The sequence below is a fragment of the Magnolia sinica genome, chromosome 14 (assembly GCF_029962835.1).
Source record: "Magnolia sinica isolate HGM2019 chromosome 14, MsV1, whole genome shotgun sequence".
In the NCBI taxonomy this organism is placed as follows: Eukaryota; Viridiplantae; Streptophyta; class Magnoliopsida; order Magnoliales; family Magnoliaceae; genus Magnolia; species Magnolia sinica.
Genome location: NC_080586.1, coordinates 22,482,275 through 22,626,453, shown reverse-complemented (window position 1 = coordinate 22,626,453; position 144,179 = coordinate 22,482,275). Strand labels below are relative to the sequence as shown.

Below are 144,179 nucleotides of genomic sequence, written 5' to 3'. Positions count from 1 at the left end.
AATCTTTAGGGTGATATATGTATCATGTATATGTCCAATACTTTAAGAAGAAGTTAACTTTCAATGTCAAATGCATGGTCAGCCAGGAAATTTGCTATGGCCAGTCCCTTTAGTACTCTTTAAGGCACATACTTAAGATTAAACTCAAACAATGTTAACACCCATTTGCCGATTCGGCCATTCAAAATCGACTGATTTAATATATATTTAATCTAATGAGTAATTGCAATTACATTATTTGATTCGACCAATAAATAATGTCGTAACTTAGTGACTGCAAAGTATAATGATAAACACACTTTTCTATTATATAATACTGTCTCTCGACATCCAACAACGTTCGATTGAGATAATAAACAATTCGTTCCTTCAAATAGTTATCGTCAAATATACTCTATAGGGGCTACAATATACAACTTGAGCAGTCGACCTTTTACTGATGACATTAATATAGGTGGCTTCATCAAGTACTCATTGATCTGGTCGAAAGCCGACTGATGTTCTGCTTTTTATTTGAATTCATCCCATTCTTTTAGCTTTACCAATGGAGAAAATAAGTTAATTTTCCATTCACAGTTAGAAATGAACATATGCATAAAATTAACCTGATCAAGAAAATGTTATAATTTTGTTTTGTTTCTCGATGGTTGAGCATCTATAATTGTTCGAGCCTTATTCTAGTCCATTTCAATTCCTCGTTGATGTATCAGGAATCCTAATAATTTTTCAATCGATATGCCAAAAACACATTTGAGGAGGTTCATCTTTAACTTGTGGACCCTCATTCATTCAAATGATTTGCTTAAGTGAGGGAAATATTCTGCTACATTAGCTGATTTGACTACTACATCATCGATGTATAATTTCATGAAATGGTCAATCATATCATGAAAAATTGTATCCATTGCTCTTTGTCAAATAGCCCTTGCATTTTTAATCCTAAATGTCATCACTAACCAACAGAAAGTCCCCAAAGGTCCAAGACATCTAAAAGTTGTCTTTGGTATATCCTTAAGTGCAATGCTTATTTGGTTATACCTTGAATATCCATCTAAAAAAAAAATCATTTGATATTCAGCTGCTCGGTCGATTAATTGATCAACCATAAGCATTGGATATTCATCCCTAGGTGTGGCTTGATTTAAATTCATGAAGTTGATATCGAATCGGTGCTTACCATTTTTCTTAATGATCGGAACCATGTTGGAGATCCATTTAGCATATTTGATGGGTGTAATAAATCCTACCTTCAATGACCATTCGATTTCTTCTTTTATTTTATGAGTATCTTCGGCCGTTATTCATCTAAGCGGTTGCTTATGTGGGCGTTACCCTTCTTTTATGAGTAACCTGTGCTTGACTATATTTTGGTCTAATCTGAGCATTTCACAGCAATCCCATGAAAAGAATCAGTAAATTTTTGAGCAAATCAATGAGTTTAACCTGGACTTGTGGCTCCAATAAACCACTAATAAAAGTAGGCATATGGTTTTGTTCTGTTCATAAGGTTACTTTAACTAGAGGATCTTGGACTTGGGCCTGAGAGTCATCTAACTTTTTTATGGCCCGTTTGAGATCCTTCGATTCTATGCTATCCTCAGCTACCTCATCGGTCAGTATTACAATTTTGGCCATGTCGATGAAGCATCCACCACCATACTTCTTTAAGCTCTCCTTGAGTTATATTATTCTGACCATAAACTTGGTCGTTCTTCCATTGACTAATAAGGGACTCATCATGAGACTTCTTTATAGTGCAACCCGAAACTGTCTGATAAGGCACTATAGCCTTTGACATATTATTATTTAAGTGTAGTATAGTAGCAATATCTCGCATTATGTTATTTGGATTGATTGTGGTGTCTACACCAATTGGGTGTCCATATTTATCCCTTCCAGCAAAATGTATCGATCTGAACTCGTTTCCATAGAAATAAGCTTCGACCACATTGGATATGGCTAAAAATAGTTTGTTATCAGCCAACACCAATTTGACATTGTCTTGATTCCAAAAGATGATGAACTAGTGCAAGGACGATGGGATGCACGAGAAAGAATGTATCTAATCTCTTCCCAATAAGACATTGCAATTTGACGAAGTGTCAACTGTGAAGAAAGCAGCCAAACCTTCTTGGTTCCCACAATCAATTTGATAGGAAAGACACCATGTGTTTGTATTACCCCTTCAACAAAATTGTTGACTGTAACTTCAGTCGGAATTAGATCATTTGATATTTTTCCCAATTTTGTCATCATTTTAGCTGGGAGGATATTCACAGTCATGTCATTGTCGACCAGAACCCTAGTGATTGGATATCCCTCCAAATGGACAGAAATGTATAGCGGTTTCAGAACCCCGTCTCAACAGTGACAGTCGATACACTCTTGACTTTTTTTAAAATGATAGGAACCATGTTGTATAATTATAGGATAACTAAGTTCCCTGACATATCCCTCCATCTTGCTAGGCTGAGATGGTTTAGCCTAAAAACTCAATGGTAGGGTGAGTACCATATTACAGTCTATTACAGTTGATGGAAGAGACTCAAACTGTATCATATGATTTAGACATTGCCCCCTAGATATTTTCGAATTCATCATGCATCAATGTCTTTCGTTGTTAGAACTATTCTCTTTTCATCAGAATTAGGTAAAGTTTTCTCCACCGATTTTGCTTTTGTCAGGAGTTCCTCAATCAACAGATCATCACCCAAAAAGCATTCATCGCTAAGGTATTCAGCCGATCCTTCAAGGTCAGCACATTCTTTGTTAGATTGTTGGTTATTCGCAGTTGAATTATGCAGATCAGGGTCTACAGTTAAATCTACTATGTTTATAATGATCCGTTCATCCCCTGGTTGTGGAATTGTGTGCATCGGCCGTAGTAGTATAACCATTTTATGAGATCAATTCTTTGTAGCAGTTAGTTGTCTACGCTTAGCAGCTTGTTTTACCAACGCCACTTCTAAGTGCAGGCCATTCCTTCAGGCATGACGAAAAAACTTAGGTTAACTAACTCTTCTCTATACTTCTTCCTAGATAGGAAAAGATTTGACCATCCTACGTTGCAGCATTGGAGTTGGTCGAAAATGGTCATTGTGTTGGTGACAAAAGTCATTTTCATCTTCTGCATGAATCATGGTTTTATTTGACTATTCGGTCGAGTAAACTGCCTAATCGGTTGAATTAGCCTTGCGCATTGCTCGCACAAATGTGGCGTATGGTCAATGGAAGATGTTACTTTCGACCATACTATTACGTCTATATCCACTTGCGAAAGCATCCTAGATCTTTTGATAGGTTATTATACCCCAAATTGGTTATCCCAAGGCCTAAGGTTAAATTTTTATCGCAATTGAACCAACTTTTGAGGATTAATCGTGGCCATGTTAATATCCATGTTAAGTAGGAATGGATCAGTGTCGATCTGTGTTGCTTCTTTTTCATTCGTATAGAATTTCAACAATCCTCAATCAATGTTGTCTTTGATGACATTCCTAAAAATGACACATTTATTAGTCGAATGGGAACAAGTTTCATGCCATTTGCAATACTCTATCTTTTTTAATTTTTCGACCGTAGGTATTTTATAGTTGATAGAAATTGTAATAAAATGTACGGCCAACATTATATAAAAGATCTCATCAACCCAGGTAATATCAAACATATATATCATTTGAGTTTTATACGTGTCCGGTGTGGTTGCTTCTGCTTTAACTAGCGTTAAACAAATGAATGGATGCTTGGTCATTACTTCGGCCACTACCACATCGTAATTAGGATCATAGTATGTCTCAGTTAACAAGTTCTTTTGCCTTGTTCCCTCTTGAAGGAAAGCTTCATATCAGGATATATTTCTAGTTAAATCATATAAATCTGCAAACTCTATTTTGAAAAACTTTTTATGGAGTTTATACTCCAAACTATCCTGGGTGATTGTACAAATTCAACCTTAGTCATGACTACTTTGCGCTGGCTTTTTGCTCTTTTAAACCGAGCAATATAATTTTCTCATAATTCACCAAGTAACTGCTAGAAATGTACAAGATCGATCATAAAAATTTCTCTATCCTTTATAAAAGAATTGGGCATGAAATTTCTCATCCATTTATTGCCATATTTGGATGGAGTTCGACAACAAATTAGAGTACCAAAAGAAAGCCACTACGGTCAAAGAATGGCAAAATAATTACAATTTCTAATAATCATTATTGGCCAGTTTTACACACTGCATAGTAAATCGACATATGTGCTCTATGGTTGATTGACTGGTGTCACCTGTGAATAATGAAAAATCAAGTCAATAATTTCTCGACAATAGATATTGTTGATTGATCCATTCAGGATAGAGTTTGTAATAAATGGGAGTGTTAGTTTGGCCAAGAACTTGGCCTACCATTTCTTGAATTAGTTATAAAACTTAGTCGCGGTCTAAATGGCAAGGTTCGTCCATTAAAGGTGGCTAAGGACCTATCAGGTGTTGTTCCCCATTGTGGGGGATATTCCTAGGGAAAGGCTGCTCCTATGTATTCCTTGATTTTCGGCATTATAAATGAAATACCTATTCTCCCGTTCACATTTGAATTAAAAAGATGGAGGAACATTATGCACTTCTTGTACTGGAACAATATGTGTTCGGTTCTAAAAGATGCGCTGGTGGTACTAGCGCAAGATTTCCGACTGAACTAGTCTCAATAGTTTGTTGAGGCATGATATGTGTTCTTTCAGCAAAAATAATCATCATCCTATTCAAATTGTTGGTCTGACTGGCTATCCATCTGTTGAAAGTTTCATCTTGAATTCATGAGTGCTCGGACCGAGCTCGTGACTGCTCTGCAATATGTTAAATCCCCATCTGCATATCGTGTAACTCAACCAACATTATCTTAAGAGGATCAGTCCGAGATGAAGATGCCCTATATTGATTTGGAAGATTGGACACTATGTTTGGTTGTGGATTTAACAACTCAGATGCTGACTGTACTTGAATTTCCTCCTCTGATGCAGGAGGTTCATTAGCCACAAAAACATTACGAGTATTTGTTCAGCTCATATTTTACTATTTGCACCAATATATGTTTACACAAAATTTGGAGTCTCACCGGCCACACTAAAAATTGTTAGCATTCAGTTTGTTTTGGTCACATGTGGTGTGTGCAGGCATGTTAGAACTAATTGTACAGCTCGATTAAAACTGAACAATTTGACCCCAAGCACCATGATATGCAAATATGTTGAATGCGATCGTATATGACCGAAACTTGAGAAGATCAATTGGCTATTCAACAAGATATTTATAAGAAAATCATGTGATTATCAAAGGGTAGGGTTTTTCTCCAAAGATGGTTATACCTAGCTTTCATACTAAATGACTTTTATAAACAAAAACAGTCAAACAAGAAGAAAATACTTATGGTCGATCACAAAAAGCAACTGTAAGATGTCTTTTTTAAATATTAAATGCTTGTACTGATATCAATAGTAGTCCAATGCAAAAGGATAGGTTTGAATTATATCTAAAGATTATTGCTACTGGATTATCGCTACTCTTATCATAGAGCTAAGCTGTAACAAAGAAAAATATTTTAATTGGTTTTATATTTTTATCTCGAAAAATGTCAAAAATTAAGGTATAATAGTGTCCCATGCAGATTTTGTTTCGATGTGATATTTTAGATGTACAGTTAGTAAAGATAGTGAGAAGAGATGTATGAAGTGGATGCCATATGAATAACAGCCTTGGCTCGACAAAGCTTGAGTGTTGTACGCAGTGTGTACGAATGGAGCTTGGGTGTTATAGGTAGTGTGTACTAATGGTGTTACAGACAATCCTGGGCCCTCAAGCCATGAGAAGAATCGATACATGTATTGTGGCACTGCAAATGTAGACTTACAGAGGGTTGTCATCAGTCATCCCTTTTCTAACGGTCCATCTTACTCATGAATGAATATTGGTCAAGATAACGCATGGTGGGTCCCCCCTTAATGAATGGGCAGGCTGTCAAACTTGCTAGCCATGTTTACCACGAGCTTCAATCAGTATCTCCTTGAAACTATAACCTGGGTGAAAAGTAAATTAGCAAATATCAATTGGAGGGCTCCTATAACAGACGTGGACCAGCAAGTGGCATGTCCATGTGTCAGGCATTGTGGGCCAACGTGATGTATGTGATCTATATCCACATCATCCATCCGTTTTATCCCTCATTTTAGGGTATGAATATGAAATGAAACAAATTTGAATCTCAGGTGGATGGCAATTTTAAATGCCCATTATTAAAAAATTCCCAAGGGCTACAAAAGTTTTGAATAAGGTTGATATTTATGTTTTCCCTTTATCCAGGTCAGAGTAACTTTACATACAAGTTAAATGATAAATAAATATCACCAGGTTTGTAGAAAGGTTTCAAATGTTGGTATCATTATCCTCACTATTTCTTGAGGTGTGGTCCATTTAACCTTTAAATCTGCTTTACTTTTTGGTTCATGCCCTAAAATGAGCTGAAAAAATGAACAAACGTTGTTCATATAAAACATATAAATCATGTTAGCCCCACGGCAGCCAACACATCACCACTAGGAGTGTTGGCAGCACCACCTAATCAGCATCCATTAAAATTGATTGGTGCATTTCAAAATCTCGGCCGGTTTGTGTGGATGCTGTAAATTAGCGCCCTTGCTGATTTATGTTTGTGTTTGGGCATGATGTGTAGGTTGATTTGGATTGTTGATGTAATAGACTTGGAGTCGCCACTAGCCACTTAACTTAAAATTCCGCAGTCGACTAGAATCTGCAGAATATGTAAAGATTAGAGAATCCGGAGACTCTCTTACTTTAAGTTGACTACTGATAAGTGATTTAGGATTCTGAGTAAGGGACCTCGGTTATAAAGAGAGAAGGTGTTAGGCACCCTCTTTGCTCGTACGGGTGTATGATATTTACTTCGTGTGGTAAGCTAATCTTAAGATGTAAATAATAAGATTCAAAGTATTAAAATGAGATTAGGCATATTCAAATTTCTGATGTGATAGGGTCCAAAATTTCGACAAGTCACAGAGCATACATCCAGAAAATGTCTAGAAATGGAATTTAAGAAGAGATATGATGATGCTAGAATGACATATAAGAGGATTAGACTACCATGAGTTTCTAATATAACAAGATCCAGAGTTCTGATAAGTCACAGAGCATACATTCAATGGCAAGCTAGAGAAGCGGGGGGGTTTAAGAATGGAAGTAATGATGCGATTAATGAAATATGAATGCTAGTGATGATTGTGTGATCTTTAGCTTTCACTTGAAATGGCTTGGATGTTTGGGTGCACCATGGTTAGGAATGATTGTCCTAAGTAGGACTAAGAGGCTAAGAGATGGCTGAATGAGGCTAAAGAGGGCTAAAAAGATGGAAGCTTGAGAACTCAAGCACACCCTCTCACTCTTACTCACTTCACTCTTGGTTTCTTGGTGGCTCTTCTTGGTAATGGGTTGTTGTTGAAATGAAGAGAGGAGGGGGTATTTATAGCCCCTTGGGATGGCTTTTATGTAATTTGAGGGTTTATCAAGGGCAAATGATGATGTGGCAATTTTGAATTGGTAAAGAGAAGAGAGATGCCACGTGACAGTTCTTTATAGGATAAAGGGCTTGGTAATATGGTACATAGTAAGAATTCTGGGGTTAAATAGGTCATAAGAGAGTTGACTTTTGAGGGAGCAACAACTGTAGCTCTAGGAACATTTGTCAAGAGGAGGTGGTAATCGGATTATTGCCTACTGTAATCGAATTACCACCTATGACTATTTTGGTCTGAAACTCAGTCAGTTGGCTCCGTGCACATTTTTCAAGAGGGGGCAGTAATCTGATTATCACCCTCGTACGGTTACTCCTGCAGTTTGGCCAGTGGGCCTATTTCGGGCCCTGGATTCAGCCCAAAGCCTGTTTTGGATATTTGGCTCGAAAATAGTTGAAACTGGCTCAACTATAACCCGAAAATGGCTCGAAAAATGGGTTGATTTTGGGTGAAGGTTTAGGCATGCTTTGGCTTGGGTGATGACTCGAGTTAAGTTAGGGTTTGGGGTAATGGAATGACTCATGTTCGGCTAGGGTTTGGATCAGGTTTGGAAAGTAGCCACAGATTTATGTAAGGTACGGGGTTTAGGTTCAGTTTCTAAGAATCATCCATGCCTTATCAAATTATTAGCTTGGGTGGGGTGTCTATAGTTTGATAATTCGAAACTATAAGTTTGATTAATAAAAGAACCATGGTTTTATATATATATATATATATATATATATATATATATATATATAGAGAGAGAGAGAGAGAGAGAGAGAGGGAGGAATGTTCACCTATGCACCAGTATTCACGAGAAAGAACTTATGAGAACTTTTCAAGAACTCATCACCCGTGGTATGAATGCAAAATTTGAACGGTCCATGTGATGCAGCACCCCATGAAACCCCTAGGGCTCAACATTTACCATGTACTAAAACTCAATTGACTATGAAGCAAAAACAAATTTCTCCATAGATTTGCCTTTCTTTTTTCATGGCCCATCTAAAGTTTTGAATTAATATAAAAAGTTAGGCCATAGGGGTTTCATGAGGTTCTGCATCATCAGGTGGACAGTTCAAATTTTAGGCTTATATCATAGGAGATAGTTGAGTTCTCACGAGAACTAGTGGGTCGGTCATATATATATATATATATATATATATATATATATATATATATATATATATATATATATATATATATATATATATGCTCACTTGTGCACCTACGCAAATGCACACCTTTGCAGACGTGTTATCGGCGTCTAATCTGAATGGTCCATGTGATGCAGAATCCCATGAAACTCCAAGGGACAAATTTTCACCCTGATCTAAAATTCTGGTGGGCCATAGCAAAGAGAAATGTAAATCAAGGGAGGAATCTATTTTCATTTTTCATGGCTCACCAAAGTTTCAGATCAAAGTAAAAATTAGGGTCAGGTTGTTTCATGAGGTGTTACTTCATGTGGACCGTTCAGATTTTGGAGTCGAATCACGTATGATAGGTTCTCAAAACAATTCATGAGTTCCGTGCAAACTAGTGCGTCGGTCAGCATTCGACTACATATGTGTGTGAGAAATGGTACTATGAGGTCGAATTCATGGGAACCAAGCTATGCAGGCTCCACCATGGTGTCTGTTGAACATTAACACCATGCATTTGATGGGTACCCTTTATTATATATTTTATGGGATATCTAAAAAATCAGCCCCATACAGTACTCATGTGGGCCATACCATCTAAAACAATGTGAAGACATGACTAAAACATATAAAAGCACTTGGTGGGGCCCATTTAATTAGTTACATACTCTCGTTGAGTGAAGGGTGTATTTTATGTGGACCATTAAGATGGTCTGATCAAAGAAAGTTTTGGCCAGTAACCAACTGACGGAAGAGGAAGCAGGATCCGTGGTTCCGATCATGAAACACACATGCCTCACGTATTGTGCTCAATATGGAGGCACCGAAGCTCCTGTGCCTCCCTAAGCAGTGATTTAAATCATTGCCATTTTTATTCAAGAAATTTGTGACTGTAGACCCCACCTTTTATCCAGCAGTTTTTATGGAACAATACAAACTTTCTTTTGGAACTTACACCTGCACGTGTGAAGACGAATTCCAAGATGGAAATACCCCTCCTTTTCACTATTGTGGCTTTTCCTCTCCCTTTCAACTGTTTGCTTTTCCTCTCCCTTTCCACTGCTGCTTCACTGCCGTTGCTTTCACCCCCTTTCCTCACCCCGTTAGAAAGACCAAAAAAACCCTTTTTGTGGGCCCCCCTTATCAGCATTTCATCTTCTCCTGAAAATGGTCGGTCCAGTGAAGAAAGCACGCACCATAGGTATATTTTAAACTCAATTGGGCCCACATTGAATGTATGTAGTATAGGAAACAAATTGGCTGCTCCCCGTGGCACCACCCCTGTGGCTGGTGGTTGGTGCTCTGTAAGCCCCACCATGATGTACGTGGTTGGTGGTCGGTGCTCTGTGGGCCCCACCATGATGTATGTGTTTCATCCATTCCGTTCATCCATTTTTAAAGTTCATTTTAGGGCTTTATCCTAAAAATAAAAGGGATATAAATCTTAGATGTACCACACTACAGGAAAACAATAGTGATTGGATATCCATCATTTAAATCCTCTTGAGGCCCACTGTACTGTTTATCTGAAATCCAATCTGTTTATTAGGTCATAAAGACCTGGCCAGATGAAGGTTAAAAACAAAGATCATCTTGATCCAATACTTTTATGGCCACCAAAAAGTTTTTAATGGTCGATGTTCATTAAACACATTTTCTGTAATGTGGTCTAATTGAGATCAGGATATACCTCATTTTTTGTATAATATCATAAAATAATCTATAAAAATAGATGGACGACATGGTTGAAACACATACATCATGATGGGGCCCACAGAGCACCGAACACCAGCCATTGGCTGGTGACAGGGGGGTAGCCAATCGTTTCCTATAGTATATCCACACCGTCCATCCGTTTTTCTATCTAATTTAAGGGGTTGAGCCCCAAATTAAAGCATATCAAAATATCAAGTGGATCATACCACGGGAAACAGTGGGCATAATGATTTTCTAGTTTGCCCCGCTGATTTTCTAGTTTGCCCCACTGATTTCATGTTTCCCCTGCTTAATTTCATGTTTGACCCACTGATTTTCTAGTTTGCCCCACTCAATTTCATGTTTGCCCCGCTGATTTTTTAGTTTGCCCCGCTGAATTTCATGTTTCCCCCGCCGAAGTTCATATTTGCCCCACTCATTTTTCAATTTTTCGTGCTGAATTTTTTGTTTCTCCCGCTGAATTTCATGTTTGCCCCGTTGAATTCCTAGTTTGCCCCACTGAATTCCTAGTTTGCCCTGCTGAATTTCATGTTTGCCCCGCTCATTTTTCAGTTTTTCCCGCTGAATTTTCTGTTTCCCTTACTGAATTTCATGTTCATCCCGTTCAATTTGCAGTTTTTCCTGCTGAATTTCATGTTTCACCTGTTGAATTTCATGATTTGCCCCGCTGAATTTCATGTTTCCCTCGCTGAAATCAAGTTTGTCCCGATCAATTTCATGTTTTCCCCGCTGAATTTAATGTTTTCCTCGCTGAATTTCATGCTTGCCCCATTCAACTTCATGCTTGCTTCGTTCAATGTTAAGGTTCCCTCTCTCACTGTCTAGGTTCCCTCCCACATATGGGGTTTTGTTGTACAAAATCCGATGAAAACGGAGGGGTACTACATAATTCGATGAACATGATGTATTACAAATAAAACATCATTGTGGGGCGTAGCAAGCGTAATCGGATTGCGTACTGAGTTAGTCAGTACGCTCCCATTATACTAAGTAAACTCAGACGGACCCACATTGAATGTATGTAGTATATCCACACCGTCCATGCGTTCTTCCATCTAATTTTAGTGGTTTAGCCCCAAATTGAAGCATATCAAAAGATCAAGTGGATCATACCACGGGAAACAGTGGACATAATGATTTCCACCGTTGAAACCATAGTGGGCCCAAAGTGATATTTGTTTGTTATCACATCTTACTTTTTTAAGAATTATGTGAATGAACCGTTTCAAACATAGAATAAGTAGCCTAACGTACTTTTTTATTATCTATATAAATTGACCCACCTAATCACTATTTGTGAACAAAAAAAGAGATATATTCTTTAGCACACGTAAAAATATCATGATCAAGTATACCTTTCAAATGATGCAAAATCTTTTTCCTTACTTGTAGATGAATCTAACTTAGAAATTTCATGTGGTAGTTAAGTAATTCCACAATATACAAGATGTTTAGGCTAGTATGAGTCAAGTATTTAAAACTTCTAATCGATAACTTGAACCCTTTTAGGATCCATTAGATTGTTTTTCTTGTCCTTGCTCAATTTCAACTTAATTTCCATGAGTATGCACACTAATTTAGAAATTTTCATCTCAAAGATTTTTAGAGTTTCATGAAAATACGTGTTCTCAAATATAAAAATCACATCATCTATTTAATTTATCCTGATTCAAGATAATATCCCTTAAGACCCATATTTGTCATTTTAAATTTACGAATTAGCCTTTATAAACTCGTCAATCATAACACTATCATTGTCTGTGAAGATTAGATCACCAATCTATAAGGATGTCAATAATACATCACCATGGTCATTGTGTTAACATGGATAACATGCTCATTGGGATAACTTGTTTGTTTATTATCAAACTTATTCATAAGATCATATAGACATGGATTAATAGAAAACATAATTGTAAGCTTGATCTAAAACTTCTGTGGCCCCTAAGAAATGATGAACATGAGAAGTTCAATTCAAAATTTTCATGTGTTGTGGTCTATTTGAACATTGGATACGTTTAGATATTTGGGCTCAAGCCATGAAATTATCTGTTAAGTTTGCCCCGCTGAATTTCATGTTTCCCCCGCTCAATTTCATGTTTGCCTCACCAATTTTCTAATTTGTCCCACTGATTTTCTAGTTTTCCCCACTCAATTTCATGTTTGCCCTGGTCAATTTCATGTTTGCCTCACTGATTTTCTTATTTGCCTCGTTGATTTTCTAGTTTCCCCCGCTCAATTTCATGTTTGCCCTACTGATTTTTCAGTTTGCCCTGCTGAATTTCTAGTTTGCCCCGCTGATTTTCTAGTTTTCCCCGCTTAATTTCTTGCTTGCCCCACTGATTTTCTAGTTTGCCCCATTGAATTTCTAGTTTGTCCTGCTCAATTTCTTGTTTCCCTTGCTGAAATTCAAGTTTGCCCCTCAATTTCATGTTTTCCCACTGAATTTCATGTTCTCCCTCTGAATTTCACGTTTTCCACGCTTAATTGCATGTTTCCCCTGCTAAATTTCATGTTTCCCTCGATCAAGCTCAATGCTTTCTCAAAGCGATCATTTTTTATATATCGCAATCGACAAATCCACCGTTTATAGTTGAAAAGAAGAGTTACAAGAGGTTTTTCAATCCAGAAGAAGTTTTTATCCTCTTTAAGTATTTCCAACTTCCAATTTTCTTGAAACCCTTGATTCCCATATAGTTTGTCTGGATCTTTATTTTCTTCCAAACAAATGGAAGGGTCTTTTTTTATGGATGCCTCTTGTTCCTATTTAGTCCCCATCGTTTCGGAAGTTGTTTCTGGTAGTTTGCTCTAATGAATATCTAGCTTGTCCTGCTCAATATCTAGCTTGCCCTGCTCAATATCTAGTTTGTCTCGCTCAATATCTAGCTTGCCCCGCTCATTTTAATCAATGAAAAAGCATTACCTGATGGTTAAGATGTTTTCAACAATGCAACACTGATTCCAAAGCTCAAAATTTCTAATTTTTGGGTGTTGGGTATAAAAGAGATTTTAGGAATCAGTACTCTTAACTGACTGATATCATACATCAAAGAAATATGTATGCACTTCAGTAATGCAGATTGGGTGGTCTAGAAGCCACTCAACTGCATTAAAAGAAAAAACAATCTTGATAATTGATCGATTCAATTGTGTTGTGTCTATGTGAATCATGGCCATAAATGGGATGATTCTACCACAACTCTTGAGGTTTTGTGGGAACCTTTGGATGACCACTATGGCATCGAAACGAATGTTCTCTTTAAATCCATAGAGTTATGGCATCTTGCGGAGAATAGCTATACCAATGTAATTGTAGCTGAGACACAGGCATTCAAAGGCCTTCCAAACAAGGGAAGAGAAACTTGTTGTATTAGGTGCAACCATGCAGGTGCTTGGATTTAAACTAATCACCCTCTCAATCAACAAAGTAGCAATGATTAAAATAGAGACAACAGAGAAGAAAATAACAAATCTAACATCTCTTATTCACTTTTAAAACCAAGATGCATATATCACGTTTAACACCAACTAATACTCATATTATTAACATAATCTGGATTCATGTAAGTTTCTAAGTTGTAACTTGCAAGTGATTTTCAATTGTAAGTCACTTATAGGGAAGTGAGTGACTTCTCAATTTTATTTTATTTTTTTTAAATTTTTTATAGGTGTGTGCTTAGCAAAACTCTATATTATATGATGCATTCTGATATCTTGAACTTTGGATGATATTTCTGATCTTGTATGTGCATGGGTGGATGTGCGTCTGGTGAATGATGTTGAGTCTACTTCGTCCTCTACAGTGGGGCCTAGTGTATCAATAATCTTGATTGCTAGAAATGGGCCCACTATATTAATAGTCTTTGCAGGCACTAACATCGCAATCTCAGTGTGACTTAACTTGTTGCAGGAGCTGTTCGCCGATATAACTTTAGAGGTTGATGTTCGAACTAGGGGTAAGGAGCCAATGCATTCTTTGTTTTTCTTTGGACTTGAAAGGTTCTCAATTTCATGTTCACCCCACTCAATTTCCACTTTGCCCCGCTGAATTCCTAGTTTGCCCTGCTCAAATTCCAGTTTGCCCCACTTAATTTTTAGGTTGCCCCGCTCAATTTCCTGTTTGCCCCGCTCAATTTCATATTTGTCCCACTGAATTCCTAGTTTGCCCGGCTGAATTCCTAGTTTGCCCTGCTGAATTCCTAGTTTGCTCCGCTGATTTTTTTTGTTTACCCCGCTGAATTTCATGTTTCCCCCGTTGAATTTCATGTTTGCCCCGCTCAATTTCATGCTTGCCCCACTCAATTTCATGTTTGCCTTGCTCAATTTCCAGTGTGCCCCGCTCAATTTCATGTTTACCCCGCTCCTTTATGTTAGCCGAGATCTTGTCTTAATTCTTGTGAAAATCCTTTCAAAAAAAAAGATTCCTAAATAATACATTCGAGAAAAGAACAATTGGGCATTTTTTAACCAAGACATATAAGGAAACTTAATATTTTACTAATATAGTGAGGAACTCATGTACTTGTTAATGAAATAACATGTTCATGTCCACCAATTAATTGACATGAAAAAATCAAGTGCCAAAACCAATGATATTGAGAAAGACTTGTGCGAACATATGTTACTTAATAAACTAATAGGGAATGGTTACAAACCTTTGGATTTCTTGACACCCAGTATATGTCCCCATCAAAATCACTATTCGCCATCTCATCTGCCAATGATTGCAGCCCTTCGGTTGGAAAGAAAATAGTTTGCCCACTGAATTCCATGCTTGTCCCACTCAATTTGCAGTTTGCCCTGCTCAAATTCTAGTTTGTCTCGCTTATGTTGATAGTTTGTCTCACACAATTTTCGATATTTTCTCGCTCAATTTCTATCTCTATTTCATATGAAGCGGGGCAAGCATAAAATTGAGCGGGGCAAACATGAAATTTAATGGGCAAACTGAAAATTGAGTGGGGCAAGCATGAAATTCAGCGGGGCAAACATGAAATTCAATGGGGTAAGCACAAAATTCAGTGGGGCAAACATGAAATTGAGCGGGGCAAATATGAAATGGTCGGTCCACTGAAGAAAGGACACACCACAGGTATATTTTCATATATTGCCTATTGGATGAAGCTTGCATCTGGGCCTTTGGTTCATATATGCATACATCATCTGATGAACATGATGGATTATAAATAAAACATCATTGTGGGGCATAACAAGCGAATTGGGTTTTGGGCTCAAACCCTTAATATAGATAGAAAAATGGAAGAATGTCGTGGATAGTCTACATACATTCAAGTCGAATCTTAGGCCTAATTCAGTTAACTCAACACGATAAAAGCATACTAATCAAAATAATTTCAAATTTCGAGAGTTCTTGGTCTATTTGACCTACTTCTCGGTAGTATGCTTGAGTTGTCGCCGACATTCACGGTTCATGATTTGTTGAATTCCCCGAGTAATGACTTTAGAATTTGACGTTTGGCTACTTCAATCGCATTTCAAGTTCATTGAAATTCATGTTAGGCTAGTTCAATTGTATTTCAATTATTTGTTAGGCTAGTTCAATTGCATTTCAAGTTCATTGAAATTAATGTTACCCTCGCTGAATTTTCAGTTTGCCCCACTAAATTTCTAATTTGCCTCGCTCAATTTCATGTTTGCCTCGCTCAATTTTCAGTTTGCCCTGCTCAATTTCATGTTTTCCCGCTCAATTTTCAGTTTCCCCGCTCAATTTCATGTTTGCCCTGCTAAATTTCTAGTTTGCCCCGCTCATTTTCCAGTTCGCCCCGCTGAATTTCATGTTTGTCCCACTCATTTTCCAATTTGCGCTGCTGAATTTCATGTTTGAGCCGCTGAATTTCACGTTCGCCCCGCTGAAATTCAAGGTTGCCCTGCTCAATTTCATGTTTGCCCCACTCAATTTCCTGTTTACCCCACTGAATTTCTAGTTTGCCCCGCTGAGTAACAAGCGTAATCGGATTGCGTACTGAGTTAGTCAGTACGCTCCCATCGTACTGAGTAAACTCAATTGGGCCCACATTAAATGTACGTAGTATATCCACGTCGTCCATTCGTTTTTCCATCTAATTTAAAGGGTTGAGCCCCAAATTGAAGCATATCGAAAGATCAAGTGGACCATACCATGGGAAACAATGGGCATAATGATTTCCACTGTTGAAACCATATTAAGCCCAACAGTGATGTTTGTTTGTTATCAAACATGTTCATAAAATGATTTAAACGTTGAGTCCCTATTAAATTCAAAAGCAATTAATCAAATAACAAGCCTTTCTTGTTGCATGGTAATATGGAGGAATGTTACTGAAAATTCAAAATAACTTAAAAGAGTTATGGTGTAATATGCATACTTTGACATGTGACATCTCAACTTGATAGGTATCATTTTTGCATTGATTAGTGGATATTGTTAATACTTCTCAACTTGATTCGAAATTTTTTAAAAGAATTTTGCAATGAAATTGGATGGAATGTCCCTACGAAAATGGTCCCCCCATCTAAGAAGCTTCGAACGGCAGGTATATTCAAATCCCTCACTTTTTGTGGACCCCACTATATATTATACTATATATGTGCACGATCATTTCCATGCATTTCACGGTCATTCCCGGCGATTCTGTGTTGATTCATGGTCATTTCCACGCATTTCACGGTTAATTCCCTTCACTTCACGGTCATTTCCACGCATTTCACGGTCAATTCGCTTCACTTCACAGTCATTTCTATGCATTTCACGGTCATTCCCGGCGATTCCGTGTTGATTCACGGTCATTTCCACGCATTTCACGGTCAATTCCATTCTCTTCACAGTCATTTCCATGCATTTCATGGTTATTCTCGCCGATTCCATGTTGATTCACCACATGATTTTGGGGTAGGAGAAGCTACTTTAGCCAACCACCCTGGTTATTTTCCACTGTTTTCCATCAAGTCGATGGTCGAAAATCCATTTCATTCACTTCATGGTCAATTTCAATCAATTCGTGGTCAACTCAATTAATTTCACAGTCAATTCCCTTCACTTCACGATGAATTCCATGCATTTGACGATCAATTCCCTTCACTTCACAGTCAATCTCATGCATTTTATGATGAATTCCCTTCACTTCACGGTTAATTTCATGGTCAATTTTGGCAATTTCCCTTCACTTCATGGTCAATTCCCTTCACTTTATGGTCAATTCCATGCATTTCACGGCCAATTACGGCGATTCCCCTTCACTTCATGGTCATTTCCATGCATTTCACTGTCAATTCCCTTCCCTTCACGGTCAATTCCATGCATTTCGTGGTCAATTCCGGAGATTTCATTTTATTTCACGGTCATTTTCATGCATTTCATATAAATATGTGTTAGAGAAAAATGTAGGTAGAATAAACTTCTTTATACACTTATATATACAAATTTATATAAATATGTGTTAGAGAAAAATGTAGGTAGAATAAAATTCTCCATGTAAAAAAAAAAGAAGAAAAAAAGAAGAAGAAGAGTGCATAGGGATACAGTTATAGCTACGGTTATAACCCGTAGCCATAGATCTGGGGGTGGAATCACGGAATCCGCAATTGATCGCTGATCGGGACAGCGATCGCTGAATTACAGTTATCTATGACTACATATTATAACCATAGCTATAGCCATAGCCAAATTACACAGGCGGCAGTTTGTTTTTTATTTTTTCCTATGTTGCTTTTGTGGGTCCCATCATGAGGTCTGTGTTATATCCAAACTGTCCATCTATTTGGTGAGCTCATATAAAGCCTTGAGACAAAAAATAAGATTGATCTAACTATCAAGTGGATCACACTGTAAAAGGCAGTGCGGAATTGAAAGTCTACCATTGAAACCCTTTCAGGGGTTAAGGAAGTTTTGGATCATTATGAAATTTGTTTTTCCTCTTCACCCAGGTCTTTGTGACCCTATGAATGAACTTAGATGGGGAGGATGGCCCCCTAAAGGTTTCTAATGGTTGACGCTCATTCAACACTGTTTCCTGTAATGTGGTACACTTGAGATTTGGATATACCTAATTTTTTGTATCATATCATAAAATAATGTGGAAAAATATATAGACGGCATGGATGAAAAGCATACATCATGGTGGGGCCCACAGACCACGACCATCCGCCATTGGCTGGTGGCAGGGGAGTACCCAATCAGTTTCTGTGAAAGGAGAGGTATTTTCGTCCTCAAATTTGCTGTCTACACGAGCAGGTCTAAGTTTCTAAACAAAGTTTGTATGGTTTCATAAAAACAGCTTGATAAAAGGTGGGGTCCACAGTCCCAATTTTCTCTTTCTATTCTCACCATCTATTAAAGTAGAATTAATGGACCTCCAAAATCTCCCAACTACTGTGGCTTTTCAAATATCGCCCATTCGTTATATGTCATACGACATGCACGGTCCTGATCAATCACAGTCTTTCCATGTGTAAAGTATAAGGTTATATGTCCTACGACATGCACGATCAATCACAGTCCTTCCATGTGTACAGTATAAGGTGTGTCTCACTGTAGCTCGGCAGAGGTCCGGACACGTACCCCATTCACAAGGCGGACTGGACTGCCTACGGCCCGGACCGCACGAAGCTCCTACAATGGGAACCTAGGCGGGCACACCGTAATGTTTGTGAGAAATCCACCCGCACCATCCATTTTGTCAGATTATGGTAGGGCATGATTGTTGATCCAAAACTCAAGTCCACTTGGCAGGAAAAAGTGGGGAGGGAAATATGAAACCTTTTCAGATCCAACCGGATGTTTATATGCCATCTAGACCGTTTATAAGATCATTTCCATTGGGATGAGCCGAAAATTCAGATATTTAGCTCAATTCAAAACTTTTATAGCCTCACAAATGCTTCAACGCGTGGCATTCAATTCTCGCGGTTACTGCCGTGTGGCCTACACAAGTTTTAGATATTTATTATTTGTGCTCTCATTTTTTCAAAAACGTGTGTTGGCAGAATGGATGAGTGGGACATGTCTCATAAACATCATGGTAAGTCCCACTTATGTTTCAACTGCAGGAACTTGTTGTTGTCAGGTTGTGAAGAATCCACGTCCCACTTAGATGTGATGAGGATTACCTTCGACTCTAAGGGCTTGTTTGGTTTTGAGGGAATAGGGAAATACCCTTGAAAAAGGTCATTATTATCTTCTCCCAATTTGAAATTTCAGATACATTTTCTTTTCAAAAATTGGTCCAAAAAACCTGACTCACATTTGTGAACCCCACTTTGATGTGCATGACATATCCACACCGTCCATCTGTTTTATTATAAGATTTTAGGGCTTAAGTCCAAAATTAAGATAAATGCAATGCTCAAGTGGCCCATATCACAGGAAACAATGGCCTTAAACGTCTGTCATTAAAAATTATTTTGTTTATTAGGCCCACATTAATGTTTATTTGTCATCTAACCTGTTCACGAGGTCATAAAAACATTGATAAGGGATAAACACAAATATTAGCTTCAGCCAAAACTTCTACGGACCACATAAATTTTTATACGGCAAGCATTCAATTTCTACTATTTCCTGTGGTGTGGTCCACTGGAGCTTTGAATCTACCTCATTTTTGGATTCATAGCCTAAACCAGGCTGATGTATAGGATGAACGGTGTTGATACATCACAGTGGGCCCTATATTCATTTGGCAGCCATCCTCGATTTTAATGCCAAAAAGCTAAGCCATCAACATAGGTGCAGGAAACGATGGGGTAATTCCTTAATAAGTAATTATTACTTATTTACTAGGTAATTACCATTTACTTCAAAAATCAAACAAGCCTACCCATTAATGATTATTGCAGTCCAAACCAAGATAGGGGCCACCATAATTTTTGTGAGGAATCCATCCTATCTATTCATTTTGCTTGTTCATATTAAGGCATGAGCCAAAAAAAAATGAGGCACATTTAAAACTCAAGTGAGCGACACAATATTAGGGATTTCATGTCCACCGTTAAAACATTTGTGTAGCAACAAAAGTTTTAGATCATGTTAGGAATTTTGTGCTTTTAGTTCATCTTACTCGAAATGTCCCCATGGAATGGTTTGAATGACATATAAACATCACCGTAGACTCTTGATGGTCTGAACAGTGGTCATTTTACACCTCACTTTTTCTTATGGTGGGACTTACTAGAGTTTTGAAATTTCCTCATTGTTTGAGAGATAGACATGTGGATTTCTCACAGACATCACACTGGCTCTACATTGGTTCCAAGCGTAGGAGCTTTTTGAGGTCCGGTAGTATGGCAATGCTATGCCTGGTTGCATTCAGCGCACACAGGCTTTTCCTTTTCCTTTTTTTTTTTTTTTTAATCCTTTCTGAAATTGAATCACTCTTGCTCAATATCAACTCAAGAAAATGAAAAACACGTGTAACTGAAATACCAGACAAGGAGTTAACACTAGCAGAAAACAGTCCATGCGTCCTTATATTATTGGCTTACAAGGCACGGCGAAACTAGCATGATCCCAACCGGATCTGCTGTGCGGGGCCATCATAATATACATGTGATATTTACCCTATTCGTGTACATGTCAAGTAGTTTTGGAAGAGCTTGATAAGAAAGAGATCCAAAGCTTAGTGGAGGTGGAATTAGGTGGTATAGAATTGCATTTTGTCCAACGTAAATCCTATTAACATTTGGAATTGATTGAAATGATAGGATTAATTTAAAATTTTGACTTTCTAGTCCCCACATAACAAGATTTCTAGTGAAATTTAAAATCCATTCCATTTTTTGGGCCCTAGTTGATGTATATATTTGATCTCTATTACCTATTCATATGCAACCTTTACATGTGATGCTTGAGTTGCATATGAATACAAGTGACGACATCTGTTGTGAAAATCGATCCATTGATTACAATTCAAGCATCCATTAAACATTGGTTTAAATGTAAAATGATGTTTTTTTTTCAACAAAACAATTTGATTCTGAACGTGATTAGATTGTCAAAATACCACTAGACATGTAATAATTGTGTAATAATGGTGTTAATTCCATTTATTGTGTAATAATGGTGTTAATTCCATCTAATGCAATTCAATACCATCTAAATATTTTGAAAGTTCAGTCTCATGTATTGAATTAAATTTTCAATTAAAAAAGCCATGGTATTAAGTGAAACCAGAGTTTGGTAGACCATGAAATTTTAATCAATGAACCAAATTTCACAATTGCTACCGGTCACCTATATGCATATTCAACTCAAATGTCACATGTACAAGATGCATATAAATAAGCTAAGGGCGTGTTTGGATTTCGGGCCCACGTGGTAGTGTAATGTAAAGTGGTGTAAATAGTACGTTTCAGGTGTTTGATTTCGAATGAAAAAGGAGGCATACACGACTGACCCGAGTACCACGCTGAACCAGAAAATCGCTTCCACGCGTTACTGCTGTTAGTGTATGGTGCGTCGGTAAGAGCAACGAAGTTATTGCATTGCACCGCCATTTCAAAGGGAAAAAAAAGAAGAAATTTCTACTTTGTTATTCCTGCGGACCATCATTCTCAGGTGATCTCTCCATCACCCTACCTCTCCATCCTCAGGATCCATGCTTGAGAAGTTCGCATGGATACCTAAAGATCGGAGATTGGAAGGGATTGCGGTAGTGCATTTTCTTTGCATGTCATAGTCATCGAAGCGTCTATGCATAGTAGCATCAGCGACTCGCCATTAACACTTCTGTCATTCCACATCCGGTCGGTTTTACAGCAGCGTCGTAAGCTCAGGTTCCCACTGCGTCCAGGTATAGTGCATCGTAGGTTTCTTAGGATGGGTTTGGATTAAACACTACCTTTGCCTCTTTGGGAAAGATAGGTTCCTTCCCGTTCATTGGGGGATCTTATCGATTACATTTTCTTCCTCGAAATCATGAAAATATTATACGAATCACTCATTTTTGCTTTTGGTTTTTTCCTTGCATGCACATCTGATAGGGGAGTACACAATATATTTCCTCTCCCTTCTATGATGCCCACAGCCCATGCCATACTTTTGAAATTATCTATCCCTCCTGCTGTGCCATTGACTCATTACTGTGTGTCTACAAAAAAATTTAGTAGATGGATTCCCCTCCAGTAACCTGTGACATGACTTATGCTTGTCAAATGGATTGGGAGTTCTGATCGCTTCTGTACTCAGAACCATATCGAGAATGGATATATAAGACAAACTTCATTGACGGTGATGCACCATTAGCCCATTCCTTCTGAAATATTATTGAGTGTCTTGTGAGTCCCATCTGCTGAACTTCAGTTGAGGTAATATTCTTATCTTAAATTTACAGAGATGTGTTATGGATCATCTTGTTCTGGAGAAAAAATGTTTCATATGTGGCAATGATGAAGGCATTGTTAGCACATATGAAGGAAAATTTTGCGATAAATGTGTGTTATTATTAAGAAGAAATCTGCGGTTTTACGAAGTTTGTAATTTAATATTGTTTTTTCAGTGAAATACCCCATCTTCCTACCACATACAATACGATCATGTTCAACCCAGCTTACTGAACCATCATTTTTCTATTAAACATAGTCTAATTGTAGCTCTTTCCTGCATTCCAGTATCGCAGGTGTGTGAAACCATCAAAGTTATCTCTGCTTTTCAACTTAAAAACTGTTAACAGATGCGTATGAAACTGGTCATTGTGGTATCTTCTACCAATCTGCTTTTCGTTTCCGGTATTTAAAAATACTTATGTTAATTGATCGATTACTGTCTCCGATTATGTATGTGGTAACATCGACTCTATCATGTGTTATGCCTGAATAAGAATGATTACACTATGCTTGAATGATTAGATGTATCTGAAATAGCTAAACTTACCTGCATGGTACCTGTAATGTGATATCTGCTTTGCCGTTATTTTCTCCTATAACGATTGTTTCGATGTTATCGAATGATACATATTTCTTAACAAATCTGAAATAATGTGCTACTAGGAAATGTTTGAATGGTAGCATATCTCTGTACCATCCTTTTTTGTCTTGTTATTACACCTCGATAAGCAAGGTAACATGAAATAGAAACAGGTGACTAAACCATTTTCAACGATGGGGTCTGACAGTGGTGACTCTAGCTACGAGGGGTCTTCCAATAGTGATTGGAACGAAACTGAAATAGCGGTTGCATTAACTGCAATTGCAGCCTCTGTCAATGTTATGGGAGCTGCTGAATACTATCTTCGTTATTGTATGAAATCATTGCCTCGAGAGTGTGAAATATATAAAAATAGATTTATTAATGGAATCATAAAGAAGAGCGACGTAGACTGTCTTGAACAGCTACGAATGGGCCGTGATAAGTTTTTCGAGTTGTGTTCTTTGTTAAGAGATAAAAATTTGCTGTCTGATACAAGAAGATGCAGTTTAGAGGAACACGTCGTCATGTTCTTGCATACTGTAGGCCACAATGTTCGAAACCGTGTTATTGAAAATCGGTTTTCACGTTCTGGAGAAACCGTGAGTCGACAATTCAATAGAGTTTTTGATGCAGTAATTGGACTCTATCCGAAATATGTCAAGTTCCCCAGGTTACATACCCCGAAAGAGATATCTGATAATCTAATGTGGAGCCCATATTTTCAGGTAATATAATACCGAATTTTACAATTACTGAATGATGATAATGTTGCCGCATGAATATCAACCTAAAAGTCAAAACTATGTGGCTTGTAGGACTGCATTGGGGCACTCGATGGCACCCACATAGCGGCATATTTGCCCAAGGAAGTAAGTTCAACTTTTTAAAATCAAAAAGGTTACCTGTCCCAGAATGTAATGGCTGCCTGTACATTCGACATGAAATTCGTATATGTGCTAACGGGTTGGGATGGGTCTGCCTCTGACGCTTGTGTCTTGCAAAATGCTTTAACTCGTCGACCTGATTGTTTTCTTGTGCTTCAAGGTAAAGAATGATTGTTGACAGTCTAATATAGATATGTATGATGCGATTTATAGTTGCTTAATAATTACATATTACTTTGTGTAGGAAAATATTACATTGTCGATGCCGGATATGCCCATACTCCTGGATTTATGGTACCTTATCGGGGTGTTCGTTATCATTTGAATGAATTTCGTACAGGAATGAGGCTTAGTAATAAGAAATAACTCTTCAACTATTGTCATGACCAACTGTGAAATGTAATTGAATGATGTTTTGGTCTTCTAAAAGGCCGATTTTCTATACTCCGTATAGCACTACGGTTCAAATTTAAGACCCAAGTGCAAAATTGTTATTGTATGCTGTGTTTTGCATAACTTCATCCATGTTAGTAGTGAAGATGGGTTTGTTGAAGCAGTTGAGGATATTGCCGATAGTGGTGAGAAAATTTTGCCATCACCTATAGACGTCACTACTGCCGAAGAAGAGCATGCATGCTCTATTGTGACGGAGCGCGCGAGAGAGCAATGGGCAAAAAAGAGGGATGACATTGCGGACCGAATGTGGAATGACAGCCTTCCTCGAACCTGGCAACGAAGTTGATTTTGTTGTAATTTCAGTGACTGTTTTGTGCTGTTCATGTAACAGCAATATTGTAAACTTGGATATTGTTTGGTTTGAATTGTTGGTCAGTTTGGATTGTTTGTTACCTTTATTTGGATAGTTTACATGGATTTCATTATATGTCAGTACTTATCATGTTTTATATGTTAGGTCTCATTGATTTCATCCCCCCTGTTGTTGTCTGGACCTTTAATTTATGACTTTAGTTGGATCATGATATTATCGACCCATTGACTGTTATGAGCATATGTAGGTAACATGAATTTCCTACAGAGCTCAAACAAGATGGAGAAAGATAAGAAACAAGCTGCCACCCTCTCAAAATGTACATCCTCTCCCAAGAAGAGTGTGGCATCACCAAGCAGTATCTTCGGTACACCGGCCAAAAGAAGCTTGTCAACGATACAAACAGCTCCATCCCTAGTCAGTCTGAATACCCGCACTGTAAGGAGTAGACAAAGTAATAAATCAGTGCACATTCAATGGAGCGAACCGATGGATAATGCATTGGTAGATGCATTAGTAAACCAGATAACATTGGGTCGAAAAAGTGACATGGGCTTTAAACCAGAAGCCTATAGGGCTACCATCATTGAAATGTTCAATAGATATGGTGTAGAGTTAGAGAATAAACATATCTCTAACCATCTCCGTACATTGAAGAGATTTTACTGGGTAGTAAAGGATATGGTGGAAGCAACTGGTTTTGGCAGAGATGTCGACCAGAAAATGGTGATTGTTGCGGATGATGTCTGGACCGTCTACATTGAGGTATAAAGTAACAATTATAATACAGTCGTCAATGATCACCCATTTAATGCTATATTGGTCAATTATTACTATGTGCTTAGTTGTTGTTATATTGATAGGGTCCTGATATACTGATATGGCCTCGCAGTCTCACCCGTATGCCGAGAGAGTGCGCGGTAAACACATCAAGAGATACAATGATTTGTAGATCATGTTTGGAAATAACCGTGCTCATGGCTCTTATGCAAGCACAACATACTCATCTCCTCTTGCTGGCCGACGTCGCGGTAGAGCTGACCTTGATTCTGATGATGATTCTGATGATAATGGGACTGAAACTGTTCGTCTATCTTCGGATGAAGATGGTGACGACGATTGTGGTCCGGCAATTCGTCCCAATGACAGAACACATCAGTGGTCAAAAAGGGTCAACACAAGTTCTATGGAGACCTCACGTGGGTCTATAAACAGTCAAAGCACCGCAACTGGCATGACCCGTGGCCGAAGGGGTAAACCAAGCGAGCACATTAGTGACAAAGTGGGTGAACTGACTGAGGCCGTTAGGTCCCTTACCATAACGATGGCACAGGGCAAAACTATGACCCAACTACAGAAGTTGTTGGGTATATTAGAGAAAGTTGAAGGCCTCAGCTATGAGGATCAGGTCCGTGCTACGTGTCACGCCCCAAACCCAGAGATCGGACTCACAAGAACCCCGATCATCGAATCCGGTGCCGACAGCCTCCGTAGTACCCCATTCTCGGCTCCCAGTGCTTATGCGCCAAATTTCGATCCTGGGATCCTACAAGGAGGATTTTTCAGTGTACATTTATCTCGTAATAAGCATAACCATAAGTATACCCAAATCATAAAGGCGACATTATCATCACATATCCACTAATATAAACAGTTGAATACAGTGCTGAAAGGGAAATACATATGCCAAAAATTAAAGCTCCATAAGTCCGCTGCACTCTCTAAGCTCAATGTTACTACAACCTAATGCCACCTGCACGCATCTATCGTGCATAAGCTTATAGAAAGCTTAGTGGGTGGTGAAAGTGTGTGCACAAGGTAAGTGTCAAGTAAGTAATATCCGAGTAATCAGAGTAAGCAGAAATACTGACAAGCCCATTAATCATACAACATCATAATTAATGTGAAGATACTGATAAGACATGAATCATACGATATCAGAGTAAGCGAAAATATACTGGTAAGTCCATGAATGCTATCAGTCGTACCAAGGCTATATGATGCAAAACATAATAAGACAATAACAGATGTTGAGGATGCAATGCAATATGCAAATCCTGACGAGTCACGAACATCATCAACCTTATGCAAAAACATAGTAACCCAAAATGCTAAGTACTGCGGATGTAATATAATATGCGGTGCGAATGAAATGGCCATGCTGGAATGTGAAGTCGAGGTGATAGTATGTAGTATCGCGGGCTACGGGGTTCACCACAAGGGACTTCTATCCAAACCAGTCCCATACCTAAATTTGGATAGTCTGACTCAATGTGGTAAACTCCTGATCTCAGGTTAGTCGCGCGCCCAATCGAAATCCTGGCCATACGAAGGTACACGTGATAAATAGTTACGCACCCCTAGTCCGAGTGGATAGTGAATGAATGAATGAATGGATATGCAATTCCTGCTTAATAAGTCCACATATCAGTACGATTGCTCTCTGAGAAAATCACCGGGGTCTATTATACTCCAAACCAGATTGTCGCCCCATCGCGCACAACGAGGTGAGTGGAAGAGAACTCACTATCTGCCTGCCAATATGGGGCCCAGCTCGTCGATAGCGGACTCATTCCTCGAGCTGGTCAGACTTAGCCTAGCATTGCCCCCTCCTCTCGGGCAGGTAAGGCCACACCCCCTTCCAATCGACCACGACACAGTGAGAGACGCGGCCTAACGGTATACAGCCCTCATGCGCTTATGCATCCACTCGGTCTAGACGTTGGAGCAACCTCTGGAACAAGAGGGTTTAGGGACTTTCACCCAGGGATATCTATAGCACCCCATGTAGAATAGATTTTCAGTGTCCCATCTGGCCATCCACGAAATACCTGTGGAGGCTATAACCTTGATGTCGCTAGGGCGTACGGTGATCATGTCACATAAATGCGAGATGCATGAGTCACACAGTCCAATTATGCACATACCGTGCGCTCAGGTGAGACAATCTCTGCCTATCAGGGAGTCTCATAACAACCTGCCCAATGACATATGCAATGGTCAATCACATCTCATAACAAACATGCAGATGATGCGTATGGGCATGTGTCATGATGCTATACGGTCACATACTCATAATCGATATCAATATCGACATCGACAATCGACCTTGACAATGTAGACATTTAACCAACATTGCCCCCGAGGAATGGCTCACATAGAGTCTAACGTATAGTGGACTCATGGCCTCACACAAGGGCCAAATATACAATATTATAGGCCTCACTCAAGAGCTTAATACACATCATAATGGGCCTTTCACATGGGCCTAACATACATCATAATGGGCTCCATCGCCTAGCCCTCAAATGCATCACAATGGGCCTTAATAGTAGGAATCGGCGATTGGAATCAGCCTCGATGATTGACCTCGATAATCAGCTATAACAATCGGAATCGATCAATAATCGGCCTCGATGATTGGAATCGGCAATCGGCCATAACAATCGGAATTGATCGATAATTGGAATCGGTAAATCGGTCACGAGAATCGGATCGATCGATAATTAAAGTCGGTAAATCGGTCACGACAATCGGATCGATCGATAATCAGAGTCGGCAAATCGGTCACGAGAATCAGATCGATCGATAATCAGAGTCTGCAAATCAGTCACGAGAATCGGATCGATCGATAATCAGAGTCGGCAAATCGGTCACGAGAATCGGAATCGGAATGGGCCTAACAAGGCCAAAGGGAAGGTCACAATGTGAACATCCAACCATCATTACCTATCAATGTGGACGTCAAACCAACATTGCTCCCAAAGGGGGTGGCCTACATACGGCTCAACATATAATGGGCCCATGGCCTCACGTACAATCATGATGGGCCTCATTTACTTCACATGGGCCAAAAAATACAACAGGTGGGCCGCATCAATGGGCCGCACCAATGGGCCATCATATACATCAAGTGGGCAGCACCAATGGGCCCTTACCCCATTTAGAGGTCAATCTAGCGCATTTTTAAAGGAATGAATCGTATTGAAAGATCATCTGGACCAAAACACAAATAGTAGTGGAGATAATGGTTTTCACCGTTATAAAAATTCCAGGGCCCACCATCAAGTTCATTTCCCATCCAGTCTGCTAGTAAGGTCACAAAGACCTGGTTGGGAGGAAAAACAAATCAATTTAGTCCAAGACTGTCGTGGTCTAAAAGGACTTCAATGGTAGGCGTTCATCTCTCCACTGTTTTCTATGGTGTGGTCCACCTGATAAATCTACCTCATTTATAGTCTTAAGCCTAAGACGGCTTGCCAATAGGATGGACGGTGTGGATCACCCAAAAGATGGACGGTTTGGATAGAACACAACCATCGGGTGGGGCCGTAAATGGCACCGTCCAAATGGGCGATGCAGATGAAATACATACACTGTGGTGGGTCCCACTAGACTTGCTGACATCAACTTCACAGCAGCGAGCTGTGTGAAGTACGCCAACCAAACCATTCATCAGGAGGGTCCCACGTACATGGCCCACCATATAGTATTATTAGTATAATAAATATTAGATAATATAATATTATATATTATATACTGCATAATGGCAGAAGGCTACCCGAGCAAATAATGTATATAAATTAAAGGTGGGTCCCACGTGGATGTGGCCCACCATTCATTTATAATATAACATATTATATTATAAAATAATTATATATCATACATGTATAATCGCACACGTGTGTGCAAGGGAGGGTGAAAGTGATAGCATCCACATGGACGGCTGGATTTGAATACATCCAGCAAGGTGGGCCCACCCCACACGTGCAGGTTGGGTCCCTGAAATGCCATAAAACGATCTCTTCAAGTGGCTGGACTGTATGGATGTAAGGTTGGTCCCATGTGCATAGAACACGTACACATGAGGTGGGTCCACATGTGTGGACCCACAGCTTTGGAGGACGTTGATATTTGTGGTTTCCCATGTCCAGCAGCGGTGCGTGTACAGCACCAGAAAATGGTGGGGCCCACCTCAATGGATGGCTTGGGTACACATACACATCACGTGGGACCCACAGGACCTGCTACGTCAATTGGCAGGTGGGTCCCACCATCAAAACGGATGGTCAGCATGGTGAAACACATTAACCAGTGGGGGACCCACAGAAATTGCTGATGTCTATTATAGTGGCAACATAGCTGGCGTGTGGCGTACAACAGCCAATCCTTTTCCAATCTAGGTGGGTCTCAAGTGGGGCCCACCATAACATTTATATGTCATCCAACAGTTGATAAGGTCACACGGACCTGGATGAAGAGGTAAAACAAATATCATTTGATTCAAAACTTCTCCTACCCAAGAGGGTTGCAATGGCAGACATTCAATACACTGTTCCCTGTGACGTGGGCCACCTGAGTCACGTACACAGCTAAGTTTTGGAGGGACCCACTATTTAAAAGGGGCCCATCAAGTGCCCGGTGTCGATGTTCAACTCACATCATGGTGGGGCCTGAGGTGGGGCCCACTGACCCTGTGCCAATCCAAGCTGTGGACGTTGCTTGCTACAGCGTCCTCTGGACGCTGATAGCAGTAGTGTCTACTATTAATATATATATATATATATATATATATATATATATATATATATATATATATATATTGCTAATTGGAGATTTTTATAGGTGGGGCCCACACCAAGGGAATCTAGTCCGTTGGCTGGATTCCTTAGCTCAAGACGGGTCTGACAAGCCGGATATTGGGTAAGTTTGATGTATAGAAACATTGCAGTGGGCCTATCAATTTCTCACTATTAAAATAATTATTTAGATGGTGTGGTCTACTAGAGTATCGGATTAGTCTCATTTTTTGGCTCAACGCCTAAAATGGGCTGAGAAACAAGGTGGACATGGATTTAATCGATACATCACGGTGGGGCCAGCATGAGCAGCCCACACATCACTGTTAGCCACACCATATCAGTTCTCACTTCACTATGAGGCCACGTCCAGCGTCCTTAGACGCTAGACAGTTTGGATACCATGCAACATCATGGTGGGTCCCACATGTACGTGGCCCACCTGATGGTATAATATACATGTAATATATTTATTATATGATATTTAAAAGGAAGAAAAAGTGGGTGGCTGGGTGGTATACACTCCACCGTCAGATCTCACTTCTCAATTGGCTACACCCCACTGTCAGTTAATACTACACTATTAGCCACCACCACTGACGGACGGTGTGGCATATGCCTTATCAAGGTGGGTCCCACATGGACATGGCCCACCTGATTTGGATCAATCTGATATTTTTTGTTTTCCACCACCATGAGGTAGGGTCCACATGACTTGGACGATTGGATTAAACATACATCAAGGTGGGGTCCATCCGAGTGGGCCACACATCACACAAAAAAATGAGAGAGAGAGAGAAGCACCCACCTTTAATGTCTTCTTCCTTCTTCCGTCAATGTGATCTAGAGTTCCAAGTGGATGATTTCAACAGTCAAGATGATCATTGGATGGTGGAGATGGGAGGTGGGAAAGTGGGCCACACAAACTCTCTCCCATGGAAGCTTGGACATGAGTTGCTCTCATGGAGCTTGAGAGAAATGAGAGAGAGAGAGAGGTGATAGGTGAGAGATGTGAGTGATGGATAGGTGTACTTGATGGGTGGAGAGAGGGAGAGTGTTGACTTTAGGGGTTGCTTGGGGATGGGTGTTTGTACTTAACATGATGGGATGGGGTACTTAACACTTGATGCGATTGATGAGACATTCTCTTGGGATTGCAACATGCGGCGTTTCCCTCGAACTAAATGCGGGCCCACATCTCCTAGCCAGGGTATCGCCTCGGCACGCGAGACACGGCATCGAAACCGCGGTGACAGCGCGATCGCACTGGTACAAGTCTCGGGTTGAGCCGACTCTGATATATGGGACATAACTCAGGATCGCGCGCAAATGCCGATTATATGTCGTGGGTCGCCGAAATTCGACAGAGAGGATCGCGAGAAATCTACGGAATAGTACGGACTATGATACGAGTCTTACACTGCGCGGTTGTTATAGGAAGATATACTTAATGCTGGGTTTTTCGTCAAAATGGGTCATGAAAGGAGGAGGGAGTGGGTGCAGAGACTCCTCGACTGCAATCCTCCTGAGTGAAAAATGTTCTGGGTTTGGTGCATTGGGCATCTGAAACAACTAAACTTTTATTTTATTCTGTGGTGTGTATATTTTAGTGTGGTTTTTGGTTGAAAATTTTGGTTACTCAATGAGTACATAACTGACTGCAATATGGGTGAACTTTAAACATATCTAACTGATGGTGACACCATCTTTCATATTTCATGCTTGATATTCTGTGTTCTTAGTTATCTGACTAAAATGAGGTTACATTTGAGGTTCATATGTTCAGGTACATCAGAGCCTCTGATTTGGCGTATATGAATAGTCGACTGTTAGGAGTAGAGGTGGGCATTTTGAATACGATCCGGTGGATCCGACCCGATCCGACCCGACTCGGTACCGTTCCGAACAGAACCGACGGCTTAGATCAGCCTGATCGAGTCTGTCAACCCAGATCCGATAGTATTTCGGGTCGGGTTCGGATAGAGGTTGATCCGGACAGATCCGACCCGGATACCCGAACCGAAAGGATCCGGCCCGAACCGACCAGACCCGACCCAAAGCCTAAAAATAGTAGATCGTAACCTTGACTTTGACTCAGATGATGATCAGGCCCATCTGCTTGCATCTGCTTGCATACACGTGCCCGATTGGCATGTGCGAATTCGAGTAGCATTTACCGTTTTTCCCGCTGAAACCCATCCTTTCATCGGACGTAAACCACGTCGTCCGTATTACCACACGCCAACTACACTAGCCTCAAGCTAGGTGGCTAGTTCGTGCAGGGACGGATTGGTTGCTCCCTAGTCGGTGCTTTGTGGGCCCCACCATGATGTATGTGTTTCATCCATTCCGTTCATACATTTTTACAGAACATTTTATGGATTCATAAAAAAAATGATAGGTATGTAAATCATAGGTGGACCACATGACAAGAAAACAATAATAATTGGATATCTACCATTAAAAATTTAAAATCCTTCTAAGGTCCACTGTACTGTTTATTTGACATCCAATCTGTTGATTAGGTCATAAAGACCCAGATGGATGGAAAAAATAAATATCAGCTAGATCCAAAACTTTTAAGCCCAAAACGTTTTTAATGGTCAACGTTTATTCAACCGTGTTTCCTTTAATGTGATCCACTTGAGATTTAGATATATCTCAATTTTTTTTTCATATTGTAAAATGATCTATAAAAATAGATGGAAGGCATGGATGAAACACATACATCATGGTGGGGCCCACAGAGCACCGACCAACAGCCAATGCTGGTGGCACCGTGGCAGGGGGAGTAGCCAATCCGTTTCTGTGCAAGGACGAGACTGACGCTCCTCGAGCTCCGAGTTGTACGAACGGTTCAAAGGAGATTAAAGGTATATGGGCCTCACAGTGATGTATTTATTATATCTACACCATTCATATATTTTTAGCGATCATCTTAGGGTATTATCTAAAAAATTATTAATATCCAAAGATCATGTGGACCACACCACAAGTAGCAGCATCGAATGATTTTCACCATTAAATATTTCATGTGGTCCACTTGATAGTTAGATCTATCTTATTTTTCATCGTAAGCCTTATGACGAGCTTACCAAATAGATGAACGGTTTAGATATAACACATAACCTATGATAAGACCCACATAACTTGCTAAGTTCATTACAGCAAGTCCCACTCACTGTATATATATAAAAAAAGAAGTCAGAGTGCTTTTGTGCAGTGCACGTTATTATACATGTTCGGTAAAAACATAAACACAGTAACAGATAGTTTTTGTATAGCCATGTGCGGCCCACCTTGATGTATATGTTTTATCTAAACTGTTTATCCATTTTGACATATCAATTAAGGCATTGAGAAAAAAAAAACATATGTTAAAGGTTGAAGTGGGCCACATTATATGAAAAATTAAATTAAATTCATACGAATCCGAATCGTACCCAACTCGATCAAACTCGGTTTCTTTGACCGAGTTGGACCCTGTTCGGGTCAGACAAACTATGTATCGGATCTGTTTGGGTCAAGTGACCCGGATTTGATTCCGGATTTGATCGAGTTCGGGTCAAACCATGGCCATTTCGGATTTGATCGGGTTGAACCCAATCCGCTCCGATCCGGACCGATGCCCACCTCTAGTTAGGAGAGTCTGATTGTCATGGTTATTTCATTGGTCTACAAGTGCTCAGAATTTGGTGATGATATGTTAGTTTGTTTCACGGTGAACAGGGTGAAATGTGATGCTTCCCCGTTCTGTTTTCTGATATATGAATTCAAATAAATATATTTTTCTGTGGATTTGTATGAAGCTTGTATCCGTAACAGTGATTGTATTAATCTTTGACACAACAAAAAATTTCAGATTCATGAATCTGAGGAGGTCAGACTATTCAGCTAATCATGTCAAGGAGGAAATCCATTTACTCTTCACAGAACTAATAACTAATTCAGTGATTCATTCAACAAATTTGTCTTTACTGTCCTGTTTAAATAGCTATACAAAATCCACATTAGAGAGGTCTGATAGAGCTTTTTTATTTTGTCAGGAAGGTATGAAAAAGTTTTATGTCGTCTTTGTGGGAAGAGTTCCAGGGTTGTATGACAGATGAGAAGATGCACATGCGCAGGTTGATCGATACCCAGGATGCAGATACCAGTTGTACAAATCATACGATGAGGCTAGAAGGGCTTGGGAAAATTTTCAAGTACATTATAGGCTGTTTCCTAGCCAAGGCAAGTAACGGCCTGGGAGGTTGTTATTCAATGAAGTCTAATATAACTCATACCAATAATCCTGTCTTTTGATTTATATTTCAGTTTGTAATGATTACTGTAGTCCAATTGGCAGAATGATTGTGATCAACAAATTTTCAGGAGATTCAAGCCGCAAGCTCGACGTGATCATGAATTAGCGATAATTGAGGAAGATATTATAGGGCTGCAGGTTTCGGATGCGGGAATGCCGACCTGAACAGGGACTACAATTTGTTTGCTGATGGTTCTGCTATATGGAAAGTGGTGATAAGAGTCTTGTTTATATATGTGGTAGTTGTTTGGATTGTTGCAAACATATCATAGGGGAGGAGTAATAGGTCACGACAGCTGATCTAAGATAATAGTAGAGCATGGAGATGATAGTCCGTACTTCATGTGTTCTCTATCTGGGCTTTGAAATATGTATAGAACTTATGTTTGATCTGTTTTGAATGCCTGAATTGAAGTTAACAGTGTTAGCAACATTTTATTTTAATTACAATCAGTATCGTTCATTTCGTAGGAATCTATGGTGTATTCTGTGATGGTGGGTCCCACTGGTTCCATATTATCACATTTTCAATGCTGCCATGAAATCGGATTGAGTTGATGACCTTGTCACTGGCCTGGTGTCAACGAGTTCGATGCTCTGCGGGCCAATCCATGGAGTATTCATTTCATCCATTCCGTTCATCCATGTTTTGCAGATCATCTTATTGCTTGTTGCCAAAAATTGGAAGGGATATAAATATCTTGTGGACTAGACAATACGAAAACAATTGTGATTGGATATCTCTCGTTCAAATCCTCGTAAGACCCACAGAACTGTTTATTTCATATCCGAGTGTGATCATTAGGTCATGCCGGTCCTGGTGACGGGAAAAATAAAAAAATAACTTCATCCACACCTTGGCCCGGAAAGTGTTTTTAATGGTCCACAGTGAGTCAAAACTGATTCCTGTAATGTGATCTAGCTGACGGAGGGTTGGGAAATTGCTTTATTTCCGTATAGTGCCGTACAATGATCTCTAAAGATAAATGGACGACATAGATGAAACTACTACAGTTGATGGTGGGGCCCACAGAGGACCGACGACCAGCCATTGGCTAGTGTCAAGGGTAGTCATTTATCCATGTATTGTAACAATTTGTCGTACACTATAATCACACATGTACGATAGCAGAACCAAGAGTTTGTTCCCAAACGTGGGCACTGATATCCACAACGTATACATGGACTTAATAAATCATAACCAAACACCATGGTTGTTGACCATCATTTCAATGTGTACCATGCTACAGTGACTGACATACTGTGACCGTACAGTTACATGATGCAACACAATACTATACATGAATCTGAACATGCCCTAAGTGAATAAAACACATACATCAATGTGGGGCCCATATATATCGTAGATTTCAAAATCCATTAGAGATCTCATTGTATGTACTATTGGGACTGAATGATATAATACATGGATTAATCCAATCCTCTTAGTTCTCCAAGTGTGAGATGAAAATTGCATGGGACCAAATGCAATTCTATACCACCTGGTCCATCTAATACGACGTACGACACAGGCTCAATGCAGTAACCGTGGGAATAAAGACACCACGGTGCAGACTTTGATAAGGGTCTGCTATTAATGTTCCACGCCATTCAACATGAGCAGCGAAAACACAGATATTAGCCTGATTCAAAATTTCTATGACCCTGAAAGGTTTTCAGCAGGTGTTGAATCCCACAGTTTCCTAGCGTGGCCCACTTGATCTTTGTAAATGGGCTCATGTCTCAAAATCAGCCAAGGAAAGAGACAAAAATAGTAATTATAACACATACCTCAGGGTGGGCCCCACCGAGTCAGGGCTGCATGAATAGCCAGCGGCCCGGCACCAGGCAATTGTAGGAATCCCGGGTCACTCCCTTTTGGGCCTGTTTGGCCGGGCAGATTGGATGGTATTTACAGTAGATTGCATGGATTCCAAAATAATAATAGCTGCGTCAGTGAATTAGTTCAAGATACACGGGATTACTGTATCCCCAGATTGCTATATGAGTCTGTTTGGCACGCCCAGCCAATAGTGGGATTAAACCTTTCAATCCCTTTCAATCCCTCGAACCAAACACCTCCCAGGAAATTTTGGAGGAATCAGGGTGGATTGGATGAGATTTAATGGTAATGATGGAGAGGTCAGTGGATTGTCTTAAGATACATGGGATTGCTATATCCCATGACTAGGATCCCGTGTTTGTTTAGCATGCCTGGCCAATCTCGAGGTCTATCTTCCAATCCCATCCAAACTGCCCGGCCAAACAGGCCCTTAACAGCCCTTCTCCATTCCGCCGAACTCATGTGCCAAATCAGTACACATGTACGAGATCCAGGCCTTTCATGTTATAAGGCTCACTGCAGAGGTACTCTTGATTAAAAACTCAGGTAGCTCATCTCATCGGGATTGCTACAAATATAAGATATATAAACCATCCCAACCATTTGGACCGTCCCGTGGCCCATCAGATACCTGCAGATACTATTTTCATCTTGCTGGAAGATAAGCGGATTCAAATGTTCACACATGCGAAGTTCCGGCACGTGTGACAGCAAGTACCTGGTAAGTTCACTCGAGCTAGTACATTTGAGTAAGGGTCGAGCACAGCAACGTCGGACAAGAGCCAAAATCTGTATGCTGAGTCGGTTTGACTTACAAGAACGCTCGGAATTCCTGCCCCCACTATTTAAATACTTGCATCGCTCGTTGATCCCATTTTCTGAGAACATCTCTCAACAAATCCTTTAAATAATAATAATAAAAAAAACCCATTTTCCCTCTGCAGCTTCAATGGCAGATCGCCAAAACTAGAAAAGAAAATTCATTTCCATTGCCTTCTTCGGCTGACTGCATATCGTTGCTTCTCAAGCACAAACTACTAGGGTTTTCAATATAGAGGATTGCCGAATTCAGTGCAGTGAATTTTCTAGGGTTTTTCTCGAAGATCGGGCTGGCGTGTATCGGAAGAGGATTTCTAGGGTTTCGTTTTTTCTTCTTCGTTTTAAGATTACGATGCGTTGAGAGATGAGGTTTGGATGCATGAGAGATGGGCTGCGTGTTTGGGAGAGAGGCTCCGTCGGGAACTGGTTCGGAATTGAGGGAGAAAGAGAGGAATTTTGTGTCGTCTGGTAGGAAGTCTCAGGTGACTGTGACGATAGGGAAGAATACCGAGGATCTCGAGGTTCCGAATGGGGATCCGAAGGTGGAGAAGCAGGAGGAGGGTCGAGAGCATCATCAGCCATCGCGGAGTGGGAGGAGGCGGTCCAGGCCGAACCCGAGGTTGAGTAATCCGCCGAAGAACGTGCATGGTGAGCAGGTTGCTGCTGGATGGCCTAACTGGCTATCGGCCGTCGCGGGGGAGGCAATCAAGGGGTGGACCCCTCGTCGGGCTGACTCTTTCGAGAAGATCGATAAAGTGAGTTCTCTATTTCTTCCTTATCTTTTGTTGAATAATTCTCGATTTGGGTTTTGATCTTGAAGTGGTTTTAATTTTGTTTTAATTTTTTAAATTTAGATTGGGCAAGGGACATACAGCAATGTTTACAAGGCTAGGGATACTCTGACCGGTAAAATTGTTGCGCTGAAGAAGGTCCGGTTTGATAATTTGGAGCCAGAGAGCGTGAAATTTATGGCTAGAGAGATTCTCATCTTGCGGAGATTGGATCATCCAAATGTTGTGAAATTGGAGGGTTTGGTGACGTCGAGGATGTCGTGTAGTTTGTACCTTGTGTTCGAATACATGGAGCATGATTTAGCTGGACTCGCTGCGAGCCCGGCAATCAAGTTCACAGAGTCTCAGGTCAGCTCCCATCTGTTATTCAGTGTTTCTTCATTGCCCATTTCGGTGGAGCCCATGTGTTTGTGTTTTGAGTCCGAGATGTGACTTCTTTGGTTTCAAATTTAGAGATGTGTGCATGAAAATTTCCTTTTTTTTGGGGGGGGGGGGGGGGGGGGGGGAATTTGATTTAGAGAAGTGTTGGTTCCAACCAAATCAAGATTTTGGTGGAAATCCAGATGGGCCTGAAGTAAAATGCATGTGCTTGCGTTGGTTGATTTCCCTTTTGGATTGCAGGTGAAATGTTATATGCATCAACTACTGTCAGGGCTAGAGCACTGTCACAACCAGCACGTGCTGCATCGAGACATCAAGGGATCAAATCTTCTTATTGACAATAATGGGATGCTTAAGATTGCTGATTTTGGGTTGGCTTCATTCTTTGATCCGGACCACAAGCAGCCTATGACCAGTCGGGTGGTGACTCTATGGTATCGACCTCCGGAGTTGCTTCTGGGGGCTACTGATTATGGTGTAGGTGTAGACCTTTGGAGTGCAGGTTGCATTCTGGCAGAGTTGTTAGCAGGGAAGCCTATCATGCCTGGGCGTACAGAGGTAGCGCCTATGCATGATTTATATAATTTGTTCTTCAATTCAGGTTTCTTCATTTCATCATCTTGGATGTTTAATTTTGTATTACTTTCATTGCTCTGAATTTGTTCAGTTACAGACCTTATCATTATACTGGAGATGTTACTATGACTGGAGAGTTGGAGCTGTAGTGACTAGTGATCTTCACATTGTTTCTGGGCTCAAGATATAATTATTTTTTAACACTATAGAAGGGGGGACATATTCACATTTAGTAATATGTTTCAGCACTACACTTTTTATTCTCCTTTTTTTTTTTTGTTTTTTTTTTAAATGGATTTGTTAAGAAGAAGAGCAAAAATTTACAAACTTTTGTAATAGACAATGAGGAGCAGGCAGGAAGTGAACCTCATCATCACCATGCAGTTTTACTTGTATGCTTCTGCTTTTTTTTTTTTTAATGGTTCTGCCGAAACTTGGGGACATGTGGGACATTCCCAGACACCACACTTTAAAATCTTTACAGACAAAGTATCCTAGTGATGTCATCAGGAAGTGCCGCATGTTGGACACTTAAAGTGAGGTGTCCAAACATAATTGGTGAAGTAACTACTCATTAAGGACTACCTCGCACTCTCTAGATTGTAGTTTATTTTTCACCATAGGTATAATGACCTGTATAACAAAAAAGCAACCAGCTTTGTATACAATAGAAAAGCACAAGATTTGTTGTTGTTTTTGTTCCTTTGTCGGAGTTTTCTAATTTTCAGGAGAGGGAATGATGTTCATACAAAAAACTCTTGAGATGATTATCCATTATCTTCGATGTTTCATTAGCCATTATTTTTTGAAGGGTTACTCAAAATTTTATTAAAAAAGAAAAGGCACAGGTAGAAAAAAGATGACGGGAAATGATCCAACTAGTTCAAAGAAGAGTTAATCCCCCAACTATCTTGGGAACATTTCTCCAGGAATACCCTTGTACCCTTAGGTGGCTCTTGCCCATTCGACTACCACCCACCTGGATTTGTGGAAGACCTGCTCCAGTGACATGGATTTGTCATTGAACAACCTGCTGTTATGCTCCAGCCAGATACTCCCGAGTACAACAATTAGGGAGAGGCACCAAATCATCTTTTTCTTCATACCCGGTCTAGCAAAGTGCCACATATTGAAGAGATCCCCTACACTGGCATCACCCAATTTGTACCAAGAGGTGTGAAGAACTTTGCCCAAATCTTTCAGGCAAAACTGCAATGGATAAACAAATAGTCCACCATTTCCTTGTCCTTTAAACACAGCATGCTCCCATTAGTGAGAACCACACTCCTCTTCCTCAAATTGTCCATAGTCAGAACTTTTTTCTTACCCACCAACCATGTGAAAGCAGCTACCTGAGGAGGGCCCAGATGTTTCCAGATGTGGCTACTGGGATCTTTGGCTTGTGGTGCTGATGAGCTTTTAAGAGTTGGATGGAAGGATTTAACTGAGAAAATCCCTAGCTTGTTAAGATTCCACAGTCATCTATCCCCTCCCTTCGTAGTAGAAGGATTTAGGCATTTAGTCAATGTTTCTTAGTTTAGATTACAAGTAATTAGATATTATTCAAACTAGGTGAATACCATTTTTGGAACATCCTTTTTTTAAATTTTCATTGTTTTATTTTATTTTATTCTGTTTATTAACAAAAGTGTCCCCATAAGAAGATTTTTAGTGTTCAATGCATTGGACACTGTACTGTAGGACACTTCAATACTTGGCATCCTGCATTATGTCGAGATGACACTTTCAATATGTCTTTAACAAGAGAATCTACTAGATCATTAGCATCTCCCTATACATACGAGAGAACCATTTAATTTTGAAAGGTTATGTATCTTGCCAAATTAGATTGCTTCCAAGGTTCTAGATAAGAGGAAGGCACCTTGTTTGTGGCATCCCTCGAGCTGCCTTCATCAATAGGTTGATCCACGATGGATGTTTTAAAAGGTGAAGACACATGGACATTGCCCCTGCTTCTGCTTCTGCTTCTGCTTCTGAAGAATATATGTTATACATGGGATGGGAAAAGAAGAAGTAAATCATCATCATGATCATCATAACCTTCCCAACTATTTTCGGCTGTCTTTACTAATCTTGTTTTGCCAATTGTGAGATGGAAACAGGAATTTGAATACCTTGGCAGAAGTTTGACAATCAGCTACCCGCCTGACCCAAACTTGGGACTGGTTGGCACATTGTTACTAGGTGGAGTTCAGAGAAATTTAAAAATTTAGTAATTCCAGATGTTTCCAGATACCTGAGGCTGCTGACGTGTTCCATCAATATTTAGTTCCCAAACTCATGGTGGTGGTTTATTTTTCCCATTTCATCCTCCACTTTTTAGAGTTGCTTGCAATAAGCCGAAAACCACCTACCAATACCTCATCAGGTGCGATATGGATCCACCATGCAGTTTCTTCTTTAAAAGTGTCCAACTAATAACAATATTCATAATGGGCTTGCCAATTACATTCTATTGATCCCACTACATTGTCAAGGATTCTTCTATTTTCTCTTTCCACACTCAAACTTAGTTACCTTACTCTCCTTTTTGGTTGAATAAAAAAGCACATTAACTTTGCTTAATGAGGCTCTAAAAGGGCAAGGGGAAGGCCCAAAAGGACATGGATGGAGGTAGTAAGAAAAGACTCAATATTCAATAACCTATGGTCTAACTCAAGGTCTGGCCCTTCATTGAGTGGAATGGCGGAATGGGATTCATGTAGCAAACCCCAATTAATTGGGATAAGGCTTAGATGATGAACTTTGCTTAATGAAAGAGAAACCAACTGTAGAATGCCAGTTCGTGATGGCGTTTTAACAGAACATTTTACCATATGCCTGAAGTACTGCATCATCTCTCTCTCTCTGTCTCTCTCTCTCTCTCGCTCTCTCTCTTTTAAGCTTGATTTGTAGAATATGTTTCTTGAAAAGTTCAGAACTGAAATTTTGGTTACATAAATATGTTAGTTCAAATCCGATTCACACTATTTGGGTTTTGAATGGACGGAAGGTTCACATAATCACAGTTATATATGTTATTGTAACTTGATCATAATATGCCATAGTATAATCCCTCAACTTCGCTTTATGCTTCTAACTAGGCCTGCTTTAACTCCCTTATGTGTGACTGTTCCAAATAGATGAGACAAGGCTATGACGATGATGATTTATGGCTATTCCAGCAAGTTTGCGTTTCATGTTTTATTTGAACTGCTTATGCTCATCGAATGCATATATTGCAGAATCACTGATTGAGTGTCTGGTTGATCTGGATGCAACTGTTGCAGAAAAGAGTTCTTTACGGCAATGCTTATGTGAATTTGCGAACATAAATAATGAACCTTTGTTGAAGATCATTCTCGTAATATAGTCTCTTGAACCAATCAGTTCACTGTCCAATCAATGATGAATATAATGTCTCTTGGTCAATTTGGACGTGGTTGATAAGGAATCAGTGGACCACCTTTTCTTTTACTGTCAGTCTACTACTGCTGTTTGAAACCATTTTTTTGAGCTTTTTAAAATCAGATGTGTGGCAGAGAGATCCGTATTTGATGTGATTGCGAACTGGATAGCTGGTCCTTTTCTCAGAACAAACTTGATTTTGTTGACATTTCCCTATGTGATCCTGTGTGTATCTGGAGGGAGATAATTGCTAGGATATTTGAGGATTAGTTTTCTTTTTCTACTTCCCGTAGGATCTCTATTGTATCTTTGGTTTTAGGGTGGGCTCTTGTAGTCCTTGAGTTCAAGGGAGATCTCATTTGTTTTGCTGAATAGGGATTGGGAAGCACTGTTCTTGGGTCTGGATGCTTTGATGGAGGACTCGTTCTTTGTTTTCTCTCCACCCCACCCCCCCGGTTTAACCAACCCTTTTGTCCTGTTTAACCAATTTGTCATCTTCTTGGCCCAATTACTTGGGATAGTAAGTCTTGGATGATGATGAGTGAATTCATCTTCTTCTAAAAAAATAAAAAATAAAAATATCCTTCAAAAGAAAAAATGACATGGTTGATGTCTTTAGTTTGAATGATTTGATTGTTGTGTTTCTGAAGTGAAAAATACAATACTTGATTGTTCATTGTGTTCTTCTTGTTGGCTTGGAAGAAATGAATTTAACAATAATTGTTTTTTACTATATGTTCTTTCTGAGTTTTTTACTGCATGATAGCTAAAAAATTATCGATGAAGTGCTAAACTAACAATTTTGGACACTGATGATGCTTTTTCTGCTACTGCAGAGTAATTTTTAACCATTTCTCTTGTTTATTAGGTAGAGCAACTTCACAAGATATTCAAGCTATGTGGCTCGCCTTCAGAAGAATACTGGAAGAGGTCAAAGTTGCCACATGCAACCATATTTAAGCCCCAACAGCCATATAAACGGTGTATAAGGGAGACATATAAAGATTTCCCTCCATCGTCATTGCCATTAATTGAAACACTTCTTGCAATTGATCCAGCGGATCGTCAAACCGCCTCTGATGCATTGATAAGTGAAGTAAGTTTTTGTGTATTCTAATATGCATTTATTTGCTTTCTTCCTTATTTCATCATTTCTCTCCTATGTTTCATGGCATCAGTATCTAATCAATAAAAAGGCATTCAGTGATATTTGTAGTTATATTCAAAGTGCTCACTGCCACTTATACCATTATTTCTAGAGAGTTCTTGGATTTTGACGTGGTACATATAAAAAACCATTACTATGTTTTTGTTGCCCTCTAAGATTCCATTTTTCACAGGTATTTCATTTTGACTCATAAGTAACTCATAAACCTGAGTGGGATGTGCATCAGGTAGTTGCTTGTCCATGCCAATCATGTGTTCTGTTGTCTCAAATGACAAATACATGCAATTGTGTTTCTAAGATTAAGGCATTATATTTGAGCCTTTATTATTTGTATGCATTTTGGATTTTTTGCTTGCCATAGGTACATGTTAGCAGTTGCACCTATTAGGAAATGTATCTTTTTATATCTCGTGCTAGATATGGGAGCTCCTTAATATATATATATATATATATATATATATATATCTTTTGTTTGATGAGTTGCCTGCATGCCATCTCACTTGACATCAGGATTGTAGCTTGTGCAGCATGCAAATTGTATATTTTGGACATGTTCTCTTTCATTTTCTGAGCAAACCCTTTTGTTGGAAGATGCACTAAGCAGTAGAATTGTTCAAGAGTTATGGGTGCTTGTGTCTGTATGACAATATACGTCTCCTAACTCTAGATTGTTCTCTTAGCACGACACTGCAGCCAACACGAAACAACTGCTGTAAGATTCTTCTAAGATACAGCTCACCATACAGTTTACAGTTTTATGTACATTTATGATGTACACCCACGAATGTCCTGCACTGCAATATTCAACATATAATGCCAGTATTCTGCCTAGATTGTTGGATCTTTTAACTTGTATTAGAACCTAGACAAGAACTGTGAGGAAGTCTTCCTCTAAGTTTATGCCCAGGCACTTTCAGTTCTGCGTGCCTTTCCCCAAATTTGATGGAAGTGTTGGCTAATCTAAGTCCATCTGGAGTTGGTGGGTACTGGGTATTGCTGAGTTGGATTATTGTGCTGGTTTGGAGGCTTATGAAGCGGAATTGAGAGCTGAATAAACTCTTTTTTTTGGAATATGCATAAGCAATAGAACTGTTCCAGAGTATTGGTTGCATGCGTCTATTCAACACTATACATCACTTTAGATTGTTTTCTTAGTACGTCACTACAGCCACTATGAAACATGCATTGTAAGGTTCTTCCAAGATCCAACTTAATATAAAGTTTACTGTTTTACACAGGGGGGCTATTCTCCTATGATAGTTTAACATCATTTAAAAATGGTAGTGACTCTTCAACTGTACACTTGGCATAGTTGTATGGAAATCTACATCCTCCAAATCTCTAATCCAATTGCTGATGGAGCGGAACCAAAATCAGACAGTAGATCATAGTAACCTTCTGATTTTGCCCTTTGAATTTTGACCACACTGTGCTTTTAACTGTTCACCTGATAGCCACTAATTGGATGGTTAGGATTTCTTGATCAAGGTTCTTTTACACATGCTCCATCCACAATGTGCCCTACAAATTTGATGGCCTAGCTGCTGTCCATGAGTACCATGTGAGGAGCAAGGGTCATCACCATTTCAAAATGGTGGTGAACTATCATAGGAGTCTAGCACACATTTAAGATGCACAACTGCAGCTCTCTTTCAATCCTATATTCATCATCATAATGGCAGTCTTCTATATAGATTATCGGAACTTTTTCTTGTATGAGAAGTTGAGAACCTAGAGAAGCAGCTGTAAGGAAGTCTGTCTCAAAATTCATCATTCCCAGGCATTCTGGGTATTGGACCTGAAATTTGACAAGAGTGTCGGGAATCTAGGTCTATCTGCAGTTGGTGGGATATTGTTGAGTTGGATTCATTGGCTGTTTTAAAGGATCTAATGAAGTGGAAATGAGAGTTGAGAGCCCTTCATCAGGATCTTGGTGGGCCTGCCTCTTTATGCTTGCTTTCACTGGCCTGCTGGTGGTAGAAGGAAACAGCTTGAGGGTGATAAAGTGTCCTTCCCTTGTTATGGGGATCCCTGGTTGTTTCCTTCTGTTGTTTTTTGAAATCTGCCATATCTTTTCTCTTTTGATTGTATTAGTAGAGGGGTTAATGAGATTGCCAACTCATGATAGATACAAAGTGACAAGAGGGTCCTTGTGTTGGCCATTCATTCTCTCTTCCTTAGATTCAGCATTGTACTTTCTTTGCAAGAACAAATCTTTTGTTATTAATTGAAAAGATGACTTGACTTAGATAAGTCTCAGCTGAAAGGAGGCCTTAGCATTCCCGCGAGCAAAAGAAAAAAAAAAAAAAGACAAATTGATTGTGGTGAAACATAATATAGCTGAAGTAGTAGGACTGGAAGCAGAATAATTGAATGAAACCAGTAAAAATCTTGACTTGGCATTTAATTGGAAAAATTCCTGGGTGAGAGTACTGTGTGAGAACTTGGAGCAAGAGAGATTGTTGGGTAGATGGTCAAGCTGCAGGAAATGTGGCAACATGGAAGCTCTAAACTTGGTAGGTTATGACGAGAGAACTTCAAGGAGAAGTCCATAGCATAGTTGCACTTGTACAAAGTGTGAAGCAAAGTGATGCATGACAATTAACCACTTGCTCTAAAAGCTTGAACTGATAGAGCATGGCGAATTAATCCCTATATCTCATAGCTCAGGCCCCACATTTCATGGGTTAGGACCTTGGCCGAACCCCCCTTGTGGGCCCCAAATCACATGGGTACCGCCTCACACGAGCCACCTGCCTCACACAGGCCGCCCGTCCTGAGTGTGCCCTTGCATTACACAGGCAACCCCACTCGAGCCTGGTGTGAAAATACCCCTGCATTACAAAGTGCTAACAAGTTTGGGTGCAGAGCAGGGAAGCGTCTGTTTTAAAATGTTAGCCAGTATAAACAGCTAAGGAAGTGGGAGTAGGTGTTTGTTCGAAGTGTGATTCGAAGCGGGAGGACAACAAAAATTAACCAATGAAATCATGAACGCGTTTTTCTGTAAAATGAGAGACTTGGAGGTTGTCAATAGGAAATATATTGTTAAAGAGATGGCAAGAAGAAGGAAGATTGATATCTTGGTGCTCCAACAGACTAAATTTGAAAAGATGGACAATGCTTTGTTTCAAGAGGTGTGGATTGAATTGAAACAACTATGGTTGGACTACTCCTACGACACGAGGAGTATCTAAAGAGATTTTGTTAGTGTGTAAGAGCAAGAATTTCTGGCTTGTCAATTGTGTTTTGTCTGTTGGTATTGGCCGAGGATACCATGATAGGTGAAATCTTAGTTCAGCTTGATTGGTGTCACAAGTAAATGATATTCAGAGTTTGTGAAGAAGCATTAAGTTATTGATCTTCCATTGCAACATTCATTTGGTTTATAACCAATAGGTCCCTATCATTTAGGTTGGGTAGTTCCTTATATGCAGAGATTTGTGATTCGAGGGCTCCAGCAGGGAGCAGTTCCAAGTGATGGCTTTCAGACCATATTTCTAAGTTGCTTTATGAGGCTGTCGTCCTTTCAAATTTAAACAAAAGTTGCGTGATTCTAGGGATGCAAAAAGATGGCAAAGGGCAGGGGAAAGTGTTTGAGGTGCAAGGGTGGGAGGGTTGTAGCTATTAAGAAACAAAATGCCGAGCCGAACTTCATTGCTTTCATGTTGGAATTCTTTGAAAGAGGTGGGCTCTCGAAGCTAATTGGGGTGTTGTCTATCGCATTAATTCATAAGAGAGAAGGTGCGTAATGTTTGAAAGACTTCCAGCCCATTTGTCTCATTGGGGATCTCACCGAAGTCTTTGCGACAAGACCTCGTAAGGTTTCGTGAACTTGGGGGATATTATATCAGAAACCCATGATGCCTTTGTGTTTGGGAGGCAAATTCTATGTTGGTGGGGTCCTCACAACTCATGAATGCATCAACTCTAGATATAAAGCATGAAAGACATTGATCATTTGTATAATAGAGTTGGAAAATGCTTACGACTGTACGCTAGAATTTCCTTCGGTACATGCTAAGTCAGTTGGGGTTTGGATCTAAGTGGTGTAGGTGGATATGGGAAAGCATAAGTTCATCCCTCTCTTGGACTCGAGTTAACAGCTAGCCTAAAGGCTTTTTAAAAGCTCTATAGGATTGAGGCAAGGGAATTCTATCTCTCCATTTCTTTTTGTGATTGTGGCTTAGGTTCTAAGTAAGATGTTGGGTTTTGCAAGCAGTAATGGTCTCATTAGTGGCTTTGAGATTGAGTGTGCCAGCCTCTAGTTCTATCACTTGCAATTCGCTAATGGCACTCTTTTGTTGTGTGAGTTAGTTATGGGCCAAATTCACAATCTGCAAAAATATTTAGGTGCTTTGAGGTGTTGGAAAGATTAACATCATAAAAAGTGAACTATTTGGGATCCATTTGAGTGAGGTGGAGGTTGTTACATTTGTTCATCCTTTTGGTTTTAAGCTAGGAAATTATTCGTTGTCCTATTTGAGCCCCCCTCTCCACATTGGAAAGTTAGCTAAATAAGTATGGAATTTGGCATTGGAAGGATGGAACAAAAACTATTAGGATGGAAAAGTTGGTATCTATTCTTTAGGGGTAGAGTCACCTTGATTAAGTCAACTCTGTCTAGCATGCTACTTCATTATATGTTGAATTTCTAATGCTCGACTAGTGACATTTGTAGATTGAGACGAATCCAAAGGGATTTTCGTTGGCCAGGCTCGGAATGTAAAAAAAAGTTCCACTTGGTTTGTTGGGATGAGGTGTGCAAGTCCAAGGAAAGAGGATGGTGCGACCTAGTTATTGAGTCAATGAGCGCCCCCCCCCACCAAAAAAAAAAAAAAAAAAAGAAAAGAAAAAAAAAAGAAAAAAAGGGAGACAATCCCTATGAATCTTTAATGAAAATCACCCAACTATTAGATTGATTTGAAATAAAAAATCAATTAATCTATAATTTATTTATAATTATAAAACCCCCATCAACAAAGATTTGGCCTAAAGTAGCAAAAATAAATTTATTAAATACTCCCAAAATCCTTAATCATATCTTCCGCATCAACTCTCCTATCTTCCACAAATGGCAATTGTGATTAGGGGTGTACACCAAGTTGAACAGAGTTGAGCTCACCTCAGCTCGACTCGGGTCGGCCACTAGCTGACCCCAGCTCGACGTCGGCTCGGCTCGGTCCTCGAGCCTGACTAGCCAGCTCGGCTCGGCTCGGTCAACAATTCGGCCCAGTTCAAGCTGAGTTCGAGCCAAAATCGAGCCTCTGTGGCATTTTCACAAACACATGCTATGCACTTTCAATCTCTCATTGTATGTAAAACAACAGCAATTGTTTACAAGTATTTCATCAAACACCTTGTAGGCAACATCAAAATCAAGAAAAAACGGTATTTGTTTCATATACATACCTTCCTTGCCACTAGCTGACACTTCGTTGAGTCATTTCATCAAACACTTGGTGTGCAACATCAATATCAAAGTAACTGAGTCACCGAACTAATTCGATCCGAGTTCGATTTGAGTTGAGGTTTGATCCGAGTCGAGTCGAGCTTGGGCATGCCCGAACTCGGTTCAAAATTTTTCTGAGCTAAAAAAATCAGCTCGACTCGGCTTGAACTCAGCTTCGAACCGAGTTGAATCGAGCTTTTTCGAGTCGAGTCAAGCGAGCTAACCAAGCTAACTTGGTTTGTGTACACCCCTAATTGTGACCTTTGACATTTTGGCCCCAAAATTTGCAACAAACAGCTCAAAATCAGCACATGCTAGGCCATGGGCTGTGGGCCTTCATCAAATATGGAATCTCAAGTCCATGAATATGGCGCTTTGGGGAAAACAGTTATGGAGGTTTGGCGTAGAGGAAGGTTGTTGAAGCGGGTCATGCTTAGTATATGGTGAGGAGGAAGACGGGTGGTTCCCTCGTTCTTTGGTTCATTACAAGGCATCCAGGTTGTGGTAAGTGGTGTTAAAAGTATCAAGTTCCTTCAGGGGGGAGATCTCCTTTAAACTTAGGGAGGGCTCCAAGATTCGGTTCTAAATGGATAGATGGTGTGGGGGCAAACCCTCTTTCTGTGGTTTTCCTGATATTATTCAGGTTAGTGGTCAAGGGAGAAGGTCTCATGTCACAATACATGCCATTCTTGTGTAGGAATGTAGTGTGGTTCTCTAAGATTCTGCATGAGTCTCTATGAAGAAGAGATTGAAAACTTCTCATGCCAAATGGGGCCGATTCAACAATAAGGGTTGTTTGTCACTGACCCTGATAATTGGACTTGGAATGCTGATAAGTTGGCCACTTCTGGGTCAACTCCTATTCCATTGTTGTTGGGTATGCCTCCTGAGCCATGCTGGACCTGTTCATATTATATGGATGCATGATGGCTCTCCCCCTGTTCTTTCGTTTCTTGGTTGGAAAAAAACAAGGTGTTTCCTATCTTCAATCTAAGAAAGAGAAGGTTGTTCATCATGAATGGTTGCATCATGTATCCAAGGGATGAAGACTTGGGGAAGCATCTGTTTATTTGTTGTTCCTTTGTGCAAGAAAATTGGTGGTCCTTAAATCTTCTTAAAGTGGAGTGGGTGATGCCACTTTCTATAGGAGAGCTTATGAGGGCTTGGCCTGATGGTAGGAAGGGTTGCAAGAGAAGGATGACTTTATGGCACCTTTCCTTGCTCCTTGTGCTTTGGGCGGTCTGGTATGAACGAAACAATTGGATTTTCCGGGACAAGTTGTGCCTTTCCAATGTTATTAATTGGGCTTGTGTGTCAAAGGTTTTTGGTGTTTATCATGAGGTTTCTTTTAGGGGATTGTGGGTTATATCTTGGATGATGCCTTGCCATCCTCTGTATATATAGAGTTTAATAAAATCTTCATCACCCTTAAGCAAAAAAGAAGGAAACTGTCTCTTTCAGAAGAGTTGAAGAAAGGAAGAATGCTAACTTTAGTGAACTCGAGAAATGGTATAAAGGGGAGGAGAGTCACCCCTCATCTACGAGGTACAGCTAGACATGGTATTCTGGAAGTGCCATGGCCTGATATGCATAAAACAAGAGTTGACAGTTATTTTGAAGTGTCTAAGCAATGTAGCCAGAATTAATAATTCTTTACACCATATTTTAGCCTCATAATAATATAATTAAACATTGCCTCAGTCATTAGTTGCAACTGGTTGGTCCATCCTGGACAATTTTTGCTCTCATGTACTCATACGGCCTCCACCATGCTTGACACTATAAAGAACTTACCTTGGTCTAGGCTATTTCAAATTTCAGTTTAAATACCATGTTGTGCGTCCCTGTACTTAATCAGACGAAGCACATAACTAGGTTGATTATTGTTATTATCTGGGTATATGTTTCAATTTCCATCGAACCATTTATCACTATGTTTTAATTGCTTCATGGCAAAACTATAATCAAGTTTTTGAAGAGAAAATTATCCACACGGTTGGAATGAATTTCGGTGGTAGGCTGTGGTCATACCAATATTTGTAAGAACAAGCAATGGTGAGTGTCGGACAAGTCACCCTAGATCTTGACTGTGCAATATGATGAATATAGCCATGTTGCACTAGGTGCGCCGTCAGACATGAGTCCATAATCTTTCAAAAAAAAAAAAGAGGAGTCCATAATAGGGGTAATAATACCTCAACATGTCCATCTCGATAAAATGGATATTCGAATGGCATCATTGTGAATACGATTCACGTTCCACGTTGAATGCATCTCAAATGTGATGCATGAATATTGACAGGAGTGAAGGCTCCCATAAAATAGGTTTCTTGAGAGTTATAAATGTATTGCACAACTTGAGAGTAGTAATTTAATTATTGATATTGCAGATAATCTCGCACCGTCGAGAACGGGAAATATCCCAAATGATCGGGAAATATTGCAGATATTGCGCAAAGTTGCGCAGTATGAGTGAAACTTTGGGGAAATGATGGACACATGCTTACACAGAATGTGAAAACATTACAAAAGAAACTATAATATTTTCCCATTGTTTCGGGGTTAAAACTGCTAGGGGTATGGCACGAGCGATGCACGTGAGCAAGGAGGGAATAGAGAGAGGAGATAGAGATTTGTAGCTGAGAGAAAAAAGGGGGAGAGAGACGTGAAAGGAAATGTGGGCGTTACACAGGTGTGTGCCAGCCACACACACATAAAGAAGGGAATGGTGGATGACCCATCTCACTGTTTCCCTTGCTGCGGCTCACTCTACTCCCTGATTTGTCTAATTTTTGGGCTGATGTCCTAACATGAACCTGCATAATAGATGTACGGAGTGAATGCCACATAGTCATCAAGGCGGGCTCCGCAGAGCCTTTGTCGCAATCTCCCTAATTAGTCAGCTTTGCATGGGTGCGGCTATATGCGGAGAGGTTGATGCATGCATTAAAGAAGTGAAAGGAAGAAGGTGCAATCTATGCAATCCCCTATAAGGTGAAATCTTAATCGTTCCCTGCCAAGCAGATATCTTGATGACGAATTTACCCTTTCTTAATCAATGTTGTGAAGACTAATTGTGAGTGTCCAAACCCATTGGCGTTATATGTAGTAGAGATACAACATCGGCCATATATGATGCAGTTATATCTAAAATGAGTTCATATCATTCAAATGCAAGCAATACAAAGAAAAAAGAAAAAGAAAAAGGAAAAAAGAAAAAAGGAACTACGGTCTCAGATCTACATGGAGTTACAAGGTGACTCTAAGTTGTCATCCTTCCCCTACCATGGCGATCATAATATTGCCGCTCCACATCACCACAATACTTTGCCCGTCTCACGAGGCTTGATACCATGCCATTCGCTCTTGAACATATTGATGGTACTCATCCCCAGCAATGTGCACTGCTGCCCATTGGTGAATGCCGAGCAGTCAACGTAATTGTTGCAGTTGCTCCCAATGACACTAGTTTGGCTGAGATTGTCATTGTACGCCTCCATAGCCATATCTGTAGCCTAAATACATCCATCCATAGCCATACCGTGGCATGCATCCATAAGCTGACTCATAACCATGGCTGTAGTTGGATGACTGTGAATGGGTGTCATAGTTGATGGAATTGCTCATCCAGTCATCCTACAGCCATATGGGCCATATCCATAAGGCAACATTAGAAGTGTTGTCCCTGTCCATTGCAAAAGTCTTGTGGACTGAAGGCTCTGTGCAATAGATTCCTTGTCACTTGTCATGTGCTAGCTGTCTTTTATGGTGCAAACATTGGAAATATTGACAATCTTATCAGGAAATATCACAGATATGTTGGGAGATATTGCAGATATTGAAAATAGCAATGCTATTGTCGTCGATATATTGAAAATATGGAATCCAACAATATTTCATATGAGAAGTGGAAAACTGATATATTAGCTGACATCAGGATATTTAAAACACTGCAGGAGAGGACAGGCATTTCTAAGTGCCATATGTGTATGAGATGGGTACTTGGCTTAAAATGTAGTATTTATTATTATTATTTTTTCGAACGATGGCTTAAATGTAGTATTGCAGCATGGTAATTCAAATACAAACATAGAATGAAGTATAACCGAGTTTAGTTTTGTACCAAGTCTACAATTCATCCTAATACATAAATTTAAGTTAACCAAATTAAAGATAAGTTTAGTCAAATTAAACTGGAGCTGTAAGGTCCTCAGTGAAATTGCAGAGTAACTCTAGGGACTTTATGAAGCCCTTGTCAACTGATTGATGAAAGAGTGATTTCTATCGGAGAGTCCGTCAGGAGTACTTAAGTTGGCCTTTTCAATGTAGTTATATCTGCGGAGAGGATGGCATGCTTGATTGGGTCAAATTCTTTGGTGTGATGGTGCTTTTTTTTTTTTTTTTAAAATCTTCTGCTCTACACTGAGAAGTACTTACTGAGGCCATTGGGTGGTACTTTTACTGGTAAAAACTGGCACCAATCAGTTAGTTGTTGTTTAGACACCAAATGTAGTTCTCAGCCCTAGACTTCCTTAAAAGGTAAAAGAAGCTACGACCAGTGTTCGGAATATCGATACTATCGGCTGATATTATCGCTATCATGCTCTAGTGATACGAAACCCTTTGGAAGATACTAAGAAATAAAATTAAAAAAAATCATGGAATACTTGGTATTGATCGATATATCGCATAATATCACTAAATATTGTTCGATATCACTAACTATCGTGCGATATCGATGCAATTATCACTTTTATTGGGATTTTTTCACGATATTTCACTGTACAACACCTACCTGGTCACGGCCGGGATGTTGGGAGACTTAGGATAGCGTAAATAACCAAAAAAATCGGAAAAAAAGATACAAACTTTCAACAGGGTGAATTTGGTACCTGTAGAAGAGATTGCCCTGATTGGAAGCTTCATTTGGTGGGCCATTCGAATCGAAGCGTTGTGCCGTTTGTAGGTGAGTGCAAATAGAATCTCCGAGTTTGTCTGGAGCTAACCCAATCGAAATGCAAGTGATTTCTGTATTGCGCTCGGAAAAAATCCCGAGAAATCCCGAGATTTAGGAGGGATTTTGGGGTTTTAGGGTTCCGGCCTTCCGGAACCCTCTCTGGCTTTTGAAATAAGCTTCTGAGCCCTTTTTATGGGCGTGGATCGAGTTAGCTCAGGACAAACTATCCTAACAGGGGCTCTATAGGGTCCACCATGATTTATGTGTTTTATCTACACCGTCCATCCATTTTGATAGGTCATTTTAGGTCATGATCCTAAAAAGTAGGGAGATATAAGGCTCAAGTGGACCACACCACAGGAAGCCATGGTGGCAATGATGTCCACCATTGACGCTTTACTAGGGCCCACCGTGATGTGGATTTGCCATCCAATCTATTTATAAGGTCTGATAGACCTGGATGAAAGGGAAAACATAAATATTAGCTTGATCCAAAACTTCCGTAGTCCCCAATTTTATTTTTTTTAAAAATGGCGGCCATTCAATGACCATTGTTTCATGTGGTGTGGTCTATCTCATATTTGGATTTGCCTCATTTTTCGACCCATTCCCTAAAATGATCTATCAAAATGAGTTGGTGTGGATACACCATATAACAATGAGGTAGTCTCATGGTCAGGGTCCCACCCAATTCGCTGGTTGGCCCAACGATGTGGGTTTAGGGATGCGGATTGTGTACGTAAGTAAATTCTTTGGGGCCCACCTCGATATATATACTATATATTCATGCCGTCCATCTGTTTGGACTGCTTATTTTATAACATGGTCCCAAAAAATGAAGCATATACAAGTTTCAAGGGGCCCACACTACAAGAAATAGTGGTTATTGATCTCCCACCATTAAAAACTTCCTAGGGTCCACCGTAACAGTTATTGACCATCCTATTGTTGATAAGTTCATAAAGACTTGGATGAAAGGAAAAAACAATATTAGCTTGATCCAAAAATTTTGTGGCCCAGAAAGGTTTTTAATGGTCAATAACCATTGTTTCGTGTGGAGTGGCCACGACCACTTGAAATTTGCATCTGCCTTATTTTTGGGACAAACCCCTAAAATTATGTGGCAAAACAGATGGACGGTGTGGATATACCATGCATGCATCAAGGTGGGCCTCACTTCGTTGGTTTTGTGTCGCATGAGACCCAGACGCGTATTTCCTGCCAAAGTCGCAGGAAGTTCAAGCGCTGGGATGCTAGCTGGCCATGATGTTTATGAGAAATCCACTTCGTCCATCCGTTTTTCTAGATCATTTTAGGACGTGAGATAAAAAATAAAGTGGATCCAAAACTCAAGGCATCCATATAAGAGGGAACACGAGAGAAAGATTTGCCTACCGTTGAAACCTTCCTGGGCTCCACCTTAATATTTATATACCATCCAAACTGCTTATAAGGTCATTCTTATTGGGATGAAGTGAAAACACAAAAAGCTTAGCTTGATTCAAAATTTTTGTGGCCGTACAAATGTTTCAATGGTGGTCACTTAATCCCCACTATTTCCTCTCGTATGGCTACCTTAAGTTTTGGATCCACCTGATTTTTGACATCATATCCTAAAATTATCAAGAAAAAGGATGGACAAAGTGGATTTCTCACAAACATAACAGTGGGCCCCACCTAGCATCCTAAGGAACTTAATGTGAATGGCTTTAGCAGGAAATCCATGTCCGTGAGACCCTCCCTCACCCAAGGCAGTGTGGTGTGGCCCTTACTGTGCGGTTACCGTGGGGCCCACCTTGATATATGTATTATGTATCCACGCTGTCGATCCATTTTTCCATATCATTTTAGGGCATTATTCCAAAAATGAAGCGCATTCAATTATTTGGTGGACCATAAGAATAAGTGGTGATTGACTGTTAATGGGGTACAAAAATTTTGGATCAAGCTGAAATTTGTTTTTTCCCTTCATCTAGGCTCATGTGACCTAATTAACAAATTGGATGGTAAATAAACACTACAGAAACATTAAGGTGCGCCTAAAGAAGTTTTTAATGGTAGGACAGTCAATCACCACTGTTTCTAATGGTGTGGTCCACCTGATAATTGGCTCTGCTTCATTTTTGAGATAATGTCCCAAAATGATTTGGAAAAACAGATGGATGGCATGGATACATATTAAACATTTATAAATGTTATGCATCATATTTGAATATGGTTGCATTAGTTCAATCAGATAACGCATAGCTTAGGACCCTATACAAATGAAACCTATTATGTGCACTTCTTTTTTGAGATTTTTTTATTTGAAAGTGTGTATTAAGGTCTTTTTAAATAATCCCTGAAGTTTCATTGAAAAATTCAGCCATTTTCCCAATGTTTCTCCATGTTTCCCAAAAAAATGCGATAAATTACGCGATACAAACGATATATCCCATGTGATAACCGAAATGTATCTGTATCCCAAGGTTGCGATACATTGTGGGATACTGATATTTCGAACACTGGCTACAACTACGTCGTAGATTCTCAATAACCTGAATCTGCAATGTTCTCTTGTAAATAGATTGGAAATATAAAGCTATTATAATATTGTTCATCCAGCATCTCACACTTTTATTTCAGGTAACGCTTAATTTGGGAAGAGTTAACCTGTTTGTGCAGTTAGTTTAGAGCTTCTCCTGTACCCAGAATTTGCTTTAAAGCAAAGCCAATGTGGATCGAAGAATTTAGTGCACAAATTGTATTTTTTGTTGGCTGCAATATAATGATTGAATTTTCTTCATTCTGTACCTCATCGTTTTCAACTGCTCAGGTATCCAGAGTTCACTGGAAGTTTGTCTTCATCACGGTTTCTTTTTGCAGTTCTTCACAACTAAACCTTATGCCTGTGAGCCTTCGAGCCTTCCTAAGTATCCTCCAAGCAAGGAAATGGATGCTAAGCTAAGAGATGAAGCAGCTAGAAGGTGTTGTACTTTTGTTTGTAATATTTTTTTTTAAAAAAATAGCAAATTTCATTTTTGTGCACTGTAATGCTCCACTTCGGTGCTGGACAATCTAATTCATCGAATCTGATTTTGGTTTTGATAGCAAATAAATCATCATCATCATCGTCGTCGTCATCATCATCATCATCTAAGCCTAATCCCAACTAATTGGGGTCAGTTACATGAATCCTTTTCTGCCATTCCATTCTATCAAGGGCCATAATTTCAGTTAGACCATAGGTACTAGTGTTTTGTTACTACCTCCATCCTTTTGGGCCTTCCCCTTGCCCTTTTAGAGCCTTCAACTTGTACCAACTCACTCCTAACCAATCGAGTTCTTGGTTTCCGTTGCACATGACCAAACCATCCAAGTCTACTTTCCCTCATCTCTATTACATATTGGTGCTACTCTTAAATTCCCTCAAATAAATTCATTTCTAATTCTATCCATGTCTTGTCACTCATCCATCTCAAGATCCTTATTTCAGCTACACTCATCCTATGCACATGTTGTTCCTTAAGTGCCCAACATTCCATCCAGAAATCGTCACAAGTCTTATAGCCATCCTATAAATATCCCTTTTAGTTTGAGTGGCACATGACAATCACATAAAACTCTAGAGGCACATTTCCATTTCTTTCACCACACTTGAATTCTATGGGCAACATCCTTCTCAATCTCTTCATCGCATCAATTTACCCCAATATATTGAAAGTGGTCATTTTGGGAAATTTCTTGGTCACCAAGCTTAGTGAATTCCCTGTTCCCACTCCTACTGTTACTAAAATTGCACTCCATATAATCTGTTTTAGTCTAACTAATTTCAAATCCTTTATATTCTAAAGCACCTCCATAAATCTAGCTTTGCATTTACACCTCTCTTTTCTTGTCGATTAAAACTATATCTTTTGCAAACAACATACATCATGGATCTCTTCCTGCAAATGCCTTGTTAACTTGTCCATGACCAATGTGAAAAGATACAGGCTCAATGCTGACAACCAGCACAAGCCTACAATAGTTGGGAACTAACTTGTCTCTCTACTAGTGGTCCTCACATTTATTATTGTATCCTTAATTATGTCAATATATGCTCTTGAAACTCCTTTCTTTCCTAACACCCATCAAATTGACTATCTAGGGACCCGATCGTAAGCTTTCACGAAGTTAATAGAGACCATGTGGAGATCCTTCACCTCTCTGTATTCTCCATCAATTGTCTAAGTAGGAAAATAGCTTTAGTGGTAAACCTCCCTGGCACGAAACCAAACTGATTTTTCGATACATCTGTATCATGCCTTGCGTTTGCTCAATCACTGATTCCCAAAGTTTCATAGTATGGATCATAAGTTTAATTGCACGATAGTTAGTGCAGCTTTGTATATATCGCCTTTATTCTTATAAATAAGTATAACGGTACTTTTACTCCATTTGTCTGGCATTTCTTTGATCTTACAAGCTTGTTGAATAGCTTTGTCAATGAAAATAATGCAGCCCTTAATTTAACTTATTTCAATGGTGGGAAAAGAAAAAAAGAAAATGGATGACTTCTCCCATGACAGGACATTTCACCATGTTTTGAAGGAATAATTAGATTTCAAAATGCAATCATTACCCAAACACTATAGTCAATTTCTCACGTACAAAGAAAATTTGGATTTCCACTTGTTACCCAAATAAGACTCCCAAAATGGGATTCATGAAAAGCCATGCTCATGGGAAATCTTGGGAAATCATCATTACGGTTTTCTTTACTTTTCTTTTCCCACCATCCAAACAGGCCCCTAAGAAAGAGTCACACGCAGTCGCCCACACATGGAGGGTTTTTTGCTCAAGTCATTGGTTGCCCAAAATAGCAAGGAGCCACCTATCCATGTTTCTTGAACACGACTTGCATGGAATGACTCTCAACATGTTAGCCAACCTGTTATACTACCCACAAAGGGAATTTATGAACAGTTAGGGTCTAGAGTGTGCAGTGTCAGGCAACCTTGGGCACAATGGCACACACAAGTACCACCACAAGTACCATGTTCGGATTAGCAAATGAAAAAGACCCTCATTATTCCATTCACGCCTGTCACTAATAATATGTTATTGAAAGGCAATACTTGGGATCTCCGCCTGGTGGTGACGCACCTAAACTGGTGTTATAATGCTAATTATTCTCATCCACTAGTGAGTCTACTTCTATTCGTAGGAGCGATATTATATGGTTTGTTTGTATGCTCAGCTGGACTGCATTGTGATGCTCAGTTGGGATGCGCTGCAAAAATTCATTCAAATATGGTGGAAATGAGGGAAACAGACATGTTACAAATTTAATTCATAATAATGAGAACCTGTACCTAATTCATAATAAATAAATAAATAATAATGGGAACTCGTAATTGCTGTTCTCTGCTTTCCAACTGGACTGTCAATGTTCTGAGTTGCTATTTGGGGGCTAGTCCCTCGTCGTGACCGGACTGGGACTAGCTGCACTGAGGTCATTTCCACCATAGGATTGACTTAGTCCAGTTCAATTCAGTTGAGCATCCAAACATGGTTTTCATAAGCTTTTGGATTCTGAATTGGATTTGGTCATTAAAAAAGCAGTGTTGGGCTAATATCTTGAAGACCCAAGTTCCATTTCCTTTCTACTGAGATCAAGACCTATTTGAGAAGTTCTTGACAAGTATATTTTATTCATACTCTCTTGATTAGCATGACTTGTATTTACGTTTGTTTGATTTGCTTCCTATTCTCAGTATTCAATGTTCATAGACCACAAATCCATCATTCACAACGCATGTTCTTGGGGAGTATTAATGAATGGATCTGCTGTGCATCTTCTTGATGCTTATTGCTATTATGCATCTGCTGTGCATCTTCTTGTCGCTTATTGCTATTATGCATCTGAATCAAGGTATATGGTTGTGTAGGTTGCGAGCTGGTGTTGGAAGAGCCCATGGTGATGGTGTGAAGAAGCCTCGGACCCGCGACCGAGCTGCAAGGGCAGTTGCTGCCCCGGAAGCCAATGCTGAGCTTCAAGTGAATATTGATGTATGTCCAATAAGCTGTTACATGTTCCCGTTTATGTTTTTTTTTTTTTTTTGGGGTCATATTTAGGCTTACACTAGTCCCATGCAGCTATGCTTAACAAAAACATTTGGTAGTATTGAGTTTGCTCTATTTACTGATGTTTGAAATAACGGAAAATGTTAGGTCTGCTAATTTTTATGCTATCTTGTGATAGATGGTCAAAAGAGTTGGTCTTCATTTGGATGTCCCCAAAACGTCGGGTTGGATCAATACTTTCTGGAGGGAAAAACTCAAACAGGCTTATTTCAGGTCTGACACTGAAGTTGCTTGCAATTTTATGCGCAAAAGGCTAAAATGCATGCCCATGCGATGCTCTGGCCAGATCTTTTGTACAATACAGTCATGTTTTCAGTCCGTATAAGTTGGGCCCATGGTTCAAGTATCCAAACCATTGATATGATGGATGTCACCCTGGATGGTCCATCCACCCAAAAGTTCCCAGATTGGAAGATCCTAGGTGTTCAACTGTATTTTCTTTCTTAATTGTGTATTTGTTGGCTGAAGCAATTCTTTTGCCCCTTGATAGATTCCTAGTTTCAGTGGATTGGCTTGAGAAATTCTCTTGTTTATCAATGGGGCTTGTCGAGACCTATCTCCGATCATCGCCCTATTGTTTTGGAGGTGGCCAATGAAGATTGGGGCCTAGGATCATTTAGATTTGAATTGTCTTGGATGGAAATTGAAGGCTTTGATCAACTAGTTATTGAATGGTGGATCTCTTTTGAAGTGCATGGGTATTTGGGATTCAGATTAAGCTGCAAGCTCAAGATTTTAAAAGGAAAAAAAAATAAAATCTGGAAGAAAGATATCCTAGGTGCTAGAGAAGTAGATTTGACTCTATTTTGAAAAAGATTCACAAGTTTGATATTAAAGAAGAAGCCAGTCAGTGCGGCAGAAGAAAGAGACGAAAGAATAGCTTTATATGCATTATTCTCAAAAGAAGAGATCAGATGGCAGCAAAGATCTGGAGCGTTGTGCTTTAAAGAAGGGGACAAGAACACGTGATTTTTTCATTATATGACTAGCCTGTGTTAACAGAATCAGTACTCTAGTGGTGGATGGTTCTAGAACTTCGGAAATGAGGCAAACTTGCAACTCCATTGTCCACTTTTATAAAATTTGTTATCTTGTGATCAATGGAGGAGGTCGCATTTGGATAACTTGGAATTCCCTCACTTATCTATTGAGGAAGAAAATTCTCTTGGGAAGCCGATATTAGAAGTATACTTGATGTGTGGAGATAAGGCTCTAGGTCCCGATGGTTACGCGATGTTCTTCTTTCAGGAATTCTGGTTGACAGTTGACAGAGATGTGATGGGTTTTATCTTAGAAATCTATGAGAGAAGCCGCCTCTCAAACGACCTTGGAGCAATGTTTATTACCCTTATCCCTAAGATTGAAGAGGTAGAAATGTTGAAATATTTTAGACCTATATAAGTCTAATTGGGAATCTGTACCAAATCCTAGTCAAAGCCCTTGCTTTAATATTTCGGAGAGTTTCATCTTATATCATCTTGGAGAACCAAAGAGCCTTTGTTGCGAGCAGGCATATTCTAGATAACAGCCCCATTGCTCATGAATGTGTCGACTCCAGACATAGGGATGGGAAGAGTGGGTTAGTTTGCAAGCTCGATATTGAAAAAGGCTTAGGATCATGTGGGCTGGGAATTTTTCAACTATATGCTTGAGAGGCTAGGATGTGGCCTCAAATGGAGGGGTTGGATCCAATCTTGTATCACTGTCTTTTCCATCTTGATCAACGGATTGTGAAAAGGCTTTTCTAAGGCTACTCATGGCGTTGGGCAAGGTGATCCTTTATCTTCGTATGGCTTTGTTGTGGTAGGGAAGGTGCTGAGTATGATGCTTCACAAAGCAGAGGAAAATGGCGTAATCTCTGGTTTCGAAGTGTCGGATGCGAGGATCCAAGTTATTCATCTTTAATATGTGGATGACATGATTCTGTTTTGCAGCGTGGACATGACTTCAGTAGATAACCTTTGGAAAATTGGGGTTTGCTTAGAAGCGGTTTCGGGTTTAAATGTCAATATCTCCATAAGTGAAATGTTGGGAAATCATGTGGGTCTTGAAGAATTATCATGTTTGGCAAATGTTTTTGGGTGCAAAAGAAGGAGCCTTTCCCTCCACATCTTGGGTTGCCTCTTTGCATGAGAGCCGGTTAAGCACTCATGGGATAAGAAGTGTCGATACCTTTCGATGGGAGGTCAGTTAAACTATTATAAAAACAATTCCCTAGTATGCAAGTTTATCTTTATTTCTATTTTCAAATGCCCAAAAGTTAGTGTTGGATGGACTAGAAAAGTTGAGTAGTGATTTCTTATGGAAAGGAGCAGAGGAAAAAAGGAAGTTTAATTTGGCTTAGATGGGAAGAGGTTTGCAAGCCACTAAATGAGGGTGGAGCTGGTTTGAAGAATTTGGCTCTTATGAATTTAGCGTTTCTTAGAAAGCAGCATTAGAGGTTCGGATATGAAACGAGTAAATTATGGAGCGAGCTTTTAGTTTCCAAGTATGGCCCTCAGACGGGTGAATGGAATATTAAAAAAATCATCTTTATCATGCTTCTAATGTTTGGAAGGAGAGGGATTGCCAAACAAATGTTTTGTAGAGGGATTGCCTTCTTGATCAGAAAGGGAAATCACATTTGATTTTGGGTGGACATTTGGTGCGGAGACTAGTCACTGCAAGAGCTCTTCTGTAGACTGGCCAACATTTTCTTGGACAAGTTCATTCCTGCGGATCGTTCTTATTCTACTTGTGGCGGATCGGTGGTTTCGTCTCCTTTGTGTCAGTGGTTTGGTCTCATCTTTTGTAAATTTAGTAGAGTTTGCTAATCTTTCTTCTTCTTTTCTTTTTCCTTTTTAAATATTGTTGACAGAGATGTGATGGATTTTATCCGAGTTCTACGAGAGAAGCCGCCTCTCAAATGACCTTGGAGCGACTTTTATTGCCCTTATCGCTAAAGATTGAAGAGGTAGAAATGTTGAAAATTTTTAGACCTACAAGTCTAATTGAGAGTCTATACAAAACCCTAGCCAAAGTCCTTGCTCTAAGTTTTAGGAGAGTTCTATCTCAAATCATCTCGGAGAACCAAAGTGCCTTTGTTGCGAGCAGTTAGCGATAGCGCCCTCATTGCTCACAAATGTGTCGACTCCAGACATAGGGATGGGAAGAGCAGGTTAGTTTGCAAGTTTGATATAGAAAAGGCCTGGATCATGAGGACTGGGAATTTTTAGACTATATGCTCAAGAGGCTAGGATGTGGCCTCAAATGGAGTTGGATCCGTTCTTGTATCACAGTCTTTTCCATCTTGATCAATGGTTGCCAAAGGGCTTTTCTAAGGCTATTTGTGTCATTAGGCAAGGCAATCCGTCTGAAACAAAGATAGGAAATGACTCCACACCTTTCCAGCAAAGAGGCAATGAATGAAGAGGTGGTCAATCGATTCCTCATTACCCATACACAACAAACATATATTGGGAAGAATCATGGCCCTTCTCTGCAGGTTGTCAATCTTAAGAATTCTCTATGGCATGCCAACCACACAAAAACTGCTACTTGGAAAAAAGAAAGTTGGGACACCTATTGAAGGGTTAGGATTGAAATAATAAAGAAGGGTTTTCCCAACTGAGATTTTTTTGTGCGTCAGGCATTCATAATAGGGTCCATAGTATCAACAGTTTGGATCACTGGACTGTGGGTCCACTTTGTACAAACTGAAAGCCTGAAAATTACTGTACAAATATTCAGACTGAGCATTGTATAGTATCTCATTTGGCAAAAGTCATGCCGTCCAAAATTACTTGCAGAATGGATCTGAATCCTTTCAGTGTGGTATTAGTGCTACCCAAAATTTTCAGGCACATCAAAATGTATTCTTAGTTACAACTTGCAACTTAGGGGCTGTTTGATTTTTCATTTCCCTGATAAATACTTAGGAAATAGGTCATTATTACTCATTATACCTGTTTGAAAATACATGAGTATTTCAACCTTGAAAACCAGTCTAGAAGTGGCTGACTTAAATTCGTGGGCCCTACCATGATGTATGTGACATATCCACGCCATCCATCTGTATGACCGGAACATTTTAGGGCATGAGCCCAAAAATGAGGCAGATCCAAAGCTCAAGTGGCCCACATCACAAGAAACAGTGGCCCTAAAACTTCCACCATTGAAAGGTTTTTTTCTTCCTAAGGCCCACAAGATTGTTTATTTGTCATCTAACCCGTTCATAAGGTTACACAGCCATGGAGAAGGGGAAAACACAAATATCAGCTTGATCCAAAACTTCTGGGGCCCCCAAGAAGTTTTTAATGATAGGTGTTCAATTCTGACTGTTTCTTGTGGTGTGGCCCACTTATGCTTTGGATCTGCCTCATTTTTTTTTGGCTCATGACCGAAAACCATCTAGCAGAAAGATGGACGGCATGGATAAGCCAAATACATCACAGTGGGCCCCACATGAAATTCACACCCCTCGATTTTAGGGTTCAAAAAGCAAAACCATCAACATCTGCATTGGGAGTAGTGTTGGAATTACATAGGGAAATAGTTATTACATGTTTCCTAGGTATTTACTATTTGAATTAAAAAAACAAACACCCCCTTAGGGATCCTGGTTAATCACATTTAACAGTGCTTGATGATAAAGTATCAACAGTGATTTTGGAAAAAAATGTATTGAAGCAAATCAATGAGAGGAGGCTCCATCATATCATGAATAGATGCCAAGTTAAAGAAATAAAGGCCATCCGCTGATATTTTGTGTACAACATAGTGCCTTATGCTCAAGGCTTTTACAGTTTGCCTGTAAGTAGGCCTTGTCATGAGATCATGTTTTTGTTAGGTAAGTTGGAATTGAACCCAAGACCTTAATATTGAAACACATGCTATCTGCCATTGAGCTAGGGGCTCAAACCCTTGCTATAAAATCATTGCGGATCTTCATTTACCAAATCAATGCAAGCTCATTTTCTTGACTAGAAAACTGCTTGTCTGATTAATCTAGGACTTGGTAATTGATTGTTGTGTGTTCTTAATCATGATATGCTTTTGAAAGGTTTCAGTCAGTGATGTGCACAGGATTGTGTTCCTTGTATTACTCTTTGTGGTTGTCGTTCTTAATGCATGCTCTTTCTCATGCAAATATCTATTTTCCCTTATCAGAGGCGGCGTCTAATTACACATGCAAATGCGAAGAGCAAAAGCGAGAAGTTTCCTCCTCCACACCAGGATGGAGCACTTGGATTCCCCTTGGGTTCTTCACACCACATGGATCCCCCGTTTGACCCACCAGATGTTCCATTCAGCTCCACATTCGTGTACCAAAAAGGACAAGTGTCAACATGGTCTGGCCCGTTGGTGGAACCAGCGGCTGTCGGCCATCCAAGGCGAAAGAAACATACTGCTGGTGATGCCCATTTGCCAGGTCACCCATCAAGGCCCCCTAATGGTTCACTAATGAAGGAAAATCAGAAAGACAAGGGCAGTCTCCGGGTCAAAGGGTGAGAAAGCATTCTGTAAACACTCTGCTCACACATGCGGGACTTGGTGTCCTTGCTGTTTTACACGGTGTTTTTATGTCGGCCTGGAACATAAAAGTGTATGGTGAGGTGAAGTCTCTCTTATTTTTATTCCATTTTGTTTGTCTTTAATTTTTTTTTTTTTTTTATATTATGGCTGCTGCCCTATTTATAGGCTGCAGAAGTTGCTCCCTTAATGTATATTTTGATTATTTTTCCCCATGTTGAAAACTGAATGCTGGCTAGGTTAGTGAAATCTAATAAATCTTTATCACGATTACTATCTTGTATGACATTTGTGTTTTTCCTGAACTTTTGTCTTGTTATCATCCCTCTTTAATCCTGTTTTGGTACTGATTGTTTGCTGAAAAGGCTAATTAATGAGTGTGTGACAACGTCTGTTGATTCTTCCAATGATTGAAATTAAAGCTACAGAGCAGAGTTTTAAGGGTTGTCTTCAGTGTGTTGTGATGTGTTTGCAACTTTTTGTTTTGGATCATCTAGTTCGTAATTTCATTGGCCACTTGCAGATTTTGGATTGAGGTTGAGGTAGATTGTACTCTTCTGTGACCTTGAGATGATGGTTCAAACGAAATCAACTTATGTTTTGAGTGATGATTACATGCCATTTTCAGTTTCTGAAGAATCTGGTTTGAAATGTCCGTTGTCCCTTCTTTTTTTGGTACTTCCACCTTAAGAAGAAAAGGCTAAGGAATTTCATATTTACACCCACCCACCCTTTCTGGGTGCATGAGGAAATTGATGATCCTCCACCTGAAGAGAGTTCAAAGGATAATCGGGTTACAAGTGCGTACAAGAGCAGCCCACATGGTTCAGTGATCCAGACCATTTATTTATGTTTGTGCCACTATGGATCCTCCTAGATTGGAAAGATGCTAGCTGACAATGGCCATTTTTCAGTTGAATGGGGAAAGCTGTTTCTTTTTCTATTCTTTTCTTTTATCTTTTTCTTTTTGACTATCTATTTGTGGTGCACTAAAGAAGACCCTATTGTGGAGATTTTTGGGGGATGGTCTATCCAGGTGGAACCTGACAGACTAATAATGGCCCCTACTTTTACAAACTAGAAGCACCCTCTTCCCATAGGATCATATGATTCCTCCTCTGATACAGACCCGCTTTCTTCTACTAGGTTTTTTTCTCCTTTTTCTTTTCCTCTTCTATTCTGATACCAGATGAAAGCGGGAAAAAGGAGTATTCGTGCATAAAAGAAAAGGGTGTTGTGTAAATGTTGCCTGCGAAATTCATCTTCAAGAGATATCCAAGTGTCCTCTAAAAGTCTATTAAAATGAAGACGATCCTTGCAAATGTTTAAACGTGTGAAAATCCATGTCATGTTCATGCACCGACTCTTCAGATTTTTGAGGGCAAGACCATAACAGCAACCTTAAATAGGTGACTTGAGGTCAGTACATGGGGTAAGCAACGAGTGTCATTTCATGGTCCTTCGGATATGGAAAATCAAATCCACCAATTACACAAAAATAAATAAAAAAGACCTATTTATTTTAGTTTGATTCGGAGTCGTTATTTTTCTCATGGACTGAGCCATACACGGCCAACTTTTAACAAATGTGAAACCACAAGGTGTCTCAGAATCCTTCACTGAGGAAGAACCACATAAACGAGCCTGTCCATATGCTCCAAAAAGAGGGCAGAATCTTATTTCGGTCAAACTCAGAAGTAGCCACAAAATTAAAGAAACGCGCATTGCCCATTCCCTACCATAATAACTTGTTCTCATTATGGTTGCATCTTGGGAGTCGTCTGCATTTGATCCTTCCTGAGGATGAAATAAACCACAGCTCCTTTGCCTCTTGATTTGTGGCTGCATTGACGTTGCACTACAACTTGGGTTGCAAGTACTGAATCTGATTGACTCAGGCCCAAGTTAGGGTAGGTATTGGTTGAGGGGTGGAAAATGCAACCCAATTGGAAATCGGGTTGGGTTAGTTCAGGCTAGGCATAATCACATGTATTTGGGTCAGGTAGAGGATTTTGGTTCGGGTTGGTCCTCTGGAGATTGGGTTGACCTCCACCAAACTAACCCGCCCTAGTTGCACCCCCTTCATTGACCATAGAGAGCCAGCAGGACTGTCGCCAAGCTTCCAACGATAAGTTAAATTCCTGGGCTTTAATGGCTTCGTCAGCCTCTAGCAATCTGAAATTGACAAAAGCAAAACCTCTGTGATCTAGCAGCCCTTCAAGTTGCTTAAATCTGTCATTCATCTGGCACCTTTTGATATTTCCAACAGAGAAACAAGATTCTGGAAACCCTCAGATGTCATCGATCACAGAAAAAAAAAGAGGGAATAAAACGGGGGAAAACAATTTCACATGGGCTTCCCATTCCTAATTTAACCACTTGTTCACTTTGGTATCCGTTGAGCCCTGCTTGCAGGTGACTCATTTGAGAAACCGTTGTTCATAAAGCAGGCCTCACCTGTGTGAGGGTGCAAGAGCCAGGCAGCCCAGTCATTGGGTGGGCTGCGCATGTATGAAAAAAAATTAGATACTAAAACATCCAAGTGGGGCTGCACGATGGGCGGTCCAGGTCTCATATGTCTGGTGCCCTGGTGGGCGTATGACTCCAAGGAAGTTTCCAACATGAGTGCTCGCTTGAGCTTTTCTTATTAGAAAACTGGTATCGACTCCTGTGATGCTCCAAAGGACATTAACATCACAGGGATAAGGCACCATTAACTATAGGAGAAATGAATTAAGGTGCAGGTGATACTAAAGGGCGTATGACTCCAATTTTGAAAGCATCCACAGAATGGTTAACATGAGTGCTTGACTGAGCTTTTCTTAACAGAAAACTGGATTTGACTCCTGTGAAGCTCCAAAGGACATTAACATCACAGGGATAAGATACCATTAACAATAGTATAAGTGAATTAAGGTATGCCAAATAGAAATATTACAGCAATGATCACATTTTCGTTAACCAAGAATGCCTGCGGCTCCGACTCTGCGTTTATTTACTAAGATAAAGGAATTCCCGAAGCAGCAATTGCAAGTAAAAGGCATGATGTGTATCTTGGATGATGACCTTCTTTGAGCTCCAATCGAAGCTGTTCCAGAAATGAAGGTTTGTAACCACCATAGTAAGGATTTCAGCTTGAAGTTGCCTGATTCTCAGCATGTAATATCTTCTTCCCTAATTAGATCTTTCAGACTCATCGTCACCTCCAAACCCATGCTCAAAAGTGACTCAACCATGGTAGTGACGTCACTTCTCAAGGCCTTGGCCAGTGCCTGTTTGCAATAGTAGAAAGAAATATAATAATATAGAAGACAAAATGACAGAAGGAAGCAACAACTTAGTTTAGGGTGCATTTGGATGTGGGGGAGGGAAAATTCAACGCATTTCAGGTCAGACCTAAAATGCATAGAATCTTGATTTGGGGCCAAAATAAAAAAAAAGTTGGCAGGAAATGGATGTGTACTTGATGCAGTTTCCACCATCCACACTGCCAGTATGGATGGTGGAAACTGCATCAAGTATAACAATACTTGTGCAAACAAGGTGAGCAAAAAGAGGAATGAGAACAAGAACCCCTCTTTTTAAAGATGAGAAACATAGAATAGCTTTTAATATCATCTGGCATTCAACAAGTGAGATACTATATATGTTTAGAATTGATTTTGTTCTTGCTGAACGAAAAAGAAATTAGTTCAATCATTACTTCTGAAAGAAGAGATTGCTCTAGTAACAGAATTGGAGACGGGTGACAAGAATGCAAACTGTGAAGAGAACCTCCCAAATTGGGATTTTTTTTTTTCCTTCTTTAAGAATAAATGTGGGTAGGGCTGTCAACAGGCTGGGCCTGGGGTTGGGCTTGTCCCAGATTCTGAACAGTTTCGGGCTGGGCCGTCGGTCTGGGCCTATTCAAAATTTTGATTTTGGCAAGCCCGAGCCGGGCCTTTGTTTTTTTTTGAGAGAGAACGATAACTATATTGATAATTAAAATGGAGTACAAGAAAAGAGGGTCCTCCCATTGAGATAGTGAAAGGATTAACCACCAATACGAAGCATATTACAACCCTTTAAGTTTACAAAATTAGAGGCCCACTCGGCTAAATACTGCTGGACTTTCTGGACTGTTGATCCCACCGAGTTCGATGTTCCGTTGAAACATCTCCCATTCCTTTCTTCCCACACCGACCACCAAACAGCCAATAGGCTCATTCTCCAAACCGTAGTTCTTTGTTTTCCTAACTTTGGCCCATGCCAAGCTTTTAGCAGACGATCAGAAGAATTTGGAAAGCACCAGGGAATATTGAAGGAGTTTAGAATAGCTGTCCACACCTGGTTAGTAAAGGAACAATGAATGAATAGGTGGTCCACCGATTCTTCATCAGCTATGCAACAGAGACAAATGTTTGTAATTATCATACCCCTTTTCCTCAAGTTATCTACGGTCAACACTTTCTTCTTTCCAACTAACCAGCCGAATACCACAATCTTTGGAGGGACTTTTAATTTCCACACTTGGCCTGTCATAGCCTTTTCTGCAGTTGAAATGTTCCTGTCTATTAAATTATATAGAGATTTAACCGAGAAAGAAACTGAGCTGTCGATTCTCCAAACTAGCCTGTCTTCACTCATCTGGTCAGGCTTACAACTGATGATGCGACGTTGAAGAGCCGCAAATTCTCCATACTAGCCTGTCTTCACTCATCTGGTCAGGCTTACAACTGATGATGCGACGTTGAAGAGCCGCAAATTCTCCATACTAGCCTGTCTTCACTCATCTGGTCAGGCTTACAACTGATGAAGCTTTCTTCCGCAAGTGGGATTCCAAACAGTTTCATCCCCAATTTTAGCATAGCAGTCAGCCACCAGAATGGATAGGTCCGAGGCAAGGCGATACATATTCGGGAAGTCTTCTTTTAAAGATGAATCCCCCACCCATATATCTTCCCAGAAGCTGGTGTTGTTGCCTTTTCCTATAGTAATGCCAAAACCTTTTAAGACCTCCCTCTTAAAGATAGAATACCTCTCCAGAGAGCTGAGGCTTTGTAAACAGAGGATTCCTTTGTCCACCAACCTCCCTCTGAGCTGCCGTACTTGCTTTTAATAAGCGAGTTCCACAACGTCCCACTTTCTGTTCCCCGTCTCCAAGTCCATTTGCCCAGAAGGGCCCTGTTCATGGTTTTTAGATCTCTGACCCCTGCGCCACCTTCTTGCACTTGCTTACACACCTCCTTCCATTCGACCAAATGGAATTTCTTGTCCTCCTTTCCATGCCACAAAAAATCTCTTCTTAGTCTATCAAGAGTTACCAAAATCGACACCGGGCATTTGAATAAGGACATGAAATACAGTGGCAAATTAGACAGGGTTGATTTAATCAAAGTAAGATGACCCTCCAGTGATAAATATCTGCATTTTCATCTGGCCAGGTATTTCTCAAACCTTTCGATAACTGTCCCATAAGCACTTTGGAGGTTTTCCTATACATAGAAGAAGGCTGACAAACGTTGTTGGTAAATTTCCCATCGGACAGTCGAAATTGTCAGCATAGCTTTGAGTTTCTTCATCCTTCATGTCAACGCCAAACATCTTGGATTTTGCTAGATTGACTTTGAGACCCGAAACTACCTCGAAACATCGAACTATTGTTCGCAAATTGCTGACTTTACCTTGCTCTGCTTCACAAAATATAAGTGTGTCATTAGCGAGCTGGATGTGGGATATCGAGTTATCCATTCCTTTCACCTTAAAGCCATTGATAATGCCTTCTTCTTGACCCTTTCTCAGCATTCTGGATAACGCCTCGCTGACTATTAAGAATAGAAATGGGATAGCGGGTCACCATGACGCAAACCTCTTGAGCCACGAAAGAAACCTTTTGGGGATCCATTGAGTAAGACCGAGAAGAAAGCAGACTGAACACATTCCCCCATCCATCCTATCCACTTGTCTTCGAAACCCATTCGGCCCAACATGTATTTGAGGAAAGTCCAATCTACGTGTTCGTAAGCTTTTTCGAGGTTAAGCTTGCACAGAAGACCCTTGGAACCAGATCTATTTCTCGAATCCAGACATTCGAACGCTATGAGGGCACTATCTATGATTTGTCTTCCTGGAATGAATGCGCTTTGGTTGTTGGAGATGAATTTTCCTAACACCCCTTTTAGGCAGGCTGCCAAAACTTTAGCCAGAATCTTATAAAGGCCACCTAGAAGGTTGATCGGTCTATAGTCTATCAAGGATTCTGCTCCCGAACATTTTGGAATAAGCGCAATGAAAGAGGTTCCCAGTTCTTTTGATAAACGACCTCTGTCATGAAATTCAGCGATGAAGTCCATGACATCTCCCTTCAAAACTTCCCAGAAAGTTTGGAAAAAACTTATTGGAAAACCATCTGGACCAGGAGCCTTGTCTCCATCCAAAGCATCTAACGCTCCTTTTACTACTTCTAACGAGAATGTCGATTCGAGGAACTTGACTTCCTCAACATAAATACGTTTGAACTGGAGACTGTCAAACTTGGGTCTAGACCACCCTTCTTCTCGAAACAGACTTCTGAAATAGCGAATTGTTTCTTCTGCTATTCTATTTTTGTCCTCTGTACGAACCTCGTCCATCACTAGGCTGATGATTTAATTGTTTCTAGCACGAGCAGAAGCTATAGAGTGAAAGAATCTCTTATTTTTATCTCTCTTTTATCCATTTGCTCCTTGATTTTTCCCTCCATGAGATTTCATCTTTGAGAACCCTGGCAGAATAGTTTTGGATTAGCTGTATTCTAGCCCACTGGTCTGATGACTTCTGCTCTTCTTCAACTATGGAGTCTATTGACTACAATTCGTCGAGAATGTCGCTCGTTTCCAACTCCCTCTTTCAGAGCTCAACTGCTTTCCACTCCTTTAATTTTGTTTTCATAAGTCTCAATTTTCTGCACAGTTTGAATCCCGCATAGCCTTCTACTTTGAATTCTGACCACCAATCTTGGATTTGTTGTTTAAAACCTTCTATCTTCAGCCAAGAAGTATCAAACTTGAAAGGTTTTGGGGCCCAGTTTTCCTCATCAACTGAAAGGATGAGTGGACTGTGATCAAATGTAGGTCTCGGGAGAAGGGATTGAGAGACCGAAGGGAAGGCTTCAATCCAATCTGACGAGACTAAGAATCTGTCTAACCTCACAAGAATCAGGTTCGTCCGTTTGTTTGACTAGGTGAATCTGGACCCTATCAATGGAAGATCCACCAATGCATGATCGTCAATCCAGCTGGAGAAAGTCCGCTTGGCAGCAGAGATAGGACCCCCTTTCGATTTGTCCTCGCGAATCGCGTTGTGTTGAAGTCTCCCCTTATGCACCAAGGCCCGCTGAATTTTTGCCTAAATGTGGGAATGTTAACACAACTGATCAAATAGCCTAAGCTGGCTGAGTTTTTAAATTTCAAACAAGTGTTCCGAAAGCCGTGTAGGTCTCCACCATCAATTGCCAGTGAAGTCGAAGAAGACGAGCTATAAACGATGATCTTTGCAAGAGAATGAACACCAATTTAAACTCAATGACAAGCTCTTTTGGAGCCGAGTGGGAATGATGCAAGAAAATGGCCACACAAGCTGATTAATGAAGAATTTAAGAATCCAACCATTTCAATTGTTTTTATTGATGATTTGGACCAAATCCGTGATTTAATGATCAATTTGATAGGATCAATAGTTAGATTACATTGTGAGGTTGAGAGGATCAATGGACAATCATTATATTTCTAGGATTCGTTTTATTTAGTTATCAAGGTTTGATTAAGTTTTTAATAATAATCCTTTTCTTTTTGTATTTTTGTCACATTTTTTTGGTGGGCCATGTTTGAGGCACCAAACGATGTCCGAATGATATGAGTTTGGTCCTGTTTGATAGTCCATTGAGTTAGCTTTCAAACGAGGTTAAGATCATGCAATTTTGATTCCATTTGAGTTATGGCCCCTTCAAACAAGGCCCATGTGGTAGTAACGGGATTAACGGGATTCAGGGGCATTTTGATCATTTTTTGTTATTGGGGCTTCTTTACTTGGTTTAAGCTATATAAAGCTATGTTATGGACATGTAATGCATTACCATGATAATTTGAATAAAACTTCTTTGTTTTGTTGTTTCTTTATTTGGTGGAGGATTTGGAGAGGGGTTTTCGCGGTCTTTATTATTCGGCTAGAAGATTGTTGGATTCTTTCCCACAATCTCTTTCTTCTTTTCTTTGATCTATTTGCATCCCATTTAGCGGTTTGCATTAGCTATGATGATGGATTTATGTATATCTATTAATATCTCCTATAGATCTTCCACATTTTCTATATAGGTAAATGGTACTATGAGTTCGACCTCATGGGAACTTCCCATGAGGTCGAGCTGTGTGGGCCCCACCTTGATGTGTGTCGAACATCAACACCATGCATTTGATGGGTCCCCTTTAGGTTAGGGGATATCCCAAAAATCAGCCGTATACGGAACTCATGTGGGTCATACCATCTAAACCATGTGAAGACATGCCTAAAACTTATAAAAGTACTTGATGGGGCCCACCTGAGTTTTGGATGCGGCTGAAACTTGGTTTGACCCCTCATCCAATTGGGACACACACAATGGATGGTCTGGATTTGTGAACCACAACTAGGTGGGCCTAATAAATGATTAATGATGTTTTAATGGGAGGGTAACCCCTCTCAACTGTTATATGTGGTGTGGCCCACCCAAGTCATAGATTGACTTGATTTTTAAGCCCATGGGCCACCATGGAATGATGCATCTGACTGATGGGGTTGATGTTCGACACACATCACGGTGGGGCCTACACAGCTCAACCATGAGGTTGACCTCAGTACCATTTCCCTTCTATATATTCCCGTCATTCTCAATGAAATAAACATAATACGTTCTACAAAATGTAGTCCGTAAATTATAATGAGTTGAATTGGCCAAATTCTGTGTCAACTCAGCAACTCGCTAATACTGATTCACACCAAGTAGCACGTTACTATATCCTTTTTACAACAGAAATTTCATAATCACATCACATCTGCTAAAAGTTACCTTCCTGTTTTCTTTCTTTTGCTTCTTTATCACCTCCAAAGGCCACTCACTCCCCAACCTCTGAAGCTCAGCTGCAATGTGTTTCTTTTTCCAGTCAGGAAGAGTCTGTGGCACAAACATAGTAATTCAAAAGATATCAACTAATCATTCAATATCTAAAATGATAACAAGTTATTATGGATTTATGATTCTGTTTTGTTCATAAAAGCATAAGAAATAAGAAGTGTATCCAGATAACTACAAATATATGAACAACATATATATAAACAAAAATTTTCCCTCATGGTTATGTCAACATGTGCTACATGGGTGTTGAACATGATGTTTCATCCCCTAGTTATCAGGGTTATCAAGACCCTAAACTGATTTACAATTACAGTTAGAAGTTATTTATTATGAAAAAAAATAAGAATAATATCAGTAATTTTCACACATAATATGAACGCAAGTACAAAACAATATTCACCTGGTTGAGCATGTGAATGATGGTAGCAGCATTCTCAGGTTTATGTTCCAGTAGATATCCCTGCAACAAATAAATAAATAAATAAAAAGGAACACGAAATACAAGTCTTTGGAAGCTGACCACTGATGCACTATCAATGTAAGATGTGATGCAATCCTAACAACGTCATCTGATCTTGAATGATGATCAGATTCACACAATGCCAGTATGGAACGCGTGCAAGATCCAAGCTTTCCATTAGGTAGGCCACAATGTTTAGATCCTCTGGCTAAAAAATCGGGCCATCTACACTCTTCAGGTGGGTCACAATGTACAAACAGACAGGCAGTTAAAACTAGCCATCCATTTGTTTTCTACACTATGGCTCACCTGAGTGAAATAGCCTTAGGCTGGAAGAACGGTGTGCCCAATGGCCACCTGCTGTGAAGATTGCATCTTGCTCACATGGCCATAATGGCACGTGCTTGTGTGTGGATGGGCAAGGTTCCACCACATGCGTGCGATCTTCGTGAACTTCTTATAAACATTTTACTAAAATATAAGAACCACTATCTACACCCACTTTGACAGAGAAATACCCCCATCCTTTCAACAATTCATTATACAACAGGTTACTATCTTTTTATTATTGTATAACCAAAATCTGAAAGGATGGGTGTACTTAGCAGTTTGAGTGGGTGCCGCTAGAACTTCCTAAAATATATATATATTTACATAATGGATAACATACACATCAACTTCTTAAGATGATTACCATTTACTGACTTAGGTAATCTCTTATGACATGATACAACATTATTTAGTGAAATTCAATCCACTATCTTTATGGGAGGGTTACCATTTAGAATATCATTTGCATGAATCAATATAATAGGAATATCTATATTCAGTTGTGAGACACTACTGAAACTGATTTCATCTTCGTAATTACTTGATTGTCCCTGGAAAAAGAGTGCAAAGAAATAAACCATGATCAATGGTTCAATGGTTACAATATTCACTCATCCTTTCAAAATAAAAAAGAAAAAAAAAAAAAGATTCAAAATCTTTCAAGATGCTAGACCAAAAATCACAATGTAACTTGATTTTCTTTGCATGTAACAAGAAAAAAATTCAGGTCTACCTGGTAGCAATTCCGCTATCCGGTCCCCAGCCTGAGTAGACGATTGATGTCAGGTGGGCAGTCGATTGTTGAACTTTCACCAAGCAATCATAAGAAATCCTGTTTTGACAGGATTCATAAAGCCTACCAGAAATAGCTGGGACAATGCTATGATAACGACGATGATGAATCACGGCATAATTGTCAAAGACAAGATCCCAAGTTTACAGGTGCCAAGTTGCGGCTTGTCGGTGGTAGACAGATTGGTGGTAGACAGATTCTGTTTCAACACTGAGATCATGGGATCGGGTGCCCATGTAGTGTGGGTGTGCGTGTTAAAAAAAAGAAGTTCCGGCTTGTCAAGAGACTGACCCCAAATTCACAGCATTAGCACTGTAGCACTTGAACCCATTGAAATTGTCATCAATGGGGCAACTTCATTACAAAAGCAACTACATCACAAAGGAGGTGCCGTTTTCCAAGCTATAGTAGCTCCTACATAAAATATGAATCCCTAAGTCGGGAGTAGAATCCACCGGTATCTAAAGACTTCTTGCTTTCAAGTGTCAAACTACCATTGGAGTGCCCGCCTTTTTTCAAGCTCAAATAGTTGAACCCTAAATCAAATGCACGTCAAATGACAAGTGTTCGCTGTTTGCAACAGAGTCGTAATTCCACCTTGAAAATCGGTCAAAACTCAACCTCGTAACAGGTGGGCCCCACCATGATATATGCGTTATATGCATGCCATCCGTTCTTTTTTCAGATCATTTTAGGGCATGAGCTCAAAGATGAGGCAGATCCAAAGCTCAAGTGGACCACACCACAGAAAACAGTGGGGATTGAACGCCTACCATTGAAAACTTCTTGAGGGCTACACAAGTTTTGGATTTGCCTCATTTATGGGTTCATGCCCTAAAATGACCAAACAAAATGAATGGACGGAGTGGATAAAACACAAACATCATGGTGGGGCCCAAAGAGTTTACGTGACGCAATCGGAGTCTATTAAAAATCTATCCCTACGGGTTTTTACTGGATGGAAATACCGAAGTAAGTCATCATTACTCATTTTCCACTGTTTACATGTCATGCATTTACAGCTAACCAAACGGGCCCTAACGGTAACAGTGTAAATGGAAGCACTATTGATTTGCCTTCACTTTAGTGACTAAAGTGAAGGCACCAAGCACAAAAGACAGGCAATTTCATAAAGAAAAATGATAAAGTAGAGCCAATTGAACTATGATAAGGTAGAGCAACAATCAGAGAGGCAGGTGGCATCTAAAATCACTTTAAAAAAAAAAAAAAAAACTCGTCCTTTTTTATTTTATTTTTCCCTGAAAAGTGTTTTTAAGATGTGACATGGAAAAAAAATGAATGGTGCTCTGCCTCATTATGATTCTAATAGCTCTTTTGTATTATTTTCCCCAACAAAATTCTCCATTGTTAACCTAAACCTGTCAATACTCTAAAACTAGGTAAGACAGAGAGAAGTGATTAAAACTGAAAACTGAAAACTGAAAAATGAATTTGAACATGAGCAGGTTTAAGGCAGACAAGCAAGATAACCTTAGCGCAAGAAAACCCACTTGCAAGAGAGTGTTGCTTCCAAGAATTTGATCTCAGCTTCTCAATTTTCCATATAGACTCAGCATCTCCTGCAAAAGTAAATTTTAGAATGTCACTGATACAATTAAATAAGCTTCAAAGCATTTTGGTGATAATTTAAGTTCGCACACATGCATTCACGCATGCAGACAAATATATAGTCCTCACCTGCGAACTGTAGCTCAGGCATGTTTCATGTATCCTGACCGTACAGAGAAACTAATGGCCTAGATGGAGCACACTTTCCTAAAAATGTTGGGAGAGGCTTGCATGAAAGATGGGCTCTCCAAAACTCTCTCCACAATCTTTCGTTCCCTCTCCGGACTCTCTGTTACGAACCAGAATCCTCCATAACCACGGTTTTACCTGGTGCGTAAAACACCTAATCTACATGGGCCCACAAAGCTGTATATGTAACATCCATCCTGCCCATCAATCGGGTCCTATCCTTGAACCCAGGCCCGGGAGGAAAAAATCAGCTAGGCCCACCACAGGAATGATTCCTTATTTTTTATTTTTTTAAAATTTGAACATTGGAACATTTTATTAAGAACAGGCCACGTCCTCCATGATCATAGAGGAAACGACCACCACGACCACGGTCGCCATCTTGATCCCTACCATGACTACCTGATCTAAAGTCATGCCCCAAACTAGGAGATGGTGCTTAGGATCCATGAAGAGCAGAAGGGCAATCCACAAAAGAGCAGAAGAGTGAGAGAGGAGAAGAAGAAAGAGGAGAGTTTGGGGAAATGTTTTGTGTTAGGCTACAATGTTTTATTAAAATAGAGCATATAGTACACTGCAGGAGAAGAGGAAAGTATGCACATGCACTTATATTAAAAGAGCCACTAACCACAGACACTATACACTAACACTCTCTAAACTCCCCCTCAAGTTAGAGCATAGATATTGATCATGCCCAATTTGTCACGAACACAATGAAGAGCATCTCAACTCAAGGACTTTGTAAGAACATCAGCAAGATAATCCCCAGATCGAACAAAAGGGGTGATGATTTCCTTAGATTCTCCCGAATAAAGTGACAGTCAACCTCAATACGCTTGGTTCGCTCGTGGAAAACTGGGTTGAACAATATGGATGGCCACTTGGTTGTCACAATGAAGGGGAATATGAGCCGAAGGAGGATAGCCAAGTTCTTCAAGAAGGTTGAGAAGCCACACGAGCTCACATGTCGCATGAGCCACAACACGATATTCTACTTCAACCGAGGACCGGGCAACAATCGGTTGCTTCTTGCTATTCCATGTTATAAGATTGCCACCTAGGAAGGTACAGAAGCCAGATGTAAAGCGGCGATCATAAGTACTACTTGCACAATCAGCATCGGAATAGCCAGAAAGATAAATATGACCATACAATTGAAAGCGGATGCCAAGACTCGGGGTTGATTTTAGATACCGAAGTATGCGGTATACAACTGTGAGATGGGAAGCATGGGGACTTCCATGAATTGGCTAACAACGCTCACCGTAAAGGAGAGATCTGGTGAGTAATAGTCAGGTAAAAAAGCCGGCCTACAAGTCGTCGATACATCCCAGGATCAGAAAGGAGAGCACCATCATCTGATCGAAGATTCTGCAAAGTATCCATGGGGCTGGTAGCGGGCTTACACCCTAACATGCTGGTCTTCATGAGAAGATCGAGCGCATATTTTCGTTATGACAAGACCAACCTGGATGAGGAGCGACCAACTTCAATTCCGAGGAAGTAGCGAAGAGGACAAAGATCCTTGATCTCAAACTTGGTCTTCAAAAATTCTTTGACCTCCCATATTCTAACAGAATCATTACCGGACAGAACAATATCAACCGCATACACAATGAGAACCATGATGCCCGTCGATCGATGACATATAAAGAGAGAATGAGCGGCATGACTACGAACAAAACCGAACTCCAAGAGAGCCTGATTAAATTTTTCGAACCATGCACGTGGGGATTGTTTGAGTCCATAAAGAGCCCTCCAACCTATATACAAGCGCAGAGTTGTGGGAAGCAACAAAGCAAAGAGGTTAATGCATGTACACTTACTCTGCAAGGTCCCCATGGATAAATGCATTCTTAACATCAAGTGGAAACCAAGGCCATGATAAATTAACGGCTAAGGAGATGATAACGCGAATCGAATTCAGCTTAGCCAATGGAGAGAATGTCTGGAAGTAATCCACATCATGAGTCTATGTGTAACCCTTAGCAACAAGAGGGGCTTTATAGCGATCAATGGAGCCGTCTAGAAGAAACTTGATCATATAAACCCATCGACATCTAACAAGTTTATGCCCTAAAAGAAGTGGCACACGATCCCAAGTATGATTCTTCTCAAGAGCAGGCATTTCTTCTATCATCACCTTCGTCCAGTTAGGACTTTGAAAAGCATGTGAGAGAGACCGAGGAATAGTTTGTGATTAAAGGGAAGCTGCGAACGACTGAAAAGATGGTGAAAAATGACATGTGAAACGAAATTACTAATAGGGTGTTGAGTACAAGATTATGACCCTTTGTGCAAGGCAATGGGGAGATCTAAACTCGAGGTAGGAGAGTCACCTGAGCCAACATCCAAAGTGAGCAGAATGGTGGATGGCTGAGCGTGTGAAGATTTATCTCGACGATGATACACCCTCAGAGGCTTAGGGTCACCCAAATCACCAATGGGATGCTGAATAGAGGGGAGAGGAGTTTCCTTCTGATCACTAGTGGAAAGAGGAAGAGGATAAGAGTCATGCTCCCCCTGACTTGTAAGAGGTTCACAGAGGGTTCGACTTGTAGCTGAGAGAAAAGAAATATCCTCAAAGAATGTTACATCGGCAGAGACATATTTCTTATGAGTCAATGGGTCATAACAATAATACCCTTTCTGACTCCGAGTGTATCCTAAGAAGACACATTTAATTGCCCTGGGGCTAAGTTTATCATTACTTCCATCCAAAATTTGAATAAAGCATGTGCAACAAAAAACTTTAGGTGGTAGAGGAAATGGATTATCATAGGGATACAGTATAGTAAATGAAGATTTGTAAGACAAGATACGTGAGGGTATACAATTAATAAGAAAAGTAGCAGTTAGAAGAGCATCACCCCAAAAATGTTTAGGTAGGTGCATACCAAGAAGAATGGTGCGGGCAACTTCAAGAAGATGACGATTCTTTCGTTTTGCGATACCATTTTGTTGAGGTGTGCGAGCACACGACGTCCGAGACAAGTTCCTTTAAGAAGGACAGAAAGGCAGTAGTAGACAATGTAGGGTTCTGATGGAACATTGAAACTGAGTATACACTTCATGATAAAACACTTTGAACGCATCAAACACTTCACTTTTAGATTTTAAACGATAAACCCAAGTCATGAGTGAATAATCATCAATAAAGGTGACAAAATATTTAAATCCAAAAGTGGAGGTAACCGGAGCTGGTCCCCGGACATCCGAGTGAACTAAAACAAAAGGTTGAGATTTCCTCCCAGAAGAGTTAGGAGGAAACGTAGCACGATGATGTTTAGATAATTCACAAATATCACAACATAACAGTTTAGTGACAGATAAAGAGGAAAATAAAATTCTCAATCTAGCTATTGATGGGTGGCCTAAGCGGCAGTGTCACCGTGTAATGGACTCTCGATCCAGAGAAATGGTACTAGAAGCGGCAACGGGTGTATCATCGAGAAGATAAGTGCCTCCTCGCTGATGCCCCCCCACCAATCACTCTCTTCATCTGTAGGTCCTGAAACAAACAATAAGAATGGAAGAAAGTAATGGAACAATTTAATGATTCAGTAAGAGAGCTAACAAACAATAAGTTTAATGGAAAACGAGGCACATGCAAGATTGAGGATAGAGACAAGGAAGAAGAAAAAGGGATATAACCAATCCCAGAGAAGGGAGTTTGGGTTCCATCTACAACTATGACATACTGAGTGTGGGAAGAAGGAGAATAAGAGGAAAACAATTGTGACTTACCAGTCATATGGGAGGAAGCTCCCTAGTCTATGACCCAAGAGGTAGGAGAGGATGACCCAAGAAGAGCAGTACCTGACTGGGCCGAAACTGCGTGAGAAGGCTTAAGAATATCACGAACGTGAAGCCGCATAAGGGCATCATATGCAGCTCGAGAAATGATGACTCACGTGACGTAGACTGCTCAACCGTTGGGGTGGAAGATTGTCCCTTAGGAGCAATTACGGATGCAACAGAAGCAGTGGCATATGGAGGACAACCATGGATCTAACAGCAATAATCAATAGTGTGATTGGTTCCACCGCAATGCGAACAAATGCGGGAACCATCACGTTCTTGTCCACGTCCACCATGACTACGAAGATTACGACCGCCACGACTACGATCTGCCTCGCGGCCTCTACCACGACCACCATAACAAAAAATGCACCCTGAACTCAAGGATGGTACCCGAAGGCCAAGAGAGGACTAATCGCAAGCAAGACGTGCCAAACACTCTGGTGACACAAATGAATGAGAAGCAAGAGCAAAGACAGTAGCGCACTGACACATGGCATAGACTATCGTCAATGGGGGGAGATGATACTGCATAACAACCTAATCTCAAACATGAAGATAATCGAAGTACAACCCAGCTAGAAACTGCATGATATGAGTATCATCATATTGCTTATAGGCATGTTCATGATCCTCTTTACATTTGGAAGGAAGAGGCTAATACAAGTCTAACTCATATCACATGCCTCGAGGCGTCGAATAGTAATATTTTAATGATCTTGAGTTTTGTTAGAACTGACCAATTTCTTGAAGTGTATCTCAAATGCCTTTAGCCAAGACTCTGAGAACATATCATGAAGCGTATCCCAAATGCTTTTAGCCGATGATAAAAACATCATTGAGTGGTTAATCGAGGAATCCATACTATTCAACAACCATACAATAACTTGATAATTCTCCTTTGTCCAAGACTTGTAGGTAGCATCTATAGAGCTTGGAGGATCATCCAAAATATACGACAACTTCTCACGGGCTCTAAAGAACACTTTTACAGATTGCGCCCATTAAAGATAGTTGTCACCATTCAACTTAATAGAGGTAATCTGCAGGGGGTTGGATTCAAGAGACCACATGCCAAGAGATGAGGGCCCTTTGTCAGCCATAGGAAACTCCAAGTAAGAAGGATTGATTCAAACAACTCTTTCTCACTCAATCCTTCAAGGGAATAAGAGATAAACCTCAAACAAATAGTAATCGTCCAAAATAACAAGAAACCCAGTTAGATTTGATGAAACTGAGTGAAAAACAGCCTAGCTGCACGTCCATTTGAGGTTAAAATCCACTCGAACATGGATCTTAGGTATAAAAATAATAATAATTCTCCATGAGTAGCTTGGAAGGAAGATTTCGGTCCATCTTGAGCAAAGAAACCAAAGAAAAGCTTACTGATTTGAGGTAGATCGAAGAAAAACGGATGAAGGGCTCGATTTTTGAATTTCTCTATTTCGCCCAAAACACAATGAAAGGAGGTCTAAAAAACTTTTAAAAATTCATGAAAAATCTTTTAAAATCAAGATCTATCAAACCCTTAAACTTTTATCTCAAATGGAGTCTATATGTCCGCACAACGCTGACATCAGCCGTATGGTTGCTGACGTCGGCAAAGTGACGTGTCGCCTCTCAACTTGTTGAATGCGGAATGCTTGGATCTAATCTCTGATACCAAGTAGAAAAAGGTTTGATGATTATAGTGTGAAAAAAAGAGGAGAAGAAAGAGGAGAGTTTGGGAAATGTTTTGTGTTAAGCTAACATGCCCTAACACACAATGTTTTATTAGAATAGAGCATCTAGTACACTGTGGGAGAAGAGGAAAGTGTGCACATGCACTTGCATTAAAAGAGCCACATACACTATACACTAACACTCTCTAGAACAACAACATGAGCTGACCACTCTGGAGGCATGAGGGAATAAGAGGAAAGCACAAAAGTGGAAGCCCGCTGACACATGACATAGACAACCGTCAACAATGGGAGATGATCCATCACAACAACCTAACTCCGAACACTATGATAATCGGAGTTCAAACCGGTTAAGAACTACATGATGCGAGTGTCGTCGCGCTGCTTCCGGGCATGTTCATGATCGTCTTTACACTTCGAGGGAAGAGGTTGATAGATATCAAGTTCATCCCACATGCCTTGTAAGGTCGAATAATAATCCTTCAACATTATGGACTCTGGTTGAAACTGACCAATATCTAAAATAAGCTGGAACACTCTTGAGAAGTTTTGAGCCTCAAAGAACATATCATGAAGAGTGTCCCAAATGCTCGTAGCCATAGATAGAAACATAACAGAGTTATTCACGGAAGGCTCCATTCCGTTCAACAACCAAGCGATAACTTGATAATTTTCCTTTGTCCAAGTCTTGTAACTGGCATCCGGAGTGCTTGGAGGGTCATCCAATATGTAAGATAACTTCTCACAGGCCCCCAAGAATACTTTGACAGATTAAGCCATTGAAGATAGTTGTTGCCATTGAACTTAACTGACATAATCACCATAGGGCTGGATTCAAGAGATGCGGCAGAGGAAGACTATGCACTTTGTCTTCCATAGATGACCCAAACTAGAAACTCACGAGAAGAGAGGAAAAATGGCCCACACTTAGACCAAAAGAGGAAAATGGCAGCCCGAAGCTATAAGGCAGCCACCAAACAACCAATAAGGGAAGAACAACAACAAGAAATAGGATTAAACAGTCAAAGGGACCACACACAGCAGCTGGGGTGAACAGTAAATTTCAAAAAAAAAAAAAAAAACCCACAATCAGCCACATTTTTTGGGTAAAAACATCACTCAAAAATGATTTTTTTATTTTCCTTTGAAAACCCTCTATGGAAAGATTGGGGGAGGTATTTCGACCATTCATGTTGAGGCGATTTGAGAAAAAGCTTACCGATTGAGAGAAATTGAGAAAATGGAGGATTAGGGCATGCTTTCCGAAAAACCCTATTTTAGGAAAAACTCAAGGAAAGAATGATTTTTAAAAAAAAAAAAACCGAAAAGACCAAAAATCTTCTCACACCATGTTCTCCCAAAATCCAAAAGAAACCTCTTCAAACCATGCCATACATTTGTATGATACTGATGTCAGCCATATGGTTGCTGACGTCAACAATATATTGTTCATAGAAACAAGGTTTGACGCCAGAAATCCGCTCTGATACCAAGTAGGAGATTAAAAGAAAGAAATAATGGTGAAGGGAAGAGAAAAAGAGGAGAGAGTGTTTGGGAGAATGAGTGTCATGTGTCCCTTACCCTAACACCGACACTTATTACAATAAAGGTACAGAGTTCTGCAGGAACATGAATGATGGTGCGCATGCACTAGTACAACAGGCAAACAATAAACATACACACGCCAAATGCTAATATATATATATATATATATATATAATCTCTACATCACCTTGCTCATCAAACCTGTTAATCAACTGTAAATCACCACCATGAAGTGAAGATACAAAAATAAGCCTGATGAAAAACTCTGGGAGTTGGGGCCACATTAAAGGTTTCAAAGAAGAAAAGCATGTGAGTGGGCTCTATCCTGGCCGTTAGTTGAAGGCAATGGCATGGATCTTAGCTCGCAAAGAACGCCCTATGGTTTGCACACACGCATTTGTGTGTGTTAGTTCGCGTGCATAAATATTTAAGCCCCTCTATTAGGAATCTTCAAGGATGGCAAGAATATGCTCAATGGCAACAAAAAGGAATAAGAAGCATTACCGACTTTTGCAGCAAACTCCATCCATATGTCAAATGCAGTTCGATGCAGTTTCACTCTATCCTTAATAAATCTCTTTGAATATTTTGAAATTAAAGCCCAATTATCTGTATTGTAACAGATGCTGCAACAGATAATCGAAATATGAAATAAAAAGCGCATATGAAGTACACCACTTAAAAAGCTTGAAAAAGAAAAAAAAAAAAAAAACATCAACCATTGATAACACATAGATGGAAAGAGATAGAGGCCATAATCAACTGGAACAATGACTAAGAGTTTGAGATCTCACAAATCTAATGCACTAGAGTAATGAAACCATGCAATTCAACTTAAAGTTGGTAGACTAGTGAAGAAATAATGTACAAGATGAAACCTGCAGGCTAAGTATCTTAGCATCCAAAATACATAAGCATCTCAACACATTTCAATGGGCCAAGATCTTTGAGAGATACCTTTGTGAATACACTGTCCACTTGTTAAGAATGTGACAGGTGTTTTTTGCTTAACCACACTCAATATCAGCATTCAACATTAATTTTTCACTTATTAAGTTCCTTTTGTCCACTGAGATGACAAAAATATATTAATAAAGTACATGAGACATGTACTGTATTGCATTGATATTTTCAGTACAAGATCACAAAGTAGTACCTCCTATATATGTTTGTACCCACTCTTTAAGGTTCAAAATAGCAAAGAAATACAATTCAATGTCCTTTTGTAGATTTTATTTTATTTTTCTGGTAGAGAACCTTCTTTTGTTTGATGAATAGATATAACTAAAATTTTATTAAGAGAAAATGAAAAGAAACAAGGAGCAATGATGAGGAATCATCACTACTGATGCAACAAATTCAGACACCAGGCAGGAAAAAAAAAAAAACGTCCCAGGAAAATTAACTAAAGCCTTTAAAGATTTAGCCCTAGTAACTGCATTCATTTTAGCTCTCCGAAACACATCCACCACCACCACAGAGCTGGATACATTCTGAAAGCATCAATTATTGTGCTCCAACCATATTGCCCTTAGCCATGAAAGAAGGGCTACCTTCCACAAGGTCTTCCCTTCTGGGTCATGAAATTTGTCATCCCAAGTTATGAAGAAGGGCCTGACTGAATGAGGGATCACCCAACAGGTCTTGAAGAGGTCAAAGAACCTCAACCCAGTGATCTAAGTATCAATATCATTACGTGTATCAATGACTGGGGACATGGAAACATGTGTCGGTATCGCCAACATTATTGACGATACTCGGAAAATAACACTAAGGGAAACATTGGGGAAATGTGGAAATTTTCGGTGAAACTCCGGGAGATTAAAAGACACATGTTTACATGTACAAATCAAAATATTGTAAAAAAACAGCTATGCATAATAAGTTTCCATTTTATAGGTGCCTAAACATGTGTTGTCAAAAAAATTAGTATAAAATAAATATATAAAACTTGTAGCCAAACAATTGATTGGCCAATGCTCATTAATATATAAATTTTCTATATTAATTAACAGTAAAGAACACATATTGTCCAATATAAATAAAATAAAATAAAAAGAAGGAAAAAATTAGGATTTCCCCCATTTGTCACTTAATGTTATTTTTCTCCACGACAAATCCATGTCAATGCATGAGAATCACGCATAGGCATGGATTTCCATTGCAATCTATATTAACATTTAAGAGGGGGGGGGGGGGGGGGGGGGGTGGGAAAAGAAGTTTCTATGGATTTTTTGCCACCTTTGACTTTCAACCTATCCTTGTTTTTGAATCAAAATTTCTCCCCAAATCCAAACTTTAATTCAATAAAACCAAGAGTGATCGAAATCACCTAAAGAACAAATTTTATTTTATTTAAAAATAAAAAATAAAAAATGGAGCTTTTTTTGTTGCCAAAATTTTAACTAATTTTCTCCTATTTACGGATATTTCCTAGTGTCAGGGATATTATTGCTAGTGGCAGAAATATTATCGATGGTATCATCGATATGAGGGAACCTTTATATGGGATTCTTCTCAAAGTATTGTTGGTATCGATAATATTGCCAAGTATTGCATATATTATCAAAAATATCATCAATATTTGGAATTTTTTACACTTCCAGCAGTTTCGGTATTGTTGACCTGGCGATACCAATCATATTGGCGATATTATGAATATTTGTACAACGACATGAAATAGAGAGATAGAGAGGACCCTATTACTACATTCATAGATTCCAACACCCTAATGCCTACAACCCCATCGATTGATGGCTTGCATACTTCCTCCTACTTAAGCAAACAGAATTTATGCTTTTCTTCCACCCCTTGCCATAAGAAATCACATCGCAACTTGTCTCATCTATCCAGAACTGGCTTCGGACATTTATAAAAAGAAATGAAATAGAGAGGAAGATTGGAGAGGAATGCTTTGATAAAAGTGATGCGTCCCACCATAGACAAGTGTCGACTCTTCCACTTAGACAACTTTCTCTTGAACCCTTCAATGACCCTACTCCATAAATGTTTTGTTGGTTTACCCAAACACAACAGGAGCCCTAAATAAGTAAAAGGGAAAGAACCAACTACACATCCGAAGACATCTACAAAGATGGACACTTCTTCTTTGGATAGCCCAATTCCTAACATCTCACTTTTCTTGATATTTATCTTTAGCCCCAATACCTCTTCATAGTACCCTATAACCTTCCTTAGATTATCCACCATAGATACATCTTCCTCGCAAAACAAAAGTGTATCATCTATAAATTTTAGATGAGAAAGTTGGACCCTATCTTGTATTCCTCGAAAGCCACAAATAAGACCCGCCTTTTAGCCTTTGGCAAGCATTCTATTCAAAGCCCCATTTAATTCGTGTAGAATGCTTTCTGGCTTTTCGGACCTTCTGCTTAGGACTTCCTTCCAATCATTTAGTTTCCCCTTAAGAGACTCGAGCTTTTGAGCCAAACGGAAACCAGCCACACCTATGACATTGAAGATTGCCACCAGTTTTTAATAAGATCAATGAATCCTTCCCCTTCCAACCATGCAAATTCAAATTGAAAAGGCTTTGGTCCCCACTGTCCTCCTCGACTTCCATTAAAATAGGTCGATGGTTGGACATCGGTCTAGGAAGACCACACGTTATAACAAGTGGTGGGTATTTGTCAACCCAATCAGTAAAAAGCATAAATTTGTCCAATCTAGCCACAACTAGAGCCTCCCTTCCATTCGACCATGTATATTTAGCCTCACCCAGTGGAACATCTATCATTTCATTGTCTCACCTATTCCTTGAACCCTCTCATGCTTCTAGTAACTTGACCCCCCATTTGATTTTCATGTACAAACCTAACAACATTAAAGTTGCCCCCAACGCACCATGAAGCATTGAATGTAGCTCTGACCTGATTAAACTTTGCCCAAAATAAGTGTCTGCAAGTCAAAAGACAAGGCCCCATACACTGTTGCGAAAAGCCACCTGAATTGTGAAGAAATCTCCCCTATCGAAACTAACAAGCACCTAACAGAACTACCTTCTAAACACCATATATGCTTGTCCCAGGCCATCACTACACCACCCGTCGAACCTTTTGCATTCAGCATAGATCATCCCTTATTCTTAGGGCGGAAAGGTGGGCGAGTTCAACCCAACTGACCCGACATTGGGTTGGGCTTGGGCAGGACGTATCAGGTTTGGTCTCGAGCTTGGGCCATACAAACACCAACTTGAAAAAACTTGGGTTAGGCTCGGGTTGAGGTCTCGGGTTGTCCGACCCAACCCGAACACGAACAATATATAAGTTCCTTGTAGATTAATTACAATTGAGTGGAGATCGTCTGAGTTGAAGGCACAGTAAATTCCAATGCCGTTGGGTTTCACTGGTCCACATCATTTTCGATGACTCAAGCTAACAAGATATGTCGGATTTCTTTTTCCCAAATAGATTGCTTGATACACAATACGACTTTTTAAGGAGTAGTTGTCCTATATTTTAGCTGGTTTGTTTAGAAAAAATGAACTTCTTTATGATAAATAACTACATATATAATTAATAAAATTATAGGTATAAAAATAAGACGTTTATTGAAAATATAATAATGAAAATATTAGCATATATCTACCCGACCAACCCAACCGAGCCCACTTGGGTTGGGCTTGGGTTGAGAATTCGCAACCCGAGGTTGGGTTGGGTTGGGTTAGGGTTGAGGTATAGGAACCTTGGGTTGGGCTAGGGTTGAGCACCAGCCCGACCCAACCCCCCCCCCCGACTTTCAACCTTACTTATTCTTGACTCCCCTACTATGATGTATGCATTGCGTCAATCGTTGTTACCACTATCAGGTTCAAACTCCACGTGGGACCATTTCCCCGTTTCTGATTTCTCTCTTTTGCTAGATGGACCATCTATTTTCCAAGCCTCTTCCAAACCTGTCGAAAAGAGCAAATGACACCCTTAGGCAAATACACGTCCTGATCCTCGTGTTAAAATTGATAGACTTGGTTGTCTTCTTAGACACATGTTCTCCGAAGATTTAAAAAATCCTTCGCCTCTTGACTCTAATGTCCGCCAATTTTCCTTGATAAGGTTCCCCCCCCCCCAACACACACACACAAAAATTTGAGCCTTCTCCCGAGCCTAAATTGTTGTCCAACCATCCTGCATTCTCTCCTCAATGATGTTGTAGCCCATTGATGACTCCAAACACTTGGATGGCCCAACAACTACCACGACAGAACTTGTGTTGACTTCCCACATGTGCTTCATTAGAGTGTGGCACGTGCTTATCCACAACCCTAACTCTTTCATGTGGCATGAGCCTCAACAACGATGTATGGGTAGCATCAATCGCTACTGCCACAACCATGTTCGGATTCCAAGTGAGAGCATCTACCCATTCGTTTTTTGAACAATGCATCTACCCATTCATGATTTCTCTCTGTTGCTGGACATACCATTTGTTTTCCAAGCCCCTTCCGAACCTATGGAAAACATACGACCCCCTCAAGCAAAGACGTGTGTCTCAATCCTCATGCTGAGCTTAACAAACTAAACTGTTGTCCTGGACACGTGTTCTCTGAAAATAAAAACCCTTCACCTCCAACTCTAACGCCCACCAATTTTCATCAATAAGGATGCTCCCCTCATAAAAGCCTCTTTGATGTAGGACCAATGCATGAACTAAGTAACATGTGAGATCAAATAGCCAAATTAAGATATTTAACAAAAAATACAAACATCGCTATAATCATCACAAATATCATGAAAATCAAAAGAAAACCATGCATAATCCTAGCCTAAGCTACCAACATTGTAACACAAGATCATTAAATAAAAAGAAACTAAGATCTAATGGATGTAGGGACATCCAATTGCATAGGGTATAATCTATTTCAAAATAGGAAACCTAATACAACCTAGGGTGAAAATTAGGGTTTAAGTAATTTGGGAAAGTAGGAAAATTAGGAATTTTAGGTTTAGGATTTCGAGGATGGAAGAAAGGGATTTTGATATAATGATGGTGGGAAACCAAAAGGGGTAGGTGGGATTTACACGTGTGGCCGTACGGTCACACCTGTGGCGTGAGAGGATGGGTTTAAGTCGGTTAGGGTTTGGATTGTGGATGGGTATGGGAAAGTAGGGTTTGGGAGAAGACGAAGATCTGGAATGGAGAGAATGAAGAATCTGAAGAAAATATCTGGATGGGGGAGAAAAGAGAAGATGTGGGGATAGATGGAGACCTCGCACCTCTGTTGATGAAGATTAGCCTCGCGCCAATCTTCCTTCCAAATCGCATGAAGATGGGAGAAGAAAGCAAGAGCTTTTTCTTTTTCTTTTTTTAAATCACAAAATCCAATGGGAGAGAGGTCACACGCCCCCCCTCTTATATAGATCCAAGAAGTTTTAAAAATTATAATAATCTTCGCCTTGTCAATCTTAACGAAAATAGCCCTAGTCGAAATAAAATTAACCAAAATACTCATAATGTGTCCAAATATAAAATAATAATAAAAACTAAATTCTAAAAGATGAAAAAGTCTAAAACTGATGTGGACGATCAACGATCAATGGCCCAATCGTTGTTCCTTCGATCCAACGGTCTAGATCACTCCATAAAGCATCCCATGTGCATCTTCCCAATGTGGGGTCTTCCAGATGTTCACACACGCACATGGGGTCTTCAGCACGATCACGTGCACTCGCCTAGCCACAGGGAAATTGGTGCGGCCCGCCTCCTCTGATACGTACGTAAGGGTGTATGTGATGTGATGTCCTCATTACTCTTTCATTACATGTCAAGAAAATGTTCATTTCACCTTGGCATGTGGCGCTCTAAACCTAAGGATCAACTCCGATGCATACACTAAGCCAATCATCCATGCCACGAAATTCTTCCCCCACAGCACTTGTAATCTGAGCCTCCTCCTGAGCCTAAATCATCGTCCAACCCTCCTGCATTTTCTACTTGATGACATTGCAGCCCACTGATGACTCCAAACATGTGGATGGCCCAACATCTACCACGATAACCTCCCACCATTCCTCATCATCTCTCTCCTTATTTGTCTTAAGGAGAGGAGAGAAATACCCCACAAAATATTTACTCCTACCCAAACTGCTAATGGTTTGGGGTCGACCGATGTTGTTCATCTCCTCACACAAATTCTAACAACACTAATTTCTTCTCCGTTCACAATCAAAGTGTCAATGGACATCAATGTTGCCAAATCGCAAATGCCATCACATGAGAATGGCATATGTTGTTTGAATAATGGCATTGCATAATCACATATGCAATTGCATATTGCTCTACCTTTTTTTTCTTTTTTTTTTTTGAAAAAAAAAATGAAAAATATGTATAAAGGTGGGGGGGGGGGGGGGGGGGGGGCGGGGATAAAAAAAAAAATTGAAAAATTCTATAAATTTATGCCTAATTACTACAGTTGATTGCATTGGGTTCTTTTATCTATTTCATTGTAGTTTGAGTATTTGAGACTATTAGACCATCTATAAAATAAGTTACAGTTAATCACTTATATTATATTTACATAAAATTTAACAAAACACACAACATGTTAAATTAGAGAATTAATTATTAAAAACTTCGAACATAGAAATTTTATTGAAAAAAACTTCGAACATAGAAATCATAGTTATAACTAAAAAAAAAAACACGACTTGCAAAGTATGCCATCGCATACTTATTGCACAAAAAGTATGCCATAACATACTATCCTGGATCACATGTGCTATTAGCATATGTGGTCCTTCTAAAGAAAATGGCATATGCGATCCTTCTAAAGAAAATGGCATATGCAATCGCATATCCGCATATTTGATTGCACATAACAATGATGGCCATAACCTCACCTAGACACAATCTCTCTCTCTCTCTCTCTCTCTCTCTCTCTCTCTCTCTCTCTCTCTCTCCATTTTCTCTTCCTACACAAACTGCTAATGATTTGGGGTCAACCAATGTTGTTCGTCTCCTCATGCTGATCCTAGTGGCACTGATTTCGTCTCCGTTTGCAGTCGAAGTGTCAATGGCCATAACCTTGTCTAGACACGATCTTACAACCTTGAACACCTCGATAACTCATATTTCCAATGAAATCCCCCACAATAGATACCACGTTTCCACATCTCCAAAGAACCTATGGACCTTCATGACTAGCCCATCTTTGAACAAGGTCCTTGCAATGATGATCTTATTGATGCTAGCATCAATTCTAATGGATACCCACAACTCTGCCTCTTCTAAGGGTTTGATGATGCATTCGTCTTCCCAAAGCCTGCAACATGCTCTAGACTTCCTTCAAAGAAGCTCCAGCTCTTGGGATGACGAATAGGGTATGTTGCAGCTAAGCTCGAGTCCTCTTTAGAACTGTTGGGTTAACCTTCACCACCGAGACTCCCTCCTCCTCTTCCTTCCAAGCCCATTCCTCCACACCTTCATGAAGCTTCAGACCATTCCGTGGGAACTCGAAACTACATCCTCATCTTTCTACTTACCCACTACAGCCTCGACGAATGACTTCGCTACCCACACCACTTTTCCATTCCCCCTATCCACCGACTCCCTAACCCTCCCTTCTTCCCCAGTAACATTCCTGCTCTCCTTGGAACCTAGACTTCCCTACTCCCACTGCTTCGCTCCCTTTTCTTTAATCCAAACCCTGCCCAGCTCAACTATTTCCTATTGATACCTATCTTCAACCACCATATCCATACCATAGTGTGTTTTTTGCACTAGGACCCTCGTCCCTTCAAAAACTCGGCCATAGATCTCACCAATCACTTGCTCCAGCTCCTCCGTCCGCATACGCATGAAGGCAAAACCTCAAAATGCTTTCGTCTTCTTGTCCTGAGGAATCACAACCTCCATGACTCTCCCGCATCGACCAAATACACTGAAGCAATGAAACTCCATCCAGTTTGATGGAAATTTCTCGACATAAAGTGTTGGGTAATCTCACAACGAAAAACCTCGATGCTCATTCTTGGCCTTCTTTTTCCTCACAAAAACAATCCATCCCTCGTTCTAACCTATTGAACAACTGGGCTCGCCTGCGATACTGATCTTCCCTTTACCTTTTCTCATCTTGACCCAACCTTTTCCCTCTCCAACTTTCACCACAGCTACCTTATCAGAACTTCAAGACTCCAGCGTTGATGCGGGACTTAGATCTTCTCCCAGACATGAAGATTCCTCATCTTTTGTCTAGCTAAAATTCATTTGAGCATTTTATAGTATTCATTATATTCAAATTAAAAACTATTTTGACTATAGTCAATCGATGTAGTATACTATTAGATAGTCCTTTGTTGTAATCAATCTATGTAACATAGCACTTGTGAGAGTTTTGTGCTCTTATTGCTAGTCCTAAGATTAGATAAAGGAGGAGGGTTGCGTCAGGTCAGTAGCCGGCACCAAACTTTTGCCATAATTTTCATCATGAATCCGAACATAGCTGACCCCAATTAGTTGAGATAAGGCTTAGATGATGATGATATTCAAATTAAAGATATTGATGTGCACCTCCAATGTATGCATATCTTGATATTTGAAAAGCCATGTCAAACAACTTGCACCATGACACATGATTTTCTTTTTCTTTTTTCTATTGATTACAATAATACATGAATTGGAGTGTAGGTAACATAAATCATTACAAATCAATTCAGATAAAGGAAGGTTGCGTCAGGTTGGCAGCCGGCACCAAACTTTTGCCATAATTTTCATCATGAATCCAGACATAGCCAACCCCAATTAGTTGGAATAAGTCTTAGATGATGATGATATTCAAATTAAAGATATTGATGTGCACCTCCAATGTATGCATATCTTGATATTTGAAAAGCCATGTCAAACAACTTGAACCATGACACATGATTTTCTCTTTCTTTTTTTCTATTGGTTACAATAATACATGAATTGGAGTGTGATGGGGACATCACGTGCACACGCAGACGCACACCACCTCCCTACGTACGTACGCAAGGAGGAGGGCCCCACTGTCGATCTAGATCGATGACGACATGCAGGGAGGGTCTCCTAGTTAGAAGATTGAGTTTTGGTTCGTTAGAATGGGCTAGGTAGTCAAGTAAAGCCCATCATGGGATCTCATGATCGTGGCCCACTAGTCGGATTAATCTCATATTTTAGGTTTTGCTTATTAATGTTATTCACAGTATCATGGATGCTTTAGATTTCTTTGATTAGTTTTTATTTTGGTTTACTTCATCGCCAAGTAATAGGTTGCGCACAAGGCGCGAGTTTTGGGGTATAGGGTTTTCTTATAAATAGGCACCCCTTGTAGTTCTTTTTCTCATTGAAGATTAATAAAAATTCCTGTGTTTTTCTACTCCTCTAAGCTCTTGAGTTGTGGAAATTCAATTGGGTGCGAAGCCCTCCCTTCATCGAAGGGCCAACTACTGTGGTGCGAAGCCACATCTATCCCGATCCACCCGTATCTTCTATCACCCATTCTTCTCACCTTCTACAACCATCCTCGCTTCAAATCCGTCAGCTTTTGCAGCAGTTCTTCTCCCTATAGCCGATTTCCAGAATTTGGCCCTGCAGGAGGACTGAAACTTCGGCGGAGCACCACGCACAAACCACGCATCCGATCGACACGAAACTCAGAGGTTTTGAAGCCCTCCCCTGGCCGACTAGAGCCAAGGAGGCGTTTTCCGCATTCGGGGCCCCCTCGCACGTGCGGCCAAGCCCCTGCGCACGTGCGTCAGGCCTGGCCCGCTATTCGCACAAGTGGACTGTCGCCAGGTTCAGAATTTCCGACTATTTTATCTCTCTCATACCTATTTTCCGTAACCCTAACCCTAGATTACATTATTTTCAATTTGTTTGCTCCTTTTCTAATCCTAGGGTTTTCTGAATTGAAAATGGTGAATCTCTTAGATTAAGGACTGGTTACTATACATGTGTAGATGATTTCTATTTCCCTTTGAGCATCGTTTGGTCCATAATTTTACTAATCCAGTCCTAGCCTGTGTAGGCCTGGACCCGCACAGATTCCCCTTGCTTGAATGTTTGGACTTTTGTGTGGGATGTGGAATTTTTATGTCATTGTTTCTGAATTAGTATGATCTAAGCCTGAAATCTTGCATATCATATTTAAATTTCATGTCCTACATCAGAGTGTAGGTAGCATAAATCACTACATATCAATTCGTTAGGGTATCATAAGATTACTAACATAATTTTTTTAAGACAATGCTTGGTGTAATATTTTATAGACAATGTTTGGCGAATGTTATTCAGCCAAACCAAGGTATTCAAAAATGGCTAACGGTGGGGACCGGGGTATCCCAAATTGGTTACGTTTCGATCGTAACGGCTGATACGTAACGGTAACGGCGGTTACCATTACGCGATACGAGGCTGAAACAGAGAGGTGCGGAAAACGGAACCGAAATGGCCGTTACAAGGCATAACGACCGTTATGAGCCCGTAACAGTTGTTACGGGCAGTAACCCTTAAAGAAAAAACAAACAAACAAAAAAACAAACAAAAAAAAAAAAAGGAAAAGAAAAGAAAAGTAAAAACGAAAAAAGAAAAGAAAAGAAAAGAAAAGAAAAAAAGAAAAGGAAAAAGAAAAAAACCTTGTTCTCGCATCCTCTTCTTCTTCTTCCTCTTATTCTTCTTCTTCTTCTCCATGGCGCTGCTGCAGCTCCTCCTCCTGCTTCTTCTTCTTCTTCTTTCCCCTCTGGTGCAACTCCCTCTCCACCCTTTCTTTTTCCCTCTCGTTTTCTCCTTCTCTCTCATTTTCTATTTCTTTCCTTCTCATTTTTTTCTTTTTCTTTTTATTTTTCCCTCTCATTTCTCTCCCTCAGTCGCAGTCTCGAAAAAAATGAATGGGGGCGTGGCTAGCCGCGGATTAGATACTGACAGGTTAGTAGCGAGTCGGCTACTGAAGTGACGTCACCAAGTTCTGTGGGCCCCACTATGATGTATCTGTTGTATCCACACCGTCCATCCATTTTAAGATATTATTTAGGGCATGAGCCAAAGAATTGAGGCAGATAAAAAGATGTAATGGACCCCACCACAGAAAACAGTGGGGAGAGTGATTCCCACCGTTGAAACTATCCTAAGGGCCACCATAATTTTTATTTGAAATCCAACCCGTTCAAAAGTTAAAAAAGACATGAAATAAGGTAAAACACAGATATCAGCTTGATCTAAAACTTTCGTGGCCTTTAGAAGTTTTTAATGGTGGGCATCACTGTCTCCACAGTTTTCTGTGCTGGGGTCCACTGGAGCTTTGGATTTAACTCATTCTTTGGATATTGCCCTAAAATGATCTCTACAAATGGATGGAAGGTGTGGATATAAAACATACATTATGGTGGGGCCCACGGAACTTGGTAACGTCACTTTAGTGGCGTGTCTCGCTACTTAAACCTGTAGGTAGCTAATCCGCGCCCGGCGTGGCTGTAAAACAGCCACATATGTACCTTATTTTATCGGTAGTCTGCAGCGTATGCCGCTTAGTGCACTTGCATTATTTTAGTGCATGCGGCCCACCTTGATTTATGTGTTGTATTATATATCGATGCCACCCATCAGTTTTTCCTGATCATTTCAAGGCATAGTCCCTAAAAGGAAGCAGATCTAGATCTCAAGTGGACCGCACAATAGAATTGAATGTCCACCGTGCACTTGCATTGTTTTTGTGCATGTGGTCCACCTTGATTTATGTGTTATATTATATATCCATGCCACCCATCAATTTTTCTTGATCATTTCAAGGCATGGTCTCTAAAATGAAGTAGATTCGGATCTCAAGTGGACTGCACGGTAGGATTGAATGCCCACCGTTAAAAACCTATTATGACCCACTGTAATGTTTATTTACCATTGAAACTGTTGACAAGGTTGCATGGACATGGATCAAGGAAAACACAAGTTCGCAACTTAAAAAATAATGCTAACAAATAATAATAATAATAATAATATAAGTTTTAATTGTGGGAATTCAATCCCTATTGTGTGGTCCAACAAAGATTTGGATTTGCCTCATTTTTTGGACCATGAGTTGGCAAAAAGGATGGACAGCATGGATATACAACAAATGCATCAAGGTGGGTCCTATGTTCAGTGCGTCATTCACTAGTGGTCCACCTAAGATTTAAATCTACCTGATTTTTTGGGTCCTGCTTTAAAATGAGTTGGCAAAATAGATTGACAGCATGGATATACAGATACATCAAGGTGGACCCCAATTTCAAGGCCTCACCCACTAGTGGTCCACCTTAGATCTGGATCTACCTTATTTTTGGACCATGCCTTAAAATGATTTGATAAAACAGATGGATGTCATTGATATACAATACATACATCATGGTGGGCCCTATGTACATGGCCGCAAAAATTGTCCATGAGGCATACATTAACTCAAAATTAATAAATTAAATTATGGCACTATTGTTGCCAAGTCACAATTCCAAAATTAAATTGTTTAAATGATTCTCACCGTTAATTTGCAAACACTTGTTTTTCTGAAATATGATCATTTGATATTTTTCATTTATCACTGTTCAATAAATATCCACCAATCCATTAGTGAGATAAGTGCCAATAGATTGCATGAATTTAACATTGATTTGGGGCATCAAATGGTCCACCAAATCAGTTCTAAATCAACGACACTATTTACTTGAATATAATTTCAAATTTTTTCTTAAGATTTATTGGGAAAAATTATATTAATTTGTTAGATATATGAATTATATAATTGGATGTAAAAGTCCCTAGATTGTACGTTGACATAAAATGTACACAAGTCACAAGGTATGTAATACACCAAACCTACAAATATGAGATATTTAGGTATTAGATTCATTCTAATTAATTCATATTGATATTATATACTAAAATAATTAAATATAAAATATCTACAGCCAATACCAGGTTGTCTGGTTCATAAATTCATCAGACAGTCCGATACAGCTTATCACCAAAGAGTGGACCGTTACGCCACCATAAACATGTTCCAATTTATAAATGAATGTATATTTGGAATGCTTAGAATATTCCGGATTTAATCCATATTTTTTCATATTTTTTTAGCCAAAAAAAAATTGCACCGTTACGGGCCGTTACGCCCCCGTATTGCCGATACACCCCCATATCCGTATCGGTATCGGTGGGCACCGTTACGCCAACCGATACCGATACGGGATACCTTGGTGGGGACCGTTATGCGTAATGGCCTATATAAGTTCATTATAGAAAAAATGGCCTGCAACGGCCGCATAACAACCCACAGCAGCCCTAGTCCTGTTATAAGTTGATGTAATTTCACTAATTCATTAAAAATAAATAATGTCCGGGTATTTCATATGCAGACAAACATATAATATTTCTGAGCATACAACATGATGTAAACTTATTAGATGCAAATATCTATCAATATTTGATATCATACAACAATACACGAATTAAAAGTCAAGGGAGTTGAGAGAATCAAGAGGAGGCTCTCTGCTTGGAAGGGCCAGTATTTGTCGCTCAGAGGAAGAATCACGTTATTAAAGTGGCCATATCCAATATGCCTTTGTATTTCATGCCCCTTTTACAGTGCCCAACTAGTGAGCTGAATAGATTGGAAAATATTTCGAGGGATTTTTTTTATGGAGGGTGGAAGACAATCATAAGTTTTACCTTATGCAATGGGGTGAAGCGTGTAAGCCTACCAGTGAAGTCTATAAACTTGGCCCTAATGGCGATATATTTGTGGAGATTTGGGGTGGAGGAAGTGTGTTTATGGAAACAGGTGATAGCTAATAAATACATGGTGGAATAGGGAGGCTGGTTCATTAAGTCTTCTTCTATATATCAATCATCTGGAGCTCAGAAGGCAATCTTCAAAATAGTCGACCCCTTCAACAAAGAAATCATTTTCAGTTGGCGATGACACCTGTATTCAGTTAGGGGAGGATATTTGGTGTACTGATACTCAATGTTTGGCCTTCCCCAGACTGGCCAACATTTGTCTACAAGAGAGATGCTCATTTCCATTGCTTCTCAATTAATAGACACGAAGTGATTCGAGCTCCTCAGTACCACAGGATGATCTCTCATCTTCCCTTTTCTGTTCTTTTCATAAATTATTGTGAATTCTGTAGTTGCACAAAGCAAAGCGGTCACAGATTCGGGTGCAGATTCAGGGAAGCGTAGAGCAACTTCGAAGCACAATTCAAAGCAGGAGTGACAGCTAGTTAGAAGGATCCTGAACACACACACACACCCCAGAAAAAAAAAAAAAAAAGGACCTATGGTAGAAGTTGCAATTCATCATCATCAAATTATGACTCCTCTAAAAAACCTTCTTCCAAGAAAAGCAATGTAACATGAAAGAATGGCTAACTAGATTACAAGCCTTTAAAAGCAAGATTCGGAATCTTAAAATAGATGATTAAAACAGATGGAATCCAATATTGTCCACTATTAAGGATCCATTATCTCGTTCCAAAGACGTTGATCTCAATCAAGAGCTTTTCTATGTACACATGGAATCAAAACTCAGACAAAACCGAGTTGACTTGGTTTTGGCAAGTCGTGTTCAGAGTAAACACCCCGAAACACACACGCACGTACACACGTTAGACTGAATCAGAATGGTTTCTGGCTATGGGTGGTTGCCTCCGAAACCAAGTTTTGATTACCTATAAGCACGCAAGCACCTTTACATATGGATGCACATGTGTGGAATATCTGACCATGCATGGTGCAACAAGTCGGCCCCATATTATGATTGCCAGGCCAAGAAATCTGATCAGACAACTCTTCAGGTAGGCATGCATATACAAAAGCAATGGAGGTCCCCAATCACCATAAGCAAGTGGCCAGCCTGATGAGTAGACTGGCCATATTTTTGGTTCAGGTCATCCACACAGTGGTGCCACCTGATGCATGGGTTGGGTTTCTGGCACGCATGCCAAGTTCGCAGTTGGACCATGTCTAGATGTGTGCATGGATGTAGCAAAATTCTTCTAATCAAAACTTAGCAGCAAGGATTTGCCACATGAAATAAATTAATCTTATGACTTTCTAGTAAAGATATCTCAAGAAAGTGGGTATTACAATCATGGCACCTGAAAACTATGTCTGCTGTACCCGGTTGCAATGGCAATGAGTTCTTTTTCAGCAGTTGCATGATTTCCACCATGAGTTTAAAGTCATTGTGTTCTTTGGCATAACACTGCAGCATCATAGCCCCAACATCAGGCACAGCCGCACAGGCAACAAATAATAGCAAACTCATAAAAGTGCTCAACATCAATTCATTACAAGTAAATGATGAGCAGAGCAGATGCTTGGAGTTAACCCATAAACATTATGCTCCCAGAGAGTCCTCATCCCTGCATACCACAATTTTTCTTCAGAATATCTTGAGTCCAACTAACAGGTTCTTTTGTAGAGATTTGCCAACCCTTCATGCTAAACCAACATGCTGGCACACATACGAACAGGTATTCATGTGTATGAGTCCCGAGCTGCTCATCAGGTGGCAACCGCCATGGACGTGACCAGTTCCCAAAACCAGGTTGGTTAGACAATCAACTGCTGGACTAGAGGGGAAAAAAATGGATGGTTGGAAGAAAAAATTAATAAGGGATCCACATTCGATGCTTAAATTTGGCAGTTAGGATTTTCTGACCAACATGATTTTCGGACAACATAACATCCACGTTAAGGATCCACATGAGCAGCTTGGATCTTGTACATACGTCCAATGTCCACACGTGCCATCATGTAGGATAAGCAAACCTCTCTTTTGTATATGATCCACAAATCTACATAAACTGAAGGACAAGTAATCACAGACAATGTCATAATCATGCAAAGGAAACATTCAGTGGATCCATATCATTACGCGTGACAGTCAGAATAGCAGTGTAAACCTAATTTTGAGTTCTCAATACTAACTGAAGGACAAGGAGATGAAAAACTTTCAGAAATGACACTTCCATGAAATAAGTTATTAGCAACATATTGAAAAATGAAAAACATCAAGTTCCAGGGCCGTCTTTATAGGAGGCTATGCGCAGGCCTTCTTTTCTATTTTTCGAAAGGTACTCAACTTATTAAAACATGCCAAAAGGCGAAAAATTACAGCAAGAACCCAGCCACCTCTAACCACTCACTTTCATTAGAGGCAAAAATACATCTAACCCACTCCAACACCCAAAAAAAAAACTTGGCCCTCTTAAAGACCTCCAACTCAGATGCACGGATATCCAGAAAAATTCTATTATTTCCCTCCCCTGACAAAGACCACAAAACCACTAACAACAATAGCCTCCACCCCTTGTGCCACTCTTAAAGAAGAGCTACAATAGATCCCGGTTTCACCTAATGCATCTTGAATATTGCTAGAAATATATCCCAAACTGACCGAGCCACTAAGCAGTGAATGAACAAGTGGTTCACTGACTCCACATCCCCCATACATAAAGCGCAACAGTTGAGGATCAGCATTGCACACTTTTGCAAATTACCCATAGTCAGCACTTATTTCTTCCTGCTAGCCACGCAAAGGCCGCCGCCACCTTAGGAAGAGCCCCATAGGACCAAAAGTAGGAAGTAGACACGCCCTGCACTATCCAAAGCTAGGTTATAGCTCCTTGTATGACTTAACTCAGAAGCATCTGGATTTGGAATTGAAACACACCATGGAATCCCGCACATTAGGCAGCAGGCTACTACCATGGATATGCAACAAAAACCAAGCAAACTCTCCCACTTCCTCATCGAACAAATTCCTTCTGCACGGAGGAGACCAACCACCGACACCACTATTGAAACAATGATCAATAGTCGTATTCTGATCCGGGGCTAGGCTCACTAACCCTGGGAACTCCTGAAGAGGACAATCCCCAATCCATGTGTCAACCCATAATCAGATTCTCCGCCCACCTCCACTGGAAGCCTTGTAGACCAACGAGTCCTTAACCCACCAGCCACCTTCCTGCAGACCATATTCGCACGCAATTACCCCCCACACTAAACGCACTTCTTCCCACTTCAAGAGATGAAATTTATGTTTTACCTTGGCTCCTTGCCATAAGAAATCATGCCACAATTTTTCCAACCTTTCCATCACCACAACTAGACATTTGAAAAAGGACATATAGTAGATGGAAAGGTTGGATAGAGCCATCTTGATCAAAGCGAGCCTACCCCACAACGATAAGTGTTGGCACTTCCATCTAGATAATTTTCTCTCCACCCTCTCAATAACATTATCCCAAAGTGTTTAGCTGGCTTGCCAATACACAAGGGAAGCCCGAGATATGAAGATGGGAGAGAACCACCAATTCATGAGAACCAAAGATCGCTGCCAATCTTTCCACCTCCTCACGAGACATGCAAACACTGAGCATCTCACTCTTCATAATGTTGACTTTCAACCCAGAGATCACTTTGAAACACCTCATGATCTTCCTAAGGTTGTTTACCATCACCTCATCCACGTCATAAAAATGAAGAGTATCATTGGCAAACTGGAGATGAGATATATGAAACCTTGCATTCTCCAACCCAAACCCCCTAATCAACCCTGCTAATTAGCATCTTTCCAACATACTACTCAAAGCTTCTACCACGACAATGAACGGACAGGAGATATAGGATCGCCTTGCCTCAAACCTCGAGATGATTGGAAGAAGCTTTTTGGAGACCCATTGACTATGATAGAGAAGCAACCGGACCAAATACATGCCTGCACCCATTTCCTTCACTTTAGACCACACCTCAACCTCCTAAGCATGCAGTTCAAGAAGTACCAATTCACATGATCCATACGCCTTTTCAATGTCCAACTTACAAATTACAACTTTTTTTCTTGCCTTGTGTCTCAAATCCAAGCACTCGTGTACGATCAAAGCACTATCCAAAATTTGTCTCCCCAACGCGAATGCGGCGTAGGCTTCTGATATCATTTTGCTAAGAACCACCCGCAATCTCAAAGCCAAAATCTTCACAAGGATTTCTAGGAACCCCCTATTAGATTGATTATCCTAAAATCATACAAGCTATTAGCACCTTCAACCTTTGGAATAATGGCTATGAAAAATGCCCCCATATCCGGTGATATGTGACCTCTTTCCCATAATTCCCACAAAAATTTAACCACATCTCCTTTCACCACATCCCAAAACACCAAGAAGAAAACTATGGGAATTCCATCAAGACCCAAGACCTTATTCCTTTCCAACAAATCTACTGCTGCTTTGATCTCCTCCTCTATGAAGGGCTTTTCTATGCATGAGCCTTCTTGGAGTGAAAGCTACACAAGACGCCATCATCCGAGCTATGCTCTACGAGTGCACAACAATGAAGGTGAAGCCATGTGGAATCACGATTGTCGAATTCACAGACCGCATATCAGAGCTGAGGAACCGATTGGGTGAGTATCGAAGTGAAAGACGAATGCATCATCATCCCACCAGTCATGCACATAAGGGAATCAGGCAATGTGCTAGTGATAGATATTCGGCCACCTACCAGAGGTCCCCATGAGAAATTCTAAGGATCATGTATGGCAAGGGCACAACTCATATTCCTGGCGGTTTCTTCCCTGATGGCACCAACATCAGATCACCAAATCTTATTCGTGTAGTGCTTAGATCTTAGGTGATTATGAAGTAGAGCAACCAATTAATTAGTATTCCAGTGATTAATTGAATTTAAGTTAATAAACATAGGTTTTGTTGGAAAGCTTGAATAAAAGGAGAAATGAGGTTTGGATTTGTTCAAGAATGAGGTATAGTAACTTAATTTTATGGGCCATAAATGTTAAAAAATGGAGTATCTCTTTGAGAATTCAAAATTTTTAATTATTCATTTGATTTTGTTGAGATCTTCAAAAAATGAGAGCCACTAGGTTCAGGTTTTGTTGGGAAGCTTGAATAAAAGGAGAAATGAGGTTTGGATTTGTTCAAGAATGAGGTATAGTAACTTAATTTTATGGGCCATAAATGTTAAAAAATGGAGTATCTCTTTGAGAATTCAAAATTTTTAATTATTCATTTGATTTTGTTGAGATCTTCAAAAAATGAGAGCCACTAAGTTCCTTGCTGAAAAAGATATCCTTTTTAAAGGGTAGCCAAGTATTAGAATCTACTAGTTAATACCAAATAATGGTGATTGCGCCAAGTCTAAGCAAAACAAGTCAAAACTCAGTGCTCTGAAAATGTGATCCTTTAACACAAGACGAGCAACATTACCCACTCATTTATTCTTTTATTAATCAATCGTTTAATTGCAACAAAAATAAGATCCAAAGACTGCAAGCTTAAACAGTAGAGTGGGTTGGAGACCTGGATGCAGAGTTGCAGAATATCAATTGCATCTATTTTGCCAATGAATCTGAAAGAGAGTCTAATGCTTTGAGGGAGCATGAAGACGAGACATCCATCATATCCAATATCTCAAAGGCCTCAGCAATCCCCCACACAAAGTTGATCATCTTGCTGGCCTAGTAATTACATTGAAATTTGAAGGAGCTTACCTCCATCATATGTAAATGTGCTTGTTAATCACATTCTGGCATAGCATATCATACTTTCGTGTTAGTATGGATATACTAAGCATATACAAGTATCTAGCTATCCTATTATATGCCTTAGCCAAATGGTAGTTATCTTGTTAGTTATGACCAGTGTTCGAATTATCTTTGATATTATCGAAATATCTCCAGCTCAGTGATACCGATAACACCAGTAGTGATACCGATAACACCGGTAGTATAAAAATTTCAAGTATTAGCAATGTATCGCTAAGTATCGCCAACGTACCAATATCGCTAATGTAATCACCAATATTTTCAACTATGTAAATTCTAGGTGTCGCTTGTATTGCCAATGCATCAATATCGCCAATGTATCACCAATATTTTCAATTATGTAAATTCTAGGTAATGCTTGTGTCATAAGCGTATTGACGATATTTTAATAATATTGCCAACGTATTGATATCATCAGAATTTTGTTTATTCGAAAAAAAAAAAAATCAATTTTTTTTCATAGGCACATGGTTGTATGTAGTGTTCAATTTGTCATTGATAATATAATACCTCGATATTATCGATATGGCAACATGTCTGATATTGAGACCATAATCTTTCGTTTCCTTTACGATTGTTGATGATTTCTTGGTGAAATATCATGCATTGTTGATATTTTACAATATCGATGGATGTTTGGATGGAAGGTTGGATGGCTAAATAGGCTAGATGAGATGGTTGGACTGATTTCTTATAACAACACATGCTTCTAAGGGCCCATTAAATGGAAACTTGTTATGTATGCATTCTTTTTCATTTTATTTTTTTATTTCTAAATATGCAAATATGTACATTTTAACATCTCTTAAAGTTTCAATAAAATTCCACAGTTTTTCCCATGTTTCCCCGCATTTCCAATTATTAGTGATATTATTGGCGATATCGATATTGTTTCCGTATCCTTGGCTAACGAAACTTGTACCGATACTTCGAACATTGGTTATGACATGCTCAATATTGTGTACCACTATCAATATTGTATCATGTTAGTAATTGTATCATAAGCATACATACAAATGTCATTGTTAGGTATTCGGGTATATGCTTGTGAGGTAGAAAGGAAACAAAAACTATTCAATTAACAGCTACATCAAAGAAGGGAGAAGGAAAAAAGTTTACACAAAAGGAAAGATGGTGGTCCATCAAAAAATGAAAGGCCATTGATCAAAATTTACATTCCCACCTCAAGTCAAAAAAAGTTTAGTTCTTCTTAACTAGATATATAATGTCATGACTGAATCCAGGTTTTCATGTAAAGATCTTGACTGCAAACATATGGATGAATAGTTCTAGACACAAACATATGTTTGTCTCTGTTTTTTTATGATTGAGATTGCAATCATATAGCTGGCATGAACTTATTTGTTCAACAGAGCATCAATTAAAAAGTCTAAAAGCTACAAACATCAAACTCTCACATTGAAATCTTTGACTCATCTTCTTATATATATATATATATATATATATATATGAACTGGTAAGGATGGTGATGATCGCACGCAGCACGTGTGGCCCACTTCACATGGAGATTATGGTTTCTATTGTTTCATTCTATTCCCTTTTTTTTAAGTCCTTAAGGTGATGCTTTCTTTTCTTTGAGTGCGTTGTGAGTTTCTGTGCCATCGTGGCACTCGTTCAAGAAAATTTGTTGCCTTGCAAAAAAAAAAAACGGTGACGCATTCGCATGGAGCTTACGCATATAGGCATTGGTTTATGGAATAACTTAAACATGGGGGCATTTCTGTACTTTCACATAGAAAGACCTAATGATTATAAGAGGAGAGGCTAGGGGTGTCACCACCGTCTAAGCCTTTCTCTCCTCTTGCTTCTTCTCATATTTTCTCACCTTCTCCTTCTCAATCTAACTCAAGGAAAAGAGTTCTTATGAAGAAAACAATAGCTGCCTACAACCTAAAATCAAACAGAAACATCACGGTTTTGCTCAAGGCATGATCAGCCTCTCACAACTATGTCACAATAAAAATCACACAAAGTTAATATACCAAAAAAAAAAAAAAAACTATCAAAGGCGTACCAAAGTCAACAGCTCCCACATGAGCACATGCCCTAGCTACTCTTAAACAAAGTTGGCAATTGAAATTTGCAAATATGCGAAGGTTTGATAGCCTCTGCAGCCAAAACACAGTTTATCATGTCAAATATAGATGGTCCCAATTCTAAATGAAAACAACATCCATGTTGTGAAAATATTGCACAAAAATTAGAATAAGAATGTCAAGAATAGGGAGTGAACTTATTAAGCTGCCAAATATAACTAACAAATCTTTGAAGCTCCTGCAATATTTGAAATAGAAGCATAATGTCCTCCCGATTTCCACAGTTTTCAATTAGCGAGCACAACCAAGCATTTGGAGGCATGGTTTCAGTTTCCATGGATTTAAGCATCTTAATGTATAGCTCCTTCACTATCTCTGCAGTCAATATCAAGAAGGGATGTGATTAAAAGAATTCTGCGAATGTTAGCATATTTCATATTTACTAATTGGAATTCATGCAAGCAAATATTAAGAAACAAGGTTGTTGAATTTCCCACAAATGGTCAGTCAATTAATTATACATTCCATCCATGACACAAGGTGCTATTTTGACAAATAAAAGAAAAGGGACAAGAATCAAACCTTAGGGCCTGTTTGGATGGAATTTCACCATAATGTGCTGTATATATGTAATATTACTGATTAGCATTTCAACGTTGTTCGGATAGAAGCTGTCATCACTGTAATCCAGCCACCCAAGTACTGAAACGTCCCATTGTGTAATTCACTGCATGGCTGTCCCGAGATTGACATTGACAGGGAGCTCGTTCAAAAAGCTTCCCACTTTTGAAAATATAATCGTACGGGTTTCACATATAAACATTGTGGGGTCCACCATAATGCGTGTATCTTATCCACACCGTCCATCCATTCCGCCAGCTCATTTTAGGGCATGAGCCCAAAAATGAGGCAAATCTGAAGCTCAAGTGCACCACACCATAAAAAATGGTGGGAATTGAACCCCTAACATTGAAAACTTCTTCGAGGCCACAGAGGTATTGGATCAAGCTGATATTTGTGTATGTCCTTCACGCATGTCAATGTAATCTTATGAACAGGTTGGATGATAGATGCACATCCCTGTGGGCCCTAGGAAGGTTTAAATTTTGAATGGTGGATGTAATTAAGCCCTCATTTCCTGCGGTGTGTTTCACTTGAGCTTCCAATCCATCTTTTTTTTTGCTCCTGCGCTAAAATGAGATGGTAAAATAGATAGATGGTGTGGATCACACACATACATCACTGTGGGACCACGGACTTCAACGGTTTCCAATCCCTCTTGATTTCAAGCTTTTGGACATGGTTTTCAAGATGTAATTACATATTTACTTTCCCCTCAAACAAACACCCTTCAACATTAATTACTAGTTATTTACCCACATTTACATATGTAATTAAAAAAACAAACTGATGTAGGACCGATGTATGATGCTAAACCATAAGTAAAGATCAGTCAACAAATTAAGTTAATTAATTAAAAGTCATAAGCATGCTAAAACCATCATACATCTCATGATCCTAAGAAGAAATTATGAAGAGTTCAAGCCTAAATTAGCAAGCAACGTCCTGCATGAACAATAAATACGAGAAACAATGATCTTATGGATGTAGGGACATCCAAATAGCATAGGGATAAGTATATTTTAAAAGGAAAAACCTAATAGGGCTTGCTAGATTTAGTTATAGGTACGTCTAGCGCTAGGGAAATTTTGGGAAAAGATGAAATTGGGGCTAAATTGGGCTAATTGGTTAAGGGGATTGATGAATTTAGGTATTAGTAAGGGGGAATTAGGGATTTGGATCAATTAGGTAAATTAGAGATCTAGGGTTTAAGAATTTGAGGAAATTGGGAGATTCGAGAATCTAGGGTTAGGGTTTAGGGTGAGAGGTGATAGGGTTTTGATGGGGAATCAAAGGGATGTAAGGGGGAAGAGAAGATGAGTCGTACGGCCAGCCTTATGAGTTCACACATGCGGCTGTACGGTCACACGTGTGGGCTAGATGGGTTTGGGTTTTGGGGATCCAATGTTCGAGTTGTGGAGAAAGGTGTAAAAGGGAAGAAAAACGAAAGGTTCTAAGGGATTTTGGGGAAAGGGAAAAGAAGAAGAAAAGAAAATCGAAGAAATACCATGATTGTTGATGAATATATGCAAGTATGGGGATAGAAAAAAGCCTCGCACTTCCGTTGATGAAGAGAGGCCTCGCACTGATCTTCCTTCCAAATTGCATGAAGATTAAAGAGAAAGTAAGAAAATTTTCTCTTTTCAATGAGCAAAAAAACCACATAAGAGAGGTCAACCCCGCCCCCTCCTCTAACTAGTCTCAGAAACTTTTCCAAATTACAATAAAGTCCCTATCTAGTTTGATCAAAATAACCCTACTCTAAGCAAAACACATAATACCCTTCATAAATAGTTCAAAAAACATAAATCAAGCTGAAAAATAAACCCTAAGACACTCCTAAGCCTATGTATCATCCATAGGGCCGCACAAGTGGCCATGCTCATGATCCAACAGTGATGGTCCCAATCGCGATTCGATGGTCAAAATGAGATGACAATGAAAATCAACAGTCCGATGCTCCTCTAGAAGATGTCATGAAGATCTAGGCCCACTAGTGGGCCCCATATATGGGTCGTCCATCCACAAGGACACCAGTGCTCTGCTCCTCCTCGCGTACACTCGAACAGGCAGGCGGATATCCTCATCAACTCCCATCGGCTGAGAAGAGTTCGCCTCTAGCAAACTAAAACTCCTGTAATGCTCATGGATGTTTGGGTCCAAAGTCTACAACTCTATCTTTGTTATCCACGTGCTATCTAAAATCGGTCTATGCTTCCACTTGACAATGAAATACGCCAATCCAAACAGGCCCCTAACATTGTCAGCCCATGACCCACTTGAATAGTTTATACATACATCATATTCTAATATCATAATACATTTGATAATGGACTGTTTGATTTTCCAATTTCCTATTAAATGCAAGGTAAATGAACCATCATTATCATTTCTAGTTGTTTGTTTAATGAGGAATTGTGGCTCATAGATTGAGAGTCAAATACAGTTGTGAAAGGAGGAGGAAAAGTAAAATGTATTCATTACATTTTCACATTACAGAACCACCATTTTTACAGTAATTTCTTCAAGGTGGAACAAACAATGTAACAAAATCATCATTACAGTCAAATGCATATGATGTGACCACAGAATTACAAGAGTAAATAATCATGATCCATTTACAAACATTTACCTTTGTAATTGGAAAACCAAACAGGCCCCAAGGGGTCGTTTGGATGGTGGTAAATGGTTTAAGTTGAATCATTTACAAGCTATAAGCAATGTTGTCAAAAGCGATCGCATAATCGCATAATGCCATCCATATGGCATATGCGATAGTTGCATATGCCATATGGATGGTATGAGATCTCATAATGGCATATGCGACCGCATACTTTCCATTATTTTTTTCAGTTTTTTTTTTTTTTTTCAAAAAAAAAAAAAAGTGCAATCACTTATGCGTGCGATTGTGCGATGGCATAAGCGATCAGGCATAAGATATCGTACAGGATTGCTTATGCCATTTGACAGCATTGGCTGTAAGGCTTTAAGTTGTAAATGATTTACTAGTAAATCATTTACAATGTTTGGATAGCCTGTAAATGGTTTATATCCTGTAATTGTGTATTCACTTGAGATAGTTTAGAGAACTAATTCTTTAAAAAAACATTCAAATGCCATATGAGAGTGGATTTTAAGTGGATCATTCTTTGGGTTAAGCCCATCTAAGTAAAGCTTAGGGTTGATCCTCATATAAAACCAAGCGGTAGGTGAGCCATAAAGTAGGCCCACGAATTCAAATGCTCTTTTATAAGGCTGGTAGCGAGATCTGTTGTCGTTGGTGGAGGGAGGGAGGGAGGGAGGGAGGGAGAGAGGGGGGCGAGAGAGAGAGAGAGAGAGAGAGAGAGAGAGAGAGAGAGAGAGAGAGAGCCATTGTAGTTCTCGGATACAATGGAGAGAGGGAGGTGCGTATCTCCCAGCCTTCAAAAAAAGAGTCATAGGAGGCTTCTTGCAGGTAAATCATTTGCTGGCAAATGAAATCCCAGCTTTTTGCTAGCGAATGAAAAGGAGAAAAAGGTGGTAAATCATTCACAACTAATAAATGATTTACAAGCATTTTAGGGAATCCAAACGCAAGTTGTAAATGATTAACTAGTAAATCATTTACAACTTGCCTCATTTACCACCATCCAAACGACCCCTAAGTAAAAGGGGAAATGATATAACATTTATGATTATTTTTTTTTCCTAGCATTTGCGGTGAGGAAGTAACCCCATCCACGTCCAACTTGAAAGTAGCACAATTGCAATTTGGAGTTGAAACCTTCAAAATCAACACTAGGGAACGAAATTACAATTTGGAGATTTCCACCTTATCAGATTGATAATTACAATGTGGGTCCATTTGTGCATCCAAAAACAGTAAAATGCAGTAATCTCGTTAGATACGTTAGATAGCTCATTACAAATTATTATACACAGAATATAATGCTTCTGTTCACAATTGACAATCTTCATGTATTAGCTTTTAATTCCTATGATATACCAAAAGTTATAAATTTATTTCTTCCAAGAAATGATAAGGACATTTGAAAAAAAAAAAAAACGAAAAGAAAACAGTAAGATACAAGCTATGCATACAAACCCAAATTGTAACGGAGTTACAAATACTCCAAAATGTGAGTCTTTCATCAAATAGGAAAAGAGCTAACTTAGATGAAATCCCAAATCATCTCCTTTAAGATTTTGAGACGAAGAAGAACTAGAATCACTCTCTCTGAGATCTAAAATGGTGGATGGATGGAAACGATGGAAAAACACTCTCTCTATGTCTCAAATGGCGGATGAATGGAGACGAAGAAAAAAAAAAAGAAGCACTCTCTAAGATCTCAAATGATGGACAAGTAGGGATGAAGAATAAAAGCACTGTCTAATATCTCCAATAGTGGACAAATGGAGACAGAAAAAAATAAAAAATGGAAGCCCATTCTTGCAAAATCCTCCTTTGAATCTCCCAAAAAATCATCATCATCAAAACCTGATGTAGAGCGGGTCGCGGACAATTACATGGCCAAGATGGATCAGAAAAGGCCCGGTCGACGACAGAAGTGATCCAGACCATCGAACCTTAAATCGGGCGTATCTTGCAATCCGGAATGAGTTATCTGACGTAAAATATATGATTTTGGGGTAGAACGAGCTACTGAAGCCAACCAACCCAGCTACGCCGTGCTGCGCAGCCCAGAATTGCAAAAAACCCCTGGATTGACGGTCGTTTCCTTGTTTTAATTTCGTTTTTACTATAAATAGTAAGTTTTAGTTTGATTATAACTCTTCATCCGTCGGGCTTTAGGAGTTGCGCCCAACGTGAAAAGAGCTTAGAAAAATTAGGAGAACGGTTTGGTGAAGCCAAATAGGACACTTACTATTTTTGGCCGAAAACCTTGCGCACTAGTAGACATCACGACCGTCTATAAATAGTAAGTTTACTATTTATAGTAAGTCGCGGATTCTAATAGTTTGAGTTGTAGTTTGATTCTAATTTCTTTCCCATTGCTTGGTAGCCCTATTTAAAGGGTTGTAAACTCATTTTTATTCATCAATTAATCAATTTCGAATTTATTAGAATTTATTTCTATTTTCTGCTTTCTTTCCTCGTGGATTTGAGAAGTCTCTGTGAGGAGTCCAGAGAAGCTCCGTGGATTCGGAGTAGTTATCCTCATCACGTTCATCCCTGCGTCAAAACCTTATCCCAACTACTTGGGGTCGGCAATCTCCCTCACAAAACAAATCTCTGAGAAACTCACCCTTCAAGTACTTTCCCTTCAAGTCTCAATTCCTCTAGGATCTCAAAATGATGAACACTCTCTGTTAGATCTCAAATGATGAAGAGGAAGGAAAAAAGAATGCCCTTTGTCCCCCCTCCCTCCCCCGCAAATCTAATCTCTGATGATAGTGGTGGTGATCGTGATGGTAGTGGTGGTGGTGGTGGTAGTGGTGAATAGTTTCAGATGTTTTTTTTTTCCAATTTTACTAAATTTCCCCTTTTATCAGTGTTCTGAAATTTTCACCGGTTTTCTAATTAATAATGTTTTTTTACGAGAATATCGTATTTTTTCAAGTCTTTTCGAGTTGACTCGGTTCGCTTGGGTATTGAGTCAAGTAGGTATGTTGCATACATGGATTTAAGACTCGGCCTGATTCATCTTGTCTCGACTTGAGTCGCAACTCATTGAGTCGAGGACGACTCGCAGTATTGAACTGGATCTGGTACAATGGAATCCAAGTTGACTCGGACAAGTCATATCATATTCGTCTGAACTTAAGATCATGATTACAGGAAACTTGCACTTCATATAATGTTTGAAGTAAATATGTTATAATACAAAGTATATAATCCACTATAATTCTGTTCAATTTCAGATTAAAAAAAAAAACAAAAACAGGATGTTAGCATATATTACTTATCATAGGAGTTGGTGTAAACCAAAGACAGTAAGCAAGGAACTTGAAAAGGTAAGAGCGTAAAGCCGTAAACAAGAAAAACTAACAGATAATGAATTATAAAGAACCTGTCGGAATTCCACTCTCTTTGGAAGTTAAACAAGCACTTGTTGTCATAGAGCACGTAGGACGTCGATCCAGGTGTTGAATACTGGTAGTAGAAGGTATGCAGATGACATGAGTGGTCCCTGGAAGATAGACAAAAGAAAACCCAAAAAGGCTGCTCAACAACAAGTCGAAGAAGGTCCAAAGGAATCAACCACACTCCTTCAACAGATGATTAATACATAGAAATCTTGAAGTATTGAGAAAAATGGATGGTTAGAGATAGAAGATTAATGCCAATTGATGAGAGTACCATCCTAACGTTTCATGGGAGGGGATGCTCCGGGTTGGCCCCCATCTGATCAACGGCTGCTCAGACTTGCATGTGTGTTAGGTTGTCACATGTACGCACACAGTTCCTTAAGAACTTTTGTGAATCATCGATTTAAATACCATGGAATACTAAAATTAAGTTGTTTTAAATTATAAAAAAGATGAGGGAAAAGATCCAATCCCTACAGAAGCACGAAATTTTCCCGTCTCTACTTCCTTAACCATGTACATGGCAGATGCATACAGTGATCTGAACCATTCTTTCCCCGGAGACAGCTATGAATGGACCACAGCCCAAAATGCACAAGGATCAGGCAATCCTAACCATCTAAAAAGTAGTCACTTTGTCCTCCATTCTTTTAGGATTGCCCGATCACGATATTTTTGGCCTCCGAGCTGCCAACACCCCCCCCCCCCCCCCGCCAAATACACACACACGAGTACGGTAGGGGATGCAATGTCGTGCTCCCGGAGGCGTTGGATCTCATCCAACTCATAAAATACCTGATCTACATATTACTAGGGAGAGAAAGAGAGAGAGAGAAAACCTGACGTACGAGGGTTTTGAAAAGAGAATCTTCTCGACAACTGCCATTGCCGAAAGGCATCAAAATTGTCGGGCCCGTCGAGAAATCGATGAGAATGGAGAGATATCAGTACGGAAAAATCAGTAGCAAATCTGCGGGATTTCGAAGAGATTTGGATCATGTTCTGATAATGCTTGAGCGATTGAGGAGTTCTTGAGCTTTCTTCCTCTGTTTTTCTCTGCGTTCGAGTGCTCGAGGTGACGAGGAATGAGAAATGCTCGCGGCACGTGCACGTGTTGCGCTCGGATCCTCAAGTGGGGCATGAGGTCAGCATACCAAGGCCTGGGAGCGGATTAGGTGAGACCCCGGACCCACCGAGGTAGGTGGGACCCCTGACTGGTGGGGCTCACAGTAATGTATGTGCCATAAATCCACACTGTCCAACCATTTTCAAAGCTCATTTTAGGGCATGACCCAAAAAATGATGCATCTCCAAATCTTAGGTAGACCACAGCATAGGAAATAGTTGTCATTGAATTCCCACCATTAAAAACTTCATGGAGTCCACACGATTGTTTATCTGTCATCCAACCCGTTGATAAGGCCACAACGGCCTATATGAAGAGACCACAAAAATATCATCTTGATCCAGAGCATATGTGAGCCATAGGAAGTTTTTAATGGTCAATTACTATTGTTTCATGTGCTCTGTTACATGTGAGATTTATGCTATGGTGAGAAATTTGCGACTACAGACCCTACCTGTTATTCAGCGGTTTTTATGAATCAATGCAAACTTTCTTCGCAAACTTAGACCTGCTGGTACGGGCACCAAAATTGAGGACGAAAATACCCCTGCATTTTAAGTAAGCCAATCTAATAGGATTTGGCTGTCCTCTATAGCTACGGATTATAACCGTAGCTATAAGTGCAGTTCCCGCTCCGGCAGACAACCCCTTAAATGACTTGTCCCACTATCGGGGTTGGTTGTCAGATTGCTACACTACATAGAGCTACGGTTATTATCCGTAGCTATAGGTATACGGTCATTACTCAATTTTAGTTATCAATGCTATCTATTATAAGTCATAATATCGATAACTTATGCTCGATACTATCGAACCATTGTCGATAATATCAAAAATTCATCCATTTTTCGAGTTTTGTTGCTGGACAATTTGGCATTCATCTTCAATATTATTGAATTATGGTCGATATTATCGACAATCTATGGCTACGGTTATAATCCGTAGACATAGGTCTACGGTCATTTTCTCATCTCTTTTCCTTGCAAGTACTATTACTTTATTAACTTTCTTCTTCACACCTGATGCAAAAATAAATAAATAAAACAAAACAAAACAAAACGAAAAAAAAAAAGAAAAAAAAAAAGAAGAAAAAGAAGAAGAAAGAAACAAAGCATCAGGACACCATAGAGAATGAAACACCTTTAAGGACTTGCTAGGAACACACTTGAGTTTGAGACGTACAGTTCAGACAGTGGAAGTTTATATCACACCGATCCTTGGATCAAAGTGACTCTTTGGATATATTAGCATCCAGAGGCTAGGTCCACTATTTGGACCATCTAGTATTTCCTTTTGGACATATTCATATTTCTCATTGCTCCCATCTAACCATTCTTGAAACTCAAATGTGTCATTGAGTTTTATTTTAAAGAATCACCTAATACCTATTGTAGTGCATTTCTAACAAATCAAAGAGGCAACAATACAACAGTTCAGATATACACTTTTGTTTTCTTTTTGAAACCATAGGAAATTTGAGTCCATTCCTTCAATGCAGACATTACTTTATCAACTTTCTTCTTCACACCTGATGCAAAAATAAATAAATAACACTGAGATCCATGGCTCAACTAGTAGACTAAGTGGAGATACCTCGTTTCAACACTTGAGGTCTTGGTATCAATCCCTAGTGGGGGTGGCTAACATTGAGTGTGTGTACTGATATGGTGTGTACTAATAAGCTAACCCAAAAAAAAAAAGAAAAAGGAAGAACACCATAGAGATTGTAACCTTTAATATGAAAAGTTCCAAATTTATGCCATAGAGATTTTCAATCTGGAGTTTGAAGCTCTAGTTGCCTATGCAAATGGAAGAATGCCAAAAAAAAATACCTTTACAACAACTTTTTTGCCATCATGCATGTGAGCAATATGAACCTTTGCGAGGGAAGCACTTGCTAGTGGAACAAGATCAAACTCAACAAAAATTTGTTTCATAAAAAGATTGCTTCATTCAGTTGGCAAGTTTTACACCAATTGAGCATTTAATCAATTTATAAAACTACTCTTCACAACAAAAAGAAGGAAAAAATCAAACACAAGAGCAGGGAAGTTTTGGCTGTGTATTTCGGTGAGAAAAAAATATTAATGATAAAAATGGATAATAGAGTTTGGGAAAAGATTCGGCAAAGAGCTGGGTCATATCTTATCCGAGCTAAAGTATAGTTTGTTATACTGCTTTCAGTCAATTCTCTTTACTCTGTACCAAGCAAAGGGGCAAACTAGAAAATGATCGATTGTTGATTATATGGTTGAAATGGCTATTTTAGAGTTAAAGATAGTTACTTCTCCTATGCCATCTATCACTTACAACTGCAACTGCAACTATGGCATCATTTCGAGACTTGATTAGGTTAAAATCAAACAAATGTTAGGTCTAGTGAGGGTAGATAAAAAGTAGGATTGATCCAAGGTTAGAAGGACCCAATCAGTTGCATCTTAAATTCCAAACATGAAATTTAGCGTGATAAACATGAAATTGAGCGGCGCAAACTGGAAATTCAGCGGGGCAAACATGAAATTCAATGGGGCAAACATGAAATTAAGCGAAGCAAACTTGAATTTCAGCGGGGCAAACATGAAATTCAGCGGGGCCAATATGAAGTTGAGCGGGGTAAACATGAAAATGAGCGGGACAAGCTTGAATTTCAGCAGGACACACATGAAATTGAACAGGGCAAATTGGAAATTGAGCGGGGCAAACTGGAAATTCAACGGGGTAAACATGAAATTTAGCGGGGCAAACATGAAGTTGAGCGAGGTAAACATGAAATTGAGTGGGGCAAGCTTGAATTTCAGCAGGGCAAACATGAAATTGAGCAGGGCAAATTAGAAATTGAGCAGGGCAAACATGAAATTGAGCGAGGCAAACATGAAATTCAGCGGGGCAAACTAGAAATGCTTCGGTTCCCTTGCTCAATTTGTAGTTTGCCTAGCTCAATTCCTAGCTTCCCTCGCTGAATTTTGAGCTTGCCTCGCTGATAATGTGAGAGCTACAATTCTAAGAGATCGGAATCTCCAAATAATACATGAAGGGAAATCTTCCCAAATAAACATCTCAATCAATTTATCTCCCTCTTTATAACATATTTTGTTATGAAACCAATAGCAAGAGTGGCATTATGTTGAAAGATTGGGATGTAATGGTTTTGATTTACAGGTTATTCATGTCGATTACAGCCAACAAGGCAACAAGGACCCCTTGATTTTTATTTACAAATGCCCTCATTTTTTATTCACATGCTTCTAAGGAAAAAAGGATCTACACAATTCAGGAGCTTTATACCATCTTGTTGCAACATAATCCTATAAGCAAAGGAAATAGAAAACCATGAATATGCATGATACTAAGAAGAGCGTCTATTGTTAGAGAGAAATAAGAAAGCTAAAATTAAATAACAAGAATCTCATTATCTCCTTCGCAATTCAGTTTCCAGATGCATGCATGAGTGCATCAAACACACTGCATACAATGTATGGGTTGCCATAACAAGACTTGAATTATATTTTAAATTAGTGAAGTGCAACTCCTAAGACTAACACCAAACTAGGCCAACCCACAACCAAAATGTCTAATAAAAGGAGACAAAAATATTAGATGATAAGTACTAGAATTAAACCTGGTCAACATTTCAGAACCTTACCAGTGCATAAGTTCATAGACATCTAAGAGAATCATCAAACAGAAATTCATGACAGCAACAATAGTGATTTGGGCAGAAGAAATGGAACCTCTTAGTGAGATACAAAAGAAAATTTCATCATAAGCATCATAGCCTTGTCCATTCTTATATGAAAGCAACTTTACTGTTACATAATGCAAAGTAGAGATGAAAAGAGACTCTTCTTATCAATTGCCCCACCAGAATAATGGAATACCCTTGTTGTGCAAGCCATTGGAAATCCATTGATTCAAGTTCGCCAATCTTATCAACTTCCGGAATAACCATCTCTGAAATTAAAAAGTAGAGATGTTAAAGCACTATAGCCCTATCTCTAATTCATTTAAATTTAGAAACTTCAAACAAATCACTAAGGCTGCATTTGGAGACGTGCAATGAGGTGGAATCATACTGTGTGTTTTATTTTTCTTTTTCTCTTTTTTTTTTCTTTTTTTGGAATTGCTTCTACACAAATTACTTAGAATAACTGAATACAAGAATACTTATTTCATACACAAACTATGGAATTACTTCTACCCAAACAATATTTCTCTTGGGCATTCATCAAATATCTAACAAGCATCATCCAAACAACCAAACTTGACAAGCCCATTTCATCAATACACTACATGACTGATTTTTTATTATTTTTTTCGATGCTTTCTTCTATAAAAAAAATCCAAGTAGGCAATAGTACTGGTAAGCAAACTGGTAAGTGATTATATGTAAGGCTAACCTACACGAGACTATATATATAACCTTCAAACGTGACAAACTTGATGTGTGGTGTGTGTGGTGTGTACATTAGTTTTATTGCACAAGTGTGTGGACTTAGCAAGGCTCATCATCATTACCTATTTCAAGCCAACCGATGCCCATTCATCCATTGTTGTTCTTTTAACTTATAATTTCTGATACTGATAACTTAGGTATTAGTGAATCGAAGATGGACTGGCCTCATACACTGAAAGTAGTACTTGGAGCAATGAGGGGCCTTGCATATCTACACTTGAATTCAACACACGGCATGTAACAAAGATATGTCTATGGTGATTTTGCTGACATCTATTCAGGAAATTTTTCATGATTTATATGCCATTGTGAAATTGAGCAGGGCCAACAAGAAATTCAGTGGGGCAAACATGAAATTGAGCGGGGCAAATTAGAAATTGAGCAGGGTAAACTAGAAATTCAGTGGGGCAAATTAGAAATTAAGTGGGGCAAACATGAAATTGAGTAGGGCAAACTAGAAATTTAGCGGGGCAAACATGAATTTCAGTGGGGCAAACATGAAATTGAGCGGGGTAAACACGAATTTCAGCGGGGCAAACTAGGAATTCAGTGAGGCAAACATGAAATTGAGCGGGGCAAACTAGAAATTCAGCAGGTCAAACTAGAGGTCTATGTTAGGGACCGAATGCTTTTTATATAGGGGAGTGGCTATGGGAGAGAGTCCACCCATTATAGAACTCTTTCACTTTCTTATGTCTTCTCAATCTCTCACGTACAAGGACAGAAGTCATTCTTCAATACAATTATATCTTGAGTTGTCTATAGTACTTCATGCCTATAAAACCGTATATACCCCCAATGTGATTAATTTAAACCAATCGTTGCATTACCAAATGAAAACATGCCATACATGGCCAATGATTCCAACATTCTCTAACTTGGGATAATCATGATAATCTTCAATATGCAATGTATTATATGATAATTCATTAATGATCGAGATTCTACTAGATATTTTAATGGATCCTATAAAGTATCGTAAATTATTTGGTCGATTGGAACTATCGACGTTAGTGTAAAACATGAAAATCTCATGCTAGGTGCAACTGGCATGCACACTTCTAAGTGGTTCAACCATCTCTATCAAGAGATGCCTTCGCTTCAATCATAGCCATTCATAACTGTTCATTTCACCTTATGCATGCATAATGAATATATCTTAATTAAAAAAATCAAAACTTGAATCAGCCGTTAAATCTTAATTTACTGAAATGCGTATGCCAACTTAATATTTGTACTCGCACTGAACATGAGCATCCTACGATACAATTATCAGATAGGGTTTACAAACAAAATTTAACGATTACAGATCATCTTTCTTTAAAAGAACCTAATTAGTGTATGCTCATTTGCACTGCATTACCGATTCGAAGACCCATGAGAAAAACCCTATCTTTTTCTTTCTTCAAAAATCCTTTCAAACCCTCTTTTTTTTTTTTAGGGGGGGGGGGGGGGTTAGCTTGTTAGTACAATCCACTGTGAGTGTACACTCCACTATTAGCCACCCCCACTAGGGAATTAATACCAAGACCTCAATGTTGAAACAAGGTATCTTCACTTAGTCTACCACTTGAGATATGGTCTAAGGTGTAATCCTTTCAAACCCTTAAGCATGTCTAGCAGTAACCCTAATATCGATTACACCAGTATATATAATCAAAACTAGAAATAGAAACAAATTGCATAAAAACACTCAAAACTGTGTAACCTATCTATCCATTGAGTCAACCGGTCGAAATGCTTTGATTGATCGGGTCGACAAGTTAACTAGAGTTTTTGATATGTCGAAAACTCCAAAAATTGTCTAAATTTTTTTGTCAAAAATTTAAATTTCTTTGATAACCTTCATGTTTGCCCCGCTGAATTTCTAGTTTGCCCCGCTGAATTTCTAGTTTTCCCCGTTAAATTTCGTGTTTGCCCCACTCAATTTCTAGTTTGTCCCACTGAATTTTGTGTTTGCCCTGCTCAATTTCATGTTTGCCCCACTGAAATTCATGTTTGCCCTACTGAATTTCTAGTTTGCCCTGCTCAATTTCTAATTTACCCTGCTCAATTTCATGTTTGCCCCGCTCAATTTCTCGTTGGCCTCGCTCAATTTCTAGTTTGCCCCGCTCAATTTCTAGTTTGCCCCACTCAATTTCTAGTTTGCCCCGCTTAATTTTTGTTTGACTGTGAAATGAAGGGAATTGACCGTGAAATGCACGGAATTGACCGTGAAGTGAAGGGAATTGACCGTGAAATGCATGGAATTGACCGTGAAGTGAAGGGGGAATCATCGGGATTGATCGTGAAATGCATGGAATTGATCGCGAAGTAAATGAAATGAATGAAATGAACTGCGAACTGATTGAAATTGACTGCGAAGTAAATGAAATGGATTTTCGACCATCAACCTAATGGAATCTTGAAAAATAACTAGGTTGGTTGGCTAAAGTACCTTCTCCTACCTTAAAATCATATAGGGTACGTCAAGTAACTAATTTTGGTTTAGAAGATATTCTTGTTAAATGAATAAAGAAAGAAATGAAAAAAAGAGAGAGGAAAAAATTTTATGTGCTTATATATACATATTTATATAAATATGTATTAGAGAATATTGTAGGTAGAATAAAGTTCTCTATGTAAAAAAATAAAAATTGCATAGACTGGCACAGACTACAGTTATGGCTACGGTTATAATCTGTAGCTATAGGTAGAATCGCCTTCGATACATATTGAATACTTTTCGATATGTATCGAAAATTGCAGGATTTTTGAGGCAAACTCGTTGGACAGTTCTGGACCTTTTTCGATCATATCGAAAGACCTTGGATACATATCAAAGTACATATCGAAATACCTTCGATATATATCAAAGGACATATCGAAAAAGCAGGGGCTACGATTATGGCTACGGTTATAATCCGTAGCAATAGGGAACCACAGCTTTCAGAAATCACATTTCTTTTGTGGGTCCCATCATGAGGTTTGTGTTATATCCCAACCATCCATCTATTTGGCGAGCTCATATTAATGCTTGAGACGAAAAATAAGATAGATCTAACTATCAAGTAAACCACACTGTAAAAGGCAATGGGGAATTGAACGTCTACCATCGAAACCCTTTTAAGGGTTATAGAAGTTTTGGATCATTATGAAATTTGTTTTTCCTCTTCATCCAGGTCTTTGTGACCCTATGAATGAACTTAGACGGGGAGGATTTCTCACAAACATCACAGTGGGCCCCCAAAAAGTTTTTAATGGTCGACGCTCATTCAACACTGTTTCCTGTAATGTGGTACACTTGAGATTTGGATATACCTCATTTTTGGTCTCATATCATAAAATGATGTGGAAAAATATATGGACGGCATGGATGAAAAGCCTACATCATGGTGAGGCCCACCGACCATCCGCCATTGGCTAGTGGCAGGGGAGTACCCAATCCGTTTTCGTGAAAGGAGGGGTATTTTCGTCCTCAAATTCGTTGTCCGTACAAGCAGGTCTAAGTTCCCAAACTAAGTTTGTATTGCTTCCTAAAAACTGCTGGATAAAAGGTGGGGTCCACAGTCGCAAATTTCTCTTTGTGATTTGGATCTACTTTATTTTTTATATCATACCCTAAAATGAGTTTTCGGGTTCAGATGGATGGCATGGATGAAGTCACATACATCAAGGTGGGGCCCACAATCAGAGATCCCATGCACCTTGATGGATCCAAGATCCACTGAAGCAGTTCCCACTAGTAGGGGTGCACACGGGTCGGTTCAGTCCGGTTTTGGGGTGAAACCGGAACCGAACCGTTCCTAACGGTTCTGCAACTATTGGGACCGGAACCGGACTGTTAGCACCCTAAAACCGAACCGGATCCGGACTATGAAGAACGGTTGGGTCCCGGATTGGATCCATGGTTCACAAGACCCATCTCTCATTTTATACAAACTGAAAATATTAAAGCGTGCCTTCAGTATACCTTGAGCAAAATTCACAAGACCCATCTCTCATTTTCCAGATTGAAATCAAAGGAATGAAAAGTTGTGTATAATAACAAGATTAAAATGAAAATAGAAGCTAAAATATACAATACCCATATAAGAAAAATGATTGAAATTCACAAAAAAAAAGAGAGAAATCAGTACAAAAGAGTACGAAGAAGAGAAACCCATCTCAGCAAAAATGAAAACCTCACAAGAAAAGGTGAAAATGAGAAAACCCATGTTCTAAAACTATGCTTAGAAGAGAATAAGAGTTACAGAGAAGTTGGGTTTTTGGAAACTTATTCTAAAAACATGGTTAGAAGAGAATACAGGTTACAGAGAAGTTGGGTTTTTGGAGACTTACAGAGAAATCAACAGTAGAGAGAAAAGAGAGAGCTTGGGAGGCCGAGAAATGAAGGGCTTTGCAAACAAGAGATGTTGAAGACAGAGATTCAACATCCAGCTTCGTTAAGATTTCATGGAGGAGGCTTTAAGGAAGCCTCTCTAGATCACTACCTCTAAACATTTCTCTCCCCTAACTGAGAGAGAGAGAGGGCAGAGGGACTGACGGAGGGTAGAGGGCAGGGAGCGCGGCAAGAGAGAGGGCAGAGGGCAGGGAGTGTGGCACGAGAGAGGGTAGGGCGTGGACTTAGGCAACTTAGGGTTTTTTTTTGTTTTAAATACATCGGATCCACGGTTCCTGTCATGGATCGGTTCTATGGTTCGGTTAACGGTTCAGATCAACGGTTCGGTTTGGTTCTACAGGACCCTAAACCGGAACAGATCCGTAATCAATGATTTAGAAAATTTGAGAACTGAAACTGGACCGTTAACACCTTGGAACTGGACCAAACCGAACCGATCCAATGGTTCCGATCTGATTACACGGTTCCCACAATTAAATGTGCACCCCTACCCACTAGGCCTTATAAATAGGCTGGTCCTGGGTTTTTGGTCTGGATGGCCTCAAGTTGATCCCGTACGGATTAGATTGTAGGCAGCCCACGTTAGGCTAATAAGTTGATTGAGATTGAATGAAGCCAAATCCAAACCTTATCCGTACCTGAACCCTATCCATGCCCTAAACCCTAAGGGTGTGTTTGGGCGGTGGGATTAGAAGGGATTAAGTGGGATGGGATTCAAAAAACATAATTATTACCCATGGCAGGGATTGTCCCCTATTGCCATGGGATAAGATTAATTCCATGCTTTTTGGTAATACGGTGGTACATTGAATGGATATACCCACCATCATTTGAAATTAATGAGAATAACACACATGCGTTATATCTAAACCGTTCATTTGTTTTGTAACCTCATTTTATGGCATGGGCTTAAAAATGAGGTAGATCCAAAACTTAAGGAAGTTTTCAATAGTAAGTATTTAATCCCCATTGCTTTCTATGGTGGGGTCCACTTGAGCTTTAGATTTACCTGATTTTTTGGCCCATGCTCTAAAATAATCTCAAAAAATGGGTGGATGGTGTGGATATAGCCCACACATCATGGTGGGACCTACACAACTTGTTAAAATTGAGTGAAATTGACACGGGACCCAATGCAATTCCATCTAATCTAATTCCAAGCTTTTCCATTCTTCCCAAACATGGAGTGGAATTGGCACAGGACCAAATGAATCCCATCCCACCTAATCCCACTTCCCAAACACGCCCTAAAAGCCCAAACCCTGGGAATCAACCATAGACCCAGTCAACCCACTCAAATAAATCCATAAAAAACTCAAAACCGAAACCTAGCTAGTCAACCCACTAAATCAACTCATCTACTCAGCCTGCCCAGTAAACTCACCTTGTCTAACTAGCCCTGAAACCCATTTGGTCGATGCCTACTTCCAAACCCCAAATTGGATTACAAAGGGAGACAGCAAAGCAGCCACAATTGGCCAAGCTCCCCACATGTGTGGGAGAGCCCACCCTCTGAAGCTTAAGCTTTGGCAAAGTACGAGCGGCACCTAGGGTGCCGCTTGCCCTGTGGCACATTTCGTACTTTTGTGAGTTGTTTGTTCATGTGTAGCCCATTCCCTTGCAAATCCCAAGCATGTGCAAAAAGTCTAAAGTTACACCGATACTTATGCCAAAATTACACCTTATGCCTTTAAATCCAACGCATGAGATCGTAGACACCCCATAATCAAAACATGACCTGTAAGACCCATATCCTAGTCCGTACTGTTCCGTCGACTGCCGCGATCCTTCCCGTCGAATTTCGGCAAATTGCGACCTATAATCGACGTTTGCGCGCAATCCTAAGCCATATCCTGTAGATTTGAGTCAGTTTAATCCGAACCATGTACCATTGCGACTGCACTGTCGCCGCAGTTCCAACGCCGCGTCTCGTGTGCCAACCTGACGCTTAGATCATAAGATGTGGACCGTGCATTATAATGGTCGTGGACCGCATATTGTGGGACCCACCCATTCCATGTGGCACCAATCTCTAGGCAATCATGAGGGTGATGGATAACATCACCCTAGCTATAGCCACCCTACCCTAGCTATAGCCACCCTACCTTACCTATAGCCACCCTACCCCCTAGCCTTCTTACAAACATTTATTGCTAGCCACCCTCCCTTACAAGTAATCATGGCCTACCTAAGCTGCTCTCTCTCCTTACAAACCTCTCTCTCTCTCTCTCTCTCTCTCTCTCTCTCTCTCTCTCTCTCTTTTCTCATCACTTTTCCTAAGCAAGAGAAGAGACTCACGTCCAAGCTACTCCAAGAGAGAAAAGTGATATTGGTGGCCTACTTTAGATCCCAAAAATCCTTCATCCAAGCCATCCACTTCTCATCTCCCTCCATCAAAGTGAAACACAAGGAGATCGGCTTTCCAACGGACCAAGAAGATCGACGGTGGGTGCTTATTAGGATAGATTTTCATGTTTTGATGATGGGCCAAGTGAGGCCTACCGATTGATGGTGTGGATCTCACTTTGGACCCTTGATGTGGCCGATGGACCACTTTGATCCTCTTGATCATTCCATGATGGGGCCATTCTCCATGGACCACCCCATCATGATGTTTATTTTCTATGTATGGATGGGTCATCTAGACCTTACATTTGGTGGAGAAAGGATCTCCACCATTGAATCCTTGATTTGGTGGGCCCACATGTATTGGGACCCACTTAATGTATGATTGAATGCAAGGGAGGGCTCATAGTGGCAGAGCCCTCCATCACACGTGTCCCACCCCCTTTCTCTCTCTCTCTCTCTTTCCCTCTCTTTTCCATATATTTTTGTGTGTGTGATGATGTGTTCGCATGGCCCACTCGGATGGACCCCACTTTGATGTATGTATCTCCCATGCCCTTCAACCCCTTCTTTGGTGGCCCACATCCATAGGTGGGGCCCACCTCAATGTATGTATTATGTCCAGACTGTCCAGCATCCAGGGACGCTGGACGTTGAATGGAAAACACAAATATGAGCTTGGTTTAAGACACATTTGGGGTGGGCCACTTGTGTAGGGTCCACATTGTTTTATGAGTTCAATTCATGCCATCCATCCTATTTACCAACTCATTTTAGGCGTTGAGCCGAAAAATGAAGTCCATCCAATTTTTGGGCGAGCCATAGCATGTAAAATAGTGGTTTCTACCGTTGAAAGTCACCCTGACATTTTTTATGCATCGAAAACATCGGTTATTGGACTCGTTTTGACGGTCTTGACCCATAAAGTGCAATGGACGGGCTAGATTCAGTTGATGCGGGCCCCATACACGAAAAACCACAGAAAAACTCTTTTAAAAAAAAAAATATATCAATGCAGCAAGCACTGCTGCTGTCAGAGGCGCGCAGGCAACACCTGCTGCGTGGAGGCGGGCGAGTGGCTAGGCAGGGACCCACGGTCCCAACCGTGGGCCCCACCATGATGTATATTTGTCATCCAACCCGTTCATATGGTGGGCCACTCCCAGCAGTGGGCCCACCCCAAAAATCAGTCGAATACACGGCTCAGGTGGCCCACATCAGATAAAACAGTGGGGTTGAACGTATACCTTTGAAACCCTTTTCTGGGCCACAGAAGTTTTGGATCAGGATGAAATTTGTTTTTCCCTTTCAGCCAAGTACATGTGACCTTATCAACGGATTGGATGGCATATAGACATGATGGTGGGGCCCACATGGGACCCACAGTGATGTATGTGTTTGTCTCCCACCGTCAGGCGGACGATGGAGCCCACTATGATGTGTGTGTTTTCTTCATACCGTCTAGGCGGACGGTGAAAACCCCCCCAACACGTGTGTGCTTTATTCATGCTGTCCATCTATATGGGGTCCACCATGATGCATGTGTTGCATCTAAACCGTTAATCCATTTTGCAAGCTCATTTTTGGGCACGAGCTAAAGAATGAGTTAGATCCATCCACCTATGGGATCCATTATGATGCATGTGTTGCATCCAAGCCTCCCAACCATTTGGAAAGCTCATTTTTGGGCATGAGCTGAAGAATGAGGCAGATCTAGGATCAAGTGGACCACATAGCAAATAGTAGTGGGGATTGAGTCCCTGCCATTGAAATCCTTTGTTGTCACAAAAGTTTAGATTATTAGGAAATGTGTTTTCCTCTTAATCCAGGTTTGTGTGACCTTATGACCGGATTGGATAGAAAATAAATGTTAGGGTGGGCTTTGGGAACCTTAATGTTGGAAAAATCACTATCTCCACTTATATTTGGGTGTGGCCCATTTGGTATGTATGGGGCCCAATTGGTGTGGTCCATTTAAGATACATAAAGCCCATGTGATTAGGCCCATTTTAATGTATTCTAAGGCCCATGGGTTATGGCCCATTGCAATGTACATAAGGCCCATTGGTGAGGCCCATTAATGCGACCCATTTGATTAATGTAAGGCCCATGTGATACGACCCATTTGATGTATCTAAGGCCCATGGGTCGAGGTCCAATGGGTTGTCCTTAGGGTCCATTGCAATGCTTGATTTCTCCATAGTTTGTGGCAGGCTATGCCTGGGAGCGATGTTTGTTTGACGTCCACATTGTAAGTATAATGTTGGTTAAATGTCCGCATTACAACCCTCCCTAGGGCCCATTGATAGGCCGTACTTGTTGTGTGTAGGCCGTCTAGGCCCATCTGCATTGTAAGATTAGTTTATTACTTTATAACATGCTTAGTGTAGCTCCATGATTCATGCCCATACGCATCATATGTATGCTTGATGTGAGAAATGTTTGATCATAACATAAGCCGTTGAGCTGAGACATTTACGAGACTCCTTATGAAACGAAGTGCCCCACATGAGTGCGTGGTACGTGCGAGATTGTTGCATAACTGACGGTGTGACTCATGCATTTTGTATTGTGTGTCGTAATTCACTGCACGCCCTAGCGACATCAGGGCCGTGACCTCCACAAGCACATCGTGGATGGTCGTATCGGATACTGAAAATATTGGTTCTAGCATTGTGGGCACTTAGGATGTCCTTGGGTGAAAATTTCAGAACCTTTTTGGTACCAGGGGATGCTCCAACGTCTAGACCGAGTGGATACACGAGCGCCTGATGCCGAATACCAGTAGGTCGCGTCTCCCACTGTGTCTGGTCGGTTGGAAGTGGGTGTGGCCTTATCCGCCCGAGTGAGAGGGATATAAGCTAGGCTGAGTTTGACTAGCTCGCAAATGAGTCCGCTGTCGATGAGCCGGGTAGGTATTGGCAGACTACTGGTCAGGTGGATAGTGTGGTCTCTTCCACTCACTTGACTGTGCAACTAGGGAGGAGGTAGTCAGTGTGAGGTGTATTAGACCCTGGTGATATCCAGAGAGGAACTGTACTGATATATGTACTTGATGAGTACTGGCATGCTTGCTTTGCATCTCGTATATGACATTTGGCTACATAGGCCTCACATCGCATGGCTTTGGTATGGCTGATAGCATTCATGCCTTGCATCACATGGTTTTGGTATCGCTGATAGCATTTATGGACTTACTGCATATTTCCGCATTACTCTGATATTGTATGCTTGGCACTGGCCTTGCGCACACACTTACACCACCCTCTAAGGTTTTGTAAGCTTATGCACGACCGTTGCGTGCAGGTGTCGTTGGACAGCAGCAGCGCTGAGGCAGGAGCGCGTACCAGACTATTTTGGAGCTTTTGATCACCCTGAATTTTCCCTTTTCGCATTGTATTTCAAGTTTTTGACATAGTGGATATGTGGTGATGTTGTTTTGTGACTTGGTTATGCTTGTAGTTATGCTCCATTACAAAAAAAATCATACTAAAAATCCTCCTTGTAGGATCCCAGGATCGGAATTTGGAGTATGGGTGCTGGGAGCCGAGAATGGGGTACTACGGAGGCTATCGGCACCGGATTCGGCGATCGGGAATTTTGTGAGCCCGTTTTCCGAGTTTGGGGCGTGACATGACCACTTGGCTTTGTAACTTCGGTGGGCCCTTGATTTGAACAACTAAAATTGTCATAGAAAGGCAACCAACGGTCTGAATTGAGCTAGGGTTAGCCCCTCTCTTGACTTTCAAATGCTCTGATCAAGGCATTATGACGTTGTATGACGGATCGGATCCACACAGCGATCACTCATTTTTCAATCTTGACCATCCAATAATCTAATCGAGGCCTTGGCATGTCATATGACAGATCGAATATGCATATCAATCACATGTCTTGCATTCACACACATCATGCATCGCATTTCATACAATTTTCAATTCCTCAATGGATCCTTGATCCTAACCGTCTAGCATCCACTTGGAGCCCTTTGGACGTCGAATGATGGATCATATCCATTCCATATATTTTTATTTTATTTCCCTAGTGGATATCTGATCTTGACTGTCCCACATCCACTTGAAGCTCTTTAGACATCCAATGATGGATCAGATCCATTCCATTTTATCACTTCATGCATTGCATTTCATCATACCATGCATTTGCATCCATCTCATTTCCATGCACCATTTAATAAGGTAACCCTGATTCCAATTGTTTAAATTTCTAAAAAGACCTTTTGGACGTCAGGTAGCAAATTAGGTACGTTGCATTTCATCCCGCATTATTCGATCTTAAGCGTCTAAAGCTTTGATCAAGGCCATTAGACGTTGTATGATGGATCGAATCCACATCATCTACATCAATCAAAACCTTATTCAAAACATCCAAATTTTCCAAAAAGACCTTTTGGACGCCGAGTGGCAAATCAAACCCATTCCATCTCATCCAACATCTTCGATCTTGACTGCCTAATACTTTGATTGAAGCCATTAGATGCAGTATGAAGGATCAGATTAACACATGTTAATCGCCCTAGATTTTGACCACCCAAAGTTTCGATCAAAACCTATTAGACGTTGTATGATATATCAAATCTATCCCGAGTCATACCAAAAGACCAAATTCTGCATTCGCAATACCTACACGATCGCTAAAAGGCAAGTATGTCTGTTAAACACAAAATTCACAAAAAAAAAAAATTCAAAAAACTTCCAAAAATATCAAGTGCGTTTGACATCTTATACAATGATCACTTTCCCATACTCCTCGGTGGATGTCAACGAAAAATACATTTGGTTTCAATTTTATCCCAAAAGCATTTTACCCAAAAGTTTGTTTTAAAGCAACCATAGGATGATCGGCCTAAACTCATAGTGCCAGTCCAATCATTCTGGAAAAATGATAGATTCAAAATACTTTGTTTTGATACCTGGATTTAAAGTTGGGCATGGGATGACTCGACTCGGCAAACTCGACTCATTCAAACCCGACTCAATCTGAACTGATTGGGTGAGTCGATCTGAACTAAGTAGACTTCATCCAATCCGAACTCAAACCGAGTTGAGTTCGGGTCACCTAGTAACTCGACTCGTACACACACACACACATAAAGTCATGCTCACCTATGCACCTATGCACGTGCACACGTGTTATGGGCATCTAATCCGAATGGTCCATGTGATGCAGAATTCCATGAAACCCCAAGGGATAAAGTTTCGCCTTGATCTAAAATTCTGGTGGGCCATAGCAAAGAGAAATGCTAATCAAAGGAGGAAACTGTTTTCATTTTTCATGGCCCACCAAAGTTATGGATCAAAGTAAAAAAAATTGGGCCTAGGGGGTTTCATGAGGTGTTGCTTCACGTGGACCGTTCGGATTTTGGAGTCACATCACGTATGATGAGTTCTTAAAAAAGTTCGCACGAGTTCCATGCAAACTGGTGCGTATCTAAGCATTCGGCTATATATATATATATATGTATATATATATATATATATAGAGAGAGAGAGAGAGATAAACTCAAATCTGATGTTTCAGATCTAAGATGTCATGTAGCTGATGGAGAGGCTGCAGTTTTGGAAAGTGTACCTAAGTTATGAGTTATGATTTAAGCCCATAGATACCCGCTACACCCGACCCGACTTGGTACTTATGACTAGGTCGGACTCAGTTCGGATTAGTCCAAACCAGACTCGGATTGGGTTAGTCATGCTAGACTTGGTATCGAGTTGGGTCGAGTTTGGGTCAGGTCTATTTCAAAATCGAATCAAGTCGGGTCATCCCTAACTCGGTTCGACTCGACTTAATGCCCAACTCTACCTAGATTAGCGTAATCCATGCTCCAACTTGTAAAAAAATCTTTTACAAATCACAGTGACAAAATCCAGAACTTGAATGGTTAAAAGCATAATCTAAATAATTCTATTCCGAGACAGATGTAAAACTATTGCATTGTAATGCAGGAGATCCATAAAGCCATAAATCTTGCAGGCAACTACCCATTACAAACAATACACTTGCAAGCGATCCTAGGAGATTGTGCAGCATAAAAAAAGTACTCTTACAGATCCAACATGTGTTATCCTTATAAGGTCGCGCGCTCGCATGGGCTTTAACCACTCAAACATCCAACCTAGTAAATTTCTTCAATGCGTACGCCAATCAACAACGTGAAAGGTCTGCAATTAGATATTGTAACACTTTCCCCACTATTGTGAATTGTCTAAGTTAAGCTTGTAAGCTTCTTGATCATGATACTCTGGCAAGCAGAGGAACTAATCACCTCTTTGTCTACTCTAGGTGGGGTGTCCACTCTCTTTGGCATTTGGTTGTATTCAAACCTCTGCTAGAGAGGGGCATCTATAGACAACCCCTAATTAAAACATGACCACTTGGCTTTGTAACTTGGTTGAGCCATCAATTTGAACGGCTAAAACTGTCACAAAAAAGGCAACCAATAATATGGATTGAGCTAGGGTTAGCCAACACCGTTCTGAGCACCAGCATTTTGCCCCAGCGCCATCTTTGAGCGAAAAACTAAATTTTAGTGATTTTTCACGAGTTCTGGCCCTCTAGCCGCTCGTTGACACATGGCTTGGCTTGCACAAGCCTCACCCATGCCATCATCCATGCCATGACCCATGTTGTCTTCCCTGACATCATCCATACCATGACCCATGTTGTCTTCCCTAACATCATCCATGCCACCATCCATGCCATGATCGCTGTCATCTAATTTGCACCATCAACCATGCCCATCCTTTAACTCATGGGATGGCACGGTTCACATGAACCTAACTATGCATCCAAGCTTGAGGCTCTTTAGGTCCGAACCTACCCTTCAAACACTTATAAAAGGCATTCTCGCCTTAAAGAAAAAGAGGAGGGCAGGGAGAGTGAACAGAGAGCCAGTCGGAAGGGAGAGCCAAAGAGAGGTCTAGAGTTTCTAGAGAACATGAGAGAGAGAGAGAGAGAGCAACAACCAGGTCATGATGCACACACCGCATGGGGAAAACCCTTTCCAGTAAGCGCTTTCTGAAATTGATTGGATCTGGGAAAATTTTGAGAAGCAACTTAGGGCAATGAAAAGTGAACTCCAAAAGTGGCATGGAGTGGATCTCCCATCAACTAACTTTAAAGATCTTTACCCTTTCCTGGATGCCAGGGTACCTCAAAACTTCAAGGTGCCAAAATTCGAACGATACGATGACGCGGGATGCCCTGTAGCCCACATGAAAGCATTTTACAACGAACTCAATGTTGTGGCAAGGGATAATGGAATCTTGATCTGATTGTTCCAAAAGTCCCTAAGATGTTACACGCTTAGTTGGTACACATCACTTGATCATTACAAAGTCAGGACTTGGGAAGACATGTCCCAAGCATTAATTAATCGCTTTACGTACAATCTAAAAGTAGCACCCAGAAGGGCAGACCTTGCTGCTTTAAGACAAAGGAATAATAAGTCTTTTTTAGCTTATGTTAGACAGTGGCAGGCCAAGGCCACCAAAATGAAAACACCCTTTGACGAGGAAGAGCAGATCTCCATGATTGTCGACTTATCAAACTCGAGTATATCTGGATACCTCGTATCATATCCGTATGTCAACTTCATCCAACTTATCTGCTATAGGGAACAAGTCAAAACTGAAATAAGGTTTGGGACAATCTCCCCTAGCCACATCAGGTCGCACCGAAAAAGTGGGATTAGGTGGATGAAGAGCCCATAGAATACGAGAGTGATGATGACGATATCCCCATCCTATGTCTAACAAAAGATGACGATCTCGTCACTTTTGCCCAAGGCGCACCATTCGCCACTTAATAGTGACAACTCCAATAGTAATAGCAACCACAAAGATGGAACCTACAATACTCAAGTCAGAATTGACAAATGGGTATGGTTCAGGCACCTAGGCAGTTCACGTCATTGACTCAATCTTATAATAGCATAATAGCCATGCTAGCCCAAAGGCAACTCCTTGTCCCACTGCAGCCTAGACCCCTATCGAACCCACTGTCGCCAAACTATAACGAAAATGAGTATTGCGCATTCCATCAGTCCAGGGGGCACACAACGAACCGTTGCTTTACATTAAAACATGTGGTTCAGATTTTGATCAACAAAGGAAAAATTCAGTTGTGCCCCTGGACATAACTTCTAAAAACATGCTTTAGAATCCTCTGTCACCGTATCAAGTGAGCCTCAACACATCGGGCATCCCTACCATCAATCTTGTTTGGGAAAGGTCTCATCCCCATTTAACCTAGTTCACCCATTCCAAAAGAGTTCACCCCATTTATCGTATAAGAGGCACCGTCCTACTCAACGCCCACTCAAATCTTGGTCCTCCAGGGATAGACCCCTGATCCAACCTGTAATCCTATTTCTAGCCAGACAGAGGCCAATCAGTTATCGGTCCTCTAGGAAAAGATCCACAACCAACGTTTACCACCGCTCCCTGCTACAGTCCAACATGTCTAGTCAACCGTTCATCCTTCAAGAAAGGTCACCCGAGCCAAATTGCCTGTTGCATATCTCGGCCTAGTCAAAGCACCATGTCGACCAACCAACTTTCTTCCAAGCCCAGGGTCCAGCTCCCTCCTCAGATTCCCTAACATGCAACTAGCCCATGATCCTTCAAGGAAAGAGCCTGGTAAGTAATTCTGAACCATTGGCCTCTGTCTCTCATGCACCTTAGCCCCCAGCCTCTCAATCCCCGGTCATAGACATACAACAATCCGAAATTGACACACCAAACAACATTTTCAAATCGAAAACTAAATCACTTTCGATTTGCATGTCCTAACGGATCAAACTATGTCTTTTCTCTTGCCAATAACAAAATTTTCTATTATCAGCTTGAATACCAGGCTTGATCAGAGTCATTGATGTTCGAGAAAATTGAAGCCAGACTTGATCATAATATCAAACTACTTCAAAGGTTAGGGCAACAAGGTCCGACAAGAGAACAAGGTTAGGGGGAGGAATACAATCCCTTCACCTGCCCACCAATTAGACACATCAGTGCAGGGATCGTTTATCCCAACGACGAGGTAAACTTCACATTAAAGGACCAATTGTACAGGCCAACCTTGACAGAGCTGACTGGTGATGTCAGACCTGTATCCTAGACCATACCATTCCGTAGATTTCCACAGTCCTCCCGATTGAATTCCGGTAACCCGCGACCTGTAATCAGCATTTGCACGCAACCTTGAGTTGTATCTCGTATTCTAAAGTCAACTCAAATCAAGACTTGTATCCTTGCGACCGCGTCGTTGCCATGGTTCCGATGGCACATCTCGCACGCCGATACGATACCCAGGCCAGAAGATGTGGGCCCGCGTTCATTTAGAGAAAAATGCTGTACATTTGCAAAATCCAAGAGAACCTTTCAAATCAATCCCATTAATCAAGTATACATCACACCTTAAGTCAAGTACAAGCAACCCATACCCTACCCTTACCTCTCTCTTACACAAGTACCCTAAAGTCAACTCTCCCTCTCTCTCCACCCATCACTCACCCATCACTCCATCCATCACCCATCCCTTACATCACCTCTCTCTCTCATCTCTCTCTTCACTCATAAGCAACCCCACCATGAGAGAGAACGTCTAAGCTCTCCTTGAGAAAGAGCTAGGTGTGACCCACCTTCCTACCACTCAATCCCACCCTCCAAAGATCATCTCAACCATTGAAATTCATCCCTTGGAACTCTAGAATACATCGATAGAAAGAGGAGTCTAAGATTTAACGGTGGGTGTTCATAGCTCTAGATAGTGATTTTGATTTAAGGCCCACTTATGATGGGACCTACTTTGATGTATGTGTTGTGATCTAAGAGGGGCCTATAGTGACGGGGTCCCTCAACTACACCGTCTCTCTCTCTCTCTCTCTCTCTCTCTCTCTCTCTCTTCCTTGTATGGTGATGATGATGAAGAGGTGTGTGGCCCACCTGGCGTGTGTGTGTGGCCCACCATGAAGTTTGTATTTTATTCATGTCGTCCATCGAGTGGGCCCACCTAGCAGTCCGTTTGGACAGGCCTGATTGGACGAAAACAGAAATATCAGCTTTAATTCAAAAGCTGGCAGGTCACACTCACATGGACCCTACCTTGATGTATGTATCTGATCCACACCATCCATTTATTGGACGTGGACCCCATCATGGTAGTATGTGGGGCCCAACTTGAATTGGTGTGTTACATCCACACCGTCCAATCCATGGATGGTGGATGTAGATTGGCTAGTGTACCTTACACTAGCTATATAGCTGCTGTACTAATGCAACAAGTTCTGTGGGTCTGATCATGAAATCCAAACCGTCCGTCCTTTTCGTTTGGGACGTGTGGACCCCACACATGATATATGTGTCTTATATACACCATCCGTCCATCTGGACGTGTGAGGCCCTCTGATGTATGTGTTTTAGCTCCACCGTCCAGATGGGACAGTGGGCCCACCATAATATGCATTTTATCCTCACCGTCCACCTGGACAGTGGGACCTCACCGTGATATATGTGCTTCATCAACACCGTCCATCTTAATAAGGCCCATGTGATGCGGCCCACTCGATGTATATGAGGCCCATTGGTGCGGCCCGTTGATGCGGCCCACTTAATGTATATGCGGCCTATTGGTGTGGCCCGTTGATGCGGCCCACTTGATATATGTGAGACCCATTGTTGTGATGCCCAAGAGATGTATTTGTGACTTATTTGGCGAGGCCTAATATGATGCATTTAAGGCCCTTAAGTGAGGCCCGATGTGATGTATTTATGGCACATATGCCAAGGCCCATTGTGATGTATATGCGGCCCTCGAGTGAGGCCCGATGTGATATATTTATGGCACATGCCGAGGCCCATTGTCATGTATATGCGGCCCTTGAGTGAGGCCCTATGTGATGTATTTATGACACATATGCCGAGGCCCATTGTGATATATATGCAGCCCTTGAACGAGGCCCGATGTGATGTATTTATGGCCCATGTGCTGAGGCCCATTGTGATGTATGTGCAGCCCATGAGTGAGGCCCATAGTGATGTGTATTAAGTCCTTGTGTGAGGCCATGGGCCCACAATACGTTTGGCTCTATGTGGGCCACTCTTTGGGAGCAATGTTGGTTAAATGTCCACATTTTAACCTTCCCTTAGGTCCTTTGTTAGGTCGATTGTCGAGGCCAATTATCGAGGATGGATATCAAGGCCAATTGACGATGCCGATTATCGAGGCCGATTAACGATGCCGATTATTGGTGCCGGTTATCGATGCCGATTATTGGTGCCGGTTATCGATACCGATTATGAGTATATGACAGCATAGCATTATGATACCTACACCTTGGAGCCCACCTTGTGTATATATTGAGCCCCATAGGGAAGTCCAGTTTATTGCGCAATAGAAGGGGCAAGGAAGCCCACTTATTTACTTAGATTTGACTCTGCCCTCGATGGGGGATATTGTAACGCTCCATCACTGTTGTACACGTGGGCGGGCACATGTGGATGGACACTAATGTGGGCGGGGCCTAGGGGCCTGAGCGAGCTACTAGTGATTGGCAGGATATTATACTAGCAGGTTATTATGCACACGGTGAAGGCAGGACTTTGTCCCACATTGGAAGCATTGTCCGATGTTGTGGTGGCTATAAGCTGGATTCCTTCCTTAACTGTCATGGCGCATTTAAATCAATGAACTTCGATAATGCAGTCTATATCACCCCTTGCCGTAGATGGAAGGATATGCAGTATTAAGTTTGTTGTAATCACTGTTTAGAGCCTATCTTGATATTTGGACTAGATCTGTCGTCCTTCTGTGGACCTCCATTATTCGTATGCATGTTGTGAGGGATGATTGAGTAAAGCATATGCCATTGGGCTAAGATGTTTATGGGACTCCTTGTGAGACGGAGTTCCCCCACATGATCACGCGATACGTGCAGGTTTGATGCATGGCCTAGATACGGCTGACGGTATTCGTGTACTCGTCAGGATTTGCATATTGCATTATATTCTTAGTATATGATATTTCGCTTACTATGTCTCCACATTACATAGCTAATCTACGTTGCTTCCTTAGTATATGATATTGATTTATTACAGTTTACATCGCATAGCCTGGATAAGGCTGATGGTATTTATGGACTTACTAAATGTTTCCGCATTACTTTGATATTGTACGATTTATGGATTTCTAGTATTTTCTCTTACTCTGATATCTATATGCTTGGCACGTGCATCGCACCCACTTACACCACCTTCTAAGCTTTCTATAAGCTTATGCATGATAAATGCCTGTAGGTGGTGTTAGGTCGCAGCAGCGTTGAGCTTGGAGTGTGTAGCTATCTTTTGGAGCTTTAATTTTCGATACATGTATTTCCCTTTCAGCACTGTATTCAACTGTTTATATTAGTAGATATGTGATGATGATGTTGTCTTTGTAATTTGGGTAAACTTTTGGTTATACTTCTTACGAGATAAATGTACATTGGAAAATCCTCCTTGTAGGATCTCAGGATCGAATCTGGCGTATAGGCGCTGGGAGCCGAGAATGGGATATAACGGAGGCTGTCGGCACGTGATTCGGCGATCAAAAATTCTGTGAGCCCAGTTTCCGAGTTTGGGGCGTGACAGGTGACGGCTTAGATGAGGGGCGGCAGTTACCCATCATTGATTGGACCACCGTCCAGGTCCCATTCGAGCTGCACATACCCGAGGAGCTCCATTACCTCGAGGAGTGCCAAAATGTCACCACATTTTCCATTGACTCGGAACCCAATGTTAGATCCATCATGACGCTTAGGCATAGTGGCGAAGGTCTTCCTATTGCAATATTTTGCCCTGCCTCCTGAGGGGAAGGAGCTCAGCACATCCATTAAATCATTGTTCCCCTAATGGCGAAATAAGCCAACCGACCCTCTCAAGATGTCAATCGTAGTAAAGGTATCCCTTAAAGCGCAGTGTCATTCTACTCAGGTTTCTTTTTTCTATAATAAAAAAAAAAAAACAAAGGCCACAAAACATTATTTTAAAAAAAAAAAAATTAAACTCTTAAAAAAGATTTTTAAAAAAATCTATTTTTTTAAATTCCGACAATAAAGTGTCATGCCCGTCTAACGATCCACATGAATTCGAAGTCAACTTTGGTGATTTCAATCAAGAAATAGACTTCAAACTCATGGGTTTGGAGGAAGTTAAGGACTTTTATGAGATATGATGAACCAACTCCTGAACTAAAAATTGTTAGTGCACTGATTTGTGTATCTTGTTTGTCAATCACGTGAGTCCTTGTGTCATGTAGTCAGTTGAGCCTCTGGAAGCTAAAGACCAAAAACAGAAAAGGACGAGAGCATCAATGAGCAAAGAATAGGTAAATGAGGTGCCTTGGTGACCTTAACCTTGACCGAAAACAAGTATTGAACCTCTAGTTGATCTTGGTTTATAGGTGAAACTTTTTAATCATCACCTAGCCTTAGAAACCTAATTGAAATATGATTAGTAGGGCTAGAAGAGGTGCAAAGTTGCTGTGAAATCATAAGCCCAAAATAATAGACTTTCGAGTGCTGCTCGATCCTATAGAACAGACCTCGAGAGGTCTTCGATGGACCACTCGATGGAATTGAGTAGGTAACTTAGATATGTCCATCAAATTATCTGAGTTTCTCGATGGAATCGAGGAACCTTCGATGACATCGAAGGATACCCTCGATGCCATCGAAGACCACTCGATGACATCGAATAACAGTGTGTAAACTGTCCAACAACAATTCAGTTGAAAATCTGATTTCTTCGATGCCATCAAAAGAGCCGTTATCTACCCATATTTTTATCGTTAGAGCTCGAACTCCTTATAAAAGGTAATCGGTTCTTGGGCATTATGATGAATTTTTGGTATAATAAAAGCTTATGTGATTTCATGATCATATCCCTCATCCCAAGCGTCAAAACCAATGAGTTATAAATCATCTTCCTTGAGATTAACATTCTAATGAGGATTCCAACCTCCACCTTAAAGATGAGCTTGAACTACACCACTTTCTTGAGATTGGACGTAACCTTTATTGGTATACTCTTATCTAAATCCTCTAGAAGACTCATCTAGGTGAATACCATAGGAATTACAACTTCCCATTAATTGTAAGAGATTCTACCAACCTCTCATCATCTCGATCACTTCAAAGGGGCATCACATGCAAGGTGATTTGATCTTGGAGCTGGAGCATTGACAGTGCATCATCATCATGATCGAGGGAGCAAAGGGAAGCTCATTGAAGCACGAGAGAGCATCAATCAAGCAACCCGAGAAGGTGCTACAAAATGGGATCAATTCAACAACTTGTCATGTGTAAGAGTCTGTATACACTCCTTCCTTATGTATGATTGAGTGTAAGATTTTGAATTTCCAAATTTAACTAGGTTCTTGTGTAGGACATTCACTCTTGTGTAGGGCCTAAATCAAAGTCCTTGTATAGGCCACCAAATACGAGTGTGTACATGTTAGTCTCCATGAGAGCATCTGGTGGGAGTAAACATAGGTCATTGGACTAGGACTGTGGTTGTTGGTTGGCCTAAGAAAAATCGATTAAAGTCTCCTGCGGGAGCCTCAAAAAGGAGTGTACATGAGTAGGTTCTTGTGTAGAACCGAAGTTCATGGCGAACCTATAAAAAAAATTATGTAAAGTCTCTTACGGTAGTCGGTCCTTGTGTAGGATTGTAAAGGTTAAAGGTAAACCTGATTCAAAACTTCTAATAGTGAAATCTAGTACACTTATAGGTTGAGAGTGTCTGGAGGGAGTGAAATAGGGAAACTAAACCACTATACATGCTTATGTTTGATATTGTATTTGAGTACTTTCTTAAATATTATTATGTGATGAATGTTTAATTATATGTATGCATGATTAGATGAATGGTAGGAGTTGATAGTTAGCACATCCCACATTCACATGTACACTATTACGTTTATAGACTAGTTGCTTAATTGACATATCATTTATAGTCTATGAGATTGGATCCTTTATTGGCTTGGAAGCCTTAGAGTTAATTGTCTTGCTTAGCTTAATTTGCATATTAGCTTAAATAGTCAATTAAGTTTAAAAGAAGTAAATTTTAATTGGTCCTAATTTACCCCTCTCTAGGACATAGTCATCTTTCCTTAGCTCTGCCAAGCTTCTACATGCATAACTCGTAGGCCCACCACGTGCAATTTCAAAAACTCCATCAACGTTTGATTCAAAAGTCAATGCTATTCCTGATGATTTCAAGGTCATGAACCCAGGGGGCATTTGAAATCCCCAAGGAAGTGTGTAGTGGAAAATTCTTACCACTGGGAGTAAGCAGAGGAAGAATGAATTTTCGGAACTATGATTGTTAAAATTTACCTTTCCTCGTGCCTGAACTCGACCATCACCCAACTTTTCTACCTACAAGTCAAATTGCCACATGATAGCCACCCTTGATATGCCAACATCAAGCCATATCCAGAAGCCCAAACACACCCTGAAGATAATATGCGCGAATCTTTCAACATCAAGCCATATCACACCAGCTCATGTTTCATGGCTACATTGTATACACATGAATCTTTCAACCAGGTCTGGTTACTGTAGGTGGACAAAATAAAGGCACTAAAAATCATCTCCAAAGGCCACAAAGAAGTCTGCGATTTGCGTAAAAAATGATCAAATGATGATTAAAGAAGATCTTACATCAAGGACGCTAATGGATGTCTTTGGAGTCAGATTGCTACCAGTACGTCAAAAAATGTTTCAAAAACCAGGAGCACGCGAATCACATCCATGCACTTGCTCCTGAACTTTACAACATGTCAACATCCTAGCAATTCTCAGATTGAGATATCGACGTCATTATCTAAACTTAGCCGAAAGCATGTAACGATCACGAGTGCATCCTCGTGGTAGTCAGTCACTTCACTAAATGAATGGGAGTAACATCTCACACTACCATAGAAACATCTCAGAAAAGTAACGTCGCCAACAATCACAGAACCTTACAAGTCATCACTGTAGAAAATGGTACACTCTTCATATATTAAAAGTCAAAGAAATTCTTCAAAGAAAAGTAGCCACAAACTTACTACAATCGACTACATCAAGCAAATGAAAGTACATACAAGCATCATGTCACTTCCTTAGTTGCGAAAGAAGAATCGCGAGATCCCCCAACAAGAAAGTTTGAACCAAAAGCTTCAAAATAGGGAGGGCATAATTTTATTTTTTATTTTTAAAAGGCTTGCCCCCTCACCTGCTCAATATCGGGGCCAAATTCAAACACATTTCGGGTAGCATACAATTTGTCAAAAAAATCTTTCAAGAGGCGCTTCCTGCCATACAAACTCGAAGGGAAAAAACTTTTCTAAGCTACATAATGCTGACCACATCAAAGTCTATCGTAGGTGCCAGACACGATCATAAAAGCAAAATTGAAAAAAAACATATGTAACCCAAGCTCCAAAGAATAATAAGGGCATGAAACACAGGAAAGAGAGAGAGAGAGAGAGAGAGAGAGAGAAAGAGAAAAAAATTGGCCGCTAGGGGCAAAATTCTCCATCCCACCACAAAGTTTTTCAAACTGGTCTAAAACCTTGAGATATGTCATTTAAAATCTCTTACTCCCGGAAAGATACAATTCAGTTGACAATAAAGGAAATCTTGTCATCGACCGCATCGCTTGAAAAGAAAAAGAAAAAAGAAGGGAAAAAATGTGTCTAAAGCAAAATGGGTTAGGGGAAAACCGAAAAAGGTGCATCGAGTAAAAAACAATGGACACACAACGGACCTAGTGAAAACCTGAAAGGGCGTCAGGGGCAAAAAGGCACATCTACCAAGGGGCAGGTAAGATCAAATACTTCGGACATGGTAAAAACCCAAAAGGGCGCCACAAGCAAAAATAACAGGCAGATCGGACTTGGTGAAAACCCAAAAGTACGTTGCAGGTAAAATTAGTCGAAAAAAAGAAAGAAAAATCATAGATCCATGCAAGTAGTTCAAGCAAGGTAGATACGATAGTCATAATGTTCCAACATCCTTCAACCATGCTCATACTTAGGGCAGAGCTTCCTCTAAACACTTTATAAAGAGATCGTAACTCCTCGGGAATTAACCAAAAAAATCGCCAAGTAACACATAGCCAAGTCAACATACCTGATCCCTACAATATAGAGCACTAAAATCCAAACCCTAAATTGTATAGACGGGCTGGC

At 40.1% G+C, this 144,179-nt stretch overlaps 3 protein-coding genes and 1 long non-coding RNA gene across 5 annotated transcripts; 2 read left to right on the top strand and 2 right to left on the bottom strand.

The window, feature by feature from the left end:
- Nucleotides 1–23,501: 23,501 nt before the first annotated feature.
- On the top strand, nucleotides 23,502–25,734 carry LOC131224919 (uncharacterized). The gene is made up of 5 exons (XM_058220358.1): nucleotides 23,502–24,035; nucleotides 24,126–24,179; nucleotides 24,222–24,354; nucleotides 24,439–24,488; nucleotides 25,231–25,734. Exons 1-5 carry the CDS (start codon nucleotides 23,502–23,504, stop codon nucleotides 25,732–25,734), a joined length of 1,275 nt encoding a protein of 424 aa, XP_058076341.1.
- Nucleotides 25,735–37,525: 11,791 nt separating this feature from the next.
- LOC131225588 (probable serine/threonine-protein kinase At1g54610) lies at nucleotides 37,526–66,142 on the top strand. The gene is made up of 7 exons (XM_058221139.1): nucleotides 37,526–38,265; nucleotides 38,365–38,649; nucleotides 38,923–39,240; nucleotides 43,535–43,762; nucleotides 57,106–57,206; nucleotides 60,153–60,273; nucleotides 65,497–66,142. Exons 1-7 carry the CDS (start codon nucleotides 37,897–37,899, stop codon nucleotides 65,836–65,838), a joined length of 1,764 nt encoding a protein of 587 aa, XP_058077122.1. The 5' UTR covers nucleotides 37,526–37,896; the 3' UTR covers nucleotides 65,839–66,142.
- A 2,505-nt stretch (nucleotides 66,143–68,647) lies between these two features.
- LOC131224839 (uncharacterized) lies at nucleotides 68,648–115,760 on the bottom strand. 2 transcript variants are annotated; one of them, XM_058220253.1, is made up of 11 exons: nucleotides 115,481–115,760; nucleotides 114,623–114,742; nucleotides 108,214–108,365; nucleotides 107,969–108,062; nucleotides 101,655–101,725; nucleotides 101,459–101,565; nucleotides 85,860–85,981; nucleotides 78,061–78,149; nucleotides 75,387–75,446; nucleotides 74,921–75,025; nucleotides 68,648–69,131 (listed from the first exon to the last, which is right to left on the bottom strand). In XM_058220253.1, exons 1-11 carry the CDS (start codon nucleotides 115,638–115,640, stop codon nucleotides 69,012–69,014), a joined length of 1,200 nt encoding a protein of 399 aa, XP_058076236.1. In that variant the 5' UTR covers nucleotides 115,641–115,760; the 3' UTR covers nucleotides 68,648–69,011. The 2 variants fall into 2 exon arrangements, with proteins under 2 accessions (XP_058076236.1, XP_058076237.1); XM_058220254.1 differs by having other exon boundaries at nucleotides 115,490–115,760.
- Nucleotides 111,486–114,611, bottom strand: LOC131224840 (uncharacterized). The gene is made up of 2 exons (XR_009161193.1): nucleotides 113,797–114,611; nucleotides 111,486–113,088 (listed from the first exon to the last, which is right to left on the bottom strand). It is a non-coding gene; the product is annotated as an uncharacterized LOC131224840 (long non-coding RNA).
- Nucleotides 115,761–144,179: the final 28,419 nt, after the last annotated feature.

Bases quoted from the DNA above. Each gene is read 5' to 3' on its own strand.
- LOC131224919 (XM_058220358.1), top strand. From the start codon at position 23,502: ATGGGGTCTGACAGTGGTGACTCTAGCTACGAGGGGTCTTCCAATAGT. The intron at 24,036-24,125 runs GTAATATAATAC...TGTGGCTTGTAG, and splicing joins TGTGGAGCCCATATTTTCAG to GACTGCATTGGGGCACTCGA. The intron at 24,489-25,230 runs GTACCTTATCGG...AATTTCCTACAG, and splicing joins CCCATACTCCTGGATTTATG to AGCTCAAACAAGATGGAGAA.
- LOC131225588 (XM_058221139.1), top strand. From the start codon at position 37,897: ATGGGCTGCGTGTTTGGGAGAGAGGCTCCGTCGGGAACTGGTTCGGAA. The intron at 38,266-38,364 runs GTGAGTTCTCTA...TTTTAAATTTAG, and splicing joins CTTTCGAGAAGATCGATAAA to ATTGGGCAAGGGACATACAG. The intron at 57,207-60,152 runs GTGTTGTACTTT...ATGGTTGTGTAG, and splicing joins AGAGATGAAGCAGCTAGAAG to GTTGCGAGCTGGTGTTGGAA.
- LOC131224839 (XM_058220253.1), bottom strand. From the start codon at position 115,640: ATGATCCAAATCTCTTCGAAATCCCGCAGATTTGCTACTGATTTTTCC. The intron at 108,063-108,213 runs GTTAGTTATATT...TTTTGGCTGCAG, and splicing joins TGCAGGAGCTTCAAAGATTT to AGGCTATCAAACCTTCGCAT. The intron at 101,566-101,654 runs GTAATGAATTGA...ATGATGCTGCAG, and splicing joins GCTCTGCTCATCATTTACTT to TGTTATGCCAAAGAACACAA.